This window comes from Nyctibius grandis, chromosome 15 (genome assembly GCF_013368605.1).
Source record: "Nyctibius grandis isolate bNycGra1 chromosome 15, bNycGra1.pri, whole genome shotgun sequence".
In the NCBI taxonomy this organism is placed as follows: domain Eukaryota; kingdom Metazoa; phylum Chordata; class Aves; order Nyctibiiformes; family Nyctibiidae; genus Nyctibius; species Nyctibius grandis.
In genome coordinates, this window is record NC_090672.1 from 5,450,899 (window position 1) to 5,559,822 (window position 108,924).

Sequence of the window (108,924 nt, forward strand, 5' to 3'; positions counted from 1 at the left end):
CCCTTCCAAATCAAACTTACGAATGATGCGAGTGAGCGCGCAGAGCTGTTTGGGAAGGACTTTTTGAATACAGGGCATATAGGGCAGTGTCTGATGAGAGATCCGCCTGCCCCGAGCCCGACACCGCATCAGGCAGAGCCTGGCCCCTCTTGCCCCAATCCCACCCGTGGCTGCGCATCCCCGGCGCGGGGGGATGGCTCCGGCTGCCGGCTCCGTGCGGGAGGTGGGTGCCGAGGCTGCGAAGAGGGGGGGGCCGGGGCTGTGGGCAGGGCCCAGGCAGATGACGCCGGGTGAAGGCGGCTGGGAGCCTGCCCAGCCCCGCCGCAGGCCGAGCGGGCTGGCCGCGCTCCCTCCGCGGCCGCGCAGTCGGGTCGGGGCGGCTCGGGCGGGCTCCGGTAGCAGGGCAGGATGGACGTGGCCGTGGATCTGTACCTGGCCGTCCCGCTGCTCTTCACCGTCCTGGCCCTCGTCCTCGCCTCTGTCTTCGTGAGGCTGCGGGGAGGCGAAGGGGAGCGGGCGGCGGAGCCGCCCCGGGAGCCGGCAGCGGCGGAGCCGGCCCGGGAGGGCGGCCCCGGGGGGGAGGCGGCGGCGGAGGGAGCGGGACCGCCTGCGACCAAGGGGCCGGAGGACGAGGGAGGCCGGGTGCCGGTGGAGGAGGTCGGGGCGGGCGAGCAGGGGAAGGAGGCGGCTGGCGAGCGGCGGGAGGCGGTGGCGGAGCCCGTCCCCGCGGCAGCCGAGAACATCCCCGCGGCCGAGCCCATCCCCGGGGCAGCCGAGAGCATCCCCCGGCAGCCGCCCGCCGAGCCCATCCCCGCGGCCGAGCCCGTCTCCGCGGCCGTCGAGAGCATCCCCCGGCAGCCGCCCGCCGAGCCCCGGGAGGAGGCGGAGAGCAAGGTAAGGCCGGCTCCGTGCGGAGCCTCTCGCCGTCCCCCGGGGCCGTTGGGGTCCCCACAGCCGGTGTGTCCCCCCCCGCAGTGTCCCGGGAGGGGCCGGTGCCCGCGGTGGCGGGGAGGGAGCGCAGCGCCCGGGTTTGCCTCTAAAACAAGGGAGGTTCGGGCAAAAGCCGAGGTTTGTCCTCGGGTGGGGACAAGTGCGTTGTCCCCGAGGGCAGCAGCGGTGGTGGGGGGGCATGTTTCGGGCTCCTTTCCACCCCCGCCCCGCCACGGGGTATACTCTTAAAAATATTCAAGGTAGTGAAGGTTTAAGGGAAGAGAAGGGTTTTTCTGTGAGAGCCAGATCCAGCCCCTGGGAGGCTTTTCCTTCTCCCAAGAGCTAATCCAGGTGCTGGGGGTGTGTGTGTGTGTGTCTTAATTTTTCCCGTCTGCATCCTCTTTCTGTGGGTTGCTGCAACCTGTCCCCTTGCCAGTGCAGGGTCCCCTTACGCTGTCCCCGGCCCGCTGTCCTTGCCAGTCCCAGGGGAAGGGACTGGCTTCCCCCTTCCTCCCAGCCCCAGCAGGATGCTGGTCCCAGGGTCTGACTCCTGGCTGAACTGTGGGGGCAGCAATGCCTATAAATGCCCCATAAATCCTCCTCCGGCACCGAATCTTATTTAAAAACAAAAGGGCAACCCAGCATCCGTGGAACGAGCTTGCTCTGCTATTGCCCGGCTTGGATGGGACTCGGTGACAACCCGAGGTGCCTGAATTCCCAGCGTTGGTGGCTTTCTCCCGGGGTGGCCCTTTGTCCCAATGGGGGGAAGTGAGTAACGGGGTGGCTCCGAAACCCAGGAGCGATGCGTCGTCCGTGTGCAGGCAGCGTGTTTTGGCTGGGGCGCGCAGGCCGGGGGCCCAGGCGCCTGCTGGCTATTATTAGCAGCGTTTGTAATCCTCAGCGACTGTATCCAGGCTGCCGGGCAGCGCAGACAGCCCTCGCCTTGGACAGCATCGCCACTGACTCACTGGATGGCCTTGGGCAAGTCCCAGGTGGTTGCGTACCCCCCCCGTACCGTGATGCTCTGCAAGGCCCGGGCTGAGCCCTGAGCCGCTCTCGGGGCTGGGATGTGGGTCTGCCTCCCCGTGCTCCTCCTCGCCTCCCCTTGTCGTTTCTGAGCCTCTGAGCTCTCCCTCTCCCCTTCCCAGCACCCTGTGCCTGTGGGTAGGGCTCTGGAGCAGCCCCCTCCCTCATCCCAGAGTCCTGGAAGCCACATCTGTCCCTCTGCTGTGTGATTTATTGGTGCCTTTGAGTACCGGGATCTTTGTCAAGCTGGAGAGCCCCTGGGCCGCCATTAGCCAGCTGGGTCCCAGCTGGGCTAGCTCGGCACCAAAGCTGGCCACTGAGCTGGAGCTGCTGTGGGGCCTGAGGCACACCCAGTGCTCTCTGATGAAGTGCAGCACCTTGTCGGGACAGATGGCCACCGTTACTCAAGGCACATGGGGTCTTGTGTCCTCCAGAAGCCTGGCTGGGCCCCGTGGGACCAGGGTCTCTGCTGCGCTGCCCTCAGCCCCTCTTACAGCACAGCAAAGGGGACACTGGAGCTGAGGAGGGTCCTGGCCAGTTTTTCCTCCTGGGAAATGGTTACGTCCCTGTAGGAGCTGGGCAGGTCAAGTCGTCCTCAACCTGAGCAGCGTCTCTTGGGGAAGGACAGGGACCAGGTGGTGGCTGCGGTCTGGGGGGTGGTGGAGGGCAGCGGGAAGGGGGAGGGATGCTTCACGCTGCTGAGTAAGTGTTTGGGAGCGCTGGCCCGCGCGTGATCTCGTCGCTGCCAGGACCGCTCAGCGCAGGCCGCCTGGCCGGGGCTGGTGGTCCCGCGGTGCTGGGTGGCACGGCAGAGGGAGTACGTGCGTTTCCAGCAGGCACCACGCACGTGGGAGCTGGGGGCAGTGCCTGGGCTGCTGATCCTGCGGGCAGAGTCAGGGAGACCATCCACAGCTCCGCAGTCTCCCCGGGGCTCCCCGGTTTTGCTCCCTGCAAATATCCTCAAAGCTGCTTCATCCTCCTCCAGCACTGCTTAGGCCAAAGCCCAGGCGCGTATGAGCCTGGCCTTGGGCAGAGCAGCGAGCGCTGCGGTCCCTGGTGTGACTCAGCAGATGAGGCTCCCGCACACCGTCCGCTCCCGGCAGCATCGGGGCTGCTGCAGGCTCAGGGCTTCTTGGTTCGCTCGGTACCTCAGCGAGCACAGGGCTCTGCTCGGTACTCAGAGAGCTTGTTTCCCCCCCCTCCCGTTTGCTCCCCCTGTACTGCGCCAGGCTGGTTCGGAGTCACTGCAGCCATTAACCAAGATGCTGATGGATGAACCTGCTTGGGGAGAGCGGCCTTGGCGTGTTTAATGGTGGCTGGAGCTGTGCACCCCACTGCCGTCTTCCTCCCCTTCTCCCTGCCTCTGCAACCCAGCGTCTGCTGAGCACCCTGAGCTGGGCCAGCTGCGGGGCTCAGCCTCCCTCCTGCTCCCACCTCCTGCCAGGGCAACCGGCTGCTGAAAGCAGGGTGGGTCGAGGCTTCCCACCCTCTCTGGGGGGAATGGACCGTCGCAGCATCGCGCCCACGGCTGTAAAACGAAGCGGTGGCAGAGCAGGGAAAGGAGCCCCAGAGTCCTTGTTTCCGTTAACTGCTGGTAGTGGGTTCCCCTTGTCTCTGCTGGCTCCCATCACTGAAAAAAAGTTAATTAGTGTGTTGCTGTCTGTTCCCATCCCCAGCCCCAGTTTGTTAACGGATGAGGCAGCGCTGTCAAAGCAATTCCCTAATGAAAAGCTGTTGGGTGGGAACTGCAGCATTGCTGGGGCTGCTGGGTCTGGTTCTGGCAAGAAAGGGTCAGAAAATTTCAATTCTCTAATGAGTATTTCTGTCCTGGACATGGCAGGTGGCAGGGCCAGGGCAGGGATTTCAGCGGTGCTCCAGAGCCAGTGCTGGGACGCTGGTCTGGCCAGGATGCTCTGGAGATGGGGAGGGCGAGCAGGCAGTGCCAGGCTCTCTGCGGGGCATGGCAGCCTGTCTAGTTTGCCAAGGGTTAACAGCTGGTGACTTCAAAGAGAGCAGGATGAAGTGGGTGACAGTGGGGAGAGAGGGGACAGCTCTGGAGGTGATCCGGTAAGGAGGGGCCTTGCACTCGGAGGTGCCCAGCTCGTCCTGGCCAGGGAAAGTCATGCAAGCCCTGCCCGCTCAGGACAGCATGCTGGGCTGTCACTCGGACACAAAGGGGATGTCACCCCGGTCTGTGCATTCCTGGGGGCTCCCAGTGCCCCTGGACACACAGGCACAAACCACCCAGCTGCCAGCAGGGACCCTCTTTAAATATATTTTATTATATGGTTCCCACCCATGTGAACGGCTGCTGGGTGAGCCCCCAAGGCTGCTCCCTGCCCAAGGATGCCGTCTGGCCCGTCTGTTGCAGCCAGAGGTGTCATAGAATCATAGAATCACAGACTGGTTTGGGTTGGAAGAGACCTTAAAACTCATCCAGTTCCAACCCCCCTGCCATGGGCAGGGACACCTTCCACCAGACCAGGTTGCTCCAAGGCCCATCCAACCTGGCCTTGAACACTGCCAGGGAGGGGGCAGCCACAGCTTCTCTGGGCAACCTGGGCCAGGGTCTCACCACCCTCACAGGGAAGAATTTCCTCCTAATATCTCAATCTCCCCTCTTTCGGTTTAAAACCGTTCCCCCTCGTCCTGTCACTCCATGCCCTTGTAAAAAGCCCCTCTCCAGCTTTCCTGTAGCCCCTTCAGGTACTGGAAGGTGCTAGAAGGTCTCCCGGTGTTGGCGCCTGTGGTGGGTGCTTGCCAGAGGCCGGGGCAAAAAGGGGAGAGCGGCGGCTGAGCCGGCTGGGTGCAGTGCTGGGGGTGCTGCACAGGGCCATGATGTGCCTGCAGGGACAGGCACTGCTGAGCCGGGACTCCTCACCCTATGGTGGGACGCGCCGGTGTTTCCTCATCAGCCTGGCGCTGCCTGACCCCTTGCCGGGGGCTGATGGCCCCGGAGCTCTGGGGGGGCTCTGGCCGCTCCGTGGCTCGTCTTTGCCTGCAGCAGTGACTGGGGGACTGGTGGGAGCAGACGCTCCCCATGCTTTGGGGGGTCGGAGCTGTGAAGCGCTGCCTCCCCACGAGGCACGTCACCCGCTGGGCACCCCGGGGCTGGCAGGACCATCGCCCAGGGCAGGAAAACTGCCCTTGTTCTGCAGCAGCCACTTCTCTGGCTGGCGGGAGGAGGGAGAGCCCCAGCAGCGGGGTGAAAGGGAGCTGCCGACAGAGCAGCTGCTTTGCTTTGCTAAACTCTGCCCGACATTATTATTTATTATTTTTTTAAAGGCTTCTTCCTTCCCCTTTTCCTCCTGGCTTTTCTCTTTCTGGCTGGCTGTCTCCTGTCTGCTTTCTTTCCCTCTTGCAACATCTTGCATCAGGCTTGGAGCAGAAAGTGCAGCCATAAATGGCAACGCGCAGGGCCTGGGAGTTTAATCCAAGATAATTTTCTCCCCCAGCTTTGCAGCCTGGGATCCTCCCTTTTCCCGGAGCTGGAGGGGGGCACTCGTTTGTCTCCATCCTGCCCATAGACGCTGGGGCTGTCCCTATGACCGAGGACAGGGAGAGGACACATCAGCCCCACGGCCTCCTCGTTTCCCTTCTGAGAAGGGAAACCCATTGCTCAGAGGGGTTTGTGCCAGGGATGGAGGAAGCGGGGAGGAAACGGCCAGAAATGAGCTGAAAACCAGATGATGCTGGGATGGGGAGCCCGGCCTCCACCTCCCGTAGGGCTGGGAGAGGGCTCGCGTGGGGGCAGAGCCACGAGGGGGGGGGCTTGGGGGGACAACACCAAGCTCCTGCATCTGAGCCACCTTCCCCTGGGTGACTTGGGGCCGTCTGTGGTCGGTGCTGCCTGCACCCAAAATGTCCCTGGAGGTCTTGTCCTCACTCCTGCTTCAGTCCAAGGCCTCCGCTGCTGGAGGCGGCTTTGTGCGCGGGCGTCTCGCTTGTTGGCCGTGGAAGGGCAAAGCGTGTTTCTGATGATCCAACAAATGCTTCAGCTCTAAAGCCCGGAGCTGCCAAAAGCCAAGACAAACGTGTTGTGGTGTTGGTGTTTAAGGTAAACGACTTGTTGGATTTTAACCCTGCGGTGTCGCTGGGCTTTCCAAAGCCCCAGGCAGGCCAGGTGAGGTGTGATTCAGGTGTAAGCTGGCACGGGATGTGCTGTGGGGTGGGCTGGGTCCATCCCGCCCGCAGGCAGGAGCAGGCAGGGAGCGTGGGGCAGGTTCCCGGCCCCTCGGGGCCAGGCAGCTGCCACCGAACGCGTCCCCTCGCCGATGCTGGCAGCAATGCCATCGTTGTTTGCCGCAGCAGCTGGCCCGGGTAGCCTGGGTCAAGTCTCCTCTGGATGCTCCCAGATAATGACGTGCGTAGTCGCCCTGCAGTGCTGCTTGTTGCCCTTTTTTTTAATGCAGGGAGGCTTTCTTGGTCAGCGTGAAACCATGGAAAGACGCTGGCTCGCAGGCTGGTGACCAGAGCACTCGGGTCCCTGCTTCTCCAGCAGCTCCTCCTGCCATCTGGCCCTGGGCCACACTTCCCTCGCTCCCCACTGCTCAGAGCAGCACCTGGGGTGCCGCAGTGTCCTCTTTGGTTGTCAGATCTCCCAGCGTTGCTCCAACACCTTCCCCCTCCATTTTTCGGCTGCAGGGTGCTGTCCTGTTCTCGCAGAGCATCCCATGCCCGGGACACGGCAGACCCTGGCTCGGCTGCTCTTGCCCTACAGCTGCGAGAGGAGCCGGCACAGCAGCACCCATGGCAGGGCTGAGGAGCCCTGAAACTTGGGGCAGGCTCCCTGGGGGTGTCGGGGTGCTCCAGGCAGGGAGGGCTCTCCCCTCCGCGCTGGCTGGCAGGGTCTGTGGGCACAGCCAGGCTCAGAGTGGGGGTTTTGTCCCTGCCAACCGTTTTTCAAGCCAGCCTGGAGGCTGCTCCCAGCCCTGGTATTTCGCTGCAAGGCCAACAGACACGGTGTCCTCGCTCCCTGCCCACGCGTATCCTCCTTCACGGCCGCCCTCCCGGCGCAGGGGAAAGGTTCAGCTGAGAAGCGTCAGGGCAGGGAGAGGGCAGGGGGAGGAAGGCTTGGCACGGGGGTCGAGGCCATTCTGCGTTCCAAGCTGGTGTGGGGCTGAGCGGGCAGGGAAGTCCCAGCTCCGGGATTGCAGCGGGGGGACGGGAGGGTTTCAAGGGGGTATTACCCGGTGATGGGGAAGGCAGCTGGCAGAGCAGGCCCCGCAAGCGTTAATGAACTGAGCGTACCGTGCCCTCCCTCTCCTCTCCCCTCCTGCTAGTCCCCATCATCTGCTGCATCAGCATCCCGGGCAGCCGCCTCCAGCCCTGCCAGGACACCCAGGCAGCCGAGCCCGGCGCTGGCCGAGCTGCTCCCCCTCACCCATGGCTCCTTGCGAGGGTCCTGGTCCCGTGGGATGGGGCTGCTGCAGAGGGCAGCTCACGAGCTCCAAACCCTGCTCCAGGGCTGGGCACTGAAGGTCTCTGGTGTTCCTCACTCCAGCAGCCATGCCACAGCTCGGCACACGGGTTGGAGGCAGCGTGGGCTCAGGCACTGGGGCGAGGTGGGCTGCTGGCCCCATCTGGAGGTTTGCCCACGTGTGCTGGTGCTGCCGGGGCTGGTTGGTTAAACACGGGGAGGGCTTGGGGGCGTTTGTGCTCAAAGGTTTTCTCTCTTTCCAGATACCACCTTTGGGTGCCTCACTTGGGTCCGGCCTCGGGCACACGGGACAAGCGGAGGGTGGATGTGACCACACAGCACTTTCCAGCAAGGCAGAGGTGCGTAGGATGGAGAGGGTGGCACCATGAGCAGTGTGCTGGTGTCCCTGCACAGATGGGACATCGTCCTGGGGTAGGAGCGGCCATGGAGGGGGCAGCGCCTGCCCACTGTGCTCCCCCGGGGGGGTTTGGGTGGGCTTTTAATGGCTTGGTCTGTTTAAAGCAGAGAGCAGCAGTGCTCCAGGTGCAGATGGGCTGCCTGGATGCACAGGGAGCGATGCCTGTCTGCTCTCGGGGGTCAGCGAAGGCAGCCTGGGTGGCTCTGGTGGTGGCACAGCGATGGCTGCGGGTGCGAGGGAGCGAGCGGCCCCGGCGAGGCGGGCTGCCAGGGATGCTGAGGCCAGGGCCGCAGCATGGGGGGAAGGGAGGTGCTGGCATCTGCCTCCAAGCCATCTGAGCAGAAAAACATCCCTCTGCAGCGAGCTACTGGCTGCCACGAGCAGGGGGCTCCCAGCACGCCACGGCCACTGCGTGTTGCTGTCACCTCCCAGCCTGGCATCCCCGGCTGCCCCCTCTCTGCTCCCATCAAATGTTTATTCCTCTGGGTTGGAGCAGAGATATTATTTTCCTTCCTTGGAAGTTTGGCACCCAAATTTCCTACGTGCTTCCACTGTTAAATGCTCAGAAATTCTCAGTTCCTAATGCCTGGGCAGGGAGCAGGCTAAAATAACCCCTTTTTGTGCCAGCTCCTAGAGGGTCGGGTCTCCCTGGGGGCATCCTGGCTCACAGGGAGAGGTGGATCTGATGGGGAACTGCTGTCCCGGGCTCGTGGCCGAGTCCCTGGGGCCAGGGCTGAGCATCCCCTCCCCAAGGCTGCGCCTTTGGGTGCTGCCCCGCTCCCAGCCGTCCCCGGGGGAAGCCTGGGTGTCCGGTGGGAAGTGCCCATGTTTGGAAACGTGGCCCGAACTAGCGGTGGCTGCGGGGGGCGGGGGTCCCGGCGGCGTGTCCTTCTGGGGAGCCGCAGAGCAGGGTGGCGAGAAGAAGCCAACTGGCTGTGAATAATCGGCGCATTCCTCAGCGATGACAAACTAACCTAGTTCTGGGTCAGGGCTGCATACCGTGCTCCAGCAGTTTATCTAACGCCGTGCATTGCAAAGCGTCGGCCCTGCAGGGTCCTTCTCAGCCAGCCTTCATCTCCCCTCACGTCTCCTTCACCCCAATTTTTTTCCCGGGTGCTCAACAGCACAGCGCCTTGCCAGGCTCCCTCCATGCTCCCTCCTCTCTCCCGTGTGCTTTGCCCTTTGCACGCCAGCCCCGTCACTTCAAATCGAACGCACGGGGCCGGGGAGGGTGCAGGAGGACGCGGGCTCCAGGGTGCTGCTGCCCGCGGGGCTCGGCTCACGGGGGTTTGCAGCCAGGGTGCTGGGTGCTGCACTTTGCGGGAGGGAGGCACCTACGCGGGGGCACTGCCGGGTGTCCCTGTCCTATCTCCGGAGCTGGAACGCTCCTCGCCCTCCCTGCTTGCCGTTGGCATGACTCTGCGATGTGTACCGCAAGGGGAGGGAATCTGGGCTTGATAAAGCTTGTTGTGGCTTGTAGGAGGCAACCCCAAAACTTCCACAATTGCTTTGTGTTAAAAAAAAGAAAGACAAAGCGTTGTTTGATTGCTGCTGCTGTCTGTGCTCCAGAGACCAGCCACGACGCAGCAGTGCGGGCGGGCATGTCTTGGAGGAATGAGGGGCCAGGGGTGTCTTGGGGGGCTGCTGGCAGGGTCCCAGCACGAACCCCCCAGCACTGGCTTCAACCACTAGTCCCGGCTGGTGAGTGCTCCCGTGCTGCGGAGCAGCCGCTTGGCCCGTGGTGGCTTTTGCTGGGGACCTGTCTCCTCCTAGAGCTGGGACAGTCCCTCCAAGCCTGCCCTGAGGACACACAGAAGTCCCGGAGGCTCGTGGCTCGGTCCCCTGCACGTCCCCGGGCAGGGTGGGGGGCGCAGCGGGTGCTGGCGGGGGGTGCCAGCCGGGGCAGGGCGCTTGGGCACAAGACTGTCCCTGGGGATGCCAGGCTACAGGTGCTGCTTAAAGACCTTCATAGCCCCTCGGTTATGGGGAGGCACGTGCAGTTCACAGCCTTTGGGTGGGACTGCAGTAAGCAAGGCTAAATCCCCCCCACTGACGAGTGAGAAGAAAGCAGACTAATGAACCTTGCTTGTTAATGAGCATCCTTTAGGCCTGTTCCGTGAAGGAGGCAGGGAAGGGGTACCCAAACCTCACCTCGGGAGCTCCGGTCTCTGCCCTGCGGGCTCTGGTGCCCCAGCCAAGCATGGGTTATTTAGCACAGCACCTTCTCCTCACGGCTGCTTTGTTTTTAACTCCTCCAGGAGGAAGATCCGGACTCAGAAAATGAGAAGCTGGTGGTGAGAGAGCTGGAGGATGAGGATGGTGAGTGCCGAGCAAGCCAGCACCCTGCAGGGAGGGTACGGATGGGTTCGAGGGGCTGAAGCCCTGAGTATCTGGGGATGGTCTCCTTCCTCTGCAAAATGCAGAGGAGATTCCTGCCCCGGCAGCAGCCCCTCTTGGCTTCCCCAGATGCCCTTAGGCTGTTTGCCATGGGGTAGCTTTGTGATGAAGCTGCCCCAAAAGCTGCTTCTTGGCATCCACAACAATCTCCAGGGGTTTTAGTCAGAGCCGTGTTTAACTGATGAGTCAATTAATTGATTGGAAAATGATTAATTGACTAATTGGGGTGACAACTGCTGTGCTCGTAAGAAAATGAAACAGATGGTGCCAAGCAAGAGCGTGTGTCTGGAGGGGACCCTGCTCTCCTGAGCAGCCCCGGGGATGCTGGGTTGTCCCCAGGAGCCCCTGCCCGGGGTGGCCATGGGCAGCAGGACAGCTTGGGGTGTTCCCCCTTCCCTGCCCCACTTTCTGCTTGCCCTTTTTAAGGCGCTGTGTGGCAATCCCCTGCTGCGGGAGGATTACGCCTAATGCCACAGAGAATCAAACTTTAATCCTGGTGCCATGCCCACAAGGTGGGGGAAACGCCTTTGGAGACGCTTATTCCACCCTGTTAGGCTTCCTCACAGCACTGGTGATCGGGGGTGTTACCACGCAGGACCGTGGGAGACCTGGTTTGGGGAATGATGGACGTATCCTGTCGAATGGGTGCTCTGCCAGGGTCTGCATCCTTGGGCTCAGCCCTGTTTCAGGGCTACTCTGGTACCGCCGTGCATCACCCCGAAGCGGCTGTGGCTCAGGATCAGGTGATGATGGTCCCTGGCCGTGGGTCGTCACTAGCCCAGCATCCTCAAGCATCTCCTGCAGACAGCCACTGATCCCTCTCCTGAGTTATTTACACAATTTCTGAGGTGTTTTATAACGGGACTGGGTAAAGCTCAGCCTGAGGAGGAAGAGGTGAGCGGTGGGCAGCTGGGAATAACGGTGGTGCCCTGGCTTTGCTACGGAGCAACCTCGCTCCTTCCTTTACCGTTTCTCCTGGGCATTGCTGGGTCCTGGCCCAACTCAAGCCACTGAGGTGCTGCCTGGCAAGCCCGTGAGCAGAGATTCCCCTCGAGCACACGGGGATGGCACGGAGAGTGTCACCAGCCCGGGATACTGCCACGGTGGCCAAAACCACCAAGCAGCCTCCTCCCTGCTGCGGGCAGCGAGGCTCGCGGGGAGCTGGCAGGTCCTTGCTGGGTGCGCTGGGGCGAGCGTGTTCGGGGCAGAGGTGCACTCAAGGGGCTGCTGTCAGGGTCACAGCGCTGGCAACGCGAGGGCAGAGAGATGAAAGACAAATGTTTTCTTTAATATGAACTCACGGAGGCTCTGAGTAAGTAGGTCACCTCATATTGCTGTAGTGTTCTCGCTGTCCATGTGAAAACCCGGCCTCCCCTTTTCTGTGTGCTTTCCTGGAGTTTGTTTTCAGTCTGCAAAAAAGTTCCTGAGCTCAGAAAACATCCAGTGGTTTCCAAAGCCACGTACTGGCTCCTTTTTAATCACAACATGTGGACTGGGAGATGGGTGGCCCCCTCGCCTCCCTCTTCCCTTATTCTTTTCTGGCGGGGTGGCAATTAAACTGCCCTTTTTGGGACAGGCAAAATCCCAAATCTCAATTTACTTGGCAGAAAACCACGTGAGGGAAATGATCTTAATTGTCCTTGAAATCAGGCGAGCTATACAAAGGTAATGAAATGGCTCCTGCCCTGCAGCGTGGTAAGAAACAGGATGTTACACCCTCTTTATTTTTTTTTTTTCCTTTCTCTTAATATCTCCCAAAGCAGCAGCCGGCTGAATTTTCTTTCCATGCACCCAAAGGGCTGATAAGCCGCAGCATTACTGCGTGTTCCCAGCTGGCCGGGCTTGTTTGTCTGCTGGTTCAGTGGTTTTCCCACCGAGGGAGGTGGGATATGGCCAAGCTGAATGTCTGGGACTGCGGGATCGGCGCATCGGGGTGCTGGCGTTTGGGCACTTGTGAAGACACTAGGGAAAGGGTTTGCCTCACTGTTCCCTCGGGAACCCCAGCAGTGTTTTGGGATTAGAGAAACACTCCGGATCAGTAACTGAGCAGTAATCCACCGGGACTGCCCAGGGAAGCTCCCCGAGATCAGGGACGCGGAGTTGTCGAGAAGGGAGGAAACGTGGCTATCTGCAGGGAGGAGGTTTCTGATACGTTCCCAGCCTGCTACCATCGCTCAGGCACGCTCCGTACGCAGCGGCAGTGACCTTGCAGGTCCCGTACCTGCCCGCGCAGCGTCCCACATCTTGTTTCTGAGATCTCAGGTTTCCCCATCTACAAAACAAGGTGCTGACTTGCCTTTCGCATGGGGGTCCCCAAGATCTGTGAGAGCTCTGGCAGCAGCTGAGTGCGTGCGTGAGCTTGGGGTTGGAGAAATTGCTAAATCGAGCAGTTGACCCTGGACAGGGAGAGAAAATCCTGGAGGGGAGTATTGACCAGAAAACAAAGGGGAGGTGCTGATGCTGAACCCTTCTGGGTGTGAGGAAGGGAGGAGAGGTGCTATGGGGTGTTTGTCATTTGGGTGCATGGAGGAGGAGAGACTGTCATGAATGTGGTGCCTGCAGTAGCAGTGGTGAGGGCTGGAAGGGGCTTCCTAGGTGGGGACAGGGAATAGGTTACGTACAAGTTGGGGCTTTCTCTCCTGCCACAGAAGACAGAGGAGTTTCACCACGCTTAGGGTCTCACTGGTGCTGAGAGGTATCACCCTGGATATTTGGGTTGTGGATAACGTGCAATTTTTCAGGGCCATGCAGATAATGCTGTAACATCTTCTTTTTGTAGACCCCTTAGAAGTATCCGCAGGGCTCCAGGTGTGGAAACAGCAGATGTTCCTGGGTGGATGTGGAAACAGCAATGGTAGATAGCTCGATGTGAGGCAGCCGAGTCCTGCAGTCCTTGGGAGATAAAGGCTTGCAGATAAACAGCCCACAGATAACCAATAAAGGCAACTGCCCGCAGCAGCTGCTCTTCCTGGGCTGCCCTTTGGATTGACCTCCACTCCTTTTGTTTTCTCCCGTCTGTAGGAAGATAAAGCAGGGGAGAGGTTTTTAAAAGCAAATAGTGCTCGAACAAAATCCGATTGGAAAAGGATCGGCTTTGGCTCAGAGTCTGTGAGCTTCGGTGCTCTAATTAGCACAGGGCTGAGGCTGGCGAGCCGGGTAGGAGAGCACCCAGGCCTGGAGAAGGAGACCTCCGTTTCCTCTTTAGGTCTGTCAGCTGGTGACAGAGGGACTTGGAGCCAGCTGTGTTGGTGCTCCTGGGGCTGCCATGGCTCAGCTCTGTTTGCAGCCCTGGGATTTGCAGTGTGACACCTCCTTTTTTCACAAGCTTTGTCAAGGGCTGCAGGAGGGCTGCTGGGCTGCGTGGCCTGGGACAGCTCTGCTCATGGCACCATCCATGAGCCCCAAGCATGGAAAAGGGCCTCTGGACAAGGAGAGGGAGAGAAGAGGAATGCAGGTCTGGAGAGGAGAGGCGGAAAATGCTGCGAGCTAATCAGGGCAGGATTAGCATGTCTTGATAAGCCAAGATAGGTCTGCAAGGCTTTGAAACCAAAGAGAGCAATAGCATATGGTTCCTGTGCTGTAGGATTTACTTGGATCTGCTTCCAAGCAGGGCTGCTTGTCACAGAGATCCTTGCTATTTCCAGTGCTAGCTGCAGCTGGGATTCCTGCCGTCCTCTGGCCAGCAACACCTTGGCTCTCCACCACAAACCACACAGCTTCCCTGACACTGCCCAGGCTTTCTGGAGACTGGAGCTGACTGTGGAAGTATCTTTTTGGGGTGGCCATAGCATTTAGGGTGCGTGCGTGGGAGCAGGGGTCAGCGAGAAGCTCGAGGGAACAAGCCCACTGCTGTTGATCGCAGCTCTCAGGAGGTCACTGGCTCACACAACCTCTTGCTCTTCTTTGTCTCTCCCTCTCCCACTCTCCAGCTGCAGATGAGACTTTCTCTTTTAAATACAGTCCTGGCAAACTGAGGGGAAACCAGTACAAGTCAATGATGACCAAAGAAGAACTTGAGGAAGAACAAAGGTGAGTTTCCTTTTTCTTCTTGCCCAAGGCCATCTGGTTGGCCTCCTCTTGAAGCAAGCTGGGTGTGTTCAGGCCTCTCTCCCCCCAAACTACCTTGATAGCCTTGGGCTCAATGTCTCATTGCACCATGGTCCAGACCTCTCCTGCCCAGGACGACATGAGAACAAATAAAGTCATGCTGATTTAGGAGATGGAGACACTGTGGCCCTATATACCCTTGGAGCTGTTCAAGCTCCTTCTCTGGGTGCTTAGACCAAATTTCCCAGCTGACGAAAGCTGGTGTAGGTCCCCTGATCCCATTAGTACCACGCTGATTTACATCTGTTGAGGACCTGATCTCTAGCTAGTTCCCCTCCCTTTACCCTGTGGATGGCCTCCAAACTGAGGACATGGGCATAGCTCAGACATACTGGAGCAAAACGAGTGAGTGCGGAGCTTTAGCGTTCACTGTGTCAGGGCTAAGACTGGGGACGTCCATTAAGACTGGGGATGTCCATACCTAGGGCTGGCTCCTCAGCTGTAAGTGATGGTGGGGATTTGCCACATAGTGGCCCTGGTAGAGAAGGAGAATTGTCCATCTCGCACTTTTTGTTAAAGCTTCCTCCTGAGCTTGAGCCCTGCCTGAAGAAAGAGCGAGCCTGTCCCATTACTGAAAACAAGCTTTCCAGCTCAAGATTTCCCACTTCCCAGTCCGTACGAGGAAAGTCGACCCCAACCTTGCACTTCGAGCTATCCAAAGCCAGTCAGTGTGAAGTCTCTGCCCACGTGCAGAGGGAGTCCTTTAGCTCACGGGCACCCGGAGCCATGCTAAACCAGAGATGTCAAACCCCAGAGCCAAGGGCTTTGCCCTACAAGCAGACTCTGTGGCAGGCTGCTCCCTAGCAGATGTGTGCAGCTCGTACTCCTTCCCTCTTGGGCGAGCTGCAGGGAACTGACTTCCCAGAGGTGGCTCAACAAGACTGGGAGATGTTGTTCTCTCCACTGCTGTCCCAAGGGCTGTGGGACCCAATTCTCCACCCAGTGGTGTGTACCTCCTAGAATGACTTGGGGGAATTTGTCCCCGCTTGCCTGTGATGCCGTGGTTTGGGTACCAGCACAACCAGAGTTGTGTAAAGGCTTGACACAGACTAAGTGGAAACTCGAGGACAGCAGGGAAAGCAAGGTCAGAGGGATCCCATCTCACCCCTGGGTCAGGGCTGATCCTGCCGGCAAGCCTTGCCTCGAGGCCCCTGAGCAACATCTCCACGTCGCTGGCAGCTGGGCTGGCTGGGATTTGTCTCCATGGCGTGAGCAGGGTGCTGTGGTAGGCAGCGTAAATACAGAGACCTGCCCGAGGGCTGGCACTGACATGTCTTTGCTCTGGTCCTGGGGGAGACTCAGGTGGCACACGGGGCTCCGTGCAGGCTGCCTTCACTAGCTGAGTCCACAGCCATTCTCTCCACGTCAAACCCAACTTTCCACAAAAGAGATGTCTTCCCTTTCTCCCCCCGCTTCTGGGCTCCCAGTTGTCTGCAGATCTCAGGCTTCACCTGCCTTATAGCACTGCTAGGAGCAAAGATCTGCAAGGGCTGTGTGCTCCAGGGTCGGCAACAGAAATGACCTATGGTTTCCTCTGGCACTGGGTTGATTCTGCATTGTTGGTACCAGGAAAAATGTTATTTTCTTTCTTCCTTTTGTTTATATCTTTATCGTGCCTGAAGCCCCCAACCTGTAAAATGCAAAGCAGGTCTGTTAGTGTCATTGTATTTTTCAGCTGGGGAGGGTGGTGGTGGAATGAATGGAGTAAACATGAGTGAAACCCGCGGGGCTCAATGGGAATTGCTTTTCAGGACCCTGCTAAGCACCGATGCAAAAATCTACTTGCAGCAGGCAAATTCAAACCCTTTGCACCAGCAGCTCCATCCAAACCAGCTGAGCAATCGCTGCTCAGGTTTTCAGGGCCAGGAGTCCTGTAGGGCCTCGGGCTGGTTCCTCTGTGGCAACAAATGCTGCTGCTGTCGCCTGGCCTGGGGACACTGAGGGGACATTGCCTACAGACAGCAGTGCGATGGGGGATTTGCACTCAGGATGGTAGAACCAGCTCCAGGGGGTGGTGGACTTTTCCTGGGCGTGTGGGATTTCCAAGGCATTGCTGCTCACGTCCGTCTGGAGTGGTCTCAGGGCAGGACAGTGCACCTCGGACTGACGGACAGTGCCTGGGCATTGGGGTCCCTTGGAAGCTCCCGGCAGCCTTCCACGCTGAGGGCCATTGGCAGACGTGTTTTTCCTACTGCTCCTTTATTTTCTTCTCTTCCATATTTGTGTTGTTTGTTTCTTGAAGGCAGCTTTGTGATTGTTTTTTTTGTCTTGCTTTGTTGCTGGCTTACTTTTTTCCCCAAAAATCTTCACTCCGGCATCAGTAGCTTCTCATTTCAGGCCTTGCAGGTGGTATAAGGGGGCAGGGCTGCTGCCAGGTAAGCTCCCGGGCGAGCTGAGCACAGCAGCTCAGCCCAGTCCTGCATCCTTCTCCCTTGGCCATCCCATCCCTCTCCCCGACTCCATGCACCCCAACCATGCTGCCGATCTGCTGTGACCCAGGTTTGACACCTTTATGTTGCAGGATTGAGCTGACCTCTGATCTCACATCTCTGTAGCAAGTACCTTAGGTCCTCGGCCACAAACATTCTTGCAAATCTTTTTGGTAAGGACACGCTGTTTCTTAGAAGTAGTGGTACCACTGGTAACATCTGCTAATGTGGTTTTTTTTTTGCTTTTGGGTCTCATTTTCTGGGGGAGGGTTTGTTTCGGAGCTGCAGTTGACTGCTTGTCCCACCTCCCTCCCCCTTCCATTCTCATAACAGATTAATGAGTCCGCTCCCCCCTGCCTCCATCTCGCTTTCCATGAGCGCTCCGGGGGGAATGGGGGCTCTCATGTTTGGATGGTCACCCCTTCCATCTTGGATGCCTGAAGTTGGGACATGCCACGACCACTTCTGTTTCCTGATTTGGAAAATTAGGGCTGCAGAGTGAGTGGGTAGTTAGTCCTAAGGTGTGTCACCAAAGCTGAGTCAGGCTTAGTCTTTGCTTTTAGCCCTGTTGCTCCTCCAGTTTTCCCATGGACCAACAGCTTCCCACGTGTAACAGCCTGTAAGCAACATCCCAAAAATACAAGTGGGTCCCCCAGACCTCCTTGAGGCTACTTGTTGTGTTGATCAGTAGTCCACGAGTCCTAATTTAGGGACCCCTAATTTTGGAGGTGCCATTAAAAGAATTACTTGCTTTTTCCAGGAAGAGCTATAGGACTTCAGGGAGGAGAGGACAGGCATGCAATAGATTGGGTTATTTAACCAAAAACTCACTTCTGCTCTAACCTGCATCACTCCAGAAGTTGTGGCTGTCTTGCCTAGTATGCACTTGAGTCTTGCGGCTTCAAACTGGTGCTAAATCTGGACTAAAAGGGGAAGGAATGTGACCTTTACTGGGTGATGCAACTTCCTGCTTCTGGTTACTTCGTCTTAAAAAAACAGAGGGACTGCTCAGTGAGGGAGAAGGACAGTAAATGTAGTTAGGAAATGGATCTGCTCAGGTGGTGGCTGTGCTGGATCACACCTGGTGGGTCACCAGTACTTCTAGAACAGAAGCACATAGTGTTTGCTCCCCTGGGGGAGAAAAATAGTCTGGGCAGGAAGGGGAAGAGTGCAGGGGAAGGATGCAGCCCTTAGTCAAGCCAGCACAGCATATTTCCCAAATCTTTCTCTTCTGCACCTGAGGCTTTTGGCCCTCTATGGCCAACTGTATCTGCCATGGTGCAAAGCAGTAGCTCAGGCTGGGAAAGGAGACTCGTAGCAGTGCAGCTTGCCCCTGTTCAGACAGGGCTGAGTTGTGTAGGCATGAGACACGGCCCCCAAGGGCTGACTGTTAGGTGTTGCTGTCCTGGCTGGGCGCCTTGTGCAGATGAAGGAGGAAGAGGAAGGGCTCCCCAGTGTGCCTTCATGGCTCGCATGGATGGATTGAAGTGGTCTCTGCCAGCTGCTCTTCAGAGATTCAAAGAGGTTAGTGGTTTTTTTTTTTTGCAGTTAGAAAGGAGTATGATCAGGACTTTGTTGAGCTTTGACAGCTGCAACAAGGCTCCACTCATAGTGAAAGAGAAAACAGGAGAAACGACTCCCTTGGGTCTCTGCTTTCAGCTCTCCCTTTCCATGAGGCAGAGCAGGTCCCAGCCAAGTCCTGGTTGTCCTCGGTCATGCCGAAGGGTTCAGAGAACCTCTTGGTTACAAGGCATTGAATAAAGCTGGGCTTGGACCCTGGATTTTCAGCAAGGCAGGGTGCCCTGGACAGACCCTGGCTCTAGAGAATGGTAGAGAGACCTTTCCCTGCTCTGCCAGACATCCCGGATCAAAGTGGGGATGCAGCTGTGGATTGAGGGAGAACCGTGCTGAAGTTTGGTTTTGAACAAGACAATGCTCATGATGAAAACTCTGGAGCACACAAGGGCAGGAAGCAGCTGCAGGGGTTTAATAACCATGTTGATCTATTTTGAACATCTCCAAAAATAAGTGGGTGGACTGGGCTGGGGGAGGTTGCATTTCGTGTGAGCTCTCCATCGGCATCTGTCCCTGTCCACCCCCTGCATTGCCATCACATAGTCCTTGCTTGCGTGCTCCTGCCTCTGTATAGCATGGGATCTGGGCCTCTCTCTCCTCCCTTCTCCTTTGCTAACCTTCACCCCCAACCCAGTGGCTTTGCTGTCCTGTCCTGTCCAGCATGGTGCTTCTTTTGGATGAGGGAAGCTGGTAAGTTTGGGCTTTCTTTGGGGTTTTATTGTTTATTTGCTTTTCATCTTCTGCAGCACGATAGTCGTCCTGGGCCTGAGGGAGGAGGAGTAGCAGCAGCAAGGGACTGCAAAGCCTAGGGCCATGGGACTCTTCAGGTCAGGCTGGCCACTGCTTCACTGCGGCCACCAGCCATGGGGATAGCACCGACCATGGGCAAGGCTGCTTTCAGCTGCTAAACACCCAGCACATGAGGCACATTTCCTTCCCACCTGCCTCTTGTAGGAAAGGGGCACTGTGTGTTTGGGGGTTCCTGCTGAGCTCCCCCTGCTCTGATGCTCATTCTGTAGGTGCCAGACTCCGCTTGTTTGAGGAGGGAGTCTCCTGGTGGCCCAAAGCTCTTCCCTGCCTCTACCATATCCCCAGGGAAAATGTCCTCTGACAACAAGATGTCAGTGGAGTTGAGCTCTGGCCCTATTTATAGAGCATCTGATTGAGTCACGAGTCCCCAGCAGCTTTAAAAACTGAGCAACTCAGGATGCCTCCTTCAGAAACCCAGGGAAGGGGAGGCCAGGAAGCCCCTTCCCCGTCTCCTCCTCTCCTGTCCCAGAGAGGAAACTTTTGCAAGCTCCCCTGTGGCCTTTGCAGGGTGTGAGTCTCTGACCCTGCCCTGGCATGAGATTTCAGACCAGGCAGCAACTCAGCAACTCTGCTTGAGCTCCCAGGTTTTTTCTTTTGGCTCAGGTCCTGAATTGTCCTAGCTTGTGGCTGCTTCTCCGTGTCTCCCTCACCCAACGCTCACAACTTGTCTTCATCTGCTTCTGCTTAATCCGGCATGGGCAGCTTGCCGTTCTCTATCTGCTAACTCTCTGGGAGCCTGGCTCTGCCTCTCCTGCAGCTCCCCTGCGGCCAGGGGAGACCGAGGGCTCGGGGGAATCGGGGCATCACACCAGGCTGGGTGCAAACCGATAGACAGCAAGCTGGAGCGCAAACACTGAGCGATGGAGGAAAGCACAGGTTGGCCCATCCATGGCTTTCCCCACTGCTGTGGCGTTGGCTGGGGGGTCAGGAGCATTGCGAGGGGATGGCCCCACAACTGAAGGAGGTGATCACGGCCCCTCGGCTGAGCTGGCCGGGAGCTTGAGCCACCTTCCTGGCTGTGCTCTGACCTTTTTGGCTGTTGCCGCTGTGGTTGGGAAACATGGGAGGCTTCTGTCTTGAAACAGTGGTGGGCAAGGTCAGCTTGGGGGGTGACGCAGCCCCCGACCCCACTGACTCCTCGCCAGCCTCTATCCTAAAGGTGATGGGACTTGTGCTCCCTGGTTGCACAGGCTCCAGCAGCCTCCACTGCTTTCGTGGTGTTCCTGAGGCGCAGCAGGTATTTCCTGAGGTCATGTGCACCTTTCGACTTTTCTGTCCCACTGGAGGAATTTCGGATTTGTGTGATAGAAGCCTCCTTTGATACCTCTCACTCTTCCACTCTTCTCTAAGCACTGACTGTCCCTGTTCTGCATTTAAGTTCTCTCTCTCTGTGTTTTACCTATTGGCCAAAGCAACTGGCCTACACTTTTGGGACTACTGGGAAAGCTTAGATTTAGTACGTCATTCCTTGTACGGTTCCTGCAATACCCCAGTCCTGGACAAGACTGAGTTATGGCCACTACCAGAAAGGAGATGGTAGCTGTCCTAAGGGACCTGGGAAATGGGAAGCAGTGGTGATGGGACCACCCAGCTGTGAGATTGAAGGGAACTGCCTGGGGAGAGCTTGACCCCCCATTGCCAAGTCTGCCCAGCACCCAGGGCCTTTCTTCACTACTCTCAATCCTCAAGGGTCAATTCTAGCCTGTCTGGAGCCAGGTTGCTATCTGCCCTCCTTGCCAGGATTTCAGACCAGAGGACTGATGTTCCCAAGAAGCCAAGCACCTGCTCCCTCTGCCAGGGAAAGGAGCTGGGAATGCTCCGCACTCCTGAAAATCAGCTTTTTGAGTGAAACTATTCCTGAAAAGGGCACAAGCAATTACCAGAGATGGTTACAGCAAGATGCTCTGGGATCTGCTTGGAGTGGGTCAGGACTCATTTGGAAAGCTATACTCTATGGATAGGCTACAGGATTTCCTGGCCTCCTGCTGTGGATTTTGCATGCGTGAGGGTGTCAGTGCTGGGACACTGGCTGCTCTCAAAGGCAAGAAGTCCATGTGCCAATTCTGTGGCTGAGTTGGAATGAGGGGAATGCTTCCGAGGCCATCAGAAGGACACCCAGTTTCCATGCTTAAGGAGAAGCATGATCTTTTGAGACCTTCGGTACCTGAGCCTCCCTCACAAGCTAGGACCTGCCCTTGTCAGAGCTCCTTGTTCTCCAGTTGTTCCTTGCACAGAACCCTGTCCAGCTGACAAATCGTACCATTCACTGACTTGGCTCTCAGCTGGGGCCAGAGCAGAGATATTTGGATAATCTATATCTGAAGAGAGAATACAGGCTTCCAGCAAAAGAAGACCCAGGTCTGGTTTGATTGATGTGCTGCTGGGGGAATGTCTGGTGACCAGACTGATTTCATCATCCAAGGCGAATGGAAAGGAGGGAAGAGCCAAGGGTAGAGGTGATAGAAGCCTCCTTTGGTGCAAGGGAGGGAGCAGGTGCAAGGGTAAGCAGTGGCACGCAGCTCTCAGCCTCCAACCCAGGCTAATGAGGTCTTTCAGGCTCTGTGGCAGCAATACCAGAGCTTCTCAGCCTGGGCAGGTTATGTGGCCCCAATGTCCCCAGTGACAGACTGCCTCATGCTCTTTAGTCTAATCCCCCTCACAGCTTGCTCCAGGAGCACAAAGCAGTATCCCTGTTGTGCAGATGGGGAATTTATGGCTCTGACGGACATCCTCCATTAACTTCATGCTTGGTTTAAGATCTTCTCACCCCAGCTGTCTGGTTAGCCCTGTCCTGGAGGTGAGTATCCCTGTGAGGGGCTGCAGGCTGCAACTGAGCCTCATCCACCTTTCCTGACATCCTCCATCTCTCCCCACTCCAACTGCGGCATGCTGGAGGGGAACCTCTCCTTCTGGGTCCCCGTGGCAACGAGCTTACGCCCTCACGCGTGAAATCTGATTATGCTTGCGTGACCTGAGCGGGATGATCCGATCCTCAGTGCGGCGAATCCCGCAGAGCGATTATCCACTCCGGAGAGTTTCCTTTCTTTGTCCTAATGGGCCGGCTACTGAGCCTCCGCAGCACTGCTTGAGTAACCCCGGTCCCACGTGATGCTTCACCCTGCATCTCCCATCCGGGATCCAGGTCGCCGGCTGCACTTGCGAGGCTGCTGGAGAGGCAACCTTTTGCAGCAGAGTGAGGAGGAGATGAGGCTGTAGCTTGCCTTCATGCTGTGGCTGGCAGGAGCAGGGGACTTTCAAATGGGGCTCAGGTGTTACGGACAGTGAACCTTCTTGAAGTCAGGAGGAATTAGGCTGGGGTGCATCTGTGTGTGTTTGTAAGTGCCCAGATAATGTGTGTTGTAGCCTCCCTCTACCTTAGTGCAGGTCTCCATGTCCATGGGCAGCTGCCCAGCCTACTGTCAGGTGTTTCCCATTTTGGATGGTGGGCCATGAGATGCTGGGGCAGTAAGGGCAGAGTGTCCGAAGGGTTCAAGCGGAGAACAAGGGACCACATTTTTTAGCCCTGGCTCTGTTAACAACATGCTGCAAGACCTCAGGGAGTGCCTGGATGCCACCACCCATAAAACACATCTAACCATCTCACCCTCCTTCCCTGGGACTTTTGCAGAGCTTCCCATCAAAAGGCAGCCTCATGACCTGCAGAGAGTCTTGGGTCTTTTTGCCTTCTTCCCTTGAACAGACATGTCTGTAGGAAGACTGAGAAAGGTCAACCTGTTCAGGCACACTGCCCTGTGAAACCAGTACTTGTTCCTGGCTCATCTTGCTGCAAGTGGGAGGAGGAATCTGGGCTGGACAAGGGTGCCAGCAGCCCAGGGAGGCTCTGCATGGGATAGTAAAGCGGTAACCTCTGGAGCTAACGAAGGCTTCCAATTAATTGGGCTTCTCCAGCTCTCATCAGTAGGTCAGGTTTGTAACTTAGATTGGGTTCCAGGTGAGAGGATTTACACCACTGATTGGGTTTTGACTATCCTGCTGCAGTTGATGAAGCAAAGTGCCTCCTCCTTAGAGGCACGAGGTTTGCAAACAGTGGCTTGTTCTGCCCTGAGTGGGAAGTTGCCTTGCCTTCCCCCACACACACACTGAGTTTTTCCCCTGGTCATTTATGTGAATAATAATGAACCAACCTGAGGGGTGAAATGACTGAAATTATTTCTCTTCTCTCCCTGTTTCTCTTTGCAGAACTGAAGACTATATGAAGTTGTCCCTAGCCTCCTCCTAAAGGCATCCCTTGGCATCTTTAAAGGCTTGAGAGAAATACCAAAACCAACCAAACACACCCATAAGAGAAATCCATAAACCCTCAAAACTTGGGATCCCCTCTTGGTCTGAAGTTGAGTTCTTCAAAAACTCCTGTGGTATCAAGTTTGAGGAGATCCTGTTGTGTGGCTCCATGGAGTGGGGGTGGGCCCAAGCAGTGACTTGAGTTGTGTTTGGGGGGGCTGGGATGAACCTTCCTCCCTCTCCCCCAAACAGAACCCAAATTGGACACTAAATATGCAGTGAATTTATTAGTTGTGTTCACTACCATGTATTAGGCCTGCCATGAAATCTGTGTTGTTCCTTTCTTGGGGTAGGCGAACTGTAGCTCTTCTCCCAGACCAGCCTGGACCTTATGCCAGACTATCAAGTTGTTTCTTCCTGGGGCCAAACACCTCTTTATTGCTGGGGGGGTGGGAACTGCCTATGATTTCAAATGTTGTACAACTCTGCTTTATTCTGAGGGGTGGAGGGACAAAGTGGGGTCCAAGTGAGGGATGGCAGATGGTAGCTGGACTGACTCAGATCTTGCTTCTGTAGTTATTTTAGCAGTGAGCTGATTCTGTAGGTAGACAGAAGACTCGAGAAGTGATAAAGATAGTTTAGCTGTTCTGCTTGTGGTGGAGGTTTAGGAGACCATACTTTGGCTGCTGTTAATATCTGGATTCTCACTTTTCCCTACTCTGTTTCCCAAGAGGAGAGACCCAAGGAGGTAGCTATGGCATCAAGGGTTCCCTCTGGTTCAGGATGAGATAGTGGGGTCCTGGAAGAGATGCCCTCCCCATTCCCCTGCGTGCTTGCTGTTCCAGTGCCCTCTTCTCTTGTTAGCCCTGTGGCTTGTCCACCGGAGCCAGAGCTTAGCATTGCTCCTCAGCTCTGTCACATACAGAAGGTGAATTCGGCTGGGCATGTATACCCGCTTCAGAGGTAGCGGGTTTCAAATCAAACCCAGCTGGTTTGCGAGAGTGCGAAGAGGGCCCATGTCCTCTAGTTATGTTGTAGAAAGACGAGGCTGGGGGGGGATGTGTCCTTCAAAGTTTCTCTCTCACTGCAGGATGACTGCCTCTTGGCTAACGCTGCAAACATATCAGAAACCCAACAGGCTGCTTTCATCCCCCCCCCACTTTTTAATTCCTATGCAGACAATACTTGAAACCTTGTACACAGTTGTCCTTTCCAGCGCCTGGGGTTGGCAAACTCTTCATAAAAGGGCTCATTTAAAGAACAGCAGGAGGCTTCAGCTTTACAAGAGGCTGGGCTGCCCCTTCCCAGCCGACAACTGCAAGCGTGTTCAGTGGTTTGCATATGAATTCAGGCACATGTGGATCCCCTGCTTCAACACCCCGCTGGTACAGCCGCTGTCTCCCCTCGGCGCTGGCCGGCTGACTCTGTGTCCCGAGCACCCAACTATGCAAAGAATGCCTTATATACATTGTGTTTAAGTTACATGGCAATATGTACATCGAGCAAAGTCTATAGTTGAGTCCAGATTTTTGCTAGTGGCAGCGAGTCAAACTATTTCTTCAACTCAAATGGCTGTCTGGGTATTTTTTACTTTTGTTTGTTTTGTTTGTTTGTTTTGTATCTGATGGTGGCTCTTATACAAAGGACTGTAATTCTAGTGGCTTGAATCTGTAAAAATTGCCTTTGTTTGGTCCAATAAACCTTTGAATAGTTTATTTGGTCTGTGCTTGTTCTCCCTGCCTCCAGCAGCTTGTAACTTCTTCCTCAAGAGATTTGTGTTGAAAATCTGGATTTTAGGTTAGAGGTACATTCTGCCCTCCTGTGCCTTTTACCCCATAAATGATTCCACTGGCTTCCTTAACAATAGAGTCAGACCAGTGGCAAAAGTCAGGGATTTTGCCTTATTTCTGCTGGAGCAACGCAGTGTTGCAGCAAGATCCTGGTCTTGTTTGGCTGCGGGGCGATTAGCAATATTCCCAATGCAGAGCTCTGCCCCGGATTTCAGCTGCTGTGAACATGGTTGCCTAGCAGTTCCTGAAACGGAGATTTCCTTTAACATACCTAGGGCTCACTGCCCCAAACCTCCAGTTAATCGAAAATTCTTGGACTGAAATGTCTGAAAAGAGCCTAAGGGAGTTAAGTATGCAAATTCAATTGCCTATCAAGAAGAATTAGGCTGCTTTGAAAATCCTTAATTAATCTATTTTGTCAGCAATAAGTAAAATCCTGTTTGACCTCCTGGATCCAAGTAGTTTTAAGGACAGCAGTTACAGGAAGAGAGAATGATTTTACTGGTGAATGGGGTAGATTTGATCTGAAATCATAAAAAAACAAACCACCAGTACAAAATTGTTTTACAAGGTCACCTTTGATAGAAGCAGCTCCTTTTTGAAATCAGTTGCATGTTTTTGATGCCTTACTCTTCCTTCCTAGGCTCTTTTCTCTCTTTATCTTTGTTTTGCTCTCCTTTTGTGGCAGATTATGTAGCACAGAGAAGTAACAGCAGTAACAGCTCTTTTTTATTTGTTTTTCAAATGCACAGTCATCGTATTTAAAGTTGAGGGGAGAGCCAAAATGCATTGATGTTGTGGTTATAAAAATAGAGTGAATATTTTCTGTGATCTTGATTTTGGAGACAAGGAAATGGGCCTTTGGGGAGGTTTCAGCAGTGTTAATGTCTGTGAAATAATGAGTGAGGGATGCAGACCTGCGTGGAGCACTCCACGCATGCTGGCAAACATTTCAGACACGAGGCAAAGCTGTGTATTGAATTTCTCCGCACCAGACTGGAAATGTGCCCTCTGGTGCCCAGCAGTGATCTAAAATAAAATATTGATCACTAATGATTATGCTTTCCTTCCCCTCATCTGCAAAGGGCAGCTGAATGCTATTCATGTGAGCACAAAAAATTATAGAAGAGACAGACAAATCCAGGCGCTTGACAGCCTGCGGCCAGAGCTTTCATAACCAAAAGATCCCACGTCGTTATCGGGATATGTTTGGCCTTAGGACAATTGCATTTTAATTGCAATAGAAAATAATTGGAAAATGAGCTTTCTTTCACCAGGCTCTGCTTTTTTCCTGCCCTGCCTGCTGCAATGGTGCTGGCAGGACAGCCTGCTGTTCCTGCTGCTGCTGGGGCTTAGCCCAGGAGAGGGGAAAATGCAGAGCCCCGCTCGGCAGGAGCTCAGCACGAGAAGGCTCCTCTGCTTGTTCCTGACTGTCTCCTTCCATTGATCTTGTTCATGGTGTGGTTGCTTCTGATGTGTTGATGATGTCCTCTCTTCTTTCAAGCAAAGATTGTGTCCTGGATTTGCCTGTCAATAAGTATTTCTACCCTTCCTGTTACTGGAACAGCTAATAGCTTGTCCACACATGACTTGCAGGAAGACTAGCCCCGGTTAACTAATGGCGAGCATTTAAATGGATTAATTACAGTGTATTAAAGCCCTACGTGGAAAGCTGGCTGTGACGGGGACAGAGGACTCTTGACAGGGTGACAATGTGGAAGTAAAAGCCAGAGTCTGTCTTTCTAGCCCAGGGTGGGTCTAAAGATGCTAAAGAAGCAGGAGGAGCTGGATTGCAGCAGATCTGTACTCTGAGCTGCTGGGCTGCCACTGAATTCTGGCCCCACAGTCACACAGGGGCAAAATGAGCCTTAAAGTAACAGAAACTGCTTCTCGCAGCCATAAAGCACCACAACCTCATTAGTTCTTTTAATCTCACATGGGAGAGTCAGGTATGCGGTGTGCTAGGCAATGCTGCAAGCTGATCCCAATCAGGCAGGAGTCCGGCAGTGAGACCGAACCAGCCCACAGCCAGCCCTGGCTGGAGCCAAGGTGCACATTCATTTTTGCCCTAAAAAAGGATTTTGTAGACATCAAATTCAGGTGCATCAGTTCATGAGCTACTTGCGAACAAATGACACTCCTGTGCTGCCCACCCTTCTGTATCCCTGAGTGATGATCAGCAGATGTATGACCAATATAAGCCCACCTATAAAGCTTCCTCAAATAAAGCCCTGTGGCAGATACCAATCTTTGTGCTGCAGGACAGAAAACAATGGTTAACTGCTTCAGGTTAGGGAAAAATCAGGATATCATCTGTTATGGGGAGAAGGGTGCTAATAATCTACTATGGGACCTTCTAGGGGTGGAAATCTGAGCTAGGTGGTCCACTGGTCAGCCTCTGCCCACACAGGGGTCACCTTGTTGCTGGACTGGCTACTTGAGTCCATCTCACCATTTGACATTGGCAGATGAACTCTTGAATCAAAGCAGATTTCAATCTGTGATCTTATCTTCCAGTGGCTGATTAAAAAGTCGTGTCCACACTGGAGAGTACTCTAGTCTCTAGTTCTAAGGTAGGGTAGGCATCTAAAATTTAATAGCTATTCCTGAATTACTCGGTATCTACATATTCTCATTATGGAATGAAAGGACACGGTGCTGATGAAGCTTAATCCAGTTTCATTATGAAGTCTACTAAACTGGGACATGTTGGTCTTATGAAACTCCACATGTCGAGTTATCCTGAAACTTTGAGCATAGATAAGCCCTAAGAAACTCCAAAGCTTGAGTTAAAGCAGTCTGTTTTATCTCTGCAGTTAAAAGAACTGCAGAGACACACGCAGGATGGTTGGGATATATGGGAAGGTGGAGGAAGGAGAACCAGGGGCTGTGTCTTTCTCATCTCATGTGGGCAGATTTCCTGTGGCCAGTAAGGCTTGTAAAATGACTTGTGTTTGGCTTCGTGTTTCATTTGACCACGGTATTCTCACCTAAGGTGCCTTCTGGGGACTGGCTATTCCTACTTCTCCTTTTCTTCTTGACAGGGTTCAGAGAGAGCAGCTGGCTGCCATCTTCAGGCTCATGAAGGAAAAAAGTGACACATTTGGAGAGATGTCTGAAGGAGACATGAAGGAGCAGCTTAGACTCTATGATATATAACCTTGCAGCCAGTGGAGACTATGCACAAAAGTCATCTTGGCCCTTATTATGCAGCACACTGGAGACTGTAGTGCTATAAACACGTTTCGGTAGTTATTTTGCAGTTCCAGTATGTTTTGCAAATGCATATAGGCCTGTGATATATATTTCAAAAGTCTTTTAATTTCTCACCCTTTTTATTATTTTTCCTTGAAGAGTTAGCATGATATTTTCATCTCGTACGGAGATGTTTACCTCTTTCTGGCTGGGTTGTATGTCTCAGTCATATAAAGTAGTTAAACTCGCAACTTTTTTCTGCCCGTGCTTTATAAAAATGAACTTTCAACCCTAGTCTTTATCAGTTTGATATCTGAAGAAAGCCAAAGACGATAGATGTAAAATGAATTAAAATAATAGAATCATAGAATAACCAGGTTGGAAGGGACCTAAGGAGGTCTGTAGTCCAACCTCCTGCTCAAAGCAGCATCAGCTATGAGATAAGCCAGGTTACTCAGGGCTTTACTCTGTCAGGTCTTGAAAACCTCCAAAGATGGAGACTGTACAACCTCTCTTGGCAGAGACGCTTCCAATCCTACAGTTAGAAAACAAACAGCCAAAGGCACTAGTGCACCCATTAGAGGTGAGTTGCCCTTCTCATCTCCTTGGAAGGAACACTTCATCCTCCTTCACGCTGGCTTTTTGAAACAAATCCAAGTCGGTTCCGGCTGACCCCATTGAGCTCATCTTCACGCCTGAGAAAACAGCAGCTAACTTCAGCCTGGAAACACAAACATCTCCTCGCCTCTTGACACGGGTAAAAGTAGTACAGAAAGGTGGCTGGCTTTTTTACAAGGATGATTGTGTCCAATTCAGATCCTGTTCTTCTAATATAAAAATGATGTGGGAAACTACATACTTAGGAAATCTCTGTGAATTTATCCAGTATTTTGAAGTCTTGACCAGCTCTTGGTGGTTTGGTAAATCAATGAGCATTCCTAATTTTAACTGAGTATCTTCTGGTGTACTTCTCTCTCCTATGAAATCCTGTTAAATACTTTGTTATCAGGAAGGATTTTCTCAGTTTTAATAACTGCTGACAAAGGGAGGCAACATTTTCTGACCCAGTTTTATGGAACAATCTCTTAAAAGATTAGGTTTGCTTTATTTTGTGTAATCCTTTTGAGTCTGGGAAACCAAATATCTCATTATCTGGTCACTGTTTCCCACTATAGTATATTCTACAACACCGTACTATTTGACTTTTAAGAATAATTTTATTTTCTAATTGTTTTCACTTAGGTGAAGGCATGTTTATTATGAAATCAAGCTGGGTTTACTACCAGTCATCACTAAATCTAAATTTAATGTCTGCAAATTGCCTCTTCTTATTCAACATGAAGGAATTAAGTGGGAAAAGGAGTCTCATGATGTGAAACATCATGCTAGCTTGCTGTGTCCCTAGGCCACAATTTCCTTTGTCAAACTCTGCAAAGGGAGAAATGTAAGAAATTTGTATGTGGGACTTCTCCCTAGTTCAAAACTGAAAGCAGGATCTTCTCCAAGGCTCTTACTGAAAGCAAGCAAATGAGAGTTAAGGTTTAGTTGATTTTTAGTCTTTGTTTGTAGACCTTACAGTTTACTTCCGAAGTATTTTTATATTTCTTTTTACATTTAGGCCTTCTCTGAACAGAAATATTTCTGGGGGGAAAAAAAATCCTCAAGCTCCTCAGCTCCACATTAAACTGGCAATGATAACGCTGGATAAGGAGGAGCAGCTGGCATTAAACCCTTTCTGCCCATACCAACTCTGATCAGTGTCACCAAAATGTTAAAACGCTGTTGATGACAGCACAGTGGTAAAAGATCTGTTATTCACTAGGCCCAAATTTAAGAAAGAAATCAAGCTAAATAAAGAAGCCTTTGCCTAAGACATGAAACAAAGGGATGTCTAGATGTAAAATCCATGGGTTTTTAAAGGTACGTTGTCTCTGTGTGCGGTACATGGCTGTAACAAGAGGAGCCCACTGGACACGTCTGCGTGAGTCCATGGACAGCAGTGGGGAGCTGGCATTTGGAGGCCACCTTCGAGGCTGCAGGCTGCCGCGGGGATCTGCAGCGATGGGGTACCTCCCGACTTGGCTGGCCAGCTTCTAATTTCCTTTTCCCGCTGGGCTCATCAATATTTATACAGGAAATTTCACCAGTTCCTACGGCAGGATCTCCCCTTCTGGGTACTGTCCTTTGAATAACACCAGCTGCTTTTCCTCAGCCTTGTGCGGGGCTGTAGGGTACAAATGTGGCTGTAGGGTACAAACGTGGCCATAGGAACGTCCCGCGGGTAGCGGGGTGTTGGGGTACACTGCGAGGGCCATCGGGGAAACCTTTCGCCCCCTTGACAAGCTCTGGGGCCACAAACACGGGCGAGAGGATCCCGCGTCCGCGCTGGTGCTGAGGGGCCTCTCAGGGCCCTTCACAACACGGAGGCCTGGTCTGTGAGTCCCAGCCTCGGCGGGGTCACGCCCCCCGGCACCGCTCCCGCCGCCGGCTGTCGCGGATGCGAGCGGGGGACGAGGGGACGCGCTCCCCGCGGCTGAGACGGCTGAAGCCCGTTGGAGCCTGGGCAGGGCCCGGCGAGGGGGCCCGCTACTATGGCAACCAGCGCCGGGCCGGCCCGGGCCGCTCGCGATTAGACACGCGTGTCCCCATGTGGCACCCGTAGGGCAACGCGAGGTGGGCCTGGCTTGTCCCTGGCCGGCCGCCGTCACCCGCCGCGGCGGGGGGGGCACACCGGGAGGACGCCGAAACCGCTGTCGCCCAGTGCGCATGCGCACGGCCTGGGCGTCACGCGCTGCAGGTGACGTACCACCGCCGCCTGCCGGAGGCGGCGCCGAGCGCGCATGCGCGGGGCGGGGACGCTCCCCCCGCACAGTAAGATGGCGGCGGGCCCGGGGGCAGTTGTCTGCCCATCGGACCGGGCCCGGCCGAGGGGCTGAGGCCTCCCTCAGCGGCGGGGCGGCTCTCCGTGAATGTCCGTCCCCAGGGTGTGCGGCAGCGCCCCTGGCCGCTCGGGGAGGGCCGTGTCGGTGCCTGTGAGGTGGGCGGCCGTGTGGGGCAGGCAGGGGGTTAGGCCTTCCCTGCCGCCCCGTCGCCAGCCGCCAGGCAGCACGGCGGGCTCCGGCTCTGTGAGGTATCCAGATTAACCCGCCGGTGCACCGATCGTTTTTACCGGGTGTTTGACCCAAAGTCCATTGAAGTCGTCAGGACGTTCGTCTCAGTGGGTTTGGAGTGGGAGTGCAGTGGGATAAGTCGAGGTGACCATGGTTTAAGCTGTTCTTTAGTAAATCCACGTTCAGTGATGGTGTTGGGATCTGCCTGTGCTGGCACCTTGAGAAGGGAATCTTCTGCCCCTCTCAAAGCACCCAAAGCAACGTGAAGTGTGTGCTGCTGCCCCCACTGGCATGCTTGGCGAGAACGGTTCATCCTCGATCTTTGCCAAGATATTTTGTAGCCAAGTTTTTTCTGATGCTCTTAATTTACGTGAGTTCCTGACATCCCACTAAGCATGCTTTAGTGTAATCTAGTGTTATGACTCTTGATCCTGCAGATAAGGAATAGATTGTGTTGTATTGATCTAATCTTGGGTAGGTCAGAAAATGAGAGCGTTTTGTTCCACATCCTGAGTGTTCTTGGATGTGTTTGATTTCTCATTTAGGCCCAGGCAGTCTTTGAGCACCAAACAGAGATCCAGGTTTGAAAAAGGTCTGGAATGATTTAGTTAAGAAGCTTTAGTAGGTGAGGGAGGTGAAGGCAGGGGAAAGAGAAAGCAGAATTCCCCTCTTCTGGCTCTGTGAGTAGCTTTGATAGGGATTTCAGGTTTGGAGACTTTCTCTACGGATCTTTTAAACAAGGTTTTTTTGCATAGGTTGTCTCTGGAATTGGTAAACCTTGTGCTCCACGATGCAACAACATCTGCTTTGCACTCTAGAGCTGGTGTAAGTTATGTAAATTGGCCCAGTGCATTAGCAGTGCAGACAAAGCGGATGGCTGTGCCAACAGTGTGAGGAATTGTGCCAGTGAACTTGTCAAGTGTATCTGATGGTGAAGAGGTGGGTTTCCACAGTCCTTTCCTTTGAAGGAAATGGGAATAGCTATAGATGGGAAAGAGTGTGGCCCCACACCCACCATAAACCCTCTGCTTTTTGCACCTATGAGGTTATTTTCCGTGTTATGTTGCCTTTTGCGCTATTCAGGGGAGTTACGGAATTTTTGCAAACTATGTCAAATATTTCGAATAAATTCCTCAGAGGCATTTCTCAGAATGAATCAAAGGCAAAAGTCCTCATTACTATCCACCAGAGGAGAACAAGGAGGAGTTTCCAGAGCAGCTTTGGAGTTATCATAACACGCAAAAAAAAATACTCCTTTTTTTCCCACCAGTCCTTCATGTCTCGTAATCGCTGTATCCAGGCTACGTGCATTTAACAGGGAATTAAATCCACAGTCTCTGAATTTATAATAGACTGGGTTTATTCCCATAAGAACGGTGGGAACAAAGTTGAAAAATCATGTTGTGGATAACAATCCATTTTAGAGAATATCATTTCCTCTGAAGAGTGAAATAACCAGTTGTGAAACCTGCAGTAACTAGTGACTGTAAGGAATTTATATAGTAATCAAGTAGTGAATGTATGGCATAAGCATCTCCTGTTTTAAGAAGGCAGCTTCACCTTTATTACCACCCACACTTGTTGGTGAATCACATTTTTGATAGGAGGACTATGTAAAAAGGGGCCAAAGAGACGAATCTATGTAAAACCCCTGGTATTGTAACCGTTTTACCTGCAGTTCTCTGGAAGTTGTCTGACCAACATAACCTCAGAGGTGGTGGAAAATGTACAGCAGTGTATGCTACCCTTCTGTGTAAGTGAATGGTGTTTTGGTTTATTCTCCTTTCTCCATAATATGATGAAAGCTTTTCTCACAAAGCTGGGTTTTCATAGGAGTTTTGACCATTTTATAGGGAATGTGATCTTACTCTTGTGAGTCCTCTCTCCATGTCAGGTGAAGCAGCAGAGATTCTGATCTGTGAGTACGTGTTCAGACTGAGTTACAGAAGCAGCACTAGATGGTAAGAATTCCTAAAGATAAGCTCAGGAGATGATGTGCTCAGGAGTGCTCCTGCCATTGATGTGAATCTGGCTTTCTGCTAGGACCGGAACACAGCAAGACATAGAAGTCTTTGTGATTATTTTTTTTTTTCATTTAAATATATCTATTGCACATCAAACGCATTGATCCTGGCCAACAACTCTGGAATAGCTGTGGGACGCTCTTTTGTCTAAAGGGAAAAATCTCTGGTCTGAAATGCTTTCTTAGTTCCCAAAGTAGGTCAGGAATGCAGTCATTGAGAGAAGTATGTGTAGTGAGTGAGTCATGGTGTGGTCAGCTGTTGGGAATGCTGTGTACTGCCCGCGTTTATTAACTGCTGAATTGTATTGGGAACAATAAACTAACAAAGAGGAGGTATTACATCGTTTGTTTCATCTTCATTTGTCCAAAAGACAGGGGATAATTGATCTTGTTTTCCATGAGGGGTTAGTGTCATACCTGCTGTGGGGTTTGTGACTGTTTTTGTGCGTTAAGCGGAATTGTTGGGGGTGCCGCTACAGAACGAGATGAATCAGCCAACTGACGTGGCCGGGGGAATCCTGAGCAGCCTCAACACATCTCCAAAATTGGTGGTGCAAACTGGGCCAAACACGGCAGGGGAGGTGGTGTTCCTTCTGTGTGGGGTCACGCACGGACTCACTGCAGCGCGTCTGGCTGGGAGGTTGTTTCCAGTGGTGAAACCCAAGGGTGAGGTATGATGAGTCCTTACCTCCACTGGGATCCGTTTTTCCTCCTCTGCAGTGGTTAAGAGCTTGCAGTCCTGGTGCAAGGAAAGGTAACGCCTGGAGAGAGGCGGTGCTGCGTAGTTTGCTGCTGGCAGAGCTGCCTGGCAGTAGAAAGTGTGGTTCTTTTTGAAGCTGTTTTTTTTTACTGCTTTCCTGAAACGGCTTACATTTTCTTACCCAAGGCAAATGTAACTGCAGCCCTAAAATGCTCACAATTGGAAGAAAGTTTATATGCTGCATTTTCTGTAGGTAAATGAAGGTAAAAGTGAGATGGTGGGAGAGGAAAAGCGAGTACTGTTTATCCACAGGATGGTGCTGTTGTTTTATACAAACAGCACAGGAGTCCTGCATGGCTCCACTGAAGACTTCAAGTACTGTTTTTTTTAATTAAGGGTGTGCAGAGTCCTTTTCTCCTTATCAAATTTCCCACGAATCCTGCGTGTTGTGATCTGCCTGTTATCCAGCATTCCTGAGCCTGGCTAAACAGAGCTAATGACTACAGATGGGAAAACTCTCGTTTTCTGAGCAATTCCTTCTGATCAAGACCAGAAATTTTCTAAAAAATCTCATTTAAACCTTCCCTCAATCCCCCAGCCCCCAAGAGTTAAGCTTTGTTTCACCTGCGGCGTGATTACTTGTTGGCTCAGTCAAGTGCAATAAGCTAGCGAGGAGTCACTGGAGGAAAAGCTTTTTTTCAGAGTCTGTGGTTATACTTCATCGTGGGGGAAGAGAAGACACATTCCTCTGATAAAACCACCTTTCCAGAGACCAGGACTTGAGCTTGAGTTTTGTTTGCCTGCAATAGCATCAGCTAGCATAGCGTCAGATAAGATCTGAAGTAGGTATTTGTGACTTATTTGACATCATTCTAAAGTCCTTGTAACTTTTTATTGTATTGTTTTATAACTCTCTCTTAAAGATACAACTGCGATCCTTACGAAGGAGAGGACTTTGTGGATCATTGCCTCTGTAATTTGTCTTCCTTGTCAACGCTGTTACAGCCTTTTATTGGAAAGGAAACAAAGAATAGTAGCCCGTGTGGTGTGAGGTTTGCAAGCTCTACCTATGACTAAGTTGTTGGAATCCTGTTACTGATAATTGATGGAAGTAGAAATTAACTCAAGAGGCTGGTTTTAAGAAAATGAGAGGGTGGGAAAGGAAGTGGTGAAAGTGTTTAGTTTGTAGTGAGTGAAGGTGGCTGCATTGGTTCAGTATCTCTTCTGAAAGGTGATACTTAGAATTTTTAGTGCCTTCCAGCATCAGAGGACTGGCTATCAGCTTCTTTCAGTTTCCAGATACCCCAAATTCTGGTAGCAGAGGAGAACTTTGCAGAGAAAACTGCAGTCTGCTGGCAGTAGGTGTTTGTGACGACCATTGCTAGTCTGTGGAGTACAGGTAGAAAATCCCCGTTTGATGGCACTGGTTCAGTGCAGAGTGTTATGTTCTGTGTCACTGGCCAGGCTTTCGTCAGTACCCGTGTTCCTGCAGCAGCCGTGACTGAGCTAATCGAGAGCTAATCTGGTGGGGATCCATGTGTGGATGTGACCAACCAGGGTCTAGAGACTGGCTGCTACAAATGTGCGGGGAAAGCAGAGGTCAGAAGAGATGGTATCTTACTTTGAGGATGCCGGTGGTTTATACATGACTCCAGATAATTAACAGCATCAGATTCATGCCTTAATTTCTCATCTTATTGTAAGCTGTTGGGACTCAGAGTAGTGGTTGCCCATTGAAGCACAGGGTCTTTCTAATCCCCCTTTAGCTGCCCCTCTGTTTGCGTGGAGTGTGTCCTTTCATGTCAGCAAGGACCATTTAAAAATCCAGCTGTTTCATTTTGGAGGAGAAACATTATAGCCCAGCAGCTAATGGAGATGACCATGACCTTTTCAGGGAAGAGGGACTTACTGAAAATGTGACTGGGTGGCTAAACCAGGACTGCCTGGGGAAACACATTTGCAGGGAAGTGGAATGACTGACTGCCTCGGCTTGTCTGGCATCTGATGTTTGTCCTAAAAGTCAGAGCTATGTCTTCTGCAAAACGGAGGAGTCACAGTTTCTGGATACTTCTAAGATGTGGTCTGTGTGTGGTCAGAACGGTTGGGAGAGGGACCCACACCTGTTGATCTCTGTTTGCTTTGGCTTTTTGTTAAAAGATCTCCTCTGTGTGTGTTTATGCACTTCAGTTTTGGTCGGCCTAGGTAGTTGTTGTCTGTTCCTCTTCCATGGTCTTTGTTTTGTTTGTTTTTCTGCTGTAATGTGAAGCTATTGGATGAGTTACACAGGGTGTTACCTGTATATTAGCAATAGAAAGACCAGTGGAAACTGGATGGAGAAAATAGAAAGCCCAGCTTTTCTCTGTACAGCCTATGCTGAAATTTTCACACCCACACACTTAAATCAGCTTCATAGGGGTGAAGTTTGACTTCTGGCACGAGCAAGAAGACTTCTATTTCAGGCAGGCACTGCATGAAAATCGTAGGTTGGGTATTGCCAATTCTCTCTCCTGCGTGGGCAGTGTTTCTTTGTCCCGCAGTAAAGGATTCCTGTGTCTCATCCGCTGTCCTTGGGGCAGCATGGAGCTGTGTGACCTCAGTGAAGAAGGGGAGTACCACTGTGTGTGAACCCAGCGACCTTGAGATAGGAGCAGAGGCATTCTGAAAACTTAGGGGAGGATTTTGTCTTGCAGCTGTTTTCAAGCTGCCCATGAACACCCAAGAGCATTGGGCCTCAGTCCTTTACTCTCGTTTTGTGTGTAGACTGTGACAGTTTCAACAACCCTCCAACTGCGCTGTTAAATTGGCAGTACTGCCAGTGGGTTGATGAGATGGTTCCCTAAAATGTCCCAAGAAAATTGCACGCTGTCCTACGCACCACCTTTACTTTTTGGTTTGTTTTGGTTTTTTAACTCCTGACAGCACCATTGAGGTGGGAAATTTTCTGTTTGGCTGTTTGTTTGATTTAACACACCATTCAGGCAACTGGAAGATCCAGCAGTCCTTTGTGCTGCCCCTGAGATCTGCAGGGGTCCCAAGCTTTCCCTTCTCCCATGTGTCTGTTCTCACAGCTGAACATCCACATCAGAAGCAAAACTAGGGGAGAAAATCTGATGTTACTGTACCTGAGAATGTAACTTATTGCAGCAGAGAGGAATTCCTGTGTGATACAAAGAAAACCCTGCACCAGTGGCTCTTGGACCTGTGTGTTGACCCTGAGGAGATGCCTCCTGGGAAGCTTTCAGCACCGAAATGTTCTACGTGGGGCACAGTGCAGTGGCAGCTGTGAAGATCCTGATAACTGTGGTGTTAGCAAGTGGTTTCCTGTTCTGAGGACTGAGAACATATACAGACAAAGTTTGGGATGGTCTCTCTCCTCTTGCACTTTGCTCTTCCACCTGCAGCTCAGCAGTCATCTCAGCAGACATGCTGCAGGCTTACGAGAAGCCCCTTAATGTATGCTAGGCTGCTAGTGGAGCTGCTCCACTGCTGGTACTGGTGGGGAGTAGCATCTTTATTACTGCAAAACTTTGGGTGCACAGCCAGAGAAGATGATGGACCTGCATCCAGTACCTTTATACTGGTTTCCAGCAGAAGTGCTCTCTTGGAAGGCCCCTCTGTTCCCAGGCTCCTTCGTGACAAAGGTCTGTCTTTGCAACCAAGTGACACTGCCTGTCTGGGTGGGATCCCATGGAGCTGTGGGAGCATCACCTGCTCTCTCTGTCTCCCACCATCCTTTTTGCCAATTCCTACAGCCTTTTTGTTGCAAATGGTTTCTCAGTAAAGGGTGGGTTATCTGTGTTTGTACGTGGATATTCTGTACCCAGGAATGATCTGCATCATGCGTGACCGTTCGGTAATATTTATACTGGCAAGCCCGTGACGATGGTGTTGATGTCGCTGTTCACCTTTCTGCAACAAGTGATGAGGCAGACAACCTCTTGCTAATTGTATCAAAATATGATGGGTTTTATCCTGCCCTCTGCACTCAGCAACCCCCTGACCACCCCCAGCTGAGAAAAAGTGGCTGTTTCAATGTTTGGGGGGGCACACACATGCAGACACTTGGGGTTAGGATCTGGGAGCCCAAGACCTTGTCCTAAGGTGAGAGGACAAGTGGTGATGGTAATGACGGGGTTCTGTCCCCTCAACCTAGGAGGTCATCAGGACGTGGTGGGATAGCAAAGCGGTGATCCGAAACCCCTCGTACAAACCTTCTTTCTCTCTCTAAACAAATCTGCTGGAGAGCAGAACACTGCATTAGCTGCCTGTCTCGTGTTCTCGATTCTTTTTCCTTCTTTGTAAGCACAAAATATCACCAGATTGCAATGAGTACAGCTAGTTTTGCAGAAGGAGGTGGGTGGGGTACTGAGAATGTGCTCCTTGGGTCACTTAGCTGATGGTATGGACAGGTATGTTATTTAGTCGTGTTTTGGTGCACGTAGGAAGGGCTGGTGTGAGGATGGTCTGTTGTTTGCCAGTTCTGCTCGTCTCTTCTCCACGCATCAATTTCACTTGCCAGTTGCAGTGTTGAACCAAAATTTGGTCACTTGGACTCTGCTCTGAGTCAAACTAGGTTAGCAGAATTGGTGACCAAGGGTTTGCAGGCATGAGTGTGACGCAGTTTGGTGTGCCAGAATACCCTGGTAATGTTGGTGACTACCAAGCCTGTCTTGATTTTGTCACTTTGGGTGCAGTTAGCAGAGCAGGCAGGTAGAAGAGGTAACTGTGACTGAGCATATCTAACCCAGAGTCCCCGGCACAAGATCAGGCAGCCTTCAGATACCATTTTTGTTGACTTTCCAGACTAATGGTGCACTTCAAATTTTGTAGCAGATAAACTTACGCCTGGGGTATGTACAGTGAGTGGCCTTTTTAGTGAAGCATGAACTATTTATTTATGGAACTGCAATCTTCTGGTTTACTTGAAGTTGTAAGGCCGGACCTTGTCAAATGCTGACATTAAGAGAGGTGGGAGGCTGGCTGAATACAGCGTTCTGCAGGGAACAGTAAACAGCTGAAGGGACTGGCCTTCCAGAAGAAGTCTTGCAATTCAACTGCAATCCCTAGGCAATAAATTGTTTTACAGCGTAACAGAGAACCCAAAGACTAACCACATGACAAGACAGGAATTCTTTTTTTTTCCTGTGTGGATTAGACAGCAAACCATGTGAAATTCCACAAGTAAAATACCACCTATTTATTTTGAAAGAGACACTGTGTGTTTTGTAGATGTGAGTTATGAGTGAGACAAAGCTAATTCTCAAATCAAATTGTATTTTAGGGAGGACCTGAACTTCCATCCATGAACGAGTGTAGTTATTTTAATGCATTGGTGAGGCACTTGACATGTACAAATGTTTTTAGTAGACCGACCTCCTGAACAACAGTGAAATACTTTGGCTGTGGCAAATCAAATAGCCAACCTTAGACTTGTGAGCTGCTGGATCATTGTGGCTCCAGCCATCAGGGTTCTGAGGACGTTGTGGTGGAGCCACCAGTGCCTAAATAAAGCTGAAAACAAAAAGATATCCATGTAGCTCTGGGCAAAAGCAGGACTGTTGGCACCATCCTGGTTAAATTCTCATGTGATTAACTATCTTTTAGTGCTCTGTCTCCTTTCTGTTTATTTCAGAGACCTTCTGTCTGGAAAAGTGTGTGGTGCTGTAGCATGGCTCGTCATATTCCTCTCAGCAATGGCTGCCTTTTGGTATCAACTGAAGGAAACACAGTAAGGTAATTTGCGAGTGCTTTAGGGTAAAGGACATAAAGTTTATAAGCCCAAGAGCTTGTTATTTGCTCTTGGATTCTCAGAGCACTTTGCCATATGGTTTCACAGAATAGCACATGTAGTTAAACAACCAGAAGAGTCATTTTTCACAGTCCTTATTTTTCTAAGGAGCTTTCAGTGTCCTCTTGCTCCTGATTGTTTTGTGCATTTACTCTTAAGATATTAATTATTTTAGTTCACTGGACTTGTGTTTACTTACAGTTACTATATCAAGGGGTAAATATGAACTCAAACATTGACCAAACCGAAAGGTGGGGTGGAGCACAGGGGGTGCCTTAGATGACAGTCAGTGGAGTATGACGCAGCGGTGTAGATTGCTTAGGGAGAGGGAGGGTAACCTCAAGCGCTGAAAGATAGACAAGCCCCAACCGACATCTGGTTGGAGTCACAGGGTTGGTTTAGATATCACCGAAGCTTGGAGCTGCATGAGATGACCTTTCAGGATGTCCCTTCCAGCCTTTGTTGCTGTGGCTCTGCAGTGGAACTCATTCTAGATGAATGGGTGGTATCTCAGTGGGTGCAAAATGTCCACTACAGAGGAGAGAGCTGTAAGGGCAGGCTAGCAGAGATAGCACAAGGGCCGGACACTGCCTGAATTTGACATCATCCTGTTAACAGCACAGCTTAGACTCTTCCTGTTGTAGTCCTGAGCATTCTCATTTGATAACTAAAAAAGGGGACACAAGGCTTGAGGTGCAAGCTGCAGAGCTAGGAACAAACACACTCAGTGTATGTCCTGCCTGACTACTCCATGCCACACTTTTCACTAGAGTGACACGCACCTTTAGAAAGTGTAGCTCACGGGAGGAGATGAATAATGTCATTGCGCAGCATCATTAGAAACACACTGGCTGATCCTCTCGGCCCCAGCTGAGACTGTGCAACAGGAGTGGCCTTCCCTGAGATCGAAGGCCTGTGAGACAAACCCCAATTGAACAGATGCTAAGCAGCAGCTCCCAGGGAACCTGGGAGAGAGTGGCATGCCCTTCCTGAGCACAGGGATTTAACATTTCCACTACAATAGCACAGTGTGCTGCTCTCCTGCCCAGCAATTACTTAGCCTGGGGTTTTCCCAGTATGAGGTTCATAGGTGGTGTGCAGCTGGGGTGGCAAAGAATTACCTTTTCTCCATGGCTGGCAAAAGTCTCTGTCAAGTTAATAGGAGGAGGATGGAGATAAATAGCACAGCACCCTCTTGGTATCTAAATAAAGCAGGAGACGAACTGTTAAATAGAAGACTAGACAAAAGAGAGAAAAGGGAAGAGAAACGTGATTTCCAGCAGTAAATCCATCTTTCTTCTCACAGGACCCTGTGGCTGTGCTACTGTTGCAGCTGAAAATGTGACCGCACTTCTCTGGTGCATCTGTCAGTCAGGAGCAGAGAGGAAGGCACTGTGAGGCCCCTTTTTTCCAAGTGTAAGTCAGGGACACGATGATTTATACCACTCAAGCAGCAGGCTTACATCTTGCATTCCTGTAGCACTTTTCACCTCAAAGGATGCCAAATGGCACATTTGTCCTGCCAGATGTCAAGAGGGATGGTTTCTGATGTTAAGTCAGTGGGAAGAGTATGGGAAAGACCTTTAGCAAGAAATATTTCACTTCTGGCTCTAAAATTAGCAGACCCCTGCAGAGAAGCAATTGTGTAATTCATATCTGTGCATGGCTTGATTTTTGCAGCCAGACAAGAAGTGCTGAGATAATATGCCTGCATTTTTTGCCAGGAGTATGGTGAGGGATTTGGGCTTTGTGATTCTTGTGTTTCTCTCTGGAGCAGTGGAGAGTCCTGGAACACTCCTGCTCCTGGCAGCTGTCAGGGACAGGAGCTGGAGAGGCTGCTTTTCTGATGGGGGGCCAGCTAGCCATGAGTTTAATAAATTACCTCCTCACCTGTCTGCAGTTCTGCCCTGCTCTGTGGGGCAACAGCTCTCTGAGAGATTCCTAGTCAAGGAACAGAATATTTTCTTCCTTTCCATCAAATAGATTTTAAAGGGGAAAAAAAACCCACAACCCAAATCAGCGCTGAAGTGGTGTCAGTTTTGTCTCTCTGTCTGTCAGCTCTCGAGTGATATGCAGGGCTTCCTGCTGGGATGGCACAGACAAAAGGCTGTTGAGGGAGACATTTGGATAAAGCAGCCCTGGTTCTTTTCAGCCTGCGTAACTCCAGCTGATGTTTCCAGCCATTGTTGCTGGGAGTGTATTTTTCTTGTGTCTTTTTTAATTCTCTCAAATGAAGTGGCTCATCAGTCTTCTCAGCTTTCTGTATCTGAGAAAGGAATGCTGTGACCAGAGCCATTTCAGTGTTGCAGCTTGAGTGGAATGGGGTGAAGAGCTCAAGAAGCAGAAAAGCAGTGTGATGGAAGAGTTGGTCACAGGGAACATGCTTGATAGCTGAGTAGTCATTGTGCTTACAGAAAGAACTAAAACAAGTTCCAGTGACCAGAGGCTGTAATATGGCCAAATTCGGAGCATTTATACCCCCTCTCCCAGTGATTGCTCCAGTCAAGGACTTTCCCAGGTGTGTGAGAACTGGCTGGAGGAGCCTGTGTACGTTCCCATTACCGTGTAGGAGAGGGGAAAATATTCCAGCTTGGACCCATATCATCTACTGTTACAACACAGATTCAAGGCAGTTTCTTTACTGGGGCATTAGCTGGGTGGGGCTGGATACCAAGCAGACAAAACAGCACTAATTAAAAAAAAAAAGTTTTCCATTCTCTGGAGCTCTGCTGTGTGGACACTGAGGAGGCGCTTGCTAGCATTCCACCATGAAAACCACTGTCTCTTTCTCTCCTGGGGCATTTCAGCCCATGGAGAACACAGACCAGTTGGCTCACTAAGCTGTTCCTCGCTTCCTGGCACAGTTCTCTGAGGCTTTGCTCTGTGACAGAACTGTGGGTATTCTTGCAAGTGCAGCAGTAGAAGAGCTGGGGGCTTTGCTCTGATAAATGTTGTTGTCTTTGGGTGTTTGTTCAGTGTTTTTTGAGAGAAGGTTTGGCACAGAAGAGAAGGGTCTTGCTGGAAAATGGCCAGTGAGTGTGGAATTAAGGCAAGCTTGGGAGTTGTTGGGCTATCAGTTTTGTTTGGTGAAAGCAAGAAAAATAGCTGTGCAGAGTTTGCTCTTGTAATTTATTTCCCCTCTGAATTCCCAGCCTGAAAGCGTGTGCTTCTGAAGATGACTACTGAACTGGGAGGGGAAAACAAGAACCCAACATTGCCAAGCCAAGCCTCTGCTAGCTTAGCCTTTGCTAACCCACAGGCATGACCAGTGAGCAGTTGCATGCTGCAGGCAATGTCATTCTTTTTCTCTCCCAGTTATAACTCACTCAGTTCTTATATCATCAAGTAATACTGTGAACAGGTCCAAACATCCCCAGCTTCATTAGCAGATCCTTATTCCACAGGGTTCCAGTGAAGTGCTGGTTTTGGTATGTTGTGGACATCACTGAAAGACAAGTTTGTCCTACAGTGAAGCTTGATCAATTGGTAGAACAGCTCTGTCCTTAAAGCACATCTTGTGATGCCCTGTTCTCTAGCCCAGAGCCATGGGAAAGTGGAAAGCACATAGGGCGCAGGCAAGTAAGCAAGACTTGATACACAGACCTCTGGAGAACATGCACACAGATAAATTGTTGGCATAGTTCAGACTCTAGCCGACACCCACAACACACACAGCTTAAGATCTAATGGAGATAAAGTTTATTTATGAAAAAAACCAGAAAGGCAAATGTGCCTTTTGTTTGTCCAGGATGTAGCTAAGGATGTAGTTAAATGGATGTGGAATTAAATGGACTGTTGAGAGATGGAAAAGGGCTAACAGATAACCATCTTCACTTGATAGTCCCAGGTAGAGTTTGCTTAAAAAAAAAAAAAAGTCTTGTTTTCACAGTGCTAAAGAATAGAACTTCTGGTGTGGGCGTTGATGTTGGTAGCTGGACATGCTGATCATGGAGCAGCAGTGTCTGCACCATGAGAGAAGCAGCATCTCCTGGGATTGCTGGTAGGACTGCCAGAGAAACATGCAAAACCTCTTGTTGGGAAAAGGAGGCTGGCGTCTGGCCTGTGGCCCTTGAGAGGTTGCCAACCCCTGTGTTAGGTGCAGTCTTTGCTTATTATCTCCTTGCCTGTGGGCTGGGAGCCCTGTGTATCCCAGGAGTCTTACAGAGCTTTACAAGGGAGCAGCTCTGCTCTTGGCCTCGGTTTTCACCAGGCCGTTCCTGAGGAGTTACAATACTTCCCCATTTCCCAGTCTGACTTCATATTTGAGCTAACCAGCCTGGCTGCCTGAGCTCTGACAGACTGATTTCAGCAGTGGGGGTGGAGGATGATGAAACAATACTCCAAGGAAGTGAAAGGCAGTACTCTGATAGGTTTTATTAGGTTTTCTTTTCTTACACCAAGAAGGTGAAAAGCTGTGTGTTTTGCATAGCAAGCCTGCTTTTGGCTAACGTGCTTGCCAGAGATTTGGATATTCCCTCAAGCACAGTCTTTCCTGAGCATAGAGTGCTACAGACATGCTCTCCACAATTGCCAGCACAGTTCCTTAAAAGCAAAGAAAGCTGTCTTTCTGGTTGTAGGAATCTTGCTATCCCTTGTGGCTCTTGGTTTTGCAGTCATGTTACATGGAGGAGGTTGAAGGAAAACGTTTGATGCCTCCAGAATTTCCCTTTGAGACCCTATTAACAAAAAAAGCCTTGTAGTCGCACACAAGCAGCTTCTTCCAAGCAGTATGCCTGAAGGTGCATAGGACCTGACAGAGGAAGGCTAAAATGAGGCCATTGCAACGCATGCTGCGTATCAGTGCTTCAAAACTTGTCCCTGTAAGAATGTCCCATTGGAGATCTCGTGAGCACAGAGCTGCTACTTACCTGCTGCACACCCAGACCTGTAGCCCACCTCTCTAGAATTGCCTGGAGATAATGAGGGCTGCCCAGGAATATGGCAATACCTCGGCTGATCCCTTTCTCGGTGCTTGTAGTTGTTCACCTTTGATCCTAGGCTCAGTTTGAGCAATAGTGAAATGTTTTGCTGTAGATAGGGGCAGGGTTGTACCCTGGACTAACAACCGCCCTCGTGTTTCTTCAAGGGCTTTTCAAACCTGTGTTATTGTTTCGTTTTTCTCTCCTAGGTCCTCTGATAACGGATGTTGTGCACTTAAATCCAGAGAGAGTAACTTGTCAGGAAGTATGGACAATAAAGAAATGCAACTACTGCTGAGCCTCGTACAGGGAATCCTTGCAGCTTTTTGCTGTGATGCGTAGAGGGGTACAAGGTATGTGTGAAACCTGTTGACTGGCTTTCCTGTAACTTAGAGCAAACATCTTCAGTTCTCTGTGTATTCAGTAACAGTTCTGAGATTTGTGATATTGTCAACAAAAGCTTTTGTGTATCTGAGCTTAATTTTTGATAAGAGCTGTGCAAAAGCAGCATATGTCGTAAGAAGAAGCATGGTCATCTCCCCTTGGACTGTCAGGGTTAATATTTAACAGCTCCCCATGAGTTAAAATAGCCTTTTGCTGTAGCATATAAAACTAATCATCTCTGGTATGGGTAAGTGTTTCTCTGGCTGTTGTGTTCATCTCTGCTAACCTTTCCCTCTGCTAGTGGGGAGACGTATTCTGGACTGCCAAAGATCGATCTCCAGGCAGACTGCGGATTTTCATGAAGAGGAGAGGATGAGATACGTATTGTGGAACTTGGGAGGGGGAGAGAGATTGTTAGGTGCTACCTATCAATGAGAAGTAACATACCCCAGGTCTGAATATGCTTATGGCTCAAATCAAGTGTAGTGCAAACCCTGAGGGCTGCGGCAGGGATTTGTTACCTGTGAAGCGTTTCATGTGCACATGGCATTAGTGAGGCTTTGTTTTAACTGACACTGTTGATGAGCAAAGCCTGGTTGTACTGTACAGTACCCGAATGACAGAGTCCCACTAAGGGCAGTAGTGTAGAAGGCTGTTGTCTGTCTGTCCATGACAGCATGATTCACAGATACGAGAAACTCAAAATATGTTTTGGTGTTATGTGGAATAAAAATTCAGGTATATTAGACACTCCCTTGAAACCAGCTGAATTTCAAGGTGCTGCACTGTGGGGGTCTCCAAGTTGATCTAGTTCTTTTAAATTCTACAACTAGTCGTGGACTCTAATCCATCCATGTCCTGTTTTAGTGGGGAACTGACATAGCTATCATTTCCTGGCCACTCAGTGATCCCTGTGAAGTGATGGGGCAAGAGTTCAAAAGCCAAAAGTAAAAGACCAGTCCTAGAGTTGGTGCTGGAGGAAGCTTGATTGAGAGCTCGCAAAGAGCAGCTGAAGAACGTGTATTGCAGCTCAGAGCTGAAGTGGCAGACTCTTGAGCCAGCTTGGGAACCTGAGCTGCAGGCAGGCCTGTGTAACAAGTTTGTCAGCAATAGCAGGGTTAGGTTGTGATGGAGTTGGCACCTTTCAGACAAGCGAAATGCTGGATTGAAGTCAGGTGGCAGGTCAGCTTTATTAGAGAGGGAGGGGACTGTGACTCTAAGGCCTGGCCTCTAATGCTTTACCCAAGCACTAATCTGCCTTCAGACACAAACTCCTCTGTTCTATGGTGGATTTGCAAGGACCTTTGCTGTGACTTGTTTCAGAGCCATCACAAGACAGAATGGCTGTGTATCTAGCAGTCAACTTTTGTGGGCAGGGCTTGCTTCTGGATTGGAGCTACAAGCAAGTACTGCATGAATAAGAAAATAAAGATCTGTTTATGGTTGTGCCCAGAATCTTGCGTGAGCCCTTGGGCAGGTGGTGGCTGAAAGCTAATTTCTTTGACTGTAACTGTGGCTTCTTCCATAATTCACACAAATGTTCCCAGTGACGCTTCCACCAGATTAGAGGTAAAGGGTTTCCTTCTCACACCAGACTAACCTCATTAAGGAAAATAGAGGAAACTTCCATTGTTTGCAGTAAAAGGTGTTTCTTTCCCCACTCTGTGTTGCAATAAGCTTAGGGTGATAGATGGGAACAGTGCAAAGCTGCCGTCTTGTCTGAGAAATTGGATCCATGTGTGGAGTGTCTGTGAATGCTAGGAGAAAGGGTGTGCACGTTCTTGGAGGGAAATCCAGAGAGAAGACCAGCCCACTCATTCAACACACCTTTGGAAAGCACTGCCTAGCAAGCATCTCTGGGCAGCAGCAGCAGAGCCTCTGTTGCTCTCAGGCATCTCACCATGTGGTTCTTCAGGAGGAGGCTTCCTAAAATTCCCAGAGCCCTCATTTGGCTCATTGTTTTAGCACACTTTTGCATCTTCATTGCTAATTTCAGCTCCTTGTTTGGCTTGTTGAAGACAAGGTTTTTCAGGTAAGAGACCTGCTTCCTTGTGATATGCACTGTCTGGATAGAATGCTTGTGCACACTTTCTTTCTCTCTCTCTTTTTACCCTGCAACTTGCACTTCTGATCTGCATTAGATGACCACTTTGCTTCAGCAGACCACGTTGTGTATAATCAGAGCATGGTGTTGGAAGATCCACAGTCAAAAACTTGCTTCTGCTGGATCTCTAGTTTCCGATGTTTCCTTGTGTAGCAGTTTAAGAAAGCAGCTTTTGCTTTACTAATGCTACCTGTTTTCGTACTTCAACACTACATAGTATTTGCTTTTCCTGGTGGCTCACAGAAGGATCTCATTCAGCCCTAGTCCAGATTGCATTGCTGGTCATCGAATTTGGTGGGATACCTTCAAATTTATAGTGAGTTCAACATCTAATTCCTAATACAAGTATGCTGCATACTGGGAGGCCAATGTCATGCAGACATGATCAATATATATATTATTTTTTATATAAATGCCTACAAGAATGGGTGTGGAGGGAATGGAATTGCAGTGTAGATTGCAGTAAAATGTCTCCAGCATTGTTGGCAGGAAACACTGTTCCTTGCATGGGCACAGCAGGTATCGGAGCCTTTCCTACTGCAAGCACGGCTCACTTACATGTTGGTGCCCTGTGCTGTGTATGGGAGGCTCCCCAGCCTCCCCACCAGTTCTCCCAAGGAGCTTGTCTTGATGGGGTTAGTTTTCAGCTGGACCTCTCAGGGCTGATGCTGTGGGGACAGGCAGGAGGGGTGAGGCTGGAAACACCTTCTCTCTTTTGCCACCTCTTCTGGAGGTGGCATGAGTTTAGCTCAGCTCCAGTGACTTGGGACCTCACCTTGAGGACAGCTATCAATTTGGAGAGGTTGGAATGTGCACAAGGGAGGCAGGGAGAAGGAGGGAAGGGGGAGGTGTAGAGAAGTGAAGTGAGTTGTCCTTGTTCACAGAGCCCATCAGTGGCAGAGCTGGGACAAGAACTGGCTCTCCATGCCCAGCTGCTTGAAACCATTTCGTTCTGCTGTAGTTTCAGATACTGGAAATGTCCATATTTTTGCAACTTAAATAAAACACAACTAGGCATGAGCTGCATGTGGTTATCTGTGTGTCAGTTCTATTTCTGTACCTTTATTTGCAATGTAAAATGCACAAAGCAGCATTTTTATGGCTTTATCCTCTATTTGTCCTAGGGCTTTGTAAATGGAGAGGAAAATGACAGTAAATGTTGTTGAGCTGCTGCAGTTGTTTGCCAGCTGGACTCTAGAGCCTGACACTTGATGAGCTGCTTTGACCAGTAGTCTGGATTTAAAATGCTGGTCAGGAGAGCAGGGTCCTGTGTAGGCACACGAGTGCCTGGCCACGTGAGTCTGGCTGCAGGGAGCAAGGTTTTGGATGTGAAGGGCCCTTGGTTTTACATTTTGGTCTCTGTGTGTTTGGCACAGTATTTGAAATTAAAGTGTAATCTAGCTGGAGTGGAATCTGTGCCCTGCGAGACAGCAAATACGGGAAGTCTGGGGTGGGGGGTGGTTTGTCATACTGTCCTGTTTCATTCGTTCTCTGCCCTTTAATTTCAGAATTTTAAACATCATCTTAAAAATACAACACAAAATCGTCCAGGGATTTAAGCTACCTGAAGCTGCCTGAGCTACCTTACCAGTTTTCTCTTTACTTAGAGTATATATAAAATCTTTCCTCTTAGTAGGTTGTAAACAGTAACACAAGTTTATACATGAAGCACTGTGATAGAAAACAACTGCTGCACACTTGGTTAAAACTGGCTAATGATTATGGGGGGAGGTGGAGGAAGAGCTGATAGGCCATTTACCACAACCTCTTTTTCTTAGAAATAGCATTGGAAAGGTTCAAGTATTTATCTGATACAAAATGATTTTTAAAAGCCTCCTTAGTTGATAATTTCCTAATGACTTTACTGAATGCCATACCACTCTGAAGCTTCAGCAGCAATTGAACTGTTATCTACAGGCTGCTATCTGCAGAGGTGCTTTTTTTCCCCATTTATCACCTCGGAAGCAATCCACAGCTCTCCGAAACAAACGCGTCATGCAAAGGGTGAACGTGAGTGTGCAATCAGACTGCCACAACTATGCTGGTTTATCCTGAAAAGCTTTGCTGTACATGAAAGCTCAGCTGCAGAAATTTTTCACCTTCCTTTTTCCTGTTCCACCCTCCAGCCATATGCAGATAAGAATGAACGGCTGGGACAAAACCCCACCACTTCTGCCTTGATTTTTTTGCTGGGTTTCAGCCCAGTCTTGTTGCAGGTGGCTCTTCTGCTGTTGGCAGCTGTGTCCTCCTATGATGTCCTTGCACCTGCCCGTTCCTCTGAATCAGGCAACAGGGCAGCTGCAATATTAGAGACGATTGCTGAAAATGCAGAGATTTTACATTTTTAAGCTTTAGAGTGTATTCTGATAGCTTCAAAGTGCTTGTCTTAAGACGTGTGTACCTGGCGAGTGCTGTGTGATGCCATTACATTAGCTGGCTGCGGGGGAGGAGGAGAGGAAAAAGGGCTGTGTGGCCCCAAATGCTTAAGTGATGTATAGTAAAGAAGTGAGTTTCACTTCTTATTAGACTTCCCTTACTGAATTCTTGAAGATCTTCATGCTCTGTCCCTGAAGCACTTGGCTCTGCTGGCAAAGAAGAGAGTCAGATGGCTGCCTTCATGGTGTGTGCCATGTCCTGAACTCAGGGTCTCCTAAACAGTCCTGCAGTGCTCAGGGGGCATTGCCAGGGGTCTTGCCCAGTGCAGGGCAAAGCTGTTCTGTGCTGGTTCGCAGTTACTGCCAGGGTGGATGTGTCATGAGCCAAGTGCTGAAGAGGAGTGTGTGGCCTCTGGGATTTGCTCAGTGGGGAGATAAACAGTATTCAGGCCAGAATGGTGTAGGAAGTTGAATAACAGTTTGGTGGCGAAACTGAAAATTAAATTGAATTCATACAACATCCTGCAGAAATTCAGTGACAGTTGCTAAGGCAAGTCCTCCAAGTGTGGTGGCCATATGTGGTGGTTGCTCTGAAGCACAGAGAGGGGCTCAGAGTCAAGAGTGCTAGAAATGGGCTGGAAGGTGTTCAGTGTTAAGTGGCAAGTGCGTGTGATGTGTCTGCTTTTCCTTTGATTGGATTCAGGCAATTGAGCATTTTCCAGCGTGCCCCGGATGTGCTACAAGTGAACACCCAAGAGCAACAGGTTTTAAGCTATTATGATAATGAGAATTCAAGCAGCTTTTTAAAGGTGACTTTGGGGAGAGACATCACAAGGCTCCAACAAGAGACAGTTGAGAGGACACCAAGATGGAAAGGAAAGGAGGAACAGAAGAAAACGACGAAACCAGTTGCCAGGGTGGAGGAAGCCAAGGAGGACATGACTGTGAAACCACCCCCCAGGCTGGAGGGAATCAAGAAGACAACAGTGCAAACAGCTCCTAGGGCTCAAGGAAACAAGGAGAAAACAGCAGTGAGACCAGCCCCAGTCGTGGAAGAAGCCATGGAAAAGCCAACAGTGAAATCACTTCCCAGGGTGGAGGGAGCCAAGAAGAAGGCAACAATGAAACCAACCTCTGGGGTGAAAGGAGTTAATGAAAACAACATATCCAAAGACCAAACAAAGCCAAAAGAGCCTCTTGCATCAGTGAAAACTGTAAGACCTGTTCCTCAGACTGCAGCAGTGACGGAAAAGAAGAAACTGAGGGCTGCTGACTTCAAGTCTGAGCCGCGGTGGGATTTTGAGGACAAGTACCTCCTGGACAGCTCAGCTCCACCATCGGTAAGTATGATGGCTGTGTGTGTGCAGCAAGAATGGTGCCTCCCTGTTGACCTCCTTGTCTGCTGTCCCCTCGGCATGTGTGCCCTTTGCAGTCGAGGTTGATCTCTAAGCTGGTGGGTCAACTCACTGGTATATGCAGATGCTGCTGGAACCCAGAGAGGGAGACCTATATGTGCAACTCAATTAGCCTGGCCAGTCCTCCACCATGCTCCAGCATGGGAACTTACAGCAGTTGCATGCATTTGCATGAGTTCCTTTGAAAGTCAGCCCAAGCAACCCTTTCTGGAGCTCAGGTGCATCAGAAGCTGGGGAAAATATCTCTCCTTCTAGGTGTGCTACAAGGTGGTCCCCCTCTTAGTTGCCTTGATATATTGCATAGGGGACTTAGGCACACAATGCAGTGTATATGTTCCCTGTGATGTGGCACCCTAAGGTGAGTTGGGTCACACCTAGTCTTGTGATGCCTACGGGCAGGCATTAGGTGTCTGGCACTAAATGGCAGTTTTCATACAGGTGTCCTGTTTCTCACCCGATCTCTTGGGAAACTGAACATCTGCATTCCTGTGAAGGCTCAGGTTTACAATCCCGGACTTGCCTTGATCTTTTTTTTATGCAGCTCAGCTGAGGAAGCAGGGTCATGGTGAGGGAACAGCAACAGGAATGCCTCCATGTGCCTGTTCACCCAAGCACATACCTACCAAAGCAAGTCAAAAGCTTTGGCAGCAGTGGGGCAGCAGTGACGCTTGTGCTGTGCTGGGTGGTGAAGAATGACGCTGGCCGTGATGGTGAGGAGGGTCTCAGTGCACAGGAACAGAGACTTTGTTAGTTGCTTGTATTACAGTCAAAATAAGGTGTCACGGTTTAAAGCTGGGCCAGCTATTAACCAGGTGGCAGATGCTCTCTGTTAACCCTCTCCCCCCCACCTAAGGGAAAGGGAAAGGGAAAAGGGAGAGAGACTTATGGGTTGGAAAGTTAAAACAGTTTTAATAAACTATAATAATGAAAAAGAATATAATAACAATAATAATAGAAATAACCAAATATATACAAATATGTACAAAACCAAGATCAAGAGCTTGGAAATCCTCCTCAGGCAGAATTGCTCCCCCCAGTACAGGCAGAGGGGAAAAGGCAGTAGCTCCACCCAGCACGGGCAGAGGGCAAAATGCAAAAGCTCCCCTGCCATCACACCTGCAGGCTTTTAACTGGAGATTTGGCAAAGCTGGTACCAATCAGTGGGAGACAGGAGGGCCCCTCCCTCCTGGGCCCCACCTCCAGGAGGCAGTGGGTTAGTGATAAACAGGAAAGTGAGAATGACATGTATGGGATGGAATACCTTGCTGGTCAATCCTGGGTCACCTGCCCCGTCCACTCCTCCCTGCAGGTACAACCCCCTTCGGCTCTTTACTCGTAAGCAGTGACCTTGGGTTCTCTAAGGCTATTTGGCCTGGTTTGAGCCAAACCAGGACATTCCACCCCTTATTCCATACCATTCATGTCATACTCAGATCACCAGTACCTTTTCATTTTCAAATATATATATACATATCACTAGTCTATGATTCATCTTTATGCGAAAAGTCCATCATGTTCATTTGGTTCAAGATTGTGGGTTTCCATCTGGCTAGCAGTCTCTCAGCAGTCTCTCTGGCTAGCAGTCTCTCTTTCGTCATGGTTCGTGCCCACAGGTTGCAGGTTAAAGATGTCAAACTCGAGGAGGTTACTGGACGCCACTTGATGAAGCTAGCTCCGGTCGCATCACCACTGTCTTAACCTAAAAGACACTTATGCAGCAACAACATACAGTTCAAAATTAAGTAATCTCACCCAGAATCAGATCACCTTCAGGGACACATCGGACTTCACCATCTTGCAACATCACCCACCAAGTACATCCAGGTCCCTGAGCAAAAGCAATCCCACGAAAGGGTTTACCTTTGCCCTTTACAGGAAGAATCCAGACAGTTTTTCCCAATAGATTCCTTTCATGCACCACCGGGACTTTATCTCCTTCTACTGTATGTAGAAGGTCTGACTGAGCAGGGCCAGCTCGATTGATAGATCCCCTGGTGTTAACTAACCAGGTAGCTTGTGCCAGATGTTTATCCCAGTTTTTAAAGGTTCCACCCCCCATTGCTTTCAGGGTAGTTTTTAACAGCCCATTATACCGTTCAATTTTCCCAGAGGCTGGTGCATGATAGGGGATGTGATATACCCATTCAATGCCATGCTCTTTGGCCCAGTTGTCTATGAGACTGTTTTTGAAATGAGTCCCGTTGTCCGACTCAATTCTCTCTGGCGTGCCGTGTCGCCACAAGATTTGCTTTTCGAGGCCCAGAATAGTGTTTCGGGCAGTGGCATGGGGCACAGCGTATGTTTCCAGCCATCCGGTGGTCGCCTCCACCATGGTAAGCACATAGCGTTTACCCTGGCGGGTTTGAGGGAGTGTGATGTAGTCAATTTGCCAGGCCTCCCCATATTTATATTTCAACCACCGCCCCCCATACCACAAAGGTTTTAACCGTTTGGCTTGCTTAATTGCGGCGCATGTTTCACAATCATGGATAACCTGTGCAATAGAGTCCATGGTTAAGTCCACCCCTCGGTCACGAGCCCATCTGTATGTTGCATCTCTTCCTTGATGACCTGAAGTGTCATGAGCCCACCGAGCTAAAAATAGTTCACCTTTGTGTTCCCAGTCCAAATCTATTTGGAACACTTTAGCAGCTTGATCCGCTTGTTGGTTGTTTCGATGTTCCTCAGTTGCCCGACTTTTAGGTACGTGAGCATCTACATGACGTGCCTTCACGACTAGTTTCTCTAGCCGAGCAGCAATATCTTGCCACAATTTAGCAGCCCAAATAGGTTTCCCTTTGCGCTGCCAGTTGCTTTGCTTCCACTGCTTTAACCACCCCCACAAGGCATTTGCCACCATCCATGAGTCAGTATAAAGATACAGCCTTGGCCACTTTTCTCGTTTAGCAATGTCTAAAGCCAGCTGGATGGCTTTTACTTCTGCAAATTGACTTGATTCACCTTGTCCTTCTGTGGCTTCTGTGACTCGTCGTATAGGACTCCATACAGCAGCTTTCCACTTCCGATGCTTTCCTACAAGACGGCAGGATCCATCGGTGAACAGGACATACTGCTTCTCATCCTCTGGTAGTTCATTATATGGTGGGGCTTCTTCAGCACGTGTCACCTCTTTTTCTGGTGGCATTCCGAAGTCTTTGCCTTCTGGCCAGTCCATGATTACTTCTAAGATTCCTGGGCGATTAGGGTTTCCTATTCGAGCCCTCTGCGTAATTAATGCAATCCATTTACTCCACGTCGCATCAGTTGCATGATGGGTAGTGGGAACCTTACCCTTGAACATCCAGCCTAGTACTGGTAGTCGAGGTGCCAGGAGAAGCTGTGCTTCAGTACCAATTACCTCTGAAGCAGCTCTAACTCCTTCATATGCTGCCAGTATCTCTTTTTCAGTTGGAGTGTAATTGGCCTCGGAGCCCTTGTATCCTCGACTCCAAAATCCTAGGGGTCGACCTCGAGTCTCCCCTGGCACTTTCTGCCAAAGGCTCCAGGTAGGACCATTGTCCCCAGCTGAGGTGTAGAGCACATTTTTAACATCTTGTCCCGTACGGACTGGTCCAAGGGCTACTGCATGCACAATCTCTTGTTTAATCTGTTCAAAAGCCTGTCGTTGTTCAGGGCCCCACTGAAAATCATTCTTCTTTCTGGTCACTTGATAAAGAGGGCGTACAATCTGGCTGTAATCTGGAATATGCATTCTCCAGAAACCCACAACGCCTAAGAAGGCTTGTGTTTCCTTTTTGTTAGTTGGTGCGGACATTGCTGTTATTTTGTTGATCACCTCTATCGGGATCTGGCGACGCCCATCTTGCCATTTAATCCCTAAAAACTGGATCTCCCGGGCAGGTCCCTTGACCTTGCCCCTTTTTATGGCAAAACCAGCTTTCAGAAGAATTTGGATTATTTTCTCCCCTTTGTCAAAAACTTCTGCTGATGTATCACCCCACACAATGATGTCATCAATGTATTGCAAATGTTCTGGAGCTCCACCCTTTTCTAGTGCAGTCTGGATCAGTCCATGGCAAATAGTAGGACTGTGTTTCCACCCCTGGGGCAGTCGATTCCAGGTGTACTGGATACCTCTCCAGGTAAAAGCAAACTGTGGCCTGCACTTTGGTGCCAAAGGAATAGAGAAAAAGGCATTAGCAATGTCTATGGTGGCGTACCACTTGGCTGCCTTTGACTCCAGTTCGTATTGAAGTTCTAGCATGTCTGGCACAGCAGCACTCAGCGGTGGCGTAACTTCATTTAGGCCACGATAGTCCACAGTTAATCTCCATTCTCCATCAGACTTTCGCACTGGCCATATAGGACTATTAAAGGGTGAGCGAGTCTTGGTAATCACTCCTTGATTTTCTAATTGTCTAATCAGTTTATGAATGGGGATCAGGGAGTCTCGATTGGTGCGATATTGTCGTCGGTGCACCGTGGTAGTAGCAATTGGCACCTGTTGTTCTTCAACCTTCAGCAACCCCACAACAGAAGGATCTTCTGAGAGGCCAGGCAAGGTAGACAGCTGTTTAATGTCCTCAGTCTCTACAGCTGCTATACCAAAGGCCCATCTGTACCCTTTTGGGTCCTTAAAATACCCTCTCTTGAGGTAGTCTATGCCAAGGATGCACGGAGCATCTGGGCCAGTCACAATGGGGTGCTTTTTCCATTCATTTTTAGTTAGGCTCACTTCGGCCTCCAATACAGATAACACTTGAGATCCTCCTGTTACTCCTGAAATGCTGATAGATTCTGCCCCTTTATGATCCGATGGCATTAGGGTGCACTGTGCACCAGTGTCTACCAGGGCTCGATACCTTTGTGGTTTTAATGTGCCAGGCCATCGAATCCACACAGTCCAATAAATCCGGTTGTCCCTCTCCTCCACCTGGCTGGAGGCAGGGCCCCCCTAATCAAGAAATGGATTCGTGCTGCTCACAGGGACTGGACCTTCATTTCTCCTATTCACACTTGGGAAAAAGTGATTTGAGGCCCATCTCCCCTGACTGGGGTCCTGCTCACTGGTAACTGGAGCAGCCATCCTCCTAGAAAAATTCTCTCTGGTATTTCTTTTAGCTTGCAACTCACGTACTCGTGCCTGTAGGGTACTGGTAGGTTGTCCATGCCATCTGCTCATATCCTCCCCGTAACCACGCAGGGCAAACCACAGGATACCTCGTGATGTGTTCTGTTTCCTTTGAGCTGGTCCTGTAGGAGAGCGTTTTCTCCTAACAGCTGCAACGCGCGCCTGTGTAGGTAGAGAGTCAAGTTTATTCTCGATCATGGACAGTTTGTCTGACAGTTGTTTAAATGAGTCCTTGTTCTCCTTAGTCAGTTTTTCCACAGCCGAGATGCGTGCCTGCAGTGGGGAAGAAATACTATCTTCATACTGTCGCATACAGTTAGCCATTTCGCCCACAGTAGAATGTGCCATATCATCTTCTCCCCATACTAATATTGACAATGTATGGGTATATGTCGGTGGAGCATTCTTCACAACCTTCCGGAACATGGATCGGTTGCATTCCACTTCATCAGGATCTACAGGATCTACAATGTCCCGTGGGTGTCTATAAATGATCTCTTGCACAGCCAGTTCTCTAAGGTAGTTAATACCTTTTTCTATAGTGGTCCATTTGCTTAGGTGGCTCATAACATCATCTTTATAGGGATACCTGCTCTTTACGGCTGACAAGAGTCGCCTCCAGAGACTGACAGTGTTTGACTTTCTTGCGAGCGCTTTATCAATACCACCATCTCTGGACAGGGATCCCAACTGTCTGGCTTCTCTGCCATCCAATTGCATGCTGTCTGCCCCATTATCCCAGCATCGGAGCAACCAGGTAATAATAGGTTCACTGTCATAACGGCTGAAGTCTTTCCTTATATTTCTCAGGTCCTTCAGGGATAAGGAGTGGTAGGTTATCTCTACGTCCGAGTCCTCTTGTGATAGTTCTGCTTTAGAAGGACCTTTCTTCTGTGATGGGTCTGCTTTAAAAGGACGATCGAGGAAACCCCCATCTGTGTCAGGCCCTAACTCTGCCTGAGAAGGGCCCTCACCTGGGTCATATGATGGCTCTGCCTTAGAAGGCTCTGAGTCATCATCCTTCACTTCACGAGCTGATTTCTTTTGGTATTTCTTCCTGGTTACAGGAGCAATTGGCAGAGATTCGATAGATGCTGGAGTCTGAGTAGATGCAGTGGCTGTCTTGGGAGTGCTGAGAGTCTGAGTAGCTACAGTGGCCATCTTGGGGGGTGTAGCAGCTGTGGTACAGGCTGCCGAGGTTTCAGTGGGTTTAGTGGCTGTAGCGGCAGTACACACTGTAGGATCTGAGGCTGTAGCGGCAGTACACACTGTAGGATCTGAGGTGGCTGCATAACACTTACAACTGTCCCTGCACCGATATTTAATCTTATCCCACATCAGAAACACATTCAGGACAACCAAAAATAAAAACATGCCACCTAGACAGCACCATCCTAATTTCGCAAAATCTAGTGGAATCAGCTTGGCAGAAAAGGAGAAGGTACTATTTCCCAAAGTAAAACTGGAAGTGTAATCATTAACAGAATCAGCTAAAGGACGCCTGGAGCGTGCAGATGAAGTCGCTGCTACTGATTCGCGATTAAAGCTGCCCATCATTGTGTCATAGAGATAAGAGATCGGAATATTAACTGCCCAGTTTATCACAGCATAAATCAGTATCAAACCCCATACCAAAACAATACATTTCGACCAGCGCCCACTGCTAAACTGCATGTAAACATTCATAAGAAGCAAGCAATAACACAGTGCCCACGGCAGGTAAGGCATCATTGCAATACTCAATTGTGAAAGAAACTCCATAAAAAGATGAGATAACACAGCATTCAAAAATGACATCACCATCTTCACTATCTGTTTTAACTTTCCAACCCCTCGTAAATCTCAAAGGAAGAAATCTGATATTCTCTCAGCTGAGCTCTCTGGGTCTCCTCCCACCAGAGCCAGGATTCAACTTATCAGAGCAACCTGTTGGAGCTTCTCTTGGCCCCACGTTGGGCGCCAATAAATCTGTCACGGTTTAAAGCTGGGCCAGCTATTAACCAGGTGGCAGATGCTCTCTGTTAACCCTCTCCCCCCCACCTAAGGGAAAGGGAAAGGGAAAAGGGAGAGAGACTTATGGGTTGGAAAGTTAAAACAGTTTTAATAAACTATAATAATGAAAAAGAATATAATAACAATAATAATAGAAATAACCAAATATATACAAATATGTACAAAACCAAGATCAAGAGCTTGGAAATCCTCCTCAGGCAGAATTGCTCCCCCCAGTACAGGCAGAGGGGAAAAGGCAGTAGCTCCACCCAGCACGGGCAGAGGGCAAAATGCAAAAGCTCCCCTGCCATCACACCTGCAGGCTTTTAACTGGAGATTTGGCAAAGCTGGTACCAATCAGTGGGAGACAGGAGGGCCCCTCCCTCCTGGGCCCCACCTCCAGGAGGCAGTGGGTTAGTGATAAACAGGAAAGTGAGAATGACATGTATGGGATGGAATACCTTGCTGGTCAATCCTGGGTCACCTGCCCCGTCCACTCCTCCCTGCAGGTACAACCCCCTTCGGCTCTTTACTCGTAAGCAGTGACCTTGGGTTCTCTAAGGCTATTTGGCCTGGTTTGAGCCAAACCAGGACATAAGGTCAAAGAAAAAGGGTCAGATGAGGACTGATAAGCATGACCTGCCTGCGTTGGAGACACTAGGGTGGGGACTGTTCACATCTTTAAGGTTTTCTGTCAATATTGGCGAAAATTCAACTATGTGTATTTGTGCCCTATTGGAGAAATGATGGTTAAAAAGTAACTTTTTTTACTGTTCTTGTGGTTTGTTATCAACAAGAGGAGAGGAGGAATATGAGGAGGAACTTCTTACTTTGAGGGTGGCAGAGCACTGGCACAGGCTGCCCAGGAAGGTTGTGGAGTCTCCTTTTCTGGAGATATTCAAAACCCGCCTGGACGCGACCCTGTGCAACATGTTCTAGGGGAACCTGCTTTAGCAGGGGTTGGACTAGATGATCTCCAGAGGTCCCTTCCAACCCTTAACCATTCTGTGATTCTGAGAGTCTTTCCCAGGTGTGGCCGGTTCACCTTTTCCACCCTGTACGTAGACACCCGTAGTGAGCAAGCAGATTCTTTACCCATTCAGAGCTCCACGACTCAGATGGTCCCAGCACACTGGGTTGCTATCTAGGGTTTTCTTGCTATGCATTGAGCCATCATCACAGCAGAGCAAATAATTCATAACAGATCTGGCATTCTACAAGTCTTGCTTCTTTACAACAACTCTCACACCCAGGCACACAAGCACTGACAGTCAGGTTTGTCAGCTTCCTGCTAATCAGCCCTTATTGTTTTCTTTTTGTTTTTCAAGACCTGCTCTGAATCGGTGAAGGCCAAAGCTGCCAAGTCTGACTGGCTGCAAGGTCTTTTCCTACCCAACATCATGCTCTTCACAGACAAGAGGTACTTCAATGACAGTGAGTGGGACCGCCTGGAGCATTTTGCGCCTCCGTATGGCTTCATGGAGCTGAATTATTCACGTGAGTCCCTCAGGGCATGTCAGGATGGGACCATCAAACTTCCGACAGGAACCTTATACCAAGTAACTGAAAGTTTGCAGCATTTCCATGTCAAAGGCATCAGGCTAGGTGGATCTCCTGGTGGAAATTGTGGTGGTTTCACTGTGTCCATCCCAAAGGCTCTTGATGCTAACTCTCCACCATGTTTGCTTCACAGTGGTGAAGGAGGTCATGTCCCTACTGCCTCCAAATCCCCACCAGCAGCTGCTCCTGGCCAACAGCAACAGCAGCATGCCGACCTGCATCAGCTGTGCTGTCGTGGGGAATGGAGGAATATTGAATAACTCTGGGATGGGCCAGGAGATTGACTCCCATGACTACGTCTTCCGGTAAGGCAGGCTTCCTTCTTAGAAGATACCCAGCTAGCTTATTCTGGCTAGCAGATAATTACAGTTGGACAACTTCAGCTCTTCTAGTATTGCACTGACTCCCAAGTGTCAAAATGACTGATGGCAGGAGGAGATGAAAAACCTAAAAGGATTTGGAAAGTTCCTAAACACCCAGGAAGAGCCTGGTTTCACAGATGAGCCATAAAGAGCCATCTCCAAAGCAGGGGGAAGTAGCTCTCCTGCAGATCAAGAGGTGTAGCTCAAATGGGCCTAATCTTCCCTTCCTCCAGACTAATGCTGTCTTTCCCTGTTATAAACATGGATGTGAGGGTTTTCAATGGTCACCTGCTAACTCTGCTCCTTCATTTGATTTCCATGGCCAGGGTGAGCGGGGCTGTAATCAAAGGTTATGAAAAAGATGTGGGAACAAAAACCTCCTTTTATGGATTCACAGCTTTCTCCCTGGTGTCCTCTCTTCAGATCTTGGGACACAGAGGATTCAGCAACATCCCACGGGGAAAAGTAAGTCAGGTCCATGCTGTATGCACACACAGCTTCAACGGGATGCTGTTAATCTGTGGCCTTCAGTTCTGATCTTGCCATGCATGAGGAGCAAAGGGGCTGAGCTAACACTTTAGCATTACCCTTAGTGAGGGAACCTGCATTGGCTTGGCTCGGAGTGTTTGCAGTGACAAGCTGTGTCAGTCCTACCCCAGCCCTTTGGCATGTAGAAGTAGCTGCACATCAGATGTTGTCTCCATTCAGCTTCTGTGGGATAGTTAAAAGCTGCAGACCAAAGATGTGTGTCCAAGAAACTCAGCCTAGATGCCTGCTTGCTTTTTGTTTTTCAAGGATGTGTCTCTTGTGCTGTTCATTAATACTCACTTCTTTTCTTAGCATGTCAGATACATTCACTTCCTGGAGGGAGCTAGAGACTATGAGTGGCTGAAGGCTCTTCTGCTGAACAAGAACATCAGGAAAGGATTCTTGAACCACTACGGGTAAAACAAACTGGCCCCACCTCTACACCCTTCGGTTTGGAGCTCTCTGCTGTGCCCTCTTCCTCGCCACAGTGCTCAGTCCTGCTGAGGTGCAGGCCAGGGTAAAGCCAGGTTAAAGCCTCCCTCGCCTTGCAGATTTATCTGGAGAAATATCTTCATTCCTCCCAAGCTCTGAGCACTGCTGTAACCAATACGCCTCCTTCCCAGAAGTAGCTGATTTCAATGATGTGTAGCCAGAGCTTGGAGAAAGCTTCATGATCCTCTGGGATGAACACGTGCTGTTTTCTGGTCTGGTGTCCATACACGGTGGCCTACTCATGGATGAAGGCCTGGTTTGACCAATTCTTGTCTATACACACACGTGCTTTTGATATTCCTGTCTCCTGTTGTTGCCTCTCCTCCCTGATCTCTTCCTCTACAATGCACACAAGTTATGGAGGCTTTGTCATAATCTGGGAAATGTTGCAGAATAACTTAACAGTGTTTGTGGTTCTTCTCTTATCATCAAGTGCATCAGGGCTGATGCTTTCTAGCTGAGATGAACTATAGGATCTTGTCCTAATTCTCCCCATGCCTGTCCGTAGGCAGAGGCCCCGAGAGAGGTTCAATGAAGATTTCACAATGGACAAATACCTGGTGGTTCACCCTGATTTCCTCAGATACATGAAAAACAGGTGAGCTGGGGGTTATGTGCTCTAACGGGCTTATTTTTTCTGGCCAGCACCATCTCTGTCTGTCTCTGGGCTCTCCTCCCAGCTCACTCCCTTGTAACTGCAGTTTAGCCACACCAGCAGACTGGGGGTAAACTTCATCAGTGTGCAGTCAGTTAAAATTCTCTGTGGTGCTGCAGTGGGATGTCAGTGGTGGGTAGACATCCAGCATCTGTGAGCTGGAGAAGCAACAGCTGTCGGACAGTTTGGCTTTCTGCATCCAAAAGACGTCCTGGGCAAATGTCAACTTTAGATGTGGGAAGAGCGTTGCTAAAGTGCCAGAATAGTTGATGTAGCTCAGGACAAACCTTTTGTGTTTCCCGTTGCTTAGCATCTTGGAGAAAGGCTCTGTAACAGCTCTTCTCTCCTGAGATCCCTTCTTGACTCAGGAGGTTGTTTGTGCCCTCAAACACGGTAACAGGCACTTCTTCAGTGTCCCATTTGCCTGGCCTGGCGGCTCTTCTTTGCCTCTCTAATGCTTTTCACAAGCCTGCTGGACACTGTCACTGTAAGGTCTGCCAATCATGGGCCACACGTGACCAAGAGATGTAGGAAGAAATGCTCCTGTTGTGCCCTGCTTGGCTGCATTTACCCTTTGGTCTCCTTGAGAGCTGAGTTATGCCTTCTCTGAGAGAAGGCAAATGCAGTGCCAGATGGTTTGCACCTCCCTGCTCATTCTGCTGTTTCTGCTCGGATTTGGGTCCATTCCAAGGCCAAGAGGGCTCAAGTGCTACTTTTTCCTGGTGTGGACTCCTACCTGCCTAACAACTGCTGGCACAAAACACTGCAGCTCCTAGCAGGTTTTGTGACCTTCGTCTGCACCTTTCCTATGTCTTGTTTCACTTCTAAATGTGGATGGGGAGCAGGATATACCCGGGAGCTTCAAAGCCACTTCTGCACTGCAAGGCAAAGGACAGTTTTAAGAGTGGGCTTGAACGTACTAGATCCTTTAATCCACCCCCTCTTTATCCCCTCAAGACCTACCGCTTCCGTAGAGCTGGGGCAGAGCTGGGCTTAGGTCTCAGTGCAGGTGATGGAGCGTTCTGGGCCGGCCTTGTGCTTTACTGAGCACGCAGCAGTACCCACACGTGGGCGTACTCGTGGCTTGTCTGAAATGCTTGATGTGGCCCCAAACTGCCACAAAGAGGGAAGATGCCACACAGGCCACAGGGGGACAAGGTGTGCCCAGCTTGAACCACCCCATCCAGCAACTGATCTGTGCTTTCTTCTCTCCTGCTGCAGGTTTTTAAAATCTAAAACTCTGGAAAAGCCCTACTGGCGGCTGTACAGACCCACCACGGGGGCCTTCCTGCTGCTGACTGCCCTCCATCTCTGTGACCGGGTAAGGGCACGGTGATTCTTGCACACAGCACTGTCTGGAACAGGGGATAACAGGGCAGAGCAGGGGTGGCTCCAGCCCTGCCTACCATCTGCCTTGAGGGTATATGGGTTCTTGGCAGCTGTGGAGGAGCGGATTGAAGACAAGAGAAACAGCCCCAAAATAGTTCACACAGAGGTTGTGAAGCCTGCTGTGGCCTGAGAGCCATCCTGCCTCCCAGGGAGGCAGCGAGAGGACAGCAGGCTCTCTGGAGCCAGTGTTCATAGTCTGGTCCTTCTGGACCCCCATGCAGGGTCACTGGCATCCCTGTCCTGTGCTCCTCCCTGTTTGGGAACCGTGTCCTGTATTTCACTTAGCTCCCTCCATCCTTGGTACCTCTCCCCAGTGAGCCCTCCATCTTTCCCAGGTGAGTGCCTATGGCTACATCACAGAGGGTCATGAGAAGTACTCAGATCACTACTATGACAAGGACTGGAAACGTCTGATTTTCTACACTAACCATGACTTCAACCTGGAGAAGCAGTTCTGGAAAAAGCTTCACGATGAGAATATCATGAAGCTTTACCAGAGATCCTGATCATGTGGCAAGGGCCATTGCCTGGGAAATCTCAACAACACCTCCCTGGGAATGGAAGAGGACCACCAGAGCCAAGGCTAGCTCTGGACTTCAGGCACATTTCATCCCCACAAAGATATTTCCCTCCTTCAGCACCTCTGTTCTCTCGCAACGTTTCTACAAGTGTGTAAATGCTACAGACCAAGAGAAGAAGAGCAAGAAAATGCAGCACGCCAACAGAAGTCCCATCTGGCTATGGTGCAAGACTGTTGCTGATGGTTATAGTCACTGATACTGGAAGAGAAGAATCCAGGGTGGATCTGGGTAGTGTATGGTCCAGTGTCCTGCGTCTTCATCCAGGTTTTCTCTTTGCAAGGAGATGCTTCTCAGGCTGGGGCTACTTCTGTTCTGGGTGGATCCTCTCCATTAGTGGTGCCCGTGTTGGAGCTGGGTTTATTGTCTAAGCAAGCTCTCTCTGCAGCCGGCGGATGGAGATGAACACACAGATCCTGTCTCAGGTTGACTTAATTGGTGGAGGTGCTGCTCTCACTCTGCTCCCTGCAGATAAAAAGGATGGACTGGACACTTCAGGTGACTAACTTGAGAGAGGATGAGTCTCACTTCTGCTTCCCAGTGTGGCCTCATCATGACACCTCCGAAGGAGCCCCACCATCAGCTCAAGGGCAGGTAAACGCTCTCCATGGTGCAGCAGGCATGCCAGACTTGGTGCCTCGTGCTCCCCTGGCTACAGGACATGTGAATGTTGTGTCATGGTCCTGGTGTGCCAAGTCCCTGCTTAGCTGGGCTTTGGCTCCCTTGGCTCCCAGCTGTGCCAGGAGCGCTGCGTTTGCCCTCTTGCCAGGGGAGGTGGGAGCTCTCCAAGCCCAGGGATGGATGTTATCTGTCCTCGCTGCTGGCCTGAGTGCCTGTCCCTCGTCATGCTGAGAGGAGCCCAGTTGCAGCCAGCAAGCCTGCAGTGTATTTGCCTTCTGAAAGGGGTTTTGCAAAGCAAAATAAATGGCACTGCCTTGTCCGAGGTGGTTTTTCATTGCAGCCCTGTGGGATGCGGTTATTTAGTGTGTGTCCAAAGCAGTTGCTTAAAGGCTGAGATAGTGGATGATGAAGCCAGGAAAGGGCAGGACTGAGTGTTAATGAGAATCCCTCCATCTGCAGGTGCTCTGCAGCTTGTGTGCAGACATCTGAGCATCCCCCACTTGTTCACCTTGCTATCCCAGGACGGGGATCAGAGCTGGCCAAACACCTCCCTGAGGAAGTGGGTAAACACCTGGAGAGTTTGTCCTTGTCCCAGCAACTTCTCTCCAAGTGTATCAGGTGCTGGAGACAAATGCATGAAGGGCTGGACATGACACCGTGCAGGTGAAAAGCCACTTGAAGTGTCCAGGCAAGTCCAGTGCATCTCCCCAGGCTCATCAGATGCTGGATTGGGGCCCAGCTGCACACTGACTGGTCCCAGTGGACCTGCTGTGGCTGTGAATGGCTTTCCTTTTGTGCAGCATTGCTGTTGGGGGCAGCAGTGTCTCCAGGGACCCCCAGGGCTCCAAGGGAGGCATTTCAGCACAGATTGTCAGCAGGGTTTGTCAGGCCTGATTTCCTTTGTCCCTTTTTTCCTTGTGCTGCAGAGAGGCCAAGCAGTTTCTCATGTCTGACTGAGCTTGTTTGCAAAGGACAACCCCCCCATATTGATAATCTAAATGAAGAATTCAGCTTATCTGGGAGAGGGTGTAGCCTGCATGTGGCTGCTCTGCCTGTACAAGCCCCGCAGTGTCCGTGGGAGCAGGGAGTTATCCGAAATGCTCTGTGCCTCGCTTAGGAATGGTGTATGTAGCCCCACATGATCACCAGACCCATGGGGAGCCACGGGCTTTGGAGCAGACCAGAAATCCTTCCTGAGCAGCAAATGGCTCCCCATGAAGAGGGAGCTCAGTGGAGACTAGTCACCCTCCAGAGTCTACCAAGGACAAACTCCTGCCCCCAGGAGCTCTGGACCCCGCTGGGTGACTCTGCCCCTCACAGTGGCTGTGCACGGCTCGGCTGGGCTCTTGGTGGGCAGCGAGGCAGCTCTGTTCCTTGCCCGTGTGTCGGGCCGTACCGAATTGCTGCAGGTTGCTTAGTGACCCGCTCCGCACGGGTATTTTTCCTGCCTGAATAGGGCTTTTCTCTTCCCGAGAAGTTGGAAGAAGTTTCTCTCAGACCCTTCCCTTCCCCCTCCTCCTCTTTTGTTTTCCTCTCCTCTGGGAAGTGGGATGGGGCTGAGTCCTGCTGAGTGAGGGGACCGTGGTGGGTGAGGAGGCTTTGGGGATGGGCTGGCAGCCCCCAGCCCGCGCTGTCCCCTGGCGCCCAGCTCCTCTTTGCGGCTGAGGCTTCCGAGAGCCAAGGGAAGGAAACTTCCCGGGAGGCTTCCCACACCCGCAGAGCCTGTTCCCTCCAGGCTCTCCTCTCGGCACAGCTGGCACAGTTTGGTGTTAGCAGGGATAACCTTGGCTGGAGAAGACCCTTTGCTGTGGTCTGGAGTTTCCCAGCAAGCTCTGAACCATGTGCTTTCTGGACCCAGAAAAGCGGCTCTGACCTGACAGCCCCCTTCACCTCCTCACTTTGCTCCTGGCCCCCCTGCACCAAGGTGTCCTGTCCCACCACGGGACACATCCCCTGGGGCACTGGTGCCTCACCAGAGCCACCCGACCTTGCGGCATCAGGTCCAGAGTGGCCACGGGAAGTCAAGGGGGTTTGGAGGTGGTATTTCCCAGCCAACTTCTGGCCTGGCATGAACTGGTGTAGCAAAATGTATGGCAGGCAGCTGCAGCCAGAGCACCCTCAGTGAGAGCCAGGATTCAGGGCTTGGGTGAGTTCCCCACCTGGGTGTGTGTCCTGGGGCGAAAGTGGCAATGCCAGGCTGTGCTGGAGCAGCCCCAGCCTCCCCAGCACAGCTGAGCAGTCAGTGCCGTGGTGCAGGGCCACCCCAAGTGTCCCCATCCAGGTCCTCATGGGTGGCAGGCCAGCAGCGTTGTCCCAGTGCCACCAGGTGGCAGCTCCTGTTCAGGAACCTGTCAGCACTGGGCCATGTCTGGCACATCCAGGTTTGGCACAGGCCGTGTCTGAGGGCCGTGCACAGCCCTGCAGCTGCCTGGGTTGCACCAGACTGTTGTCCCTCAGTGTCCTTCACTTTGTAGCACCCGCCTGCCCGTAGGGTTTATGGCCCAAGAGCTCCCTGGGGTACACAGGGACATGCGTAGAAGAGGTTTGGTACGTGCAAGTGCCACCCTCACGGCTGCAAAGTGTGTGCAGAGGTGCAGCCTTGGCTTGTGCAGCGTGGCACAGAGCTGGAGGCAGCACAAGCAGAGGGATCAACAGCGGGATCAAGTCTGGCATCCTGAGAGATGCCTCAGGCACAGCGACTCCTCCTCGTGTGCGGACACGATACCCGCTGCCAGCAACCAGCAGCGTCTGTCCCAGTTGCCAGACAGGAGCTCCAGGGTCTGCCGGATTTAAACAGAGATGTCTGATTTGGGGAAGAAACACACAACTGTGTCTGGAAGCTGCTGTAGCATCAGCCCTGCTCTTTTGGGAAGCTGTTGGTGAGTACCATGAGCTGTTATTACAGCTGTGCCCAACTCCTCCATGGATTCCCCAGCCTCTAAATATTCCCTGCCAGGTTGCAGGAGACAAATCCACTTGTCACCCAGGAGCTCTCACGATGTCACCTTCCTGGCAGGACTTCAACCCTTTTGTTTAGATTCCACCTCTTCCCTTTTTGCGGTGTGACTGCTCGCCTGTCTAGCAGAAGCAGGGACTGTGTCCTGCTGCATGTTCGCAGGCACGTAGCTCCTCAACCTGGGGCTGGGGCTGAAGCAAGAGGGAGTGGATGGGGACTTGCTGGGCTGGGGGACAGGGATGCACCTTGGGGACGAGCAGGCAGTGCAGAGCCAATCTCATCCCCACTCCTGGTCAGCCCAACACTGCTCTCCGGAGCCTGAAGGAGCAGGGACGAGATGGGCTCTGCACTGTGTCCTGGGGCTTGGGCTGCCTGCTAGCACTGGCAGCCAAGACCAAACCCAACCAGGTGCCAGAGGGACCCACTGCATGTGCCACACATGGCTCCAAGGGAGCCTTGTGCCGTCATGGCACATCCAGATTGTCACTCCTGTCTCTCTCCAGATTGTCACTCCTGTCTCTCTTCTTTCCCAGGCAAGAAAACGAGGCATGGAGCAGCCAGAGCTGGATACCAGCGCCTGGCTTCCTAGCGTGGAGTAGGTGCTTCCTCCGGATGCGTTGCTTTCTGCTGACTTAGCCCCGTGGGAGTGTAGCAGAGGCACGTGCCTGCTCCAGGTCAGCACAAAAACCCCTCTGCTGGTGATTTACCAGATGCTATTCATGTTCCCCAATTCTAGAGATGTTTGGGGCAGGCCGTTGGTGCCCAGGGGTGGGGCGTTCACCTTCCTCTCCTCCTCTGTGTGGACCTTCTCCCTTTGTTGGGGATGTGGCAGCAGGGAAATCCAGTTGGACCAGAAAAACTCTTGATAATAGGGGAGGGAGAACAAGACGAAGGAGCAGCCCATGGCTTTGTTGTGCAAAAAGCACCAGATGACCTCAGAGCACCTCCCCTGCAGCCAGCCCTCATCTCCAGGTGCTGGGGCAGGGCCCTGCAGGCAGAAACCCCTCCTGGGGGTGCAGCAGCCCCTGCTTCCCATGCCCAGGGGCTGTGGTAGTCCGGGCTTCTCTGCCAGGCTGAGCAGCAGGACCCTGCGTGCTGCAGGGCTTTCCTAGCTTGGCCTGACCCAGCCCTCGGGGTGGTAAATCCTGGAAAGACACTTGCTGAGTGCTGAGGATATCCCAAGGCTCCCTCCATCCCTCCCACGGCAGCCATGCAGCGTCAGGGGGGACAGCACAGGCAGACGAGGGGCTGGTGCCCACCCACACTCAGAGACTGTGTTGCCTCTCCCCAGCTGTGTGCTTCGGGGACAGAGCCTGGCCCAACCCCTGGACCACGTGGCTTTGAGGCTCCCGTGTTTCAGCAGACCTCAGGGACTGTTCACGCTGCTAAGAGCAGGGCAGGATTAGTCCACATCTGCTCTGCCTGGTCCAGAGCTGGCAAGAAAGAGGAAGGCAGCGGTTTGCGTTGTCACCCTAATTTCTCAAAGGTGTTTCCTGGCTCTTCACCCCTCCAGGGCATAACCCAGACCCTCACAGGTTGCCTCATGCCCAGCAGACATGGCCTTCGGACTGTGTGTTCGGCTTATCTCAGCCCTGGCCAACGGTCCAGGGCTGCCCAACGGCGCTGCCACGCACAGACGTCTCTGCGATAAGAGCCAGGTTGGGCCCCAGTGGCGCCGAGGGGAGCGAGCCAACGTAAGCCATGTGCTGCCACCACGTGTGAGGCCCCAACCTGCCACCTCAGCCCATGGCTCGTCCCCGCAACCTTCCTGCTTTTGGGAGGAGCAAGAGGGGACTAAAGGGTGTGTTCCCCCCATGGGCCGCATCCTGCCAGCACAAAGGTGGGGCACACCAGCTCCCTTTCAGTGCACAGCTGCATCCCCCAGCCCCTGTCCCGCCCCGCAGCGTGGGGCTGAGCGCAGGGCAGAAGGGCAGAGCCCATCGCTCGGAGCTGCAGCTGCCATGGGGTGACACAGCTGAGTGCTGCCACCGCACTGCCGTCACATGGGTGCTGGTGTCCCCATGTCCAACCATCCTCTCTGTGGTCACTTCCCCACTCCCCTCCTGACTTTGGTTGCAGTAACACCTAAAAATCCAAGCAAAGACCATCAGGGAGCATCCACAGCGCTGCCCAGGCAGCATCAGTGGGGGCAGGCGCTTCGCCTGACCCCGTTTCTGCGGGGCCCTGGCTCTCGCTGCTCTCCCGCCCCGTCGGGAAGGGGCTGTGCGTCAGCCTCCCGAGACATCTGCTGACGGATTTTTCATCCTGCGATGGCCTCGCCTGCGCAGGCAGCCATATGGCCCCTGTTCTCCAGCGGGGCTGACACAGCGCTGCCGTTCCAGGGCCAGACTTTGAATTTCAGGGACATTTTCTATAGCGGATTTTTGACACTTTCTTAAATGTGCCTCTGACCTGTGCTGAATAAATTGGGATGTGTAAATCCTCCAGGAGATTTTTGAAGATCTTTTTCTCCCAGCTGGACAAGACCACAAGACTTTTCTCTACCAACCTGTGGCCAACAGCCAGCTGGTGCAAAATGTGCTTATTTTCCTCTCGCTCTCTCTAGCCAGGTGGATGGCTTGGGGTTTGTTTCCAAGAAGTAATCACTGGAATAAAAGCCCAGGCTAAAAATGATACTTGCTGGTTTTCATTGTAATTTCTTTTGTGTTCTTTTCCTCATCTTTATTTGGCAACTATCATCCTAAAAGGTTTTCAAACTTCTAAATTAAGCACCACTTAATTTGGGGGCATGGGCTAAAATGCTTTGTAGCACAAAACAAGTAGAGCAGATGAAGAACTGTGCATCTCATTTTCACCCTTTTAAAAAAAACAACAGTAGAAAACCATAGATCATGGAAACAGAGAGAGGAGAGTGATGCGAAGAACCCAGCTCCTCCATCCTGGGCAAATGCACCGAAGCTGCCACTCCACCAGCGTTTGCATAATTGGACCATAAATGTCTCCAAATGGCAAATTCCTGACTTTGCCCAGGCCATGGGTCTGTCCACCTCCAGGGCCAAGCCTTGCTATGTCCCTTGTGACTTACTAGAACAGTTGGTAATAATTAGCCGTGATTAACGAAGGGCCAGAGTCAAGAGCACATGAGCCGAGGCGCTGGGTCGCAGGGACCGAATCCATCGGGTCGGAGCAAACAAGGGCGATCCCTGAGTCACACCAGGTGGGGACAGGCTCCAGGCTGAGGGACCTTTGAGCAGGACCCCAGACTCTTATACCCCCTCCACTGACCCTGAGTCTCTCCCAGCCTGTGCTGGGAGTCCCAGGGGCTGGGAACAGGCTTTGCTGGTGGACACAGGGGCAAAAAGCACCAAATTCTTCCATCAGTGCACCCCCGTTTTCTCTGAGCTGCCTTTTGCTACTAGGGCACGTGTTAACTCCCTCTCTCTGCCCTTCTTTTGTAGTTTTAACTCCAGCTGGGCTTTAGACCTGATTCCATCCCTGCGTGTCCAAGCGATGACGCTCTGTCCCGTCCTTCCTGCATCTTGCCTGCTCTGTCCTCCCCCGAGATGCTCCGTGCCCAGCTAAACCTGCCTGCCACAGCTCCTGTAAGTTTTCTTTAAAATCAACCTGGCCACCATCCCCTCGTGATGCCCCAGGTCCAATGTCATCTCTCCCAGGGGGGTGAGGCCAGCGCTGCCACCAGTGCCAGCCTTGGGCTGCAGCCCTGTTCACACCAGGACATCGCCACTGATGCAAAGGTGCCCTCCCCGCAAAGCCAAAATCTCTGGAGGACCAGGGTTGGCAACTGAGGGTCTTGCAGCAAACTCATATGAAATTATGTTTGCATTTATCTTCTTTTGAACATGCAGCATCGTTGGCAACACGTCTGTGCGGGAGGGAGGGAAGCGGAGGGTGGTCGGATCTGGGGGGGATAAGAGGGAAAATGCAGCTGTGAAAATACCAGCCCTGGGGGTGTGCAGGTGGGACTTGGGAGCAGGGATGGGGTTTGGCCCTGGGTTTTGGGGTCTGAATAACAACAGCGGGTATTTGGGAAGGGGCTGGAGGTGGGTGACGCCCTGGGGTGACATGTGGGTGCTTGGGGAGCCGCGGGCGCAGGGCTGAGGGTTTGGATGGAGCAGGGCTCACCATGCTGCTGCTCCCCGAGGCTGGTGGCTTCCTAAAAATCCAGCCCCCCCTAAATCACTGCAGATCAGCTGGAAACGCTTGTTTCCCTTGCTGAGTCCCTTCCCCCGCTGTAACAAGCAGTTTGGTCTGCACAGCCTTTAGTTTGCAGGGCTGTTTTCTTTGTTTAGATGAGTTTAACTTAAAGTAATGTCGAAATATTCTTTCAAAAAAGGAACCGAAACCCTTCACTTCCCTAAATGTCAAAATGCTTCACTCTGATTTCCCCAACGCCCCCCCAAACCTGTTTTTCCTTTCCCCCAACCCAAACTATTTGCACAAAGCCCCGAACGGTTTTGTGTGGTGCCAAACCACGTTGTGGGGGAGGGATCTGTTCAGCCAGCAAACGACCAGGGCCCCGGAGGCAGCACCCCACCAGTGTGGGTCCCCCCCTTTTTGCACCACATTTGCTCCTGCGGTGCCAGGTTTGCCTGCGAGCGGGTCGGCGCGGGTGTGTGCCGCGGTGCTGCCATCGGGCACCCCGGGGTCGGAGTCCGGCTTCGCTTCGGAGTCTGGAGTTTCTGATAAACTTATCGTAACCAGCAGCCAGCTCCAGCCACGCTCGGCGATGTCGCGGGGTGTTGGCGTGGGCTCTGCGTGCTGCCCGTGGTGAGGCAGCCAGCGGTGAAAGCGCGTTGTTTGAGCCGAACAAGAAAGTTACAGAGAGGGGGACCCTCGGTGCTTTGGGAGCTGGAGGTGGGTGGCGTGAAAAGGCGGCAAACAAACAAACTAACAACAAAAAAAGGGCATTTCCCTGCTGGTCTGAGTCAATGTTTAATCCCCAGCTCGGAGAAAAAAGCAGCTCAAAAGTGCTTTTTTTCTCAGCAAGTCTGAACCAGTCAGCCTGGTGCCTCCTCCCTCCGGCTCACACCCTCCCTCCCACCGCTCCGGAGGAATATCCCAGCCTGCTCCAAGGTGCAGCTGGGCACCCAGGGCAGGACGGAGCCAGGCCGGAGCGGTGTCCGTGCTGGCAGAGGAGAGGGGCTGGGAAGTTTGCAGGGCCCTCGCGGGCAGCGGCGGGACGGCGGGGTGCACGGTGCGGGCAGCGCTGGTGGCAGCTCCCACGCTCCCGCTTGCCTGCGCTGCTCCGGCGGGTGAAGTGCCAAGGATGGGATCCCCGCACTGGAAACGGCTCTGCCTTTTGCTCCTGGCAGGTTTAACATCCTCCCTGCTCCTCTACGGTCACTACTACGCTACGGTGGAGTCGCCCACCAGCCAGAGGATCATAGCCAGGTAAGGGGGGACCGGGAGAGGGGGGGTGGGAGGCAGGGATGTGCAAATCCAGTATGAGGTACCATGCACTGGGATGGGGAGGGGGAACTGGGGTGCAGGTATGGGCCCCTTAGTGCGGGTTATCCCGGCTGTGGCTGTGGTTGTTGGCTGGGTTGAGAAATGTGTTTGCAGCAGGCTCTGCCCCCCACCCCGAGGGGTCCTGGGCACCCGGTCCTGCCCACGGCCGCCAGCTGAGCCCAGGGGTGCCCAGAGCAGGACTGTGCAGCCGTGGGGGGCTGCAGGGGTCCCAGCATGGGTTCAGCCCATCAGAGTGCAGAGAAACCACCGCTGGGTCCAGGGAGGGCTGAGCATGCTCAGCCCCGGCAGGATCAAACCCCCTTCAGCAGCCGGCCAGCCCCTCTGCGAGCCCCGTGTGTCCTCACTGGGCTGATTTAGGATCGGAGCGGGCTGATTGCCCCGGGAGGAGGTTTGGCCCCATGGAGCTGCCCCGATCCCCCCCACTGCAGGGGCAGGGCACAGCTCCCCGCAGCCCGCTCGGGTCCCCAGGGCTGCCCCCCCCCCAGCTCCCGAACTCCCAGGGGCTGCAGCATTTCCCAGACCCCAGCAGTTTGCATCTTCCCCTTTGCGATCGTCTGCCTTCCCTGCATCCTCCGCCCTCCCCAAGCCCCTTCCTGAGTCTCCCCAGTGCCAGGCAGATGAGGGTGCTGGGGTGCCCCAGGGCTGAGCGGGCAGGGTGTGAGGGAGCCTGCACAGCACCCTGCCTGCAGGACCAGCCGCCCTCCTCTCCTGCGAGCACCAGGTACTGTGCCAGGAGAGTGCTATGGGTGTCCCTTGCCTCCGCGCTGGGTGCTTGTGGGTGCCATCGGTGCGACAGAGCCCAGCTGCCTGGGTGCTGCCCGGGAATGGGGGATGCTGTGGGGACCAGAGCTGGTCCAGCCACTCTCCCAGCTGGGAGCTGGGGGCTCTCCTTGCCCCCTCCTGTCCTACCCAGGGCACAGATCCCCTCTCCTGCCCGGTTGTGGAGCAGTACCCCAGCAGCCTGGGCAGAGGTTGGCTGTGTCCACCCTCGACCACGCTGGGGGAGCAGCGATAGCCCGTACCGCAGGGTGCTCGGGCAGGTCGCGGCTGGGGTGTGGAGCAGCTCCCCGCAAAGAGCTTGATGTCCATGAGAGGGGAAACTGAGGCCCCCGAGGGCAGCAGGGCGTCCCCAAAGACCACCCTGGGAATGGAAACCAGCCATGCCCTGGCCCAGGGTCCGTGGCCCATCCTGGGAGCAGGGTGTGGAGGAGACCTGTGGGATGGGAGCCGGGAGTGGGTTCCCCCCACTGCAGGGCAGGTAACTCAGTCGCTGCAGAACCCTGCCCGGACCTGCCCCAGCCCTGGCTCCCCCCACCACTGAGCCGGCCCGGGCTCCTGCCCTGTGACCGGTGGGACCGAGGGTCAGCTCGTCCAGCCCCAGCGAGGACCCCAGAGTGAGGTAATGGGGAGCTGACCTGCACCCCAGACCTCTCCTGGGCTTTTCCTCTTGGCTTTAATCCAGCCACTAAAGCCAGACCCAAACCAGAGCGAGTCCTGTTCGCTCCCATTCCCTGTGTTTACCAACACGCTGTCCCGTGATCGCTGCTTGTCCAGCCCGAGCCGCACACCCGGGGGGGATCGGTGCTGCCCTGCCGAGGGACGTGGGGCTGAGTCCGGAGATGAAACCGGGACGGCCGGTGTTCCGCAGGGCTGAGGGGCCACCCCAGAGCGCACGCTGCCCGCCCTGCCCGCCGGCGGGGCAGAAGGCGAGGGTCGGGGTGCTCACGTGTCGGTGCAGGCGGCACATTTTGGTGAGGAGGTTTGTGTGAGCAGTGTCTCCGTGCAGACGTACGGCGGGATGAAGGGGGTCAGGAGGAAGCTGACCCCCCCGACTGATTCTGGCTGCTGACAGCACCAAATCACGTAAGGGCCAGATCCCCACAGCAATGCCCAGCCCCCCTCCAGTTCAGCATGGTGAGGTGAGGACCCTACGGAGATGGGTGAAATGCCCCCGTCCCCGCAGAGCTGCCCACCCTGCGGCCAGCGGGGTTCGGCTGGGCACAGCCCTGTCCTGCTCCCTGTCCTGCCATCTCTCTCAAACCCCACTGGCGAGCTGCCGTAATAAGCTTTTTTTTTTTAAAAAAAAAAGCTTGTAGCTTTATTACTCGGGCAGCCAGGACGAGCGCAGAGCTCTGCCCAGCCTCGCCGTGAGGCTCTGGCTCTGCGCCGGGGAAAGATGCTTGCTGGAGCTCGGCCCTTCGCGGTGGGATGGAGCAAACACCTTCGCTGAGCGGGTTCGTGGTGCTGGTCGGGCTCCCTCGAATGGCTCTGCGGGGCCCTGGGAGTGTTTGCTGGAGATAAGGCCGGAGTGTGTGCTCACAGTGCTCGTACACAGCGTTATCTTCCGGAAACGGGGGGTGGCCGCGGACCAGAGACGTCGTATTTGTGAATGCCACGGCGGTGAGGGAGCGTACGCAGGCTTGGCTGGCCCCGCCGCCGCGGCCGGTGCCCGGGCAGCCACGGGCCACTCCTTCCCCGGAGCCCCATTGTGCATCGGCCGGTCCCGGGGAGGGTTGTCATCTTCTGAGTCAACCAAGCATCACGAGGTGCTTCGCCACATCCTGGCGGGTGACGTCAAAGCGTTTGGCTCCCCGACGTGCCCCTGAGCCGCCGGCTGGCAGGGGGGCCCGGCCGCCCCACGCCCTCCCCAGCAGGCCTTGGGCAGCAGCCACGGCCAGGACGGCTGCTGCGGTGCCGGGGAGATGGCGCCAGCACCCACGGCTGGGATGTGAGCGCAGGGAGGTGCTGACACGGGGATGAATTTATCAGGTCCCAGCTCCCACTGAACGTCAGCAGGAGCCGACCTGCCTGCACCCACCTCCCTCCAGCCCACCTGAGCCCCCTGGCACTGCCGCAGCATCCCTGGCAGCTCAGAAAGTGGCTCAGCACCATCCTGCTGCCAGTGCCCGGGTCTTTGCCTTGTCCTGCAGGCACTGGGATGAGCCAGGGAAGGGGATGGGAAAGGTCTGTGCCAGGAAACAAGAGCGGGAGAGCTTGGAGGGCTGGGGAGGGGCTGGGTGGGCAGAGACATGCAGCTGGAGCTCGTGAGCCTGACAGGGAAGGGCTGGGGCGGCAGCAGGGCTGGGAGAGGCTGGTTGTGTGCAGCTCCTGGGCAGCACGAGCCCGGGCAGGGGGTGTGAGGGTAACGGCTTGTGGGGTTTGGTGGGGGGCTGCGCCTCTGCAGTCAGAAAAAGGGTGGGGGGGCTTTGGGTGCCAGAGGGTTTGCTGCTCTGGAAAGCTCAGTGCTTTGCAGGAGCTGGTTCTGGGTTTGGAGCAGGGAGGTTTCTTCAGTCCCCAGTCTGTTGTTCAGGTGCTGATAACGTTGATAAGCTCCTACTCACGAGGCACTTGGGCTGGGGATCTCCTGCGTCGTGAGATGGAGGAAGCAAGCAGGGCTGGGGCAGCTCGCTGGGGGTGAGCTCCCCGGGGATCCATCCCATGGCAGATCGTGGCAGCTAAGCTGGGTCAGGGCGCAGAGCTCTCCTTGTAGCTGCTGCGAGACTCCTGCATGGGCGAGCTCTGCTCTGCCTGGCCCGGATGGGCTGGAAGAGCAGCCGCTGGTGTGAGCACGAGGGCTTGTACAGCCTTCGGAGGGCCTTTGCCAGCCGGTGCCTCGCTGTGCGGAGACCCTGGCAGGGCAGCTCCGCTCCCAGCCCCAAGCCAAGGGACCAGGCAAGTTTGGTCAGGCCGGGTTTGGACACTTGCAGTGATAAGAGAGAAGGCTCTGGGGGGACCTTCTAGCAGCTTTTCAGTGCCTGAAGGGGCTACAGGAAAGTTGGAGAGGGACTTTTTACGAGGGCATGGAGTGACAGGATGAGGGGGAATGATTTTAAACTGAAAGAGGGGAGATTTAGATTAGATATCAGGAAGAAATTATTTCCTGTGAGGGTGGTGAGACCCTGGCCCAGGTTGCCCAGAGAAGCTGTGGCTGCCCCCTCCCTGGCAGTGTTCAAGGCCAGGTTGGATGGGGCTTGGAGCAACCTGGTCTGGTGGAAGGTGTCCCTGCCCATGGCAGGGGGGTTGGAACTGGATGATCTTTAGGGTCCCTTCCAACCCAAACCATTCTATGATTCTATGATAACACCAGAAAGGCCCCACAGGAAGCTGCACCTCCAGCATCTCCCTGGGAGGGCTCAGTCCCACCTTGGTGGACACTCCCAGGGCTTTGCCCTCCCTCCTCTCTGCCAGCTCGGGTGCTCCGGGGATGAACCTCAGGGACAAGCTGGTGGCTGCGAGAGGACGTGGGGGCAGCGCCATGCCCAGCCCCTCTCCCAGCTCTGGGGCCAGCCCCAGTGTCAGCACTCCTGTATGCCGCAACTTGGCTCTTTGCACGTGTTTGGAGGGCAGGACGTGGTCACAGGGCAGGGCTGAGCCGGGGACTTTGCCCCCTGGGCTGCAGAGTGTGTGTTTTGGATGGCACGGGCTCTGCAGGGCAGCAGCTCTTTCTGGGGACAGCGAGGCAAGACGCAGTGGCTCGATTTGAAAAGGTGCCCTGCTCTGCTGGTGGTGCTCAGCCCCCCACGCAGGGGGGACGCCTTCACCCTCAGCATCCCTTGCCCGGAGCTGGGACGGAGCAAGGAAGGAGCTGGGACTAAAGGCTGCGTGGCCCTGACTCCCCATCCACACCTGGGGAGATGCTCCAGCACCCAGGCAAGGCGCTGGGCTGTCCCCCTGTGTCATGCCATACCGCCGGGGTGGCACGGAGCAGGGTTTGGGTGGCAAACGGGTCTGGATCAGGGCTGTCGGTGTTGACAGGGGCTGTGGCGGGGATGGAAACCCAATGCCCGCTGCGCTGGGCAGCGTCGCGCCGGCGGGGGCCGGGGGGAGGCAGAGCTCTGCTCCCCACCTGCCTCTACCTGTCCCCGGACTCCCGAGCAGAGATCCCATAACAAGGGGGCCTTTGTCTCCTCCACAATACCCCCCTTCTGCCCGAGCACCTGCCGGCTGGGCTGGAGGCAGCGCCGGGGGGGTCTGAAGGGCCCTTCTGTGCGGGGATGAATGGGAGCCTGTTCCCCTCCGGTGGGCTCCCACCACCCTGCCCGGCCCCCAGCCCTCTGCCCCCCCCGGAGGCCAGGTCTGCTCTGCCTGGCTGCTGTGGGGCTCAGGGCACCCCGAGATGCTCAGGGAACCCTCTGCCTCCATCCCCAGCACTAATGGGGGATTGGGGCATGCCCCAGCCAGCCCCATGGCAAAGGGGGTCCCGTACACCCTGAGAGCCTCCAGATCCCAGTTGCCAATTGCTTCTCCAGTGTAGCAACTAAATGTGTCCTGCTGGCATGTCTGGCTCATCCCAGCCCTGTTCCCCTCCTCCTGCTTGGGCTTGGGAGGGGTGGGATAGTGGGGAGAGCCAGGGAGGTCTCGGTGGGGTCCCCCCAAAGCTGCAGGCTGGGCTGGGTGTGGTTTTTGGTACGTGGGGACCTGGAGGTGGAACCCACCAGGAGACGGCAGCTGCTTTCTGCATAAAACCAGTATTCTGCAAACCCGCGCTCCGTGCGGAAACATGCACAGACGGGGTTGGGTGGGCGCAGGCAGCGGTCAGGGGGAGCTGAGCGGAGGTGACACGGCCCTGTCCTGTGGTGCTCACGGGTGGGGGGGTGCTGGGGTGCGGTGACTCCCTGGCTGAGTCCCCTCTGGCTTCTTCTCCCAGCCTGCTGCAGCCGGAGCCGCTGGTCCTGGCTCCGCCGGGGCCGTCGCACCAAGCCGGCAGCCGCAGATGGACCCTTGGAGGCAGCTTGGAGAGGTAAGGGGGAAGGTGTGCACGGTGGTCCTGGCACGAGCTGGGACCCCCGACCCGCTGCAGGGCTCCCTGGTGCCTGAGGGATGGGTCTTTAACTCTGCTTTGTGTTTTCTTCTTTCTAGTGGGAAGTCCTTCAAGCCTTCTGCCGAGCTGGAGGAGCTCAAGCCCAGCAGAAAGCAGGTGATCATTAGCATGGTGTGGTTGGTGTCCCCGGTGCCCCTCCTTGATGGATTTTGTCGGTTCTGTGTGGGGAAGCTGAGGAGGAGCAGCAGCATCTGGAAGGGGTTGTGTGTGTGTGTGGAGGAGCAACCTCCTCCATCCATGGATGTGGGTCTCCCTGGGCCTCCCTGGTGCAGTTTCAGCACCTCCCTGAGCAATTCCCCACAGTGGAGGTTGGAGCCACTGTCACCTGCTCCCTTCAACCCCGTGACGCCTGGGCCACCAGCCTGGGCTGGCAACTCGTGAGGAAGGACCCAGGCTCTGGGAGGGACCGGTCCTGTGCACTGGGGCTGTTCTCCTGCAGCGAGGGCTTTTAGTGAGGTGCCCACACTAGAAGATGCTGAGACTTTGACAGGGCTCGTGCTGTCATGTGACTCTGTAAGCCCTGACCCTCCCAGCCCCGGTGAGCTGGGTACCGAAGGGTGTTTTGCAGCTGGGGAAACCGAGGCACAAGGCAGTGCCCTGCCTGGGTGACCCAGCAGTATGTGTGATGGACAATGAGCATTTCTGTCCCTGGGTTTGTCCTCTCCTTGGTGCCTGCTGAGGAGTGGAGGTGTTGGATGGAAGGTAGACCCAGGCTGGAGACTGAACCGAGATCTTCCTCCCCCCCAGCCCAGCATGTGCCCCCACTCAGTGATGGCCAGAGCAAAGGCAGACCCCAAGTTTGGGGAGATCTTCCGCTTCGACACCCCCGTGCTGATGTGGGACCAGCACTTCACCCCGGAGACCTGGGACAGGCTGAAGACACGACACGTCCCCTATGGCTGGCAAGGCTTGTCTCACGCAGGTACGGACCCAAGCGGCATGGGGGTGGCAGAAGATGGGGCAAGGGGGGCGATAGGAGGGTCCGGGGCAGCTCGAGGGGCCCGGGGACCCCAGCAGAAGGGACTGAAGACATGGGGCAGGCAAAGAAGCCCTGCAGGGGAGCCAGGGACCTTGATCTCTCCCCACATCTCCTCGCGGGGTGCGGGGCGGAGGGGACGGCTTTGCAAACACCGCTCCTTGTGTCTTGTGACATTTTCCCTGAATAAAAGCTCCAGTGTGTGCGCGATTATTAACTGGGGCCGGAGGAGCTCGGACAAGCCGCTCCATTGTTGTGGATGGAGATTGTTTCCCTTCCTACCCCAAACCCACTCTCTGTTCTCCCCGGCAGCCGCTGGCTTCAATCCCTGGGCTGGGAAGTGCTGGGGATGGCGGGGGGGAGTGAACTGGTTGCAAGGAGACATTGTCAGGAGGGGACATGGCCAGCATGGGCAGCAGCAGCCGCAGGGCAGGGGCTGGAGATGTCCGGATGCATCCCCGTGCCTCACACGGCCTCAGGCAGCCCCTGTTCGGAGCAGTGAGGGGGCCGATGCTGGACCTGGGAGAGGGGGATCTGGCTGGTGTCCCCTGTCCCACTTGTAGACCCCTCTCCTGCATGAGGGTGGCGTGAGCTTTCTTGTGTGCTGCTCCTGGGTGTGATCTTGCACAAGCTTGTCCGTGCGTGCCGTTGCACGCTGAAGTGCTCACATGGGCTGACACGCGCCCTTCCCCACTGACCGGCCGTGTCCTGCTCTGTTCCAGTGGTGGGCAGCACCCTCCGGCTCCTCAACACCTCCGCCAACAGGCGCCTCTTCGACAGGGACACCTTTCCCGGGGGCTGCGTCCGCTGCGCCGTGGTGGGCAATGGTGGCATCCTGAATGGCTCACGGCAGGGCAAGGCGATCGACGCTCACGACCTGGTCTTCAGGTGGGGACGGGTCCCGGGCAGGATGGGGCCCTGGGTGATGGGGAGTGGCTGGCCCTGGACACACGTCCTGCCCTTCTTCTGCAGGCTCAATGGTGCCGTGATCAAAGGCTTTGAGGAGGACGTCGGGACCAAGATCTCCTTCTACGGCTTCACGGTGAACACCATGAAGAACTCCCTCATTGCCTACGAGGAGTACGGCTTCACCCAGATACCCCAGGCCAAGGTGAGAACCCAAGGGCTTGTCGGGGAAGGTGACCCCCAATTGTCCCCTGAGGCTGGGCTTGCCCCCCAAACCTTCTCCCCATCTCAGGAGCCCTCAGCCCTTGCCCTGCTGGCGTGGGCCGTGCCCCAAAGCCCCCCCAGGCACCACGTCCGTGTCCCCACTGCAGGACCTGAGGTACATCTTCGTCCCCTCGGATGTCCGTGACTACGTCATGCTCAAGTCGTCCATCCAGGGCAGCCGAGTCCCCGAGGGCTCGGACAAGGGGGACAAGTGAGTAGCCCCCCCAAAGATCCCTCCAGCACTTTCGGTGGTGCACCGGAGGGAGCATGACTTGCCTACCGTCACCCCGCGTCCGTCCCTGGTGGGATGAACCCCAAGTAGCTGCAGGACTCCCGTGACACGAATTCTGCCCTTCTCCTTGCCCCGCTGCAGGCCACAGAAGTACTTTGGACCGGAGGCGTCTGCGGAGAAGTTCAAGCTGCTGCATCCTGATTTCCTGCAGTACCTGACAGCGAGGTGAGGACGATGAGGACCGCGGCTGCTGCCCAGCTCTGCTCCGGGCTGGGCTCAGACCGCCTGCCTCCCGCCACTGCTCTCTCCAGTACAGACCAGTGGCTGCCCAGTATCAAAGTGTAGTCCCAGTCCTCCCCAGGCACTGGAACCACTTCTGTCCTACTCTCTGCAGAAAAAGCAGAGAGATTTGTCCCCTGCCATTCCCGTTCACCGCAGCGCAGCTCACGTCCCCTCCTGGCAGGGAGCCTCCCCCAGCCTCACCGTGCTCACCTCGCCTCCCGTTTCCCAAATAAATTAAATTTTGACCTAGTCTAACAGGAGCAGAGGTGGGGCCCAAAGGGATTGTCTTCTCCTGCCTTTCATGAAAGCAGGCGCCTGGGTTGGAGTGGTTTCAAACAGCACGGAGGTGCCTTTTAGCAGCCCGCAGTGAAGGAGCTGAACCTCAGTAGCAGCCAGCAGAGAATCCACACGAGCACCGTGTTGCCCTCGGTGCTCCTGCCTTACCGGGCACCGGCACCACCGAGCGCATGGTGGGGGCTGGATGGGTGCTGGGGGCCGCGGTGCCGTGCCGGCGGTGAGCCCCCCTGACCCACCACGTCCGCCGGCAGGTTCCTGCGCTCGGAGCTCCTGCACACGCAGTACGGCTCGCTCTACATGCCCAGCACCGGCGCCCTCATGCTCCTCACCGCGCTCCACGCCTGCGACCAGGTAAGAGGCCACGGGGCCACCTTCCCCCTGAGCACCAAGGGACCCCCTCTTTGGCTGCTGGGGGCTTGTGAGTAGCTGCTGTAAGGCTTCTGGTGGGGACCAGCATGTCCTGGTGGCTGTTCTACATGTGCCACCCCCTGTCCCCAGAGGGGGGGTGGTGGTGGTGGTGCATGGAGCACCTTAGGCTGAGCCCTAACCTCATTCTTCATCCATCTGTGCCACCTCCCTCCCCGCAGGTCAGTGCCTACGGGTTCATCACCGCCAACTATGAGCAGTTTTCAGACCACTACTACGAGCTGGAGAAGAAACCGCTGGTGTTTTATGCCAACCACGACATGATGCTGGAGGCGGCGCTGTGGAGGAGCCTGCACCGAGCAGGGATCATGACCCTCTACCAGCGGTGAGGCTGGGCAGTGGCCCACGGGGGCAAGTCCAGGGTTTCCTGTGGCTCTTCTCCTCTTTCCCAAAGGCCACCTTCTCCCTCCCAAGGCCTCTTCCCAGCTGGCTGGCCAGCCCAAGGAGCAGACCCTCCGCACCGCAGCCGGCGGTGGTGGTGGTAAGGGGCAAGCTGAAGCTGATAGAGGGAAATGCTGCATTTCCTCGGGGGTCTCCAGCAACTTGTTTCATGGTTCAACGTGATTGAACACGGCCTTTGGGGCACCAAGAAGCACCACAGCAGGTGGCTGCGACCTCCCAGCCCCATGAACACGTCTGGGAAGCAGAGGAGGGGCAGGGTGATGCTGGAAGAGGATGGTGGAGGCATGTACGTGTGGCAGCCTCTGGCTGGAAGACGCCCTTGACCTTGCTGTCACACCTCAGCTCAAATGCTCGTCACTGTGGTGGGACCATAATAGGCATGATGAATCCTTGGACTGGAGGGACTGGAGACTAGATCACCCAGCTACCAGGAGGGTGGTGTGTTTGGAAACGCCTCCCTCCCAGGCTGCAGAAAGCCTGAACCCCAGCCAGCTCTGGGCTGACATGTGCCACTTTCCAGAAGGATCTGTTTGCCTCCATGATGAGTGGGCAAGCTGGCGGCTTGGCTGCCCTCTCCTGTGACAGGCGCAGTGTGCCTTGTCATTTTCCCCTTCTCTAGGTCATGGTGTTTTCAGACAAGGAAGGGTCTTAAAAGCCATCAGCTAAGAGCAGGGTAACTGGAGCTCAGCTGGGACGTCAGAAACACGCTGGCCTTTGAGCGGCCTGGAGATGGGAGCTGCCCTACAGCCCGCATGCGTGTGGTAGTGGGTTTGTTGGGTTTGTCTTGCACAGGGACCATGTGGTGCCCTCTCAGTGCTCGGAGAAGTCCCATGCCAGGTGGGTTAGGGAACCTGCTAGCTCCTTGGGTCAGTCTAAGTGATTATCACTCTTTTCATTTTTTTTTTCTGCTCAAAAAAAAACCCTGAGGGAGGTGAAGGTCTTGAACCCTTCAGGGATGGTGTGTAAGTCAGCACCACTAAGGTAGACCTACTGGGAAGGCTGCTACAGCTGGTGCTGGCCAGAGGGTTGGTAGGGCAGAGCAGTGGGAGCGGTGCAATCTGAGACACTTTCCCACTTTGTGTAATTACATAAATGTTGAATGATTGTTTTCTTTTACGCCCATTTCTGTTGTTTTGGCGAATGGGGTGGGGGGGTGAGACCCTCTACCTCCCGCAGCAGAGGAGCTGTAGCATGCACTAGAGCGAGCCTCCAACCGGGACCAGCCCCCGAGGCAGGGGTGGGAGCGGGGTTACGCCGTGGGGAGCTGGGCTGGCAGGGAGGCGCGGTGCCCGGCCGTGCCCATCTGCGGGAGCAGCTCGGAGCGCAGCCCTGTTCCCCGTGGGATGCTATGTGCTGTAGTCAGCTGGGGAGGAGGTGGCAAGAGATAGCCTGGCCGTGAGCCAGGGAACCTCCAAACCCACCCCAAGCTCACAGCAGGCTGCTTTCAGCCAGTTCAGATGAACATTACTGAAGATTAGTCTATAAGCCTGTTTCAGATGTTATCTCTAGCTTGGAGCCCATCTTGTGTTCCCAGGTCTCAAATTAACCTTTGTTTGCATCAGAATGGTACCAAGGCAGCCTGTTAGGCCTGTTTTTTTATTCACAAGCCCTCAGCAAAACCTCTTTCATGACAAGAACGAGCCTGATCCTTGCATCACCTGACCAAGACAGCACCAAAACCTCCTCAAACCAGCTCTGGCCAAGCCTCAGCACAGCCCATGGAGGTGACTTTAAACGTGGTGATTAGCAGCACCTTGACGCACAGGGCAAAAAGAAACAGGTTTTAAAGACAGTGCAGCACCCTGCCAGGAACCCCATCCAGCTCCTGGGCAGAGCTGTTTGTGCAGGTCGGGAACTACTACGCACACCCTCCTTTCCCATTTCAGACAGGGAGGTTTTGGAGCCAGGGGTGTAGCCCTGGAGTTAACCACCACGTTAAGGGTTTGCAGACAGGGAACCTGATGGCTCTACTGCCGCCCCTCACTTCTCCCTTACCTTTGAGCTTCCAAGCAGACCCTGAGAACCATTTCTGTCACCAGTCCTAGCTTAGCCAGAAGTAGTTTTGTCACACTGTTACCATACATTGCATTTCTTCAGCTTTCAGCATCTGCACACACAGAAGGCTTTGGGTATTGAGGAGGAGCAGGTTTTGCTATGAAGGGTAAACTCGCAACTGCATTTCAGAAAGCTTTAACCCCAAATCCTTTCTACCTGCTCAAAACCATTTCTGTTCAAGTAGATCACCTTTAGAAAAAAAAACAAACAAACAAAAACCAACTTCAACTCCCAAGATTTTCCATAACTTATTTAATTCTGGAACCAAACACAGCAGGGAACCACATTTTCCTCCAGCCAGCTGTAGATCAGGCCCTAGACAGTGTGAGAGCAAAGCAGCTGTCAGCTGAGAAGTTCCTGATGTGCACTATTCAATCAAGGGTACAGGTCTCAGGAGACAAAAACTTGCTCCCCCCTAAGCCAATGGTGCCAGTACCCAAATCCTCCTTGGCTTTACTGGGAACTTACCACTGATGTGGTTGTACAACCCCTGAGCAGCGAGGAGGAGCCTGCAGTTACACACAGGTGGCCATTCCGCACCGCTCTGAACGACCTCTCAGCAGCCATTTGCGAGACCTGCTCCAGAACAATCTTCCTTCTGCTGCTTCTAGAGTTCGGAGACACCCCAAAGCAATGCTGGAACAGCTTTCCTAACAAGCTGGTTCTGACACAGTTCCTGCCCCTATTCTCAAAGCACTGAGCAGCTTTTACTTTTCCTATTGATCACCAGGCTGCCTCTTCACTTTTCCCCCTTACTTCCCTGGAAGCCAAAAGCCCCACGTGCTCTTCCCAGTGACTGCTCCTACTGGAACACAGCTGTATTGACAGAGCAACCAATGTGACTGCTGCTTTGCAGTGCCATTCCCTCCCCTTTCGCATACCGACCTTGATTTCTCAAGGAAGTCCGCTGTCGAGTTTGCCAGTTCAGCCTGTCAGGGAATGTTATTGATCTTCTGCAAACAAACACAAATTCTGTTAAATAAAGCGTGAAATTATTTAGCGGAACGCAGCTGTCAGCTCCCTAGAGACAAAGTGCTGTTACAGCGTGTGTGTTCAGTGACTGTACATCAGGTGAGATAAAGAGGCATTTCTTATCTGCCCTTCAACCTGCCGCTGTGCCTCACTGTTTGGATAAGCAACTTAAAAGCTCTTCACAGATCTAAACTGTGCTATGACAACAGCAGGCAGCACTTATAGTCCCTGGACCGAGCCTGGCCGTACCTAGGCTACGGAGAGCTGGCTGTGCGTGTGGGACAGAGCTTGTGCTGCAGTCACACGTCGCAGGGGCAGGAGGAAGGGGACAGACGCTGCTTTTGCGCTACTGGTGCCACTCGTGTCATCTGAGTCTTTGCAAGGGTAGGAGACCCGCTGAGGGGACATACATAAGCCTCAGGGGACAGTTGTTTCTCCCTCACAGCTGAGCTGTCAGGGATAACAGCACATCACAGGCTCAGTTTCTCTCCTGCCCTTGGCTATAGAAACTCCTCAAGTTTTACAAAATTACAGACAGCAAAGACACGTCGATGCTGACACCAGTTTTCTTCCTGATGACTAGTATTTTTCCTGGTAAGCATTCAAAGACCAGGCACTCTGCTCAGCAGGTGAGTCATGCTGCCTACAGATCTGACATACAATTAATGCAATACTGAAGCATTCTCTTACCAGCTTAAAGCCCAGCTTAGCAGCTGCCCTCTTGCCAAAGCTGTGTTTGGGAGAAGACACAACCCCAGGATTCTGCAGGATGATTTCTTCCTAAATACAAGTTGCATTGAACACTGTTAGCAACAATATCTGGAATAAAGTTTGTCCTCCACTCATTTCTTCTCCACCTCTTTGACAAAAAACAGCACTAGGTCACAGAGCAAGAATTAAAGAGAAGTTTTCCATTCACAGTCGGCAATTTTTGTCGTACAAATTTAGCACAGCAGAAACCTTCCCTCAGAGACAAAGGCACATGTTTGCCAGTGAGTTGTCTCACTTGCAGAGAAGAAACTTTGGGAGGTGGATGCTATTTAAATCCTTGCTTAGAAAAAAAAAAACCACTGGCTCTGAGACTTTGGTGGTTTAGACCCTTTTTAGCTGTTTCAAGCAAACATCCTACTTATCATCATACAGAAACATCTTAAACCAACTCCCTCCTTGCACACAAGAATAATCTGCTCACCCAGGATGTAAACTGTCTGTGGGTTTATCTTGAGAACATTCAAGCAGACCTAAGACAGACACATCCCTTCTGGGGAAGGATTCTTCAGGGTGTGACCTTTCTCGGATGACCCTTTGGTGTACCTGAACCTCACCTCCCTGTCCCCAGCAACCTGATGCAAGTTTGAAACTGTCCCAGTGCACCTCCAGGTAAGCACACAGACCAATTATTCTTTCACCAGGTCTATTTCCGTGACAAATACAGTTATGAGATGAGCTGTGTCAAGTGTCTCCATAATGGGCTGTCATCCAATCCCTCCTACTTCTAATCCCTTCTACTCTTGCTCATCTTTGACCACGCTGACAAGCAGCTGCTCTACTGGTCACCAACATCAGTAAAATTCCCATTCATCCTGTGCTGCCTTTCAACTTGTGCTCCATGGCAGCAAAGGGCTGCACACTCAGGTGGCAGCTGCAACAAAGCTGTGGCCTTGATTGGCTTAATTACATTAATCAAGCCATTGGGCTTTTATATCTCCACCTAGTAGCCCCAGGGACAGAGAAGGATATCATCTGACACAGCAGAATGAATCTTGCTTCCACAGCCCAGCAAGAGGAGGAAAACTATACTATGAGAAGACAGATGCTGATGTTTCTCACCATCATGCAGCTGGTGCAGGTTTACTGTCAGTCCAGTGAAGGAATCAGCTTCCCAGGCAGGTGAGTGTTCTTACCCTTGCGTGACACCATGCCATGCTCTGAAACAGAGAATGGGGACAGTTAGTTCATGTAACAAACCATTCTTTTACCTTTGTGTCTTTAATGCTGAGCCTCAGAGTCATGCTTCCACAGAGGAAAGATTCATTTCAGACAGGGATAACTTTTATCATCACTAGCTCAGCTTCCAGAGCAGCCAAACCTGCACCATGCAGGGCCACCCCAAAACCTCAAGCCTGTTCTTGATGTTGTAGTCAGCGTGCTCCCCACCCGGGCAGCAATGGCACCTGGGGGGTACGGCTCGCTCCACTGACCTCTCTCTGCGTGGGTGCTCGGTCAAGTGTGATGGATAGCGCCGGCTCAGCCCGCTGAACCTCACCGCTTGCTGGGTGCGCAGACAAGCCCCGGTCCTGCACTGATGGCAGCGCTCAGGCTGGGCTATACCAGCTGCTGGATTAAATACCCTCCCCCAGGCGCTGCCAGGGAAGAATCAGCACCAGCGTGGTCAAAATCTGCGAGCCGGGCATCACCCGGGCCAGGCCGCGCCGCCAGGAGTTTTATTCCCGATTTCGGTGACAGGAGCATCCCCCGCACGGAGTGGGCCCGGCCTCGCCTCCCTGCACCCACCATGGCGGGGGGGGGGGGCACCATCGCGTCCCCACAGGCAGACATCGAGGCCTCGCCGCACCCCTACAGGCAGCCGCGACGGCGGGCAAAAGTGCCCCGCTCCCCCTCCCGCTGTCCCCGCGCCCCTGGGGGCCGCCGTGCCCGCGGATGGCTGCCGATGGCGCCGCGCCCTACTCACCGGCCCCGCCGCCATGTCGTCCTGCCGCGGAGACGGAAGCGGGCGGGCTGCGCGCGCCCCGCCGCCCGCCAATCTCGCGAGAGGCGCGGGGGCTCACGGGAAGGGCAGTCCCGTCCCGCAGCGGCTACCATGGCGGCCCGGCCCCGCCGCCCCCCGGGCACCGCCCGAGGCACCGGCCCGCCGCCTCCATGGCCGGCCCGGCGCTGCCCTCCCGCCCCCCGTACGGCTGGGGGCACCGCCCGAGGCACCGGCCCCTCGGGGCTGGGCCTGGGGTGTGACAGTGTCAGAGCTGCTCTGACAGGAGCCGTGAGCAGGGCCGGTTCCCTCACCCCATCCTGTGTCTGCGGGGCGGAGATGCCGAACGAGAGGCAGACACAGAAATAAGGGTGTGTGATTTAGCACGAGGGGGAGGCCTCACTCTTCCAGGGGCCATTTCTGCGGCTGTCACCTCGCCTCAGGGCTCCGCAGCCGATGCAGGGAAGCCGTGGAGGTGGATGGGGTCAGCCTCAGCGACACCAACACACGAGCCCAGAGCTGGGCCTGGGCTCCACGTGTGGAGCTTTTGCACATCATGCAGCTCCTTAATTGCATTTATTCATTCTGCATGTGCCCTGTTTACTAGGGAGACACGCATGATTGTACTTAGCACACTAAATGCTTCAAAAGGCTGAACAAGCATTAGCTCATGTAGGAAGAGGCACACTTCAAAAAGACTAATTAGCTGGAGATTGGGGATTAGTCAGGGATTAGTTAGTAAATGTATGTGCCGTGCTTTGAATATGTGATGCTTCCAGTATGGACTATGATTGTCCCTCACTGTTAAAAACTGCCATGAAATCTATAGGATCCTGTTTAGCTTATGAACAATAACAAAGTATAAATGGAACCAAAGGGAGGAAAAATAGGAATAGCTAATATCCACTTTCTTGCCCCAAATCTTTAACCACCTTGTAGTGAAAAGCTCCAGTGACTGGAAATGGAAAGCAGACAAACCTGAGCCTGAAAGCAGGGAAGTCTGAGTACAGATGAGGGCCCTGTATTTGATCAGTGTCACTCCTAAAATCTCAGAAAAGTGAGGGATTCACAGGCCCTTGGGGCGTTTGAATCAAAGATGTGCTCGTGGAAAGTTGCCCGGTTCTCCACAGCAAGAGCAAGAGTAAGGTCCTATGTTGGAGTTGTAGGGCATGGCCGACTCATCTGCTGTCTGACCTGGCCGCCTGCACTGCCGAGTCTCTGAAAACAACACCTCGTGTTATCCTAGAGAGGGAGTCCCGTGAGCTGGAGGGAAGCGCTGCCAAGGAGCTCGGTGTCTCTCTGCTCCTGGATTCCCTCCGACAGCAGGGAGATGGCTCTGTGCTGCTGCCCGCTCCGGGAGGCCCCTCTCCGGGCAAGGCAGTCAAGTTCCCAGGGAAAGGCAGCGTGACTTCATGTTTATTTTTAGTGCCTGGATCCTCCTGGCCTTGTTCCTATTTCAGAACGGCCCATGATCTTTCTTAAGTCTCTCTTAAAAAGTCAACAGATCACAAGAGGTGTATTTTTTTTTCCAGTGGTGCAAGAAGGCTGTAAAGAGATGTCAAAAATAAGCAGCTTCCACCATAAGTGGCTGACTACAAGGTCTTCCCCAGCCCTCTGTGCCCTCAGCGAGCTGCAGAAAGCCTAGCAGGCAGCCCTGGCAGGTTGGGCAGCAGCCTGCAGCGTGTCCCATGCTCTGGCATGAGGACATGAGAGAGCTTCGGCACCTTCCTGCCCCGCAGGAGCCTGTTGCAGGGGTTTTTGGCCTGGTGGGAAGGCGGATGACGATACAGAATGGCAGTAATTAACGCAGCCTTTGTTGCAGTGGCCTTTGCTCTGTGAAGAAGTGGCTGGCAGTCTGCCTGACTACTTTTAGCTTTCCGAATAAGAAAATACATAAACCCCCTCAACTAGAATTAGCCCTTTAAGTCCCCAAGGGACGTAAGTTTTTTTTAAAATAAAACAAAACAACTGAAATCCTCCCTTGTACAGAGTTCAGATCCTGGAAGGAGAGAAGACACAGACTGGGATGTGCTGAGGGATTTGCCACCGTCTTGGTTTTTGAGTGGAAGCTGCTCAGACCATAGATTAACTGTTTGCTTATGCCTGTAAATGGATGAGCTCTGCCAGGTACCAAGTAATGAACTGACTCAACAATTAAAAGCTCAGGAGAACGGCAGGAGCTAAGTGCGCAGGAGATTGGCTGTAATTATTCATGGCTGCAGTGCATAGATAATGTTTCCAAGCATATTTTAGAGGCAGAACAAAGACTCTGGATGAAGAGAGATGGTCATCACCTCACCCGTGCCCACGCTTTCCTAAATCTCTGCTATTTTGCCTGTGTGGGACTTGAAATCAAGTTTTCTCAGCTCTTCCCTTTAGAGGGCGGCCATGTCCCACGCATCTTCGGCGTGCAGGCTTCGCTCGGCAGCTGCAGTACAAGGCAAAGCCTCCCAGAGGTCAGCAGAACGTGGTGGCTCTTCTGAAGAGTCTATTGAACCTTCCTAGGGATGTGAAGGGAGTTTGAACAGTTCTGGTTGAACGTATTCTCCTTCCTCAGGCATTGCAGTGCTGCTCCCAAAGGCAATTTGGACATAATTTTGATAGATTTCCTGAGGCCAGTCTCCGTTATGGTGTTTTCTTGCTGCAGTCTTTGAAAGGTTGAACAAGTAAGGAAAGCTATTAAAAGGGCATAGAGATCTTTAACGTGTGGATGTTTTGGGGCTGCTCGCAACTTCCCAGCAGAGGATCTGGAGGGGATTGCTTCCTCCAGCAAATCACATGCTACGTGAAACCCCCATCTTTCTTCTTTCTCAAGGTGCTTCAGTATCTGTCCTGCAAAGCCACAGCATTACCCTCTGCTGTATGGTATTTGGTTATCCCTAGAGCAGATAACAGGAGAATGGGCAGAACATGTGACAGAGAAGGGAAAGGCGGAAAGACAACTAAACAGAAATCAGTGACGGAACCTCTCCGACTTCAGCTGGGCTTTGATTCCATGCTTAAACTGAAAGACAAGATCTCCTCCCAGCTGCCCACCCATTTCCCCTCTTGGCTGCCTGTAAGTCCCTCCAGGGAGAAACTCTCCATGCTTACTTATAGCAATTTGATTTCCTCTTGATTTCGCCCCTCTGCCTGTCCCAGTCCCACCCTGCAGACAGGGTTCCACAAGCCTGGAGAAACAAAGCATCCGTTCCTTCAGAGACGCCCCGCTGCAGTTATCATCTTTGACATATGGCCGGGGGAAGCAACCAGGGTATTTGAACACATTAAAAAGCGAGTCCCCCATTGCTAAGTGCGTCTGGCAGGCGCCAGCCCCCTGCGTGGTGTGAGCGTAGGAAGCACGAGGAGATGGCGAGGTGCAGGGGGCCGCTGGGTTGATGCTTGTCTCTGTTACATATGCTGCGTGCACAGCAGTGCACAAAGAACAGCCCCCCGGGGTACAGCTGGAGATTGCTTACTGGTATTTCAGGTGCCAGACTTCTGAGTGAAAAGATCTGTAGTGTTAAAAAAAAGCCTGCCACGAGGTCCCACATCCTGGTGTCTGCTGCTTCAAATCAGTCCCAAGAAATACCACAAAAGGCCCTTTGGAGCTCAGCAACAGACAAGCAACATCTTCCCACACAGGACAAGGCGTGCTGCAAACAAAGCATCCTTCCATTCTCCCAGCAGCAAAGCTCTTAAGCCTCCATTTAATATTAAATACCTGCTTAAACCCATTCCTCCTCAGCATGTCCTATGTGCTTAGGTAGAATTTCAGCAGGCTCAGAAATGTTTTGCTGTAACTGGGGCCTGTCTAAAGGCTGAACCTTGTACACTGAATAACAAGAGCTTTATCTTTACAGAATATCTGTGCAATGAAGGAATGGCTTTTCTGGGAGCATGGTGGTATCTGCAGGCAGGGCTATGGTATGGATTCCTGCAGGGAGAGAGCAGAAAAGGTTCCCCTTTCTCCTCCCGATGGTGCTAACGGCAGAAGAAGTGGCAACATCAGCCACTCAGACCAGCACCGTTTCCCTCCCAGCTTCCCTCAGCTGTTTTTCCCACTTCTTCCCCCTTTCCTCAACTGAATTTTGGGCACAGTGCAACAAAACCAATCTTAAAGTGCTGTCTTCAAGTGCGGCAGGGAATGGAGACAAGGTGATCGATGACTTGATTGCTTCACGTCTGCTGTCCCAGCCAGGCAGAGTGACCATCTTGTCAGAGCTAGCCAGATTGCCTTCACAGCTTCGTTCCTCGGAGGAGCCGATCAGAACAGAGAGCACACAGCAAATCGTTCTGATCGCAGCGCAGGCACGGATAAATCCTGGGGCCAGACATATGCACTTGTTGAACAATAGCAGTAGGAATCCGGCTTCTTCATGGATGAATATGTTTAATTAAAATATATATCCTCAGAGCATACCCAGAGATGGAAGATGTGTACAGCTACACAGATGTGCTCAAAGATGGTAGGAAGAACTTAACCCTGTAAGGCTAGTGAGACCAGAAGTAAGATTTCCATCACAGAAAGTCTTTAAGGCCAAGCTAGATAAAAAATTACCAGGAGCTGAGAGTTGACCTTGCTTTGGGCAGAGATGGATCCTCTCTATTTTCTGTGTCAGCCTGAGAGATTAAAGGCATGGTAAGCAGAAAGGGAGTGAGTTGGTATAAAAATATCTCAGCAATATTAATGAGGAACTTCTCGGGTCCTCTTTTATCACCAGCACTATTTCTGTTTGCCTGGATTACTCAGCCAACCAGCCGCTGATTCAGTCAACCCAGTCTGCACTGTCATATAAGCAGTATTTCATCTATCTGGCTTAGATATAAGAAATATGCTGGGCACGCACGGAGCAAACAGGCATAGTCTTGCGAGTAATTAGCATAAGCTGCACTGAGGTCAAGCAGTAGTGTCAGAGCACAATAGAAATTGTTAACATTTCTTCCTACTGAAGACTGAAGATGGAGAATTGCAAATGCTGTACATCTGGCTCGCCTCTGGCTTCCCATCGTTTATACCAGAGGAAGGAGATAATTTTTTGAGGTACTTTTAAGAATAGCACCTCTGCTAGTTTTGTTGCTTGATGGGAAAGAACATGTTTAAGTGATGAAAAGTCACACGATTTCAGGTCCAGTTAGGTCATTTTTCTTGCCCTTATGCAGGGAAAGCAGGCCAAATGCCTATCTAATTTGACCAAGTTCAAAGTGGCAAACTGAGGCCTCACTAGATTCCAGAGAGCAGTTGGTTAAAGGCCTGTGGTTGTCCTCCCGCTGTCTGTAAGAAGATCTGTTGAGGGCAGCCTCCAGGGCACATCCTGAGGGGGCCTTACTGCAGGTCATCAGACCAAGGGCCTCCCAGACTAATGTTGTTTTTCCAAGAGATGCCCAAAATGGATGCAAAGGAAAGTGCAAGAGCAGGGTGATTACATATGATACATCTCCTAGGACCCTATCAGCCACCAGCAGTTTGAGGGGTGCGAACTTTGAGAGCCAGATGTCAGTTCAGTGCCTCCACTAACGCGTTTTTCTCAGGAATGGAGATTTCGGTAGCTTGCTTTTCCATGAACTTGCCCAGTCCCTCAGTGAACCTGTAACAGCCGTTCCCTCCACTGGGGAGGACTTGCACAGGTCTTGTGCTGTGAGAAGGACCAGTTTCCTTCTGTTGTTCTGTGTCTGGCTCCTGTTACTTTTGTTTGATTGCCCCAAGCTCTTGTACAGGAAGAGATCAGGAATGGTCCTTCCTACCCACCCTGCCTGTGTGGGCAGAACTTATGGATCTACTTATCCTTCTCTTCAGGCTCCCAAATCTGATCACTTCAGAATAGATCAAAGAGCGAGGATAGCATTGTTTTAAACCACTAGTTTCCTACAGAATGTGATCTATCCTCTCGCAGATGGCTTTTATGGTCTCTAAAGCCTCCCATGGATTAGCCCACAGCTGACTGCATAAACATTTTCTCTATCCCACATCCTGCTTCCACAGCGTGTCTCGTCCTCACTGCTCTGTCCGTTCACTCAGTCCAAACATCCTGCAAAAAGCCTCCAGCTCTCCTCAACAGCCTTCCTCGCTCCCTTTCCCTCTCAACCTCCCCAGCCTCTGCCAGGTTGCAAATAAACTCAATCAGCCCAACACAACCCCCAGATTCTCGGAGACCTGCCCACGAGGGAGAGACTCATGTGCCTTTCTTTCTGATTTAACTACCGACACGTGTACTGCTGCTTTGCTATTGACCTAGTGCTTCTGCTGTTGCGTAAAGGTCACTCTGTCTTCAGCCATCTCTCCCCCTGCACATTTCAAGTGCTCTCCTTTCTCCCTTCAGCTGTCATCTCGAGCAGCCTTGCTGCTGAAGGAGGTGGGTGGGAGAACACGCACCGCGGGAGATGGCTGATCTTCCGTAGCGCTTGTGCTCGGGGATGGGAGAGCTCAGCCGCGGCGGCATCCTCCTCCACCTCTCCTCGCCACGTCAGGGGGAGAAAGCCCCACCACGGCTGCCCAGCACGTATGTGTGCACCAGCACCGGTGTGCGAGCTCTGCGGCTTGGGGAGTGCTGCTGGGGGGTTAGAGGGGGCTGTGTGGTGGGAGCTGGACGTACACCCCTTTATCGAGCAAACCAGGGGCTGCGCTTGCTGTCACTCCTCCTGCACAGACACACAGAGAGGAGCTGCTGCAGCTCGCTGGTCTCTGGGTAACCCCCTTCCCTGGCTGCTGGTGGGGGGGCATGACTGAGGCTTGTGAGGGGTTGTGGGGGCTCCTTCTGCCAGACCAGCTGTAGGACAGGCAAACTGAGGCAGGAGTAACCAGGACAGGGTGGGTGGTAATGTCTCAAACCACAGCACCTGATTTACCAGAGGTTGTGTGTGAAGCGCTGCTGACTTGGAGCAGCTGGCAAAAAAGGGAAAACAATCTCCCCCTCCCAAATCATTATTTAAACAGTATAAAGGTCTCTGTAAATGTTTAAAACAACCCAACGGTTGGGAGGGGAAGGAGGAAAGACAAACAAGTTTGCAGTTTCAGCTTCGCAGAAACAGATCTTAATTTTTGGCAGGGTTTTATTCATCCAGAGGATCCAGCTGCCAACACGCTTTGGGAGGCTCCAAATTCATAATCGCTTCCCTAACATCTCCCTCCAAGAGGCTGCAGTTTGGCACAGGCACCACCTTTGATGTCTGCGTTTGGCCAGCACCTCCTGCCGTAGGATCCCAGTTCATGGCCAGGGCATCTATGCTAGGAGTCAGTGGCTGTGAGTGCTCTCAACGATGATTTTCTTTTCCAGACCTAAGGTTCACAGTGGTCAAAGCTCAGCAGGAGCCAGGGAGCTCAAAGGAGCAAGGTGCTGCGGGCTGGCTGGCTGCTGGGGTACCTTGCCTGCATGGGAGCAGGGCAGGAATCAGGACCCCCTCTTTCTCTGAGTACCTCTCTCAGGAGATGGGGGCTCCCAGTTCCCAGTGCGTTGCCCTTCCTTCCTCCTCTCCCTCCATAGCACTGCAGGCACCTGGTGCATTTAAACTGAGAGAGGGGAGATTGAGATGAGATATTAGGAAGAAATTCTTTGCTGTGAGGGTGGTGAGACACTGGCCCAGGTTGCCCAGAGAAGCTGTGGCTGCCCCCTCCCTGGCTGTGTTCAAGGCCAGGTTGGATGGGGCTTGGAGCAACCTGGTCTAGTGGAAGGTGTCCCTGCCCATGGCAGGGGGTTTGGGACTAGATGGTCTTTAAGGTCCCTTCCAACCCAAACCAGTCTGGGATTCTGTGATTCTATGATTATCACAGCAGCAGAAACCCTGTGTAATTCCTGTTTAAATACGCAGCTGGCAACATGACTTGAACTAATTCAGCTTTTTGCTGTTGAAGAGCTGGAGCTGTATCCTGGTTTGGCTCCAGGCTGAGAGGGACTTGATCTGAAGCCCTGGGTATCACACGCTGCTGGAGGTCAGTGGCTGCTCTCCAGCATCCGTGCAGATCTGATGCTCTGGGTCCCAGATCCTGAGCCCTGGAGCATCTGCCCTGCAGCAGGACCATCATCTGTGGGGGATCTCAGGGGAAGGGGGGCATCCGTCTCAGTATGGGGGAGACTTTGGGATGGGAAAATGAGGGTGTGTCCATGAGAAGAACATATGAGAACAAGGTCCCTGGGGAATAGAGGAAGACTGTACTCCTCACCAACCTGCCTGAGGTCTCAGCTGGTTGCCAGCCCCCAGTCAGGGCTCGTTTCTGCCCAGTCCCACCTACTCTGCTCCTGCCCAACCAGGGAAAGAATTTGAGCTCATGCCCAATCTTGCATTTGCCCCGGTCTCCCTCTGGCCCAATCCTGCTCGGCCCCATGCCAAGCTGGGGGGGTATATATCACTTCAGCATCCACAGCTGAGTAGCTGCTCTCTGCTGTGAGATGTCTCTGCTGTTAGTTGCTCTGGCTGGTGTGTGCAACCTGTATTGCTATAGAAATGTGCTCTGATTTGCTGTATTTCTCTACCGTCTCTAGAATTATGTTCCTGCTTCAGCTGCTCAGTGTGGCAGTGGTGCTGAGCTGTTGTCTGAAGATGCTGTTTCCAGAGAAGCTTGAGTACCTCTTGGGTGGTTTAAGGAGCTGACCTTGCTGCTGCTGCCTTGTGTGTGGCTGTACCTCTGTGCAGATACAGGAGGGAAGATGTACACAGTGGTTCTTCATACAGCTGGTTCCAGCCTGACTGTTGCATCTGTTGCTGGAGTGACCCAATCCAAAGCAGAAAGACTGAGCTCAGCTGAGCTGGCTTAGCTCTTGAGCAGAGCTGCTTCTGTTGCCTGGGGCTTCATGCAGTTTGGTTGGGGAAAGCCCTGATACTGCTTTCAACCAAAGCCTGAGAGTGATGTGAGGGACTGGCCTGCTTATGTGCTGTCCTGCCTCCCCGAAGTCCTATGCTAGTTAAATTGGTAACTGCCCACAGACAGCGCCCGGCAGCGCTGTTGGTGGGGTCTCCTTCACTTTTCCAACTTCAGCCAGCTCCTGTGTGGAACCTACACTGAGATAAAAGAGACTGCCACAGTGTGAAACCTTCCTCGTCTTTAGCAGATGGTGTTTGCGACAGTGGACTTTGCTTGCGTTGTTATAACAGAACGGCCTGGTCTAGCCAAGAAACGGAAGGAGAAGCTGCAGTCTAGTCTTGCTGAGACTTGCTTGCTATGTAAGCCTGGCCTGAAAGCCTGGATCACAAATGAACTCTTGCTTTTTCAAGGATCAGACTTTGCTGCCATCTTCAACTTACAAGCTAAAGTGCTGTCGTGACTCGCCTGCAGTCAGTAGCTCTAGTCACTCTGCGGCGTTTACAGCAATCTCCTGGGACTCTCAGTGACAGAGGATGTGAAGTGTGGTGCAATGTGACCTTCGTGTTACCTTCACAGAAAACCTAAATGCGTCTTAACTGGGGTTAACCTGGTGTCACTGCCTTAGTGTGAACTCTACATGCTTCAGGCCTAAAAATCTCGATGGTCAGAAATACAGTGCCCCTGCTTGAGTGAGCCACTGAGATGGTGCGAGTTACTGGCTGGTATTGCTGCTGCCTGAGCCTGTTCCAGCGTATCCTGCTAAAATGATGCACTGAGAAGGTGTAGCTGAACCTCCACCAGGCCCATTGCTGTCAGACTGAGACTGCTGAGCACTAACTGCAATAGGTACTTTCAAGATAAACCTCAATGTCAATCAGGGTGAACAAGAAAAAGCATATTGCCTTGGTATTGCCTGAAGGCTGCCTTCTGTATCATGACTGAGGGTGGAACCTGGTTACCAGCAAAAACCAGGTGTCAGTTGGTATAAGCCCTCCAAGAAACTGAGTTACCAGTATTTCTGACCTTATTCTATCTATTGCATTCAAGATGTGAGCAAACACAGAGCAAGTGTTGTTCTTTCACCTAGGAGGGCCAAGAAACCATGTGTTCTGAGGCTGCTTGTGTGTCTCAGCTGGTCCCAGGCCTCCAGGAAGTCTTTCCTAATTCCCTTCTGGCTATCTCTGACCGCCTCCCTGTTCCCTGTAATGCTGCTGCTCCCGAAGCGCCGCTGGGAGCCTGACTGCATCAGCCACCTGAGCTGCTCTGCTCCTTACTCCTCCCGGTAACCAGAGACTCTGTACATCAGTCTTTAGCCTCCATTGAAAAACCTGCTGAGCCACAGCAATCTGAGAACAGACCCATGGGCACGGCAGAGAGACTGTTGCGGGCTCTGTCCCACATTTGGTTAATACCTGGGAGAGATATTAACCTTCACGGGGAAAGGGGCTGCGTACATCTGTCAGCTCTGCTATTCAAGCATGCAGTGATCGTGTGAACAGAGGCACCTCCACCTGAAATCTGAGAGCCAGCTCAGCCCACGCAACCCCTCTGTGCATCCCGCCTTGCTGGTCTGACTCTGATAGCACCAGACTTTCTCACAGCTCTTGGGGACAAACCTCGCTTAGCCCTGACAAGCCTCAAAAGCTCTTTCACAGCAAGCCATGTGTGAACTCAGCGTGTCCCATATCAGCACCATCTACTCACCTCTACCCTGCCCAGTTACAATAGGCACAACAGGCCTGGACAGGTAGGAGGACACTGGGCATGGTTGGGACTTGGCTGCTGGGGTTGGGGGGGTTCAGCCAGAGTGCACTCTTTCCCACAGCACTCTGCCTTCAGCTGAAGAAGAAATCTCTCTTTACCTCCTCTTTCCCTCAAAGCTTTCAAAGTGGTACCGTATGGATGCTATCAGGATGTTCATTACTCTCTGTCTGAGCCCCCTCGCACTGCAAAAATCCCTGGAGGGGACAGGCTGGAGTGGGATGGCTTTTGCTGCAGCTGAGCTCTGGTGGTTTGTCCCCTGGGGTTTCAAGAAGTTTCGTTCCACTCATGAGAAGTGCCAGGCATCGGGGGAAGATTTGTTTCTTGGCAGCTGTTCCCGTTTTGCTCTAGGAAACAGATGCTGTGCTAGGAATGCACCGTGACTAAAATTCCTCTGGGCTGCGCAGGTCAAATAGCAAATAGCAGCAATAGGGGAAACGAGGGGCAGGAGAGCAGCGCTGCTGAGCAGAGAGCAAACAGGAGGGCCGAGCCCTTTCCTTTCCCTTCCGTCCTCCCCCGAGCCAAAAAGCAGGAGCTGAAGGGTTTGAGGGAGGGGAGGAAGCTGGGGGTTAGCAGGCTGCCTGCCTCCCACCTCTGGCAGCCGCACTGCACAGGCACGCACGCTTGGCTCTGCCTGTACCTGCTCTGGGGAGCTCTGGCATTGTCAGCCTCATCTCTCTCGCGGTGGTGTCCATCTCCTTGGAGAACAGACCACGCTCTCTCCATTTGTTTCGCAAAGGGCTCAGGGAAGCTTTCAGGATCAGAGCTTTAAACAAGGGGTGTGACAAGCAGTGACAGTTTGAGAAAAACACGAGCAGAGAAAGGTTTTGATGCTGTCAGAGAACATGACAGGCAAGTTCACAGCCCCTGCGGGCCTTTGGCTTCTTGTTTTCTTTTGCCAAACGGGGGAAGCAACCCTGTGCGGTGACAGAGTTGCAGGTGGTGACCCTGTGGCAGTCAGGGCAGAGCTAGAGATGCTGAGAGCAAAGCAGAAGCCTAAGCAGGGGCTGGGAGAGGCGGAGATGGCCTGCAGGGGCTAGGGAAGCTGGGTACCTCTTTGTTGGGGAGGATGCTGTGAGGCATCTAGAAACTCGTCTCCTACAACGTGCTCAGCTCTGTCCTGTGCACTCTGGATGCTGAAGTTGCTCTCAGGGCATCTCTGCCTGCTGCTCAGGGGCTGCCAGGACCTCTGGGGCTGGAGACTGGGGGGTGAGAGGTGCAGGCAGCCCAAAGCTTGCCTCCTTACCCTTGGCTGAAGGGGCTGGGACCGAGGGTCAGGCCATGCCTGCCCAGCGAGCTCTGGGTGGGTGGCGAGTGCAGGGTGGACACAGCCCTAATGCTCCAGCCCCTCGACGCCAATGCAAAATAGGTCGCCCCATCAAAACAGACCTTGCCTTGTTCCCAGGCTAAAAGAAGGGGTTGTGTCATAAACAACTGCAGCTGGTCTCTCTAATCTCCCACCAGTGTCTGCACTGACTGTCAAGACAGTGACTTCCTTGATACTGGGCAATTTTTTTCTGTGCACGCATCCAGCTAATCAATTAAGTTTCTCAGCAGCTTCCTCCAGCATTCAGGCTTGGAGGGTGGAAGGAATTTGTTATTCTAGGCACTGTTGGAGAGGCATGAACTGTACTAAAAGCAAATTGGTTGCGCTTTCCAAGCACTGACACTCTTCACTCACAGTCTGGCTTTCTGGTCCTCCTCCCTCAACCTCCTCCCTGCTCTCCTGAGCACCTCTGGGTGCAGCCCCGGTCCGACCAGCTCAGACAGACCTGGCCTGAGGCACGTCTGCTCAGCACTCTGCTGCACCCTGCTATGGTGGGGCTGGGTGCTGGGGATGCTCCGTGTCCCCGGCAGAGGTGTGGACATTTAACTTGGGGTAGGGTCTTTGTACCGTAGGTCACTTGGACTGTTCGAGGGCTTAATACTGCTGGATTGCTTCTTGCCTGCTGCGGTCATGGGGACATGTCAGCACAGGTTGGTTTGTCCCTTAGCTTAGCCCTCTGCTAAAAAAATATTCTCTCTTGATGCTTTTTGTCCTTTTTCTATCTTGTTTTCCTCCTTCGTGGTTGTTCCTTGCCCTGCCCAGGCGTGGTCCTCCGCATATGGGAGGGAGACGCTGTGTGATGTGTTCACATCCGTCCCAGTAACCCTGGGCTTTGCGGAGCCGAGCGCTGGGCTGAGAAATGGAAGTGGAAGGATCCAGCGGGCTGGGTGGAGGCACCAAGAAATATGGGGTATTTGGGGTGATCTCGGGAAGATTTATGGATGGTTTGAGAGGAACCGCATCTCCTGCCAGCTCGGCTACACCCTGGCTCTCTGCTAGTGGGAATGGGGATATTTTTCATGTGTGTTTAGCGATGCAATGGCTTAAGCATGAGAGCGGCAGGATTGCCGGAGTCAGGAGGGCCGCAGAGGTTTCTTAGGAGCTCAGCCAGTTGAGTAAAACTCCTTATCCCCACACTTTGGCCTGTCAGGATATATGCACGCGTCCTCCCAGGCCAAGGAAAACTTGGCCTGAGCAGAGCTGTTGTTGTGCTGCTGGCCGGGTGGCTGGTGGGTTGGGGTGGCCACAGCTTGAATCCAGCCTGGCCTGGAGGTGAACAAGGTCCTTTCCATTATGTGCTGCCTGGAATCCTCGGTGGTGCCTGCTCAAAGGCTTCCCTGCGGGCTTGTTGCCCCAACGTGTCATCCTGCTTAGAAATCTCATCAGAGGGATTAAGGAGGAACTGGGAGGAGAAAATGGCCCCTGCTGTCAGAGGGTTATCTCTCAGCAAGAGGATTTGAGCCACCTCTAGTCCTGTTCTCTACAGCAAAACAACCTGGTGCTAATGGCATTGCTTCTGTAGGATAAATCCCATAGATGTTCTGCTCGGGAAGTAATTTGGTGAACCAGGAAAGAGAACCCAGGATGCTTGCTACCAGTCATCTTTCCAAGCCGTTACACAATATTACTCTGGGCTTAACAAACTAAAAACATCTGGGACTAATCAAAGCTATTTAGGCTCTGGGAAAGCATGGCTGGAGAAAGTTTGAAGGAAGCAACTTGAAAGCTCAGCATTGTTAAAAACAGTCTGGAAGCCCTGGAAATTAAAACTAGGGTAACATCTACAAAGAGTGAGGAAGTATCAAGAGAAGGATCTAATATCCTCTGAGGAACAGAGAGGAGCCAGAGTGAATTGTAATGCTCGAGCCTCTACTAAGCTACAGGCATTAAAAATTGCTTTGGAACAAACAGATCTGCCTTTGCTGCGGTTTCTACTGGCGAGGGAGCAGAGGGACAGACCAGGGGGCTGTCTTAAAAACAGCCTAGGGAGTAGAAATATGATTTAATGACAGATAATCACAATCCCCTACAAGCCCGGTAATGCCCATGCAGAGCCTGCAGTGAGCAGTACCTGCCAGGGCTGGCGCAGGGAGGATGCAGGGCACGCAGCGGAGGACGGGGGCCAAATTGCCTCCCTGGCAGGGTGCCACCAGGCAGAGCACAGCTGTGGCAGGGAGGAACATAACCCGCAGGCTTTGCTTTCCAAGCAGCATGATGCGTGCTTGGGCTGGCCGGTGGCATCGCCACGGGAAGGGGAACGGAATGGATCGTGGCTCCTGAGACTCGTTCCCCACGGAGGGTGACGGTGCCTTACTGTATCCCACTGCAGGGAGCGTGCTCAAGCCCCCTCTAGGTGCCAGCTCAAATGACCTTGGGATCATCCTCTGAGCCTGGTGGGTAACCCAGGGCTGGCAGCTGGAAGCGCTGCCCGTGGGGTGTCCGGCTGGCAGCAGGGGCCGTGGCACTCTGCGCGCTTGCTGAGCTACCTGCAGCGCTGACCCTGCTCCTTCTGCGGGAGCCTGGGGGCTGCTTCCCCGGAGTGACTCGGGGAAAGGCCCCGGCGCCAGCTCTCATCGATGGCAATCCCCTCTTGCAGCATCGCTGGGAAGGCAGGTTTGTTGCTGGGAAATCTCGCTTCTGCTGATTTATAGGAGCTTTAATCTTGAAAGGCCTCTCTCGGTGCTTTCCTTTCCCTCTTCTACCACTTCTACTTCTGCCCCTGGCTGGGTCTGGGGTACAAGCCCCCAACATCTCCAAGAGATGGAAAAGCAGCCTGGGCATGGGGAGGGTGGGCACACTGCAGAAAGGACAACGGGACAACCAGCCACTGCAGGAGCCATGGAAGTGGTTAAAGATTTGGGGAGTCCAGATTTGCCACATCTTCCGTGACAATCTGGCCTTCCCAGCATCCTTGTAAATGAGAAACCGCATAAGCCTCACACTCTATTATTGCTACGGAGCATTAAAGTCTCTCATTTTGGATAAACATTCTCATCTCCAGCAGAGCATGAATAACATTAAATGAGATAGTTAAAATGTTTCAGGCCAATTATAGCCCTGGTGTAACTTCGGCAGAGTTACACCAGGGATTAATTTGATCCGGAGAGCTCTGCCTCCTGTTCTGAACTGGGATTCCAGCGCGGGTAATTACATCCTGCCTCTCTGCACTTCCTCTGGAGTTTTAATTGGGTTGAATGGACCAAATCCGCAGCAAGTGTAAATCAATGTAATTGAGCTCTCTCTGGAGAGGAAGACTGCTGATTTACACCCTCAAATCTGGGCCAGCCTGCTCCCTTTCCTGTCCACCAGGCTCCAGCTGGGGGCTGCGCAGCGAAGGGCAGCATGGGCTGAGGTAGGTGCAAGGAAATTGCCCTGACTCAGCACCAGCCTCCCTGCAAAGGGCTCCACTTATGCTCTTTTCTTCAGAAAGTCACCACATTTCCAAACTGCTACTAAGAGCCGAGAGAGCTCTGCCCTGCCTCTCTGCCGTGTTAGTGCAGGTCAGGTCTGCTCTGGGGTGCAGGCAGCCCAGCATGTGTGCACAGCAGCCTGCATCCCGCTGTACCTTCTGCCAGTAAACCCACCACCCCGATCTCATGCTGGGGGGACTGGCCCTCACCTCCCAGCCTGGAGCCCAGACCGGGCTCCTTGTGCACTGGGACAGGCAGCTGGACTGTCTCCCTCTTCCACTTCCCAGCCCTCTCAGTAAATCAGCGTTAATGAGGGACATTTGACCCTCTCTTTCCCTGAACAGCCTTAAGAAGCATTTTTGTTCAATGAGATAGTTAAGAAACTTGAAGCAATTTCCTCCCCCTGCTTCTACTCTAGCTTTTTAGTTGATTTTTTTTTTTTTTTGAGAAAAGGAAAAGTTATAAGGCACAAGCAGCCTTTAGGATGCCTCAGGAGTGGAGCAGCAGAGAGAGAGTAGTGTGTGATATGGAGGGGATGGAGCAGACAGGCCAGTCGAGATGGGGTGACCCCAGCCCTGGTCCACTTGATCCGTCAGAGCAACCACGTGTGCAACCACGACAGTACGGTTAGAGCTGGGAAAGTGCACTCGCTGGCTGTAATTAGGAATTTAATTGTGAGGCGTTATCTCACCGAGTTGGAGCCTATACAGAGCCATATGTCCTCCATAGCCAATGGTGGAGGGAAGGGTGCTGGGAATGGCCTCCCTCACAGATTTCCAGGACTTTCTGCTGCTGTGTGGTCCCTTTCCATTCTCCCAGAGAAATGATGAAAACAGACAGTCAGATAAACCCTGGGGAGCTGGGCCTGGAAGGCCCCACAGCTTTGCCCCCTCATCCAGCCTGCGTGGGACTGCTGGTCCCACAACACCTCCACCACCCACCAGCTGGGCATAGCCCGTTCGCCGTTTCATTTCCCTTTTGGTTTTTCCCAATGTGTATTTTACTGGGGACAGAGATGGAAAGAAGAAGAGCAGAGATGTCACAATCCTTCCTTCCTCCTCAAACAAATAGCATCTCCTCAGTGGGACCACGATGGTAGGACCACGTCCTTCAGCCCCCTGGCCCCGAGGAGACCATCAGCGTCCCATCCCTCGGAGAACCTCCGGTGACACCGCGCCTGGCCCGTGAGGGCTGTCGCTACCAGTTCTGTGTTTCTCGTAAAGCGGAGGGTGGTTTTGGCCGGCAGAGAAGATGCAGTTAATGAGGTTAAGCAAATTCCCACTCCCACCCACCAAGAGCCTTCCGGGACCATCACAAATCTCAGCGCAGACAGCAAACACCTCATCGCGGCCAGCAACCCTTGCGCAGCCGCTCGCTACAGGCAGACTCGCCGGCTCTTAGCCCAGCTGCTGGCTGCGGCTGATTGAGTAAATAAAGAACATTTCTCATGAAATCCACCCTCTCAGAGGTCCCCAGGCAGAGAGCTGGCCTTTCCGCGGCTCAGGAAGCCTTTATCCCCCAAATCTACAACACCCCCGTGCAGTCGATTTAGCAAGCCGTGATGCACACCCAGGTTTGCAGCGCAGTGACCCTGTTCCTGGCAGCACCGTGACATTTGCGAGCACCATTTCCAGCTGGCTCCACGTTGTCCTTTCTGGGATTTTTTGTGTGCTACTCCAGATGGGGAGAAAGATCGGAGTTACTCATGCTAAGGTCCAGACTGAAATCTGGATTTTCCCTAAGCCCAGGATGACTGTGTCTGGGCTCACCCTGCAAATCTGGGCTCCAGTCAGCTACCCCCAGCAGGGTACACAAGGCTCTGCTCCTGGTCTTTGGGGCTATCGTAGCTCCAGCACGTGCATATCTTTCTTGGGGCTCCTCTCCATTCCCTTTCTGACCTTGCAAATCCTCCTTCTTGCTCATTGCTGCCCACCCAGAGCTGAACAGCCTCAGCCCTGGTGCTGCTAAGCCCCTGACCTTTATTTTCCCTTAAATCAATACATAAAAGCCATGCTACAGCAATACCAGCATGTTAGGGGAGTCCAGGGGATTTATATCATCTGAGGAGCTGATTCTGCTTTTGAGGCTTCAATCCTGATAAACTTTTGTCTTTCCAGCCCCCAATCCCTTCTGTGCTGCCTTCAGTGCGTGTACATTGTATTCATCCCTGACCCCCTGCTTCCTGGCATTATCGACTCTCCGTCTTGCTTTTAATCTCCTATAAAATGAAAGCAGCTCCAGGTAAAAGAGCAGTTTTATTCTTCCTGATCATAATGTTTCCCTTACAAAGAAGAAGAAACAAAAAAATTGTTTAAGGTGAGTTGAGGTTGTAAAGGCTTAATTAAAAAGCTTCAGGGGGAAAAACAATCTATTAGGAAAACTCTGTAGGCATTTGTGAAATTGTCACTGAGGAGAACCAAGCCACTGGGAGCTCTTTTCTGTATGTCTGGCCTTACCTGGGCAGCGGGGAGGTGACTCTACAGCCCGGGGATGGGGAGATGGTGCTGCTGTCAGCCGGGAGCATCCTGGGCAGGAGCCACATCCCGGGCTTCTTCCCAGCATCACTGGTCAGCCGCTCTCCTTCCCCCATCGCTGCGTCCTGCTCGTGGCCATCGGCTCTCAGAAAGGAGCAAACAGCTTGTTCTGGGCGGAAAAGGGGTGTATTTGGCACTGAAAATTCATGCCAGCCATGGTGAGGCCAACACAACTGTGCCCACAGAAAAGATTCTGCTCTATAACTACTTCACTCACCAAAAAAAAGCAAAGACCTGTTGCCTTCTGCCTCACATGTGTTGGCAAAAGCTTTGGGAACTGCTTTTTCAGTTAGGGTGAAGCTGATTGCAAACCCACCGATGACTGATCAATACATGCTGATAGACTTTTCCCATCAGAACATTTATTTTTCCAACAGGACACCGAGTTCTCAAACAAATGAAGGCTTGCACAAGAAATCGTCTGCCTCAGTTTGGCAGCAAACAGAAAACAGGAATATTTTTCTTTATTCTAAACCCAAATTTTTGTGGCTAAATAGAGCCAAAAATATATCTCCCCTCCCCACTTCTCCCAGACACGAGACATCTCTGGATGCCGAAAGCAACTCTTCCCCGCCACAAATGGACCAAATAAACCCAGCACGAGAGTGGTGCTTAGTAGAAACAGATGCGCCTCTAATGCTGTCATCTATAGCAAGCTGCGACTGCAAACTGATCTTTTATTAACGTATTTATAGAGATGGGAAAGCTGCAGAGGGTGTGCAAACCCCTCCGCGGGGAGCAGGGCGCCTGGTCGCCCCATGCCCGCGGGCTGCATTATGGCTTGCAGAGGGCATTGCCGTGGGGCTGCTGGCCACCCCCAGGGCTCAGCCTTAAAAACAAGCAAATTTCTTTGCTGCATCAGTATTTAACCCGGTGCCTGGTCCCCCCTGAGCTGTGGGAGGGGAGCAGGGGTGATGTGGGTTCATCGGCGTGTGGGTTGGCATCGTGGGTTGTTTTGCCGGGTGTTTTGGCATGTGCCGAGGCAGGGATGTGTTGGGTGCTGGCTGCAGGGCACAGGGGAGCTGCAGGAGGAGAAGGAGTCACAGTTAATCGTTTGCTGAGAGCTGGGACAAACGAGGTTATGAGCTTTGGGGAATCAGCAGTGTGAGTTGCCCTGCCTTTGCTGGGAGCCGCAGACGGACAGCCTGGAGCTGGCCGTCGCTCCCTGGGGTTACTGTGCAGGACACAAAGGCACATCAGTCCCAAATCCCCACGTCACATCCACCCCATCCCCACCCCAGCTGCACCACCACTGGCTCTGCTGCCTTTTCTGTCCCTACGAGATGCTCCTGGCATCCAGGCAGCTGGCGGGAGGCCACAGAGGAAGGGCTGGATGTGCCCTCACCTGGGAACTGAGCTACTATTGAAAGTGATGGAAAAATGGGCTTTTCCCTTCCAATCTGGTTGTTTCAGGCTCTAATTTCCTTCCCCCAGAGCGAGCCACTTTTCTAGAGCCTTCACAGCCTCACCAGGAGGCAGAGACCTAGAAATCCTGGGTGAAACAAGAAGAAACCATAATTAAAATGCCTGTGGGGTCTGTGAGCAGGACAGAAAGGCAAAGAGCAGCCTTTTTACCCCAAGCTAGCGCTTTCTTTCCACACCTTCCCCAAAGCTGCATCTATCCCAGATAACTGCTGTGTCCCACCTGGCTTTTACTCCGCAGCGGTGTCAGGTGGTGCGAGGGTCAGAGCCAGCCTCTCTCGTGGTCACGTCCTCTCCTTCGGTACGCCTGGGGACAGAGGAGATGGGTGAGCTGTGGGCAGTGGTGCCGGTTGCAGCCCTTTCTAAATGAAAGCGATAACTTGCTGCAAGAAAGGGCGGGTTTGCGTTGAAGGAGCTGAGCCCTCGTAACAACAACAACCTCCTTTTCCCCATGTCCCCCCAGCTCTGCAAAGCAGCGTGCAGCAGGCAGGGGTGAATGTCCTTTGCAGGGGGATCAGGCACCTCAGCTCGAGACCCACAAGGAATTGCTGCAGCGCAGTTCAGCCTGGAATATGCTGATTTTATCCAACAATTCATTTTTTCTTTCTTTTTTTTTTTTTTGCCAGGAAATAAATCAATCATGCAAGTCCTTCATCACCCACTCTCTCCAACCAGCCGTCCCTTTATCAGGGCCCATCCTTCCCCTGGGCTTTGGAACTGGGTCAGTGAACGACATCCAGCAGCCGTTGCTTCCCACTGTAATTCATAGAAAGCAGATACGGCCCCTGGGTGCTTTTGAGTGGCGCAGCTTTGCCTTGTCGGCATGAATCTCAACCAGCCCGGAGCAGGGTGGCTGGAGGAGCAGGCAATGCCCAAGCACAACCCTCAAAGGGATCAGGGGCTCTGCCAGCAACACTTCCCTGCATCCCTCTGCCACGTTAGTGCTCATGGCTTTGCATCTTTGTTACCTGGTAGGGACTGTATGCCTTTGAACTTCTAATCCCTGCCAAACTTGGCTGAAATAAGCCATCAGGCTCGAAAGCCATCTGGGGCAGCAGCCACACACGCGTGTGCACGTACACACACACAGAGCACAATTGCACAGCGCTTATTGCCGGTGGAAACCAGGCGAAGGAGGGAGCAGCTTCACCCTGAGATTCTCACCCTTGCTCTGCTGTCAGTATTATTCCCTGCCTGGTTACACCTGATGGTAAAAGGGAAATTGTACTCGACAATTGGGGGACCAGGTGTTGGGACAGAGCTCATCTCATCCTGGGGAATGTGGCTGAAACAAGTCCAGGAACCTCCTTAAGTTGCCACAGGAGCCCTGCAGCGACCAGAGAGGTGGGTAAAACCCATCCCCACCTCCAGATACCCAGGTGGCTTTTCCACTTCTGAAGCACAGCTCCTTTTCAGTGCTACAATTTGGGGTCACTTTCAATAACTCGCTCAAAAATCAGAAGAAAAAGCCGGAGACAATCTCTGAGTCATTGGCATGTTGTTACCAAGGACACTAAGGTTC

At 52.9% G+C, this 108,924-nt stretch overlaps 3 protein-coding genes, 2 long non-coding RNA genes and 1 other non-coding gene across 11 annotated transcripts; 4 read left to right on the top strand and 2 right to left on the bottom strand.

Annotated features, from left to right (window-relative positions):
* The first annotated feature begins 310 nt into the window (after positions 1 to 310).
* Positions 311 to 29,220, top strand: MXRA7 (matrix remodeling associated 7). Of its 3 annotated transcripts, none has more exons than XM_068413272.1 (5): positions 311 to 894; positions 7,639 to 7,734; positions 10,052 to 10,112; positions 14,120 to 14,219; positions 28,188 to 29,220. In XM_068413272.1, the coding sequence occupies exons 1-5, from the start codon at positions 409 to 411 to the stop codon at positions 28,300 to 28,302; spliced, it is 858 nt and encodes a 285-aa protein (XP_068269373.1). In that variant the 5' UTR covers positions 311 to 408; the 3' UTR covers positions 28,303 to 29,220. The 3 variants fall into 3 exon arrangements, with proteins under 3 accessions (XP_068269373.1, XP_068269374.1, XP_068269375.1); XM_068413273.1 differs by lacking the exon at positions 28,188 to 29,220 and adding an exon at positions 23,312 to 25,066; XM_068413274.1 differs by lacking the exon at positions 28,188 to 29,220 and adding an exon at positions 16,819 to 16,899.
* A 2,014-nt stretch (positions 29,221 to 31,234) lies between these two features.
* On the top strand, positions 31,235 to 64,764 carry ST6GALNAC1 (ST6 N-acetylgalactosaminide alpha-2,6-sialyltransferase 1). The gene is made up of 13 exons (XM_068413284.1): positions 31,235 to 31,592; positions 39,804 to 39,904; positions 41,266 to 41,375; positions 45,088 to 45,231; positions 46,940 to 47,294; positions 50,445 to 51,081; positions 59,569 to 59,737; positions 59,934 to 60,105; positions 60,489 to 60,627; positions 61,003 to 61,106; positions 61,691 to 61,780; positions 63,059 to 63,158; positions 63,562 to 64,764. The coding sequence occupies exons 5-13, from the start codon at positions 47,164 to 47,166 to the stop codon at positions 63,730 to 63,732; spliced, it is 1,713 nt and encodes a 570-aa protein (XP_068269385.1). The 5' UTR covers positions 31,235 to 31,592; positions 39,804 to 39,904; positions 41,266 to 41,375; positions 45,088 to 45,231; positions 46,940 to 47,163; the 3' UTR covers positions 63,733 to 64,764.
* Positions 64,765 to 67,064: 2,300 nt separating this feature from the next.
* LOC137670435 (uncharacterized) lies at positions 67,065 to 70,930 on the top strand. Its single transcript, XR_011049249.1, has 3 exons — positions 67,065 to 67,304; positions 67,915 to 68,055; positions 70,801 to 70,930. It is a non-coding gene; the product is annotated as an uncharacterized lncRNA (long non-coding RNA).
* Positions 70,931 to 72,448: 1,518 nt separating this feature from the next.
* On the top strand, positions 72,449 to 85,625 carry ST6GALNAC2 (ST6 N-acetylgalactosaminide alpha-2,6-sialyltransferase 2). 3 transcript variants are annotated; one of them, XM_068413427.1, is made up of 10 exons: positions 72,449 to 72,754; positions 78,480 to 78,572; positions 78,692 to 78,749; positions 79,401 to 79,575; positions 80,352 to 80,517; positions 80,602 to 80,740; positions 80,907 to 81,010; positions 81,173 to 81,256; positions 81,862 to 81,961; positions 82,198 to 85,625. In XM_068413427.1, the coding sequence occupies exons 1-10, from the start codon at positions 72,630 to 72,632 to the stop codon at positions 82,363 to 82,365; spliced, it is 1,212 nt and encodes a 403-aa protein (XP_068269528.1). In that variant the 5' UTR covers positions 72,449 to 72,629; the 3' UTR covers positions 82,366 to 85,625. The 3 variants fall into 3 exon arrangements, with proteins under 3 accessions (XP_068269528.1, XP_068269529.1, XP_068269530.1); XM_068413428.1 differs by lacking the exon at positions 78,480 to 78,572; XM_068413429.1 differs by lacking the exon at positions 82,198 to 85,625 and having other exon boundaries at positions 81,622 to 81,953.
* On the bottom strand, positions 84,731 to 88,224 carry LOC137670529 (uncharacterized). Of its 2 annotated transcripts, none has more exons than XR_011049306.1 (6): positions 88,158 to 88,224; positions 87,296 to 87,393; positions 86,156 to 86,245; positions 85,379 to 85,446; positions 84,962 to 85,100; positions 84,731 to 84,808 (listed from the first exon to the last, which is right to left on the bottom strand). It is a non-coding gene; the product is annotated as an uncharacterized lncRNA (long non-coding RNA). The 2 variants fall into 2 exon arrangements; XR_011049307.1 differs by lacking the exon at positions 88,158 to 88,224 and adding an exon at positions 87,667 to 87,816.
* LOC137670666 (small nucleolar RNA R38) lies at positions 87,461 to 87,536 on the bottom strand. The gene has a single exon (XR_011049327.1). It is a non-coding gene; the product is annotated as a small nucleolar RNA R38 (small nucleolar RNA).
* Positions 88,225 to 108,924: the final 20,700 nt, after the last annotated feature.

Excerpts from the sequence above, each read along its gene's own strand:
- ST6GALNAC1 (XM_068413284.1), top strand. The coding sequence starts at position 47,164 with ATGTGGTTCTTCAGGAGGAGGCTTCCTAAAATTCCCAGAGCCCTCATT. Across the intron at positions 61,107-61,690 it reads GGATTCTTGAACCACTACGG|GCAGAGGCCCCGAGAGAGGT; the intron begins GTAAAACAAACT and ends GCCTGTCCGTAG. Across the intron at positions 63,159-63,561 it reads CCCTCCATCTCTGTGACCGG|GTGAGTGCCTATGGCTACAT; the intron begins GTAAGGGCACGG and ends CATCTTTCCCAG.
- ST6GALNAC2 (XM_068413427.1), top strand. The coding sequence starts at position 72,630 with ATGGGATCCCCGCACTGGAAACGGCTCTGCCTTTTGCTCCTGGCAGGT. Across the intron at positions 80,741-80,906 it reads CCCAGATACCCCAGGCCAAG|GACCTGAGGTACATCTTCGT; the intron begins GTGAGAACCCAA and ends TCCCCACTGCAG. Across the intron at positions 81,962-82,197 it reads CGCTCCACGCCTGCGACCAG|GTCAGTGCCTACGGGTTCAT; the intron begins GTAAGAGGCCAC and ends CCCTCCCCGCAG.
- MXRA7 (XM_068413272.1), top strand. The coding sequence starts at position 409 with ATGGACGTGGCCGTGGATCTGTACCTGGCCGTCCCGCTGCTCTTCACC. Across the intron at positions 7,735-10,051 it reads CACTTTCCAGCAAGGCAGAG|GAGGAAGATCCGGACTCAGA; the intron begins GTGCGTAGGATG and ends TAACTCCTCCAG. Across the intron at positions 14,220-28,187 it reads GAACTTGAGGAAGAACAAAG|GGTTCAGAGAGAGCAGCTGG; the intron begins GTGAGTTTCCTT and ends TCTTCTTGACAG.